Source organism: Patella vulgata, chromosome 3 (assembly GCF_932274485.2).
Source record: "Patella vulgata chromosome 3, xgPatVulg1.2, whole genome shotgun sequence".
In the NCBI taxonomy this organism is placed as follows: domain Eukaryota; kingdom Metazoa; phylum Mollusca; class Gastropoda; family Patellidae; genus Patella; species Patella vulgata.
This window is the reverse complement of record NC_065881.2, coordinates 68,404,749-68,548,927: the sequence shown is the minus strand read 5'-3', so window position 1 is coordinate 68,548,927 and position 144,179 is coordinate 68,404,749. Positions and strand designations below refer to the sequence as shown.

The following is a 144,179-nucleotide window of genomic DNA, read 5'->3' as shown; positions in this document are numbered from 1 at the left end:
ATAACAAATAATATAATATACAGATTTAGAATCAATATGCGAAAAATTTGTACAAAATGTTTCACCCTCAGTTTATTCACATTAAAATCAATCATAACAACATTGAGAGATGTCTAAAAATTCTGGTATGTATCAATTTTCAAATTTTAAAAATTTGCTCATGATTTTTATGAAACAACCACACACACAAAAAAATAATTTAAATTTGAAGTTTGAATGTAAACCCTTGGTAATATTGATTGAAATACACATGAATATTACTCTACTTGTACTAGCAATTTCCTTAATGATGCAGTTTCCCCATAATACATAAGACCATTAAGTAGAGATTACAAAATTACTAGATATTAGTGAATCGTCATGTATATGTTCTATTTAATATATAATAGATACCACTTCTACTATTAATTAAGACTATCTTTATCAAAGTGGTATTAAAACCAAATAAATAAAAATAGCAGATCATTTTTTTGTCATAAATCCAATATTGTACCTTGAATTTGAAATATGTTACAAAACTATATTATACATTATATTTTGTTTTTCATGTTCACCTATATACATTAAATCTTTGACAATACCATATATATATATATTCAAACATTCATAATATGTTCACATAAATTCCTTTTACACAATTTTATACCTCGCTATAAGAACAAGAGAAATATTAATAGAAAATTTATTTGAGTATCATTATATAACTGACCTGCATGCATCACATATTGCAGGAGTCTAATTACTATCCCATTAAGACGGACACAGTTAAGATATCTTAAAAACACCAGTTATGTTAATTTAAGCTAGTTTAAATTCTCCTCCTCCCAAAGTAGCTCACATTTGTCAGCTCATCTACCTTATCACATGCTTTTTATTAGCTCCTGGCGTAAATGGCAGCTTGCTGTAGGATATGCATTTGCGTAATTAACTATAACAGCAGACAGATGGTCAGAATAGCTACCATAAGCTGTTCAAATGAAAGCTACATTTATCTCCAGGAATTTTAAGATAGAACATCTTTTGCGGTTGAAATGGCACATCATTCAGAAAATCTGTGATATAAATCACAAATTACATGTATATTTTACACCGTATAAACAATGCTATATAATAAGTGCTTATAGTAATAATACAGCAGATAGTTATACAATAGTTTATATCTGTTTTACAAACAATAACCTGTCTGAGTTTTATACAATAGTTGATATCTATAAACTAATATATCAGTTTTAAACAGTAATATTAAAAGTTTGATGCAGTGTTTGCTTTTTCGTTAAAATATCAAATTTCTTACTGATTATCAATACACGCTAAATATGCACTTTGATCGATTATTTAACATCCAATTAAGAAATCAAAATCAAATACCACAATATTGTAATTAGTAAGGTATTCATCTGAAACAAATGTATTAATTACCTGATACCAGATAAAAACAGATAAACCCTGGGGTTAATATCAATACTGATATTAATAATACAGTCTTATATGTCATTTATAAAACATCTATATACTTTCAAACATAAAATTCACATTTACTATAAGTATAAATGCACCATAATAATATTTGACTATTCTGATACTACTAGGTACAACAGCTACAGACAGAAACAATGAATTTGATATGTTGACCTTTAAGTATACATATTAAAATACTGTTGAAATAAATTCATCTAAATAGACTAGTTAAAGTAACAGTTAATATAATGGTAATATTTAGAAAATATTTTCTGGTACGTCATTATACATTATATATATAGGAGATCTTCTGGTTATATTTAATATATTATGTATAATAAACATATTGTTCATTATCAATATCACATCCATATAAAGATAGGTTGCCAGGCAACAAAACATACGCCCACAGCAGCTAAATCGTCCGAGCGGTTGTCAAGGGTTGTCGCATATTTATTCCTTTGTGGTAATTGGGAGCCTTTACAAGACAGTTCCATACAGATCAGATTATAAATTTTGTCGTTTGAGGGTTTACAAGGTTCTACAAACTGAAACAAGGGTCTCAACTCTGGAAGTAATCTACAGAAATTGTTGAAATTTGACAGGCTTTTTCGTTTTACTAATTTAAATAATGCATACAAATTTCATACAGATCACATTTGTCATTCAAACGTTCACAATCGCCATAACTCTAGAAATTATTGACGGAAATTGCTGAAATTCAATAGACCTGTTTCACAAATTTAAATGATGCATATAAATTTCATACATATCGGATTATCAATCGAGCATTAACAAGGTTTAACAAAGTGAAATAAGAGCAATAACTCTAGAAGTAATTATTGTAAATTGCTGAAATTCAATAGGCATTTTCATTTCACTAATTTAAATCATGCATATAAATTTCACAAAGATCAGCTGATAACTTTTTGCGTTAGAGCGTTCACAAGGATCAATAAAGTGAAACAAGGGCCATAACTCTAGACGTAATAAACGGGAATTGCTGAAATTCAATAGGCTTCTTCGTTTCAGCAATCTAAATAATGCATATAAATTTCAGAAAGATCGGATGATAACTTTTGACGTGAGAGCTTTCACAAGGATCAATAAAGTGAAACAAGGGCCATAACTCTTAGACGTAATAAACGGAAATTGCCAAAATTCAATAGCCTTCTTCGTTTCAGTAACCTAAGTAATGCAAATAAATTTCAGAAAGATCGGATGATAACTTTTGACGTGAGAGCTTTCACAAGGATCAATAAAGTGAAACAAGGGCCATAACTCTTAGACGTAATAAACGGAAATTGCCGAAATTCAATAGCCTTCTTCGTTTCAGTAACCTAAGTAATGCAAATAAATTTCAGAAAGATCGGATGATAACTTTTGACGTGAGAGCTTTCACAAGGATCAATAAAGTGAAACAAGGGCCATAACTCTTAGATGTAATAAACAGAAATTGCCGAAATTCAATAGCCTTCTTTGTTTCAGTAACCTAAATAATGCACATAAATTTCAGAAAGATCGGATGATAACTTTTGGTGTTAGAGCGTTCACAAGGATCAATAAAATGAAACAAGGGCCATAACTCTAGACGTAATAAACGGGAATTGCTGAAATTCAATAGGCTTCTTCGTTTCAGCAATCTAAAAAATGCATATAATTTTCAGAAAGATCGGATGATAACTTTTGACGTGAGAGCGTTCACAAGGATCAATAAAGTGAAGCAAGGGCCATAACTCTAGACGTAATAAACGGAAATTGTCGAAAATCAATAGGCTTCTTCGTTTCACTAATTTAAATAATGCATGTAAATTTCAGAAAGATCGGATGATAACTTTTGGCATTAGAGCGTTCACAAGAAATTGTGGACGACGGACAGACGGACGGACGGGGGTGACGGCAATATACGTCCACAAATGTATTTTGCGGATAAATCTTGCACATCAATAACAAATCTCTATGGAAAGTAAATGTATAAGACTTTGTAGATCGAAATGAATGAGGAAATTGCTGAATAGAATACATATGGAATGATGTCAATATTTTGTTCTTACACTCTTGGAATCTGTTTTTACATATATTAAATACAATAGTTATCTTCTGTTCATTTATTCCAGGCATCTGGATCCACTTCCATGATACTCCATTTTCTGAGATGAAAGTTACTCTTTGGGAAAATATAAGTATTTTAGAAACAATGTACCATGAAAGTGGTTCCTAAGCTATACATCTACAAAAACATTAGAGTCAGCCAATTTGCTATTAGACATACATGTTTACATCAGAGACATACACAAATCATGAAACATAATAAATAGAGGAATTGATGCATTCTATGGATTTTAATCACATTCAACTTTTGCCATTATTTAATTCACAAATTCACAAAATGAAACACTAGGGTTGTGTTCTTGAATGATAGTAACAGACATAGACTAACCATTGGTCTCTCATCAGTCTAGTTAATATTCATGAATGCCCATAGAGAACAACAGGTTATTTTCACTATCACGAACTTTCCACACAAATATATGTTGACTACATGGCAGCCCCCACAAGATATATAGATCACAGAATGTTATAAATACAGGAATCTATGTATGGTAGGCATATAGATAATACAGTGTGGATATTCACTATATATATATATACCCATTAGAATGAGGAATTAAAGCTTGGCTTTTATATAGAATGAACTGGATATTTTAGAATGTTTATTTTATTATCTCCTAACAGTAAGTTTTATTTTCCGATAGATCCGAACGCAGCAAATGCTGCATCAGTTCGTTGTTGAAATGATGAAGACCCAGTTGTACTAGTTGACATTCTACCCACAGTGCCTTGAGGTATATTACCCATACCTCCCATCATACCTTGTTGTTGAATACCTGCCATACCTGTAAAAAAAGAAACATGTATTTACTTGTTGCACATTTGAAAACTCATTAGCATAAAATAAAACACTTTGATAATGAAGGTCCACTAAAAGTATTATCAAATTATATTGATTCGTAAGTTGATAGAATAAGTATTAGTAAGGACAGGTTATGATATTACTGTCCATATATCAGATTGTAGTAGGCAAATATACACAAGGATATCATGTACATGCCCACAAGACAAACTGATAATAAAGGTTTATTTCAAATATTATATTTCAAAAACTGCAGTAGATTAATTAAATATGGATTGATGACTTATGTGGAGGAAATATTCCATGGTTCTAAATCTATTCAAACGAAATAAAGTCAGTGAGTTTAAAAATTAAGACTTCAAAAATCATTTGTATTTACCCATGGTTGGTGACATCATGCGCATCTGATTTGGTTGACTGCTCATAGCTAAATTAGACATGCCTTGATTTAACTGACCCATGTTCTGATTGGTTGGAACTTGTGAATAAACACCACCTCCCATTCCTAAAATATACAAATAAATCAATAGCAGGTTGTTGAAAACATTGACCACAAGCAGTAGCAACTGGAATCACATCTACCCATGTTTGAAATACTAAATGTTATTATTCAAGTAGCTTCAGGATGCATTGAATTAATTTCCTAAAATTCTGTTATCTTCAGTCAACTTGTAACCGTTAATCTTGTAATTGATTGATCAGCTTGTTAATGGGAATGTAAGTATCAGTTATAATTAAGTGAATCATCCTTTCATCAAAATCCTACAGGATATGTTTCCTTTCAAGTTCCAATAAATCAGTATATTTGTAACATTGCATGCAACTTGACAAAACATTCACTGATGACATGCAGATGCCTCTCTGTTCATAGCTGATTTGATGAAAAGTGTTACAAAAGTGTAAATGATAAAACCCCAAGCCTGACAGTGTGCATCTACAATACCATCATGCAATTCAGATCTCAATAACAAGAAAGACGTGTATATCCAATATCAGGCAATTCAAGGTTGATTTAACAATCTATTTGTGGAAATAATTTCTGTGTAACAAAATATATTTTGATTGAACAATCTGAAATAGATATTGTGTGCAACAAAATGGAAAAGTATACAACTTAGAAGATTGGAAAATCTTTAAGACAACTTAAAGGGTGTATGGCTCTATTTTTTTTTTTTTAACTTTAAAGTAGACAAAAATGGGTCCAAAGTCCAAATAGACCAATATTGAATTTTAATTTGTGTTTTTAATTTCGAGAGTTATGGGAAATACTGAGTTCTAAAGAGGTTTAGCTCTAAAGACAGTGAAATTCCTGAAACAGATTCTAACAGTAATCAATCAGGGTTTAAACAGACAACTAATCGAAACAAGAATTTGATGCAGTTGATCAATTAATTATAGATTAACATGCCTTTTTCATCAATATAATGTATATTATACATTCACAAAAACACAACTTTACACAGGAAATATTTTTGATTTCTTTAAATACAGTTCTTAGAATAGATTAGTAATGTAAAAAAAATTGGTAGACAAGATAGTTATTATTAGATTTGTAAAATAAGATATCTAATAATGGAAACTAATTTCTATACTGGACAAAATCACTAGATGCTAAACAAACAAACAGTGAGGCTGATGTCCCCTGCCGCAATCACAAAATAAATAGATGACACATACTAATTAATTGCACATTTATCAAGCAATCAAACTGATTACCTGGTAGTGAAACTATACACCAAGTTTCATTACTCTCCATCAGTTAGAATCAAAGTTATCTTGTCCCAAAGCAACGACCAATGAAATTGCTTAGCTCTGCTTAGCTTTAGCGGGAAATGTTAATCATTGAACTCATTCAAAACAGTCACCTAATGAACATCTAAACCAAGTTTAAACATTCTACTGCAATTAAATGCAGAGTTGTTATGTTCCAAAGTCTTGACCAATCAAATTGCTTATCATTACTTTGCCTTAGTGAAAAATGTGCATGATCGAACATAAACACCTACACATAAACATTCTACCTCGATTAGAAGGAGAGTTATTGTGCTCCAAAGTCTCGACTAATCAGATTTAAGTTATCTATTTAGCCCAAGTAAAAAAAGCTCACATTCAAACTTAGTCAAGGTATTAATGTAATGAAACTATACACAAGGAGTTTCACCCCTCTCACTCAATAAGAATCAAATTTCTCAAGCTCCAAAGTCTCGACCAATCAAATTGTTATCGCTCTGCTTACCCTGAGCAGAAAATGATCATTAATAAACTTAGTCAAGGTATTGATGTAATGACACTATACACCAAGTTTCATCACTCTCGCCTAATTAAAACCAAAGCTATCCTTTCCCAAAGCATCAACCAATCAAATTGCTTATCTCGGCTTACCCTAAGCAAAAAATGTGCATCTTTAAACTTCATCAAGGCATTCAGCTAGTAAACACTTACACCAAGTTGGAAGATTCTAGCTCAATTAGGAGAGTTATTGTGTTCCAAAAAATGTGACGGACAGACAGAAAGAAAGGCTGATTTTAATAGTCCCCTGCTTCTTCGAAAGGCGGGGGACAAAAAAAGCCCCAACCCAATCTAATCCTTAGACAGACAGAAAGTTTAAGTATATAATGTTCCTTTAACCAACAAACATCATGCTACGTATAATTAATGGGCCATCTTAATCTTCTCCACAGTTCATTTTAACAAGTGTCATATCCTCTAATGCAAATCTTGCTATACAGAATTCACTTTTGACAGCAGCTATCACACTGTTTTGCCTTGACCGGATCCACTTTATGTAACATGTTAAATGGACCATGAAGAAGTTCAAGATGTGAATACATAGTTAGTAATACCTGGTGTATAGCCCATTTCAGGGTACCACACAACATAGCCTAGTTAGTAGGAGAAAAATACCGACAGCTTGTTAATTGTATGTGTTGGTTTTTTTTTAAAATGACAGGACTTTCACACCCAGGTTCACAAAACACACATAGAACTTCAAACATTAAGTCCTTAGATTTTAAACGATTTTAATTCAGAGTGTATAGAAATGTTACCCATTCATTTTGACAAGAAAAAAAAACAATCTGGGAAACCAAGCATTACTTGCTAACTGACTTTAAATGCTAAACAGTGAAAAATATTACATTATATTCTAGAGTCAACCAATTTAACTGTATACTGAATAATCTTTATAAGTTGTAATACAACTTTCCATAGGTAAAGTCTCACCTGGATTCATCATATTTTGTTGTTGTTGTAACTGGTTCATGCTAGGTGAAGAAGGTTTTTGCTGTCTATTAGCAGGGTTAAGCGTATCTAAATTTATATTTACACCGGAATCAGACCACGTATTCTAAAATAAAACATTCAGATCATTAACACTAACTTGATTTGAATGAAACTTCATAGCTTATAATGAAAACTCATTCTCATTATTTTCCCCTGGAGGATAAACCCCTTGATATAAGTATGCATGAAGGATAAACCCCTTCAGATAAGTACACATGATTTTCAGTGTTATGTTCAGGGGAGGTTTTCCACAGCAAATTAAACAAAAAAACAGAAAAGATTCACAAAGTGCCACAAAGCACTATATATGTATATGTACTTGATCATCTTTTGGTATAAAATGAAACTAGACATGTGTAATGTAGTTGGAAACAGTGGCACACTCTTTTGTTTTCATTTCTTAAACTGTCATATCTTTAACATACTTCCTATGATATACATTAAGGTATATCCTTAACCACTGGATAAGGTTCCAGAGGAACTTTCTCAGCCAACATTGGATAAAACCCGAAGTGGCTCCCTTTTGATATAAAATAATTCAGGGTAAACTAATCCATTCCCTATAAATATTTCTACAACTACAACCTATAGACTATAAATGACATAGTAAAGTAGAAAATGTATGAAAAGAGTCAAGAGATAAGAATGTAAAAGAAACAAACCTTGGAGGAACTAGTAAATTCTGTGGTTTTCTGTATAAAGAGAGATTAGAATTAGGATAAAGAGATGAAAAAGAAATATGCAGATATATAATTAGAAAATATGTGAATATAATTTGAAATATGCAGCTATATAAACATACTGAGACGCAATGAAAACAACACAAATTTGACTGGAAATGCTGGCAAGGCTCTGGCAAGGCTTGATGCAGCTGAAATGTGAAAATGAACTACAACTCACAGGGGAGATAACATTACTTTACAATGAAATGTAGGTACAGAGGGATGATACATGCTTGAGATTATTCAAACGGACTGTTGGAGAGACAAAGTCCAATACTGTTCTACAAATGATGAACTAATGCTGAATACATTTAGCGACTCAACTCCTCATTCTACATCTACATATGTGCAGTTCTGTCATAGTAGCTAATGCCATCCCAACCATTACTCCATCACATTTGCACAATGCAGTCGTCAAAGCAACTTCACACACTCCCCTCAGTATTTCTCAGGTGGAATCTGGATCCTTCAAAGAAGCAGACACCGCCCTATTGCTTTAACCTGTCTGCCTCGCATTCATTCCAGCAGAGCATAGTTGGCACAGAAGAAATAATGTTGATCATTTACAATAGATGTAGTATGGTAAGCTGGCGGCATGCTATTCTACAGATGGATAATGTGCCAGTCTGGTCAGGGCCTTGACATACAGGATTGTAGGGTGATGGCATCCAAACATTACTGCAATGGCACTGGTACTCCTGCCCTCTTGAATTGATGTCATGGCACAGTCCCTTGAGTTAATCTTGCCACATCTTTGAGTCTTCTACAATCATCTTCATATAAAAATGCCGCGTTTTCATTGCATCTCAGTATAATTCAATTCATTCGTAAATTTCTGTTTTCATTGCATTAAATTCAAACTGTATTTTTCCAGCTTAACATATATATCTACATAATATTTCAATCACCAAAAACAAGACTTATTCATCTAGCTAAAAGCACATTGTACACTAGGAACTAGCAATCTACAGGAGAATTCTACAATGATGATAGTCCAGAATAATGTTCCAACACTAGCATCAGTTATCAAACACAATTTATAATGCAATGTGTAATAAATAATTGTTAAGTTCGATTACTTCACTATATTTTACAAATAAAAACTATGGTACTGTCTAGATTGTAGATATGTACATTTTGTTAGCATTAGATATCACAGCTTACCATTTTTGGTGTTCCCCCCGTTGATGGAATCATAGTGTTTGAAGACATTCCTGTCTGAACGCCACCCATAGGCATCTGCATTGAGGGCATCATACCGGGGTTCATCATCATTGGCTGGGATGGAAAACAAAATAGGAAACTAAATAATAGGTATGGCTAAATACTGTCTTTACCAAGAGAATGACCCACGTCTATAATATAAATGATAGGAATAAGGGGACTTGTATTCATTACTTCCAACTTAGATATACCAAATTGTCAAGCTATGATAATATCTGACACTTACCTGTTGCATATTACCCATCATTCCCATAGGCACCTGTCCACCCATAGGCATCTGTCCTCCCATAGGCATCTGTCCACCCATAGGCATCGGTCCCCCCATAGGCATCTGTCCCCCCATAGGCATACCAGGTTGTCCCATCTGGAAAATAAAAATATCATTATATTTCAATTATATGGTTAAAGAGATTTGAAGAAGAGAAGAGGAAAGATTCTGTCTCAAATTTTAATTCCTGTCTAATCAAGGTATTATGCTGCCATACGTCATATGCCCACAACACACTAAAGTGATCAGCTAAATAAAAGCAACAGAAATAACATCTTGATAACATTTTAATGAGACTGAAGTAATTTCTATCTTATTTGTTTTTACAGGGTAATCCACTGGGAATTATAGACCTTAATGTATGTTTCTTGCAGCAGCTATTTTATCTCGTAATTAAAAGAAAATAACTTACCATTGGCATTCCCATACCCATGCTTGTTTTGGCTGCCATGGGATTAATAACTGGACTGTTCATGCCAGCATTAGGCATCTGGGATTGCATCATTGGTTGTGTTCCCATTGGATTCATCATGTTATTACCAGTCATCGTTGGCATCATGCCAGGAACCATGGACGGTGAGGACATAGGTGGTGTACTTAGACCCACTGGAGCTACAGGTTGAAGAGGAGCACCCGTTGGCGAACTCATCATACCCATTAAATCACCAGACCCACTCGACGGAGGCGGACTAGTTGGAGATGGGGCACCAGCTTCAAATTTGGAAAAATCAGCAAAATCTTCTTGATTACTGAAATAAATATATTAAGTTAGTGTTTGGTTTCATTTCAACAATTTAAGATGATATTTCTATTTACAGGTGTTCAAAGGCTGCTATCCACTGTTAGGCAAAATTAACATCAATTTTATAAACATATATTCAAATTGGACATTAGCTGTTTGGAGCTCTTGGCTGCATGGTAATAAGATAAATTTCAATTTGACTAGTGTCACGTACAATGAGCAGGTTCAAAGTAGACTAAATGTAAAATTTGATACAAATCTTCTTTTCACTGCTGAGATATTTAACTTTGAATTTATGAGTCATACAAAGTTTTAATGTTGTTCAAGGAATTTAACAAATGCTATTGGAATATACTTCACTTTGGTAATTAGAATGTAAGGTTAATTGCATTTATTTCATTCCATAGTTTTCATTTGTATAAAATATTTTACCCATTTGTATAAAATATCTTACCCATTTGTATAAAATATCTTACCCATTTGCAACAGGACTTGTAGCATTAAACTGAGTAAAATCACCAAAGTCATTGGAGTTCGGAGCTGAAATATTAAATTCAAACTTTTCAGATATCATTGCAATTTCAAGTTAAAGTATAAAATGTATGCATTTCAATCAATCTGATTAAAATACAGATCTATGTTTAAAAGGGTAATAATAATCTAATCATTTTTTATCTTATTTATCTAAAGATTGTCAGAATACTTACATTGCACTGCAACTGCCCTAGGATTAAAATCATCTGTGCTATTACTATTACCATTAGCTGTTTGAAAATCAGCAAAAAAATCACTAGATGAGGTTTTGTTCGGTGCAATATCTAATAAATTAGGTACAGAATCTGTTGCTGAACTTTGACTCTACAAGAAAAAGAAAATAAATTTGATTTCATAGTCTATTGGCGGTTCCAGAAACAAAGAATGTACAATATTATCAATTACAGCAGCATACTGGTAGATAACTGCTAGATGCTAGTGTTTGGTCAACACAGATGGGATACTGCTGACCAAGTGCAGTTTAATATATAAATTAATTTTCAAATACAGAGGTGGTCTACCGAGGTTGAATTATCACTGTATTACCCCAGTGCTAACCACCTGTACCCTGGAATTGAATTGACCAGGTGCGTTAATTTAGGTAAGGCGATTTTGTACTTTTTGTTGTACACTATGGCAACCTTGTAAGTTGAAAATGTAAATAATCTGCAATGGCAACAGTTCTCCTTCAATACTTTAATACACAATGAAGGGTGTGTACTGTGTACTACTGTGTGCTACACCATAATATTCTATAAATACATCAAGTTATAAGGGAACTAATAAACCTATAGAAAGCTACTGATTATATCAGTCTCCACCGTCTTCCTCATGCTTTTATCACCATCACTAACTTTAACTCACAATATCTTAAATCTATATAAATTAAATCAATGATGTCTGTGTGTGTCCCTGCGATACACCTCCACATATGTGGTATCAAATTAAACAGCATGACCCTGTAAATGTTTTGGGCCATCGAATTTGTGCCCCAGGCAAATCAAGCTGATCAAATTAACCAGCATGACCCTGTAAATGTTTAGGCCATTGAATTTGGGCCCCGGGCAATGCCTGGTATACTGCTAGTAATTAACAAGCCAACAGTGAGGCTGATGTCCCCCGCCGAAATTGCAAAATAAATAGATGACACATATTAATTAATCGCACATTTATTTTTTTCACTAAGTTTCATCACTCTCTATCAGATAGAATCAAGATTATCTTGTCCCAAACCATCGACAAATGAAATCGATTAGCTCTGCTTAGCTTCAGCTCGAAATGTTAATTATTGAACTCAGTCAAGACATTCACCTAATGAACATCTACATATACATCAAGTTTAAACATTCACCTAATAGACACCTATGCCAAGTTTGAACATTCTACCTCAATTAGAAGGAGAGTTATTGTGTTCCAAAGTTTCTACCAATCAAATTGCTTATCACTCTGCTTACCCTCAGCAAAAAATGTTCATTATCGAACTTAGTTAAGGTATTCATATAATAAATCTATACACCAAGTTTCATCAATCTCACTTAATTAGAACTAAAGTTATCGTGTCCCAAAGCATCAACCAATCAAATTGCTTATCTCTGCTTACCCTAAGCGGAAAATGCTCATCTTCGAACTCCATCAAGGCATTGACCTAATCAACACATACACCAAGTTTGAACATTCTAGCTCAATTAGGAAGAGAGTTATCGTGCCCCAAAGTATCAACCAATCAAATTGCTTATCTCTGCTTACCCTAAGCGGAAAATGCTCATCTTCGAACTCCATCAAGGCATTGACCTAATAAACACATACACCAAGTTTGAACATTCTAGCTCAATTAAAAGTTATCGTGTCCCAAAGCATCAACCAATCAAATTGCTTATCTCTGCTTACCCTAAGCGGAAAATGCTCATCTTCGAACTCCATCAAGGCATTGACCTAATCAACACATACACCAAGTTTGAACATTCTAGCCCAATTAGGAAGAGAGTTATCGTGTCCCAAAGCATCAACCAATCAAATTGCTTATCTCTGCTTACCCTAAGCGGAAAATGCTCATCTTCGAACTCCATCAAGGCATTGACCTAATAAACACATACACCAAGTTTGAACATTCTAGCTCAATTAGGAAGAGAGTTATTGTGTCCCAAAAAGTGTGACGGACAGACAGACGGACGGACAGACAGACGGACAGACAGACGGAAGGACAGACAGACAGACAGACGGACGAACCCATTTTAATAGTCCCCTGCTTTCTTCGAAAGGCGGGGGACAATAAATGAACTGGGGTTTAACGTCCTACTTTTCAATAGCATTGATATTATGTGGTTATATTCTATTATTATTCTCACTATATCTTCTTGTACTCTTAGACAAATTTATTTGTAGTGAAAAACAGCAAATACAGTAAAAACAAACTGAAATAATAAAAAAACTCTTACTTGAGAATCTGACTTAGAATCAGCATAACCTGATGCCGCACCTAAATCTAGAGATCTTTTAGAATCACGAGTTGATCTTCTATTTTTGGTAATTTTTTCTGTTGTGGTTGTTTGTGTTCTTTCAACTGATGTATATTCTTCATCATCATCCTTAAATTCATTTTTAGCTGGTCTTCTATCTCTATCCCAATCATCTTCGTCTTTAGTATCATATCTATCTATAGGGTCATCACTGTAATACAATATAAACATTACTACTATCATATCTATCTACAGGATCATCACTGTAATACAATATAATTATCACTGTAATACAATATAAACATTACTAGTATATCTATCAACAGGATCATCACTGTAATACAATATAAACATTACTAGTATCATATATATCTATAGGATCATCACTGTAATACAATATAAACATTACTAGTATCATATATATCTATAGGATCATCACTGTAATACAATATAAACATTACTAGTATCATATCTATCTACAGGATCATCACTGTAATACAATATAAACATTACTCTAGAATATATATCTACATGACCATCACTGTAATACAATATAAACATTACTAGTATCATATATATCTATAGGATCATCACTGTAATACAATATAAACATTACTAGTATCATATATCTATAGGATCATCACTGTAATACAATATAATTATCACTGTAATACAATATAAACATTACTAGTATATCTATCGACAGGATCATCACTGTAATACAATATAACCATTACTAGTATATCTATCGACAGGATCATCACTGTAATATAAACATTACTAGTATCATATATATATCTATAGGATCATCACTGTAATACAATATAAACATTACTAGTATCATATATATCTAGTTATAATATAAACATCATTAGTATTGTATGTATATCAATCAAATCCTTCACTGTAATTAACAATGTTTAAGCAAAATCAAGAGGATAATTTCATCAAACAATTCAGGTAAATATATAATACTCTACACTTTGATGTGAATTAGTTATATCAAATTCCTAAGAAGTGCATGATATAATTCTAATATCCAGCAGAACAAATACAATGTAGCATTGTATTCTGACATAATTTCACTATAATACCGTAATGCACAAACATTCAAATGGATGACTTATTCAAAATATGACATTTAAATGCTTGAAGTCATAAAAGGATAAAAGAAAGTAATTTATTACAAACATCAAGCTCAACAATCAATCAATCAATATGTTATAAGTGATTAACTCATCACTGTACATAATAATTTTATAATAAATGTGAATATATTCCGCTTGAAAATATTACAATTTTCATTTTACATTCAGTTTGAATTTAGTTGTTCGCCAAGTTATCCATTCAGTTTAAAACAGTGACTATTTTCATGCGCACACAGCATACAAGAATGAGCTTTTTTCCCAGATCACCTGAAAACACATTTATTTGCTGGGGAAGTTTGCATAGCTAATACAGAAATCATTACTTTATATTGCAATTTTGTATGCAACATACAAAACAAAACCAAAATGTATATTTAGATACTAGTTACATGTATGTAAATATGCTTTGTACATTCCACAAACAATACAGACAACATAAGAAGGTTTCTAAATTTAATCAGTCTAATCAGATTTGAAAACATCCATAAAATTTTCCTCACCTAAAATCACTCATATCCATGCCTTTTCTCCCTCGGGCATTATTCCATAAACCTTTAACTTTATCTAATGCTTCACTAGCTACCGATTTTTTATCATGATCCCAGTCATCAATATCATCTAGTTTACTTCTTCCACGAGGTGCACTGTCATATCTATCACCTGATGATAACAATTATAAACAAAAACTTGCTCAGCTACGTACACAAAACAACAAATAAACAAAAGGATGGGACAAACTAATTCAATCCAGTCAGTAAACAAAGGGGATATAAAAATATTTGAAATAAAATCAATCAATTCATTATAACATGCATTCACATATTTCATTAAGCAATACATTTATAGTTAATTAAAAGGTCAAATTTATTATGAAATCATAAATAATAATTTGACGAAACAATATTTATTCTAAATTAAGCAATTCACATGCATCAAGCATTCCATACTTACTCTTGGTCAATAGGCTACAAGTACCTGTACAAAAACCCGTTAAATACCATCAGTAAATTACTTACAAAAGATTTAATGCCATTTCTAAGAATAGGATAACTCATTTACCAGTGTTAATTTTTTTATAGAATAACTTCTCCCATTTATATATATTTAAATGTGATTGATATCAGCATCTTGAATCTATTAACAAATCCCTTTTATTTAGTGACTGGATGCAATGGTTTCCCTGTGTTCCAACTTACCATTATCAGAGCGTAATCCAGGAAGTTTTTGGGTTTCATCCCTGCTCCTAGTACCTTTACTGTACCCGGAGTCTGGATCATACTCTGAATAGTAAGCAGATAGAAGCATGTGGTTATGGAAAGGACAACGGTGAATGATTAGAAAGGTTAATGATGAGTTATGGACTTGATGTGTTATTTGCATTTTCACCAAAATATCACATTTCTCATGGCCTAATCTATGCTAAATATGCACTCAGGTTGATTATTTGTCATTTAAGAAAACTAAGCAGAAGAGATCGATCAATTTATCATCAATTTGTAAATATTGAACAGAATTTAACCATTTTTGGTCTGATATTTAGAGATTAAACTTTCACAATATTGTAATTTTCAAGGGATTGTTATAGCACTAAATGACACATCAAGCCTTTCAGCAATGAACTGTGAATCTATAAACTATTTGTGAAATAGGCTAGTGGTACTGATACTGATGATTCTAGTTTATATATATAATATATATGGTACTGGCAATACTTATTGTATAATAATTGTGGAATAAATAAGAGGCTTTAATTAGGATTAGTAGAGTATATTGTATCTTCATTCTACAATTGATAAATATCTTTTACCAATATGTTTCTATTTTTCTGCTGTATATATATATAACTGGTGATTTCATTAATTACTGTGGCACTAAATAGTAAGCTTACAAGATAAGATATCTTATATCTTAGTGCAATGATGAGAAGGCAGCAGCTGATATAGAAAGCATTTAACTGGTTTCTTGAAAAATCTAAATCAGCTTGCAAAATGCTGGAATTCATTTCTAAAATCCTTTCAAAACTAACATACATTTATATTGTATTTTCGAATGAAAATAAAATGTATCCAATAACAAAAGTTTCATAAACTTGTTCAAAAGTGACACAATTTTGGAAGAATTACTATATGGTACGGGTACATATATGGTTTGAAAATCTATGTCAATTTTGAGATACATAGGAATACGATTTTTCTAGCAACCAGCTGTGAATAAGACAAACAATTATCATAGAAACTAAAACCTGTAACCATTAGTTGATAGAGTATATCGCCAGAGACACATTTAATATCTGCATAAACTTACTGTATGATTTATAACCCATACTTTCACCAGACATTCCTATATATTTATCTTTATTTTTCTTTGCTTTTTTACGCTCTTCTCGTAATCTCTCATCATCACCAATAAATTCTAATAATTCTTTACATTTATGACGAACTGAAATAAAACAACTTCAATGATAAACAAAGTTCTTACACATATCAATGTACAGGCTATAGTTGGGCTACTCTTGAATTTGTTTTTTAATGCACGTATGCACAGTGTGTGCACAACTCAGAAATACAGAAGATGGGTCCATTTACGGCGACGAATTCGTGAACTTTTGAAGAAACAATCGATGACTACATTCAGTTTTATATCTTATAAGGGGTATGGAATCGCTTGTAACAATTTTAAAACTGAAATCCGCGAATATTAGCCAGCTAAAACTTATAAAAATCGTAATAATTTGAACGATAATATATAAAATATTTATAGTCTATGGCTGTAATCGCGTGAATGGAAATCCCTGGAAACATGATTTCAGAGTGGTATTTTCCCGCTAGTGTTTCCTGTACATAAACGATAATTGCGCTTATATTTCAAAAACTTTTGAGTCAGATTATCTGCATGTATTGAGATCGATATCAAAGTATTATAATACTATTGCTAGTATTAGTAATATAATAAGATGAAAAAGTAATCCAAAATCGCAGACTGAAAGTCGGCTGAATGTCAGTCAACGGCTTACGATTTCACGCTAAAGTCACGTGGCGTGAAATGTTTTCTCTTCGTGGGAGAATTGTCAAAATCACATAGACGTTTAGGACTACTAGCTATGGGGAAAAATGATTGTAATGGAAAGAACCTTGTACAGGTCTCTATTTTATCAGGTACACTCATGCACCATGCTACCATTACAATATAATTTATTTATTCCAAACAATAATAACCACTAAGACACCTTGGGCTGTCAAGCATATTACCGGAATTAAAAGTTTCCGGTCAATTTCAACCAATCATGAGGTTGATTTTTGAAAACGGAAGTAAGGGAGTTTCTCCCTTTGGGAAAGTAAAAGTAGCATTGGCATATGACCATTTTTCATGAGAAATTTTCATCCCGTGCGGGAGAAGAGCCGCGAATTCGTGAGTCTCACGGAAAAAAACAGGTCAGCTAACACACGAAACTACAAATGTTAATTTTCCAGGAGTTTCAAGGAGTAATTTTGTTTTTCCAGGATTTTCCAAGTGTCACTGGTACACTCCTCATCACATCAATCACATTCACATTGTCGCCAACTCGCCGTCAGTAACTTTCTAGAAGAACTAGAAGTTGAATCTGCCGTTTCGTTAATAATGTGCTTCGCGGATGATGGTAGTAAAAATGAATCTATCCTTTTTTCAGTTTGGTAAATAAATATTAGTACATAATCATTATTCATTATTATAATTTGAAAAAAAATTGGAAAAATGACAGCTACCCGGTAAGCGAAAGTAAAACACAGCAGCGCTATACAAAAGGGACGTAACTGCGTTTGAAAGTTAAGTTTCAAGACTCGATCTTTTGGTCGTTTTTAAAATGCGCAACCATTGACTTATTTGCCACTGGCATGATTGAGACTAGAGTCAATTAATGTACTAAAAACAGACACTACATTGAGTAAGTGAAAGTAAAACACAGCAGCGCTATACAAAAGGGATGTAACTGTGTTTGAAAGTTAAGTTTCGAGACTCGATCTTTTGGTTGTTTTAAAATGCGCAACAATTGACTAATTTGCCACTGGCAAGATTGAGACTAGAGTCAATTAATGTACTAAAAACAGACACTACATTGAGTCAATCGAAAGAAGTGTTAAACTAGACAATTTCAAGACTAAAATTAGAAGATTTTCGAAATTACACTCTAAAATTCATTTGCCAAAACTTTTGCCCGTATTATCAATATGATTGCCAATAAAAAGAATTATCGCCATTGGCGAATGTCTAGGGCAGTCACTGCATATGTATCTGTTCCTGAACCTCTCCCTTGCAGGTCCTCCATGATCACTTGAATAATAACCTGTTATTTTCAGACTATTTGTGAATGTTTTAACACTTAACTGCCACTCCAAACATAGCAAATCTCTACTGATACATCAGCCAGGCTGGTGCTCATACAAATATTCAAATTTAATTTAGGGCTATTTGTTTTCTAACGTATTTGGTATTTGATCAGGGGTCCCCACCCCCCTCCCCCATACGAAATATTTAGTGCTGGTAATATTTAGTAGCAAACATTCATTTAAATTATTTGTTGCTCACCATTTAAGCCTTGATCTTTACCATTTTCATCTGTGAATGTGTAATTTTCTAAAGCTCTTAAATCATATATATGTTCTCTTGCACTAGTTACAGCTCTTTCTGATCCATTTCTTATTAAATACGATAGGAGAATAAGTGACTGCAAAAGTGAAAAGAATATAAGGTTTACTGTCTACTGATCAACATACAAACATTTTGGATAATAGAGAGAGAAATGAGGTTTAACGTCCACTCAACACAAACTAGGTCTAACATATGGTTCAATTCTATTTCACCGGAGAAAACCCACGAGGTTAAACAGGCGACCCTACTCCTTGTCACGTACAACAAGGGAATTGAAACCACGCCAGTTGACTCAATGACAGAAATTATGATACAGTGCGCACACGCTAACCATTCAGCCATCCAACCCCCCTTCTAGATAATAAATAGCCTTGTAATCACTGAAAGGCCACTAACACCTCATACATGTATTAGGGTTCAAAAATATGGAAGTTAAACTCTTGTCTCTTAGTCTGAGAACAATATCTAACTTTTCTGAACAGAACCTCAAAGTATGTCTGATTGATACTATTTTTCAATAAACAAGTCTTTAAATAAAACCAGATAACTAAAAGGTTTCAAAAATAAATACATTTAAAACACTGAAATATTCAAGACTTTTTAAATACACACATACTTTACTTAAATTGTGTTTTCTTCCATTTCACAAAATGTCAGATTTCAGACTAATGATTTCTGGTGCAGACTAATGAAAATATCTTCCAGAAAGAATATCAATAAAAACCATTATCTCTAACAATTAACCCACCTTATAAACTCGTCTCCAATTTTTCTTATTCTCGTGTAACATTCTTTTCCACAACATACCCATAACTTCTGGAAAGTTTTCATATTGATATGTATATTGAGCTATTTCTTGCATCAAAGTACCATGTGGTCCCCAAGCATCATCATTTGTAGCTTCTCTTACTTTTGTCTCCACCTCAGAATAATTCATAACCACATTGGTTCTGTAATAATAAAACAAGATCTAAATGTATTTATATCCAATTTTAGACAAAGTGTTCAGCTTTTTCTTAACACTTACTTTTGTATGAGAATTTTGCATCTGATTTATAATCAAAATCTAATTGTTGACCTATGACAAAAATGACTGGTCAACATAAACCAAAAAAAAAGGTGTAATAAAGATGAAGTGGAAATATTAAGGGACCAAGTGGTGAGATCTTTGATTTGATATCACAGATATTAAAAGATGGCTGTGCATTGCAACATCCTAGTCTTCACAACTGGAAATTCTGGAATTTTGATTTGGGTACGAGCGACTTTTGACTCTATGACATCAAACATTTGATTAAACAATCAGCGTTGATGTTTCTAGTAGGATAGGCGTACCCACAGTTCCGTGCATCGCACGCCAAGACCTCACTGCAACAGTCTGTTTCATTGGCTAATCCCTCACATCAATGTCCTGTTAGATCTCTTGTTTACCATACTACACAACAGCCCATAAATCTGACAGCCTGTTCTTCCAATATTTCCTCTTTACAACAATTTGATAACGGAATGGAACAACAGGCACGCAGAGTAAAACGCCAACCAGACAAAAGATATCATCATCATTAACTGGCGTGTTGGCGAAAAAGATCAGTGTGTAGGAAGTTATCTTAAGCGTCTTGATATTCAAGTCCTTATAGTAAATAAACAAAATGTCTGCCATGACCACGTTACAGTGTATTATTATCTATCAGAAAACTAAAAGGTCTTCAAAAATAAAAAGTTATCGGTGGAATCAGCTTAAATTTGGCATTCGATCATCTATTGTCGCCCATAACATCCTCTGGTAGAACTGGTAGAGGTGCAAAAGAGCCCTTACTACTCACTACTGTTAGGGCAATCAAGTCCATTTTTTTCCTAAACTTTGAAGATTCGGTTGTCTGACAATATTGTGCATTACTATAACACTGACCCTACAAATTCAGTCATCCAGTCAAAATACTCACTAATTTGATTATCTTACTTATATCAATATAAACGCAATATTCTTTAAGCATACATACATAATTACTAAATTAGATAATAGGCTACTTAGAAGTGAATGTCATTTTTTTTTAAAAAGTGATTTTCACTGTACCGGTACTAGTGTGGCTGTGTAATTTGAGATGGAAATACTAGCTTTTTTTATCAAAACATCATGTCACACAACCGAAATATGTGAATATACAGAACTATAATTTGTAGATCTATTTTCATCAGCTTTTATATATAAAACTGTCAGGATAAAGTGTCACACAACAAGGGGTGCCCCTCCCATTTTTTTTTATCCAGCCGGGCACCAATTATTCTTGAGCTAAGACTAAGAGTAGATCTAAATAATAATACGAATGTGTGTAAGCGCCATTGATAATTACTATCAGCAGTTAAATTTATATTCTGAACTACCATTTATTTTTGACAGATGTTGCAACGTGTACACAAAAATATAGGTCAAGAACCGTTGACATCAAAGAAAATCAGCATAAGCCGACATCTTACATTATAATTGGAATATTTATACTTACACTTTATCCGTCAGCTCCCGCAACTTCCACATCGTATTATTAATCATCTTTGCTGTATATTAAGTCACTGTTAGTCCAAAACAATGCACAGTCTTACAGATGTTCTCGGATTTTTCCACCATAAGATTTTCCGGAAATAATCGTCTACACAGTAAGATGGCGTTATCACGTGACACAAGGTACCTTGACCTTAGTCAGTGTTATGTCAACAATGCGAAACATGTCCAGTTATTGAGTTTTATTAAAAGCCAGTTTGACAAATTCGGTCAAAAGTGGGGGACGGGATTGACGAGCGCATTCTTATTGAGTGGACAATTATTTGTTTCATTATTTAAACATAATATCAAGTTTCAAATTATAGAAAATCATAGGCCTAACAGCACAGATAATTAAGTTATTTGGCTTTTTAAATTTTAGCCAATTTAAAAGAGAAATTTTTGACATATTGGTAGTAAATAAAAACTAATTTTACCTACTTTCAACATGGACCTTATTTATAATAATAATAATATTTGTTCTTAGCAAATTAGGCTTAAGCTTATAAGTTATTTGGCCTTTTAAACACTAGCCGATGTTAGATGAACAATTTTGGTAGCATGATTTTATAGTCACATTATAATTAGGTAGGTAGGTAAAAGAATTCAAAGAAAATATTTTGCAAGGGCAGCAATATTTCTGCCTAGCCTATATCTTAGAATTAAACATGTTTCTCGCTTGTAGGCCTACTTATCAAAGCCCTGAAATGAAAGAATGCTCAGAGGGGGGATGTGGGAGCTCATTTCTATTGCAGCATAATCTCAACAAGAATGTTGCGGGTACAAATTCTGAAGTGGGCCAATCCAATAAGAACCTTCAAGATTTTTAAACCCACCCTTCACTTGTCAGGAATGGCACTAGCAAGGCTGACTAGAAAAGTGTGCCCAGTTATTCAGATCAAGATCCTTCATGTACACATTGACGAGCATGTAAATGAACCCTTGAGAGTTGGCAATCGATGAAGAGTAGGCGGAAAAGCCACTGTCTGGGCAAAATGCTTCTACTGTCAAAATTTTAAAAATTAACATATTTGTCCCAAACTGGCCAAAGTATTGTGTTGATGAGACATTAAATCCCATTCCATTCTGTGTGCAGTAGACCATCAGTATCTTTTGGTAAACTTATTAATATATGATGTAATATACTAGCCTACTATTTCATTAAAAAGAATTCTAAATGATTGGCCAACCCAGATAAAACTTTTACTAACTTCTTTCCCTCTAATGTTATAGTGGATATAGTCCTATAACCTGCCCATAGGACAGATTTCTCATGCCTCAATCCCCAAATAAATATAGGACACTCATTAATTGTAAACTCATTTATCTTTCTACACATCATCAAGCTACCAAATTACTAATCATCCCAAAACAAAATGATACCAATAAGAATCAGAAGTGAGATATAATCTTTTTATGTTGAGTTATGACATGGGGGGACCAGGGAGGTTGATTACTGGCAACCATACAGACGGATTCTGAATGACCATACAGGCATTTGGTCAATGCCTGGTGTCGGCTGCGACTGCCAGGTAAAATGAGGGCCGTTAGACAGCATACAAATACTGGCGAAAAACAATTAATGAATAATGAGCTGAACTCTGAACTATTAATTAGGCGAAAGATGCCCAGGTTGGTTTTAAGAGCTGTTCCACTATTGAACACAGACATGAGAATTTGATAAAGCAGAGCTTTTGTGTCCCAAAACGGACAGATTCGTTCGTTCCTACAGTTTTATGTCCACTTCCACCAAGTGTGATATCACAGACAAGTGTTTCCTAGGAAACTTGTCAGAAGAAGTCACAAAAATAGGCTTGGTCAAGCTTTTTGGGGTAAGACACAATGTTTTTGTAGGGAGGTGTACAATGTGATTCATCCAAAGGAGAAAAACAGACACGGAAAAACAGACACGACAGATACATTTTTATAGTCCCCTGCTGGTTTTTTAAAAACAACAAAAAAACACTAAGCTATTATTATCAATATTTTATTAAATTTAAAGATATAGTTTATAGCACATAATAAACAGATTATGAATAATACTCCAGAGGTATTTAACCTATTATTTCCTTAACAAATCCCTAAAAGCAATTTTACAGCTTTTAGGTTATATATTGTAGTAATTAAAAGTACTCATTACTAGTGTACAAAAAAACACTAATGATTGAAAAAAAAGCACAGGAAATCCACTTCCTTAAAAAAAAAAAAAAATGAAATTACATAAAATCACATCATAGGAAAAAGAATTTAAGAAAATTTAGTTCATTCTTTGCTTTTATTTAGCTGCCATTCGGCTAATCACATAAATAATTCAATCAAGTATAACTTTTCTGAATAAGAGTATTTTTTTAGACCTATCATATTATCCTAGGAAGTTCCCCTCTGTGACACTAAAGGATATACAAATTACAGATTTTATGAAAGATACCAATATAAGAAGTTGAAACAAGGTTTGACAATTAAATCTAAAATTTATGTAATGTACAACTTTGTTGCTAGACCAGTAGTGATTTTTGTTGCAATGGATGCAAAAATGAAATAAAAGTGATACAAATAACTACAATAGGAGGGGTTACCATTGGATTTCTTTAATAAACTTTACAGAGAACACAATATTACTTTGATTTTGAACATAACAATGACCAAGACTCTAATACATATATCAAGTCTTGCTCAAAAAGCAAATAAAAAAATATATCTACAGCAAATTGTTTGAATTTCTGTTAGTTTCACAGGAACATATTACCGGTACTATATATTTTCCATAAGTCATGGAATGCCTGTAAGAATAATTTCTGTGTTATTACCAAATCACATTAATGACCCCTCCTTACAACTACATAACAAAATGTTACTAAATGAAGATTACCAAATCTACTCAACACCAAAAACACTTGATAAAAAAAGGTTAATATTAACAAGAAACAAGGCACATTATGAATCATACCATAATGAAAGTATAATTTAAGAAAGCTTTCTTATCATTAAAAACTTTCAATTTCAAGAATTTGAATTCTTTCTGGACGTGAAATTAAACAAATACATGTCTATGATTCCCGATTTGTTGCTGAAAAGAATAATACAAATCATATTTAAGTACATGATCTACAATAGTGTTTATTATATTATTATTTTACAGACAAGATCAACAAATATTTAACAGGCTAATTTGATTAAAATAATGACTACATTTATTCCAGTTGTATTATTATGAAGTATCTGAGGTGAAAAGCTTTAGCTACATAAAAATATTGCCATAATACACTATATCATTATCACTGTAATATGGGATATCAATATACCAATTGCCATGGTTCCAAATGCTTACAGCTTACATTGGGAGTTCTTCGCTACTGCATCTCAAAATTTACATCATAATCTGGTCAGGGTTCTATGTACAATTCACTTCCTAGATTATTCTAAAATATTTTCTGTTTCTAAAATATTATCACATTGTGCTTACATACAATGTGATATATTTACACTTGAAATTATATATCTGAATTGATTTGATCATGATTTACAAATATATATATACTATTGGTTAACATGTAAAATTGTCTATTATTTATAAACAGTTTAAAGATGCATTATGTAAGAGCTAAATCTGTCTATTGCAGGTCTTTCTTTTGGCTTCAAATGTTATATAAGTTATTATTTAGACACTTATTAACATAATAAGCCTTTAATCAACTATCTAGACCATTGGATAATAGAAATTTAAATGGATTTAACCATCAGCGAGATTTAAAAATTTAATGATAAAATGGAAAATCAAGACTAAGTCTCGGTTATCAAGTACCATTGCTACGATAATGAACGATCCACACTAAATCTTCAAACAGTCATAACTTCGCTCAGAATAAAGTAATTAGAATGAATTTTCCAATATATTCTTTGCTCATTATCTATTTTTTAACTATTTATTATAGCAAGAACAGACAGCTCTTTATCTAAATCTTACATAATGCATTATTAAGTCTATATTTATAAATTTTACATCATTATAGCTACAAAAATTACAAAAGGTACAAGTAACATTAACTTTTTCACTGGTAGGTACTACTGTTTATTATAGGCATCATATATAATTTTGGTGTCCTACTGTTTATTATATATAGGCATTATGATTTGCAGATATAAGTTAATATATTTCTATCAACAGCTGTCTTTTCTATAACTAGAGTCAAGTAGTGTGGTTAAAAAAGAAATGTGTTCATCTCATTCAAATGAGAGTATACATACATTCATAATAAAATTAACAAAAACACGTTCAGGTACATAACTCAGATGGGTTTTTGTATAAAACAGGTACAGACCAAACCTGTGCATACATGTTATACAATGTTCTAAAAAAAAAGCTTATTATTTATGTCTAAAATAATTACTGTTGCTAGATGTGTTTTTCTTATTTGTTGAAAATTCATGAAAAAAAGCGAAAATTTGTTTTGAGTGCTCTTACAAAGTTGCTCATAGTTTATATTTTTTAATACCATGTTGAGTGTTTGTTACAAAGTTGCTCATTATTACAAGTTATATAATTAATAGTTTATAATTATTAATACCATGTTTGTTTATTTATCAATATTCTCAATATGATATTTTCCATTGTTTAATCATACAATCTTGTGCAACTGATACTAATGTATTATTATCCACCCATGCAACTCGGTTTAACTGACTCATCGGATGACCTGAAAAATAAAATAATTTAAATGTATACAAAATTTGGAGTGTATTTAGCTAGATTACTATCAAACATGTACCACTAGTACCAGTACACCAAATACAGGAAATGACTACAAAATAGAGATAAACAATTCAACAGTAAACGATGTCCACCACCTTAGTCCCAAAATAAATAGATGGTACAGACTAATTAATTGAACATTTATCTTTTTGTAAAACATCGAGCAAACAAACGGCTTACTTATACCTAGTTGTTAAAGCAGAAAATTCTCATGATCGAACTTGGTCATGGTTTTTATATAGGTAAACTACATTTCAAATAACTCTTGGAAACATACCTTTGAAAAGTTTATTTTTTGGAGGACTGCAACCCACAGCGACCCAAATACCAATTTGTGAATCTATACTACCACTTGCAAAATGTTTGGAATCGGGTGCCCATGCAACAGTATTAACCCGTGCATTATGGGCATTACTATCAATCATAATCTTAAAAACAAAATGCATGAAATAACAAAACTGTATATAAAATCATATCAGCATCTTTTTAATAATAACTTGATATTTTTACTTTTTATAAAGAAATACATTAACAGATTATATTAAGAAATATTTCATACAAAATTATCGTAAACTACAATTTTTAAATTAAAAAGAAATCTACTTACAAGATAATTAGGAAGTTGGAATAATCTAACTTTACGATCAGTACCAGCTGTAGCCAACATGGAACCATCAGGAGAATATTTTAAATCTGCTATACCTCCAGTCATATCTATCTTTATTTTCTCAGTTAAAGTTCCATTTGCTAATTCATAGATATGTAATTTATTATCCTGAAATATACATGTATAGATATATATATTTAAGAAACAAGTTATTGTAAGATCCCCAAATTACCTCCCCTTACACTGTGTTTCTGGACTCTGCACAGTGAGAGATTTCATATCTAAGTGTGCCAATCAATTACAAGGACACATTTCATGCCAGCAAACAGGAATTACTTAATCTCATGTAGGTAATGTATTAAGCACTGATTCCATTTCGTTAGTGTATGCCCAATATGTCAGCCGCTTTTCAAGATATGGTGAATCAAACTCAAAAATATTGACAACTGAGGGTGTAACTATTACTAATCTCTATTATTGTTGATATAGTGGGATTAATTAAATAATCAAACCAATAACATCTACCTTGTTTGACCATATTTAAATATGGAAATATGTGTTTTAACAGTAGGGCATTTAGCAGAATGTAATGTAATAGATATTTGACTGCTGATTCAATATCTAATAGTATACAGAATTTCTTTATACGTAGAATAATAATGTTGTATTTAAACAATAACAGATGAAAAAATAATAAACAGTTTTGTTTCCAATCTATAAATAAATCCTATTGGACTTACCACGGCACCTCCTACAGCTACTTCAGTTAAACCTGGATGCAATGCTACACTTAAAGCTTCATAATTTATCGGTAATGATGATATTTTCCTTTCGTTTTCAAAGACAACAAGCTAAAACAAGACATTTCTACATATCTATACACAGATTTAGAATTCAAATACAAATTTCAAACACTATTTTTTTTCTAAATGATTCATAATTAAATCTTATCTAATAATAGAAATACTATTTGTAATGTAGTTTTTTTATAAAAAAAACTTTAATTGCTTGAACAATGTGACCTCCCCCCCCCCCCCCCCTGTTCACACTTTAATATGGAAAACTAATTTTAGTATATGCATGTAGTCAAGAATTATACTCTGTTTACTTTTAGACACCTGATTGTTTTAAAGGTTAACTGCAGCCATTGTAATATTCCATTCATATTCAAGTATTAAAAAGGTAAATGGCAAGAAATGTAAATAACCAAATCCAGCACATATATAAAAAGTTCTCCTTTAATCCCCACAGGTTTTTTGGGCCATCAAAAGGTGAAATTGTCTGGGAACCATCAATTCTATACATTCCATGAGTTAACTTACATGGTTTATACAAGCCACTACAGATATCGAACCACTGGCGTCAACTGACTTCGGCTGAGATTCAAGTTTTATTGATGAACTGAAAAAAAAATTTTTTTTTACTATAGGCTGATTGAATGTATTTCCATTGTAGACTATAACAAACTGACTTATTTTGATTAAATAATCATGTTGCATTTTTCAGACAAAATCTAATTGTAGATAATCTGATCTAAAGGTCAATCAAGAGATTTTAGGAAGATTATAGGTGACCTATAATCGCACCTAAAATCTTCACGGTGGTGCTGCCATGTTTTGACCATATTACGTTTATATTGTCTGCACGAGGATGCCAAATATAAGTTCAATTTGGACTTATAATGCTGTCAGAAATTCAACTGTTACAATCATTCAAATAATGATCAGACTTCTATTTGGTTTATAATTATCATATAGGATAATACTAGATCTTTCTTACCCATATGATTTTGAACTAACTGATGAAAACCTAATGGTATCATCAATACTTATGGATGTCAGGGTATCCTCGTTAATAACCATATCTGTAACCTGATTAGCATGACCGTTACCTATAAGTTCATCATCTATACATGATGCTGCATCCATATAATCTTCATAAAGTTAAAGAATTTAAAAGTTAATCTTACATATACTACATACAATATATAGATATTGTAACATACATTTTTAAATTTTCAAATATCTAGAAAGCAGATTGTTTAAAAAGCTCCAATATGATTCAAACAGGAAATTATGGAGTTTTAAAATAAATATTCACATTCTCTATGTTGTCAACACATCATTCAGTAGAATACCGTTTTTTCTTTCCATGAACGGAATACAGCCTTTTCTTTCCACAGCTACAGTTTTTGTTGTATAAAAGGATACTGATATGCGAATCAAAACTACCAGTAAATATTGTTGATTTATCTGATGATAAAGCCAGAGACGTTATAGATTTATTGTGACCCTAAAATATAAAATAATTATAGCCATATACAATACTATCAAAACTTCATTTTTCAGAAGAAAATATAAATATTCAGTTAAAATGAAAAATATACGAGAGAAATAACAAAATACTTATAAAAACATTCCTATCATTTGAATCGTTAAAAATATAAGATTGTGAATGAACTGAGATTCTTACTTTGATTATTCTACGTGGTGTAGATGGATTGTTGACATCTAAATAGTTAATATAACCAGATAAAGATACAGTTAATATATTATCATTCTGCCATAAACATCCAACCTGCATATCTTGTACTTGGTCACCCATTACAAATTCACTTTAAAAATATGACAAGAGGTTAACAATAATGTCTCAATATTCTCAATAAAACAAAGAGTAAGGCATCTCAAAGTATTCAATATTTCATACACCATCAAGATAGGGTCACATGTTTTGAATCACTACCTGTTAACACACAGTGCAAAGTTGTTTGGGTTTTTTAGTTAACCTGAAGAAATGCTTATGCCCGAAATTACATTCACTCAATATTATCTCATATTTAATAAGGACTTCCAAAAACAGGCTTTGATAGCGTAAATTGTGTGCTTAGATCACTAATGGATGCCTTTCCATAAACATTGGATTATTCAATTTATTGTTGACAAGAAATTGGGCTATTGGCAATAATTAATCTCTGGTGTGCACAGTCCTTAAGATCAAATAACAAAATAAATGAGATTATTTATACTTTTATCTTTATTTAGTTTTGTCTATATTGAAAATAACTGCAGTTAGGAAGGATGACTTCAGCTCTGTTATACATCAATGAATTACAATTAAATGGAGTTTAACGTCCTACTTTTTATTGCCATCTAAGCTAATGCAGTGTGCTATGGGGGAAAAGTTGCCCAGACAACACTGGACCTCGGTTTTTGTCTCATTCAAATGACTAGATACTGTTCCTGGTCAAATTGTCCATCATGCACCACTTATATGGCCAACACCAAGACCGAATGTTATTCATTGCAATAACTGAAGCATAAATTTAAAGTTGATCAGATAATAACTTTTGCAGTTAGAGTATTCATAAGTTTCTTCAAATATATAAAGTGTTCACAAGTAATTGTGGATGACGGATGGGGGTGACAAAAACCACATTCCATGTTTATTTGCAAGTAAATAAACTTACGTAACAACTGAAGTGGTTTCTACATCCCATATCTTGGCGGTTTTATCAGCAGATACAGTTAGTAATTTTTTACTACTTGAATCAAAGCATAACTAAAATAAGAAAATTTTGTATTTGTTAAACATCTATTCTAATACATGGACAAAATGCATAAATGAGCTTCTTTGCAAATATCATGCTATATGGACAACACAATAAAACTAGCTTCGTCTTCTAAAATACATGCCTAAATTATCACTCCATTTAGCCAAAAGAACTGACAGAAGTTCTCAATATGTCTTGCTATGACATCAATTTCTCATTCTCAATTGAGAAGTTCACGTAGCTAAAGATTTTCGTTGTACTGCTGTATGTAATACAACCAAATTAAAATATTATATAAATGTCTCCATAACAGAATGAGAATATTTCAAAAATACTTACAGCATATACACCACCTTTATGAGCTTTATCTCCTAGTTGTCCTACCTTATCTCCAGTAGAACCATTATAAATATATACCTGAAATCAAATCAACAACGAAAATAATATTTTTCAAAAATCTAACTATTAATCAAATTCCAAATCACATTCTAATTAAATATAACAAATAATCTGACTTGTACATTCTATTCTTTAGTTCCCATTTTAATTAAATAATAGGACATTAAAAACTAACCATAGCATCAGCACCACCTGAAGCAAATACTTCTCCATCTGGCGAAAATCGTACTGTGTTGACAAAATTTGTGTGTTCCTGAAAAACAGAAATAAAAAAGTTTAATCAATATGCTTTTTCATCACAATAATATTAGCATTTCTAACGTTCACAAGAAACTGTTTAACTAATCTAATTTCTTTCATATTTACACAAGTTTTTGTAGTGAGAAACAAACATATAAAATAAACATTGCATAAAATCATTCTATTTACAATGTGCATTGATTTAACTACGAAAAAGTTGAAGAAAAATAAACAATTAACCAACTGAATCATAACATGAATTTTGTTCCATTTAAACCAATCTACAGTCATTGTTTTCTACATTTGGCTGGTGGGCTGAAAAAGGCTTATTCTTAATTTGCAAAAGTCAAAAATCGTTCTACTAAATAAGCTATCGCTGTTTGGACAAGGTGAGGTATTTGGTAAATTTGGCAAGTTATATGATCAAGAGGTGAGTGATTCCTTTCATTCCTAAGAAAGGATTTCATTAGGCGTAAGATGTACAGGCAAAATTACCATAGTGTGAGGAGCATCAGTCACTATAAGTCAATACTTTTTCCCCCCGGAAAAGTCTTACATGTATCGTCCAACTTATGCATGTCAATATCATTCACATGGCAAAGTCAAACAACATCTAGCCTTTTCCCATTGTCTAAAATTACCTACACTATTCCAAATACTCACTGGCATATGCAAATACACATAGCTTGTTCATTTTGTATTCAAAAACATAACACTCATTCAAAACATATTCATAAAGTCTAAAATACACCATGAATAGAACCTTCCTTCTGACATTGACATTGTTCAATTAATCAATCAAAAAAAGTCTACCGTGGAAAGGACCAGGATATAGTAATTCTTTTCCTAATTGTCTAATCAATAAATGAAATTTAACTTCATACTTTTGTGCACCAACTGGTCTAACAGAGACAAGTCAATTCAATAGAAGCCTTATATTTTACTGTGTTGAATACTTACTTTAATATAACTCTTCAATTTAAAGGGAGGACCTTCAAAATATCCCACATTATAATCTTCACTTCCTGTTACAATACGGAATGGTCGGGTAGCTCGATAATCAATACTATTTATAGATTTAACATTACCGGTAAGGTTACCTACAGAAGTTCCACTATCCCAGTGGAAAACTTTAGCAAATCTGATAAAAAGAAAAAATCATACGAATGAGTTGTTAGTTACGGTAATCTAACACACAACAGCAAAAATGGTCTGATAATTTTTTTAATAATTGCAGATTAAGAATAGTTTCTTATTCTAGATTTAAACTCTTAGCCATATATTTTATATAATATGGGCCTGTATGTGCATCATTGCTCTAATTTGTAAATTTTGCCAGAGCTGTCATATAAGAGTGGAAAGAGAGCAGCGTTCCAGCAGTGCTGCAAAAAAATATATTTTTTGAAAATACGACAACTATTCCGAAAGCGGACTTGTGTCTTTCTTCATCTTAAATGAGAAGCAATATTAAAGCCACTGATCTTCATTTTTTGGACAATATCTAATTATTTTCTGACTAAATGCACAAAAATATTTCAAAACCAATCTCCAATTTTTTTGAGGATGCCAAAGGTTAGCAAATTCATCATATCTTTATAAACCTGAATTGAATTGTACCATATTCCTTTTAGATATCCAACTTTTCAACTTTCACAATACTGTTGTTACAAGGGATAAAATTATAACCCTCAAATAATTATCATGAGACATAGACGAACTTCAACACTTTTGCAAAGTAATTCTTCTTATTCATGAAAGAGAGAGAGAGAGAGAAATGGGGTTTAACGTCCACTCGACACAAACTAGGTCATTTCGGGACTAACATATGGTTTAATTTTATTTCAATATTTCGGTTGCGCTTAGGGGTCTTTAGCAGTGGGAGGAAACCGGAGGACCCAGAGAAAACCCACGAGGTTGGACAGGCGACCCTACTCCTTGCCACGTACAACCGGGGATTCGAAACCACGCCATCGACTCAATGACAGACTTTATGATACAGCGCGCGCACGCTAACCATTCAGCCATCCAACCCCCCTTATTCATGAAAAAGTAAAAGAAAGACAAGTATCTTACTCGCTCTTAGCTTCTCCTGCAACACATATTCTTAGACTGTCAGGTGACCAACTTAAATCTTTAATAGCACCAGATATTGAATGGAATTCATTCTTTAATGGATGTTCTTTCTGAGTGGTATCCCAGATTCTAACCTTACCACTAATATCTGCAACAGTATATATTCATTTAATAATATTTTGCGAGATAACACGATTTTGTTGAATTTGTGACCCACAGGACTGCTTGTACTTGATTTTTATTTCTATCCTTATTATATATCATATAACAGCAGTCAGCAAAGTATAGCCAATGATAAACAGTGTACATGCCATGACAGGGAATTTACAGATGTACAAATCTATGTCCCTGCCCCATCTAATGCTTTAAAAAAATTCTAGAGAATAACCAGTGAACAATTCAAAAGATTAATTATATCAATGTACATCCTGTACTGTACACAAGTCACCAAGTGACTATCAATATTTTACAAAAATCTTTAATTTATTGTGGTGTATACTACTGTATACTGCTAGTTCAAATTTGACATGATTGATAGTCAAAATTTACACATAGTCCTTTTTATAATTTTCACTGATTTCAACACATTAAACATCATGGCAATATGAGCATGCCACAAAATTCAGGTATATTCTGTGATTCATAGTTGCTGACTCGGCAAAACCGTGCAAACAAGCAAAACATCAGTATTTATTGAATAATGTTTGAATAAAATAGAAAAACATAGGGAAAAAGTCTTCTAATGATCTTACCAACCTGCAGATGCTATATAAAAACCACTAGGAGCATATTTAGCGACTGTTGTTTCTTTAGCATGTTCAGCATAAATATCAGCAATTTCTGGATTCTGAAAATATTTTGGGAGAATGGTATCAATATTAAGTGTACATTTCTCACTTGTTAATGAAGCTTATAGTGTAAAAATCAATTTGTTCTCACTTAGCCCCTTTTCTTCACAAAACTATTCATTACGGGTTTAAGCAACTATAAACAAATCAATTAAATAAATAAGGCTGATATTCAATGACGACAATCTTGGCAAACATATACATCACCCAAGAGGTCATGATGGTTAAAATTTACTTCCTTTACTTGTTCATTTTATTTTACTAAAATATATGGTTAGGGATGACATAAGGAGTTAATTAATCAAGTAGTTAGAGTATTAGTACTAATATTGGCCTACAGTATGCTTTTAATTGAAATTAAATCGCTACGGTACTATATATACTGCCACTACACACTCACCTCAATATCTCTGATAATCACATAATTACCATTGGTATAAATAAAGTTCTTTCCTTTAGGATCTCCATTAATCACAATTGGTCGACCTCTTACTGTCCTAGGAAGGGTGGCAAATGTGCCCTCTGTAATGAAACATATGGAAACAAATTTAAATCTCTTCGTACTCTTTAAATTCATATAGAGAAATGTACTGTCGGCCTACCCCAGAATTTCAATACAATAACCATAAAATGGTCCAAAAGTCATGATATTGTTACAAATAATGAAAAGATTTACAGGTATTATCCATGACTATTTTCATGATATTGATAATAAAATCAATCACCCCACTGCCCTGTCCAACTCATGAATAAAGAATCAAAATTGCCGGAGAGGGCTATTTTTATCTGATTTAATCATTAATAATGAGTTCAACCTTGTGTACGCTATGCTGTTCTTTTTATGACAAGAAAAAGAGGAGACATTTTTGAAAATGTTCTTTGCACACTTTAATCGATTAAGCAAAGTATCACATCTTATTCCAATAAAATTATTTGAATGTTGACGCACAGTGCCTGTGTAAGTTAGTTTGAGGAAACACCCATAAATAGCTGTACACTTCCTTCACTGGCTTCACTCATCTCGTAAAGTCAATACGGGCAAAAATCGATTTAAAAAGTTGAGCAATACTTACTAAGGGTTGCGTCTATTCCCGCTTGGCTCATTTTGGCCCGTCACGACTGCGAAACGATGATATTTTGGAAGGGAACCGGATAAACTTATAGAGGATTTATTGTTTATTTTACCGGCAAACTAGTGAAATAATGTTTCCGGAAGTGAGTAAAGTACTCTAACTTCTGACGCGTGCGCAGTTAGGAAATATCCATATAAGGATCGAGAATCAGGTGTACGGTTCACTTCAGAGAACGTTTTCAACTTGGGTTATTTCATTTTCTTTTGTGCCAGTACATATTTGGCAATAAATGTTGACCCAAATAAAACTTCAATAATAACAATTCAGACAGAAATAGTTGCCTATTAGAAATAACCTATTTTTAGATTCGTGACAAAAATGTCCCCACGTAAATTTTCCATCTCTGCTATAGTATTAGTATTAGTATAGAGAGGCAATCTATTGATTTTTAATTTTAAAAAAGATAATGTAGGCTATTTAGATCCTTTTTTAAAATCTAAATCCATAGTTCTCAATCATTTTATCATTTTATAGTGCACACATTTCCTTCCAAGACTGCAATTTAGAATAAAATACAGAAACAATATAAATGATACGAAAAACATGAATCTGTCGCCAATTAATTGTCACTCGTGTAAATTTCTTCACTGGTCTTTGAACTTACAGTCAGTCTCAATTTAACACACCCAATTTTTCAGCCCCAATGAAGTTATTTCCATATAATTAAAGTCCTGTGGCTGAAGGGGTGGGGTGGGGGGAGGGGGTCGTCACGTCCCCTAGCTACGGTAACGTAACTAAAAACGCTGAGATATACTCATACTGATGTGCTTGTTTTTAGCTACGATTGGATGTCTTGTTATAGTTCCAAGTGGCAAACTCAATTTCTTTATTAATGCATGTACCATCTTAAAAATAAGTTAATTTTATACTATTAGTACTTATTACACATACTTAGTCCAAACTGAAACAACATTTATTTATCAGCAAATATTGATAATAAAGTAAATCAAGCGTTGTTTTTTTCAATTATTACAGCGTATACTACTGCGCAATTTTGATCAGATTAGTACTTTGCTTGGCTATTGCACACGAGGCCCCGCCTTTATGTGTTACAGATGTAAATTTAAAATGTCAGAAAAAGCAATCTACTGACGCTTTGATTTAAAAAGAGGGGATTTGTACCCGTGGCAGATAGGATTATATGCTTAATTGTAGTTGGGTGTGGCAGAAATATTATAAATAACAATAACCAATCGTTGTTTTGATTAAAAATATTGTCAATTTTGTTTACAAATGCCGGGTGCGAATCGCTCCCGCATGTGCTACGTTGAAGTAATAATAGCACCATTTCTTATTCCGAAACACGGAGGGTTGAGAGATAAGGTTTGTTATCTACACGTCCCCGAGCTGTGAATTTATGAGACCAAGTTTTTCTAGACCAGTTTTTTTGCGTAGATTCCGCACCTGGGTGGTGATCAGGCGTTTGAGGGGGCGTTGTCGAGATATGGGACGTCCAATGTCTACAATGGGAGGGGGGGGATGTCATTATGTTGACATATAAATGATTATCATGTTGTATATATATTAATAAAACATAAATTTCTAGGACTGTCCATCTCTAAAGAAGTGTATATGATTCCCCTGGACAACTGTTTTGATTTGTGGGAGTTGGGGTGGGGGTAGCAGGTAAGCGTGTATGGGGGGAGGGAATTGGCGGGAAATGATGATTTTCTTAGAGCTTGGTAAAAACATTACCAATCTGCACACCTCTAAATATGGGTGTAAGATTCCCATTGTATGGGACGAGGGAATGTAGTTTTGGGGACAGAAACCACTTGGTTCAAAATTGACCTGAAAAGTGTTTTCTCGTTAGCTTTTTCGTTCAATCTGATTAAAACACAGATGCTTTTTCGTTTCGTTTTTTAGTTCAAAATTTCGTTTTTCTTGTCTTCACAAAACTAGGATCTGGAAGAGATGTCATACAACAGGCGGTCTAGTTGATGTGAGGAATTAGTCAATGAAGCGTTCTGTTACGGCGAGTTCTTGGCGTGCTCTGCACGGAACTGTTATTATTTTAATCTTAGTCTTCGATCATTGGTTTTGCAGTCTGTCTTCATATTGTTGCAACATAATTGTTGCGTTTAATGTGCAGCAAAAGACTACTCAGGCAAGATGGTAATACAGAAAGAAAGGTTTGTTATTTTTCATCACAATTAAAATTCCTCCAGAAAATCTTTCTTCTAGTGTCATCTACTGATGTACATGGTACAAACATTTTTTTCTAAACCAGCAATTACGTCAACAGCAACATCATTTGTCTGTCCCAGCTCTTTAAAAATTGTTAGAAAGTTGGAAAAAAGAAAGACACATAGTAATTACCACTGAAAGCATGTAGGCCAAGATATTCTTGGCACTTCAATACTAATCTTGATTGGATAAAAAAAATATATCAAGATTAGTATTGAAAGTGTCGAGAGTATCCTAGAACTGACCGCAAACCACGAGGACGCCAAAATAGCTTACCTACTCCTCTTCGCATTGCAAATTAATGGAGGCGCTGAAACAAATTGTATTTAGCGTTCTTGCTCGGGCAAAATAGACATCCCAATCATTCTCCTCGCAAACAATGATCCAAATATACACATTCTGATCGATAATGAAACGGGCAAAGGTAGAAAATACATCAGTAGATGACGCTAGAAGAAAGATTATTTTTCTGGGTGAAAAAATAACAGACTTTTCTTTATTACCACCTTGCCGTAGTGGTCTTTTGCTGCATGGCTGGAATGAAGATTTATAATGTGAATTGGTATCTGAAGCATATGCAAAGATATGCGAGCTGTTGGTCAGAAACCAAGAAGATATTTATCCCGCTCATATTATGACCCCTGATTTTGAATCTTCTGATGAAGACTAACAATAAACTAATATCTAAACATGTCTCTGATTTACTGTGTTTTTTATGTACATTTCCAGATCTCTTGAAAAGTACCATTATAATTTAATATATTGAATGACGAAATAGGTACTGAACGAAAAGGCTAACAAGAAACCACTTTTAAACTTGTAAGGTCAGTTTTGAACAAATGATTTCTTCCACAAAAAAACATGTTGCCCCAGCCCCCTTCGGGCATCCACCTCGGCGCCCATCCCCACACAATGGGAAGCTTATAAACATATTTAGAGATGTTTCATCAAGCTCTAAGAAAATCATTATTTAAATCGACATGAGCTCATTACCCTCCATTTTTTACTCTTACCCTCCACACCCGCAAACCTCAACCACCCACCCCACCTCACCACAAATCAAAACAGTTGTCCGGGGCATCATAAACACTTACTTAGAGATGGGCAGTCCTAGAAATTTATGTTTTGTTAATACATAACATGGTCATCATTTATGTCAACATAATCACATTTTTCCCCAAGTGTAGACATTGGAAACCCCTCCCCCGTATCTCGACAACGCCCCCTCAAACGCATGATCACCACCCGATTCGGAAATTGTGCCCAGAGAGCGACCACTTTGGCTTACTCTTATTTCGAATTCAGTCCTGCACCCCTGAATAAAAGGGGGAAACCACACCAGAAAATTCCGAGAAACTTTCTCGGCTAACATATCTCAACACGGTTCAGCCTTTCTGAGTCCAATGCTTATATTTTTTTTTTTTTTTTTTTAAAAAAGGGAGGTGGTAACTCTGGAACAGCTGATGGCAGAATATCGATAGGGTTCGTCATCTTATGGTCTCAATGTTTCACATCACATTTGAAAACAATATTTATGTTGTAGATACTATAGCTTCTATCGTGTTCACAAGGTTTTTGGAAAGGGGGAAAGTGTCACTCTGGAACGGAAAGTCGAGTTACGCTGAAAATCGATAGTGTTCGTCCTCTCGTTCGTGCCTGGATCCCTGCATTGGCTGAGAAAGTTCATCTTGATTTTCCGGCGTGGTCACCCTCCTTTTCAGGGGGCAGGACTGAGGGCCTGACAAGGACAGCTATCTAGTCGTTCGGAGGGGACTAAAAATCGAGGTCCCGTCACTTTGGCGTGCACGTAAAAGATCCCTTGACAGTTGGAAATCGATATAAGAGTAGGCCGAAGAGCTGCTAGCAAAATGTCACTCATAGCACACTGTATGGCTTAAATGCCCGTCTTCATTAGCCTAGTTCGGGGAAAAACAGTAGGACATTAAACCCCATTTCATTTTGTCTCGATTGTTACTCCAGTGCTGCACATCCGGATTTGAAAACAACCCGTTAAATGCAGTGAGGTACCCTCTGTCATTTTCACAAGGTTAGCGCGCGGGGGGGGGGGGGGCTGTTTGCAGATTGCTCTTTTTTTATAGAAGGTTTATTGATTGATATCTTTGTCGGATCCGTCCTTGAATGCATGGCAAAAAATTCCATAATAGATTGAAAGCGCAAAGCCTGTGCGACATGGGATTTTGCGTATAAGATATTTTAATCTTAAACATCTATTTGATGATTTCTAAGACACGCGAACGAAATGTACAGTCGGGGGGGGGGGGTGTTGTAGCCACTGGCTCTTCGAAACAAAATTTATATATGGGGGGGGGAGGGGGGTAGCCTTTCAAAGCGATCCGAAATTCAGTTCCGAGGGATTGTCCGGAATATTTTAGATTATGAAGGTATATTTACAAGTTATTGTTGGGTGGGCCCTCCTGGACCAATTATTTGTTAGTTTTGTTGAATAAAATGTGTGATCAGCAATACTGTTTATGTATATTACTTGATAAGTTGGTTTTTACGGCTGTCTTATTCATACTAATAAAAAAACCTCAAATATTTCAGAATATTTTGCGTCTAGCTTCTGTATTATGATATTGTTTTTCCTAATTAACGGGTACTACACGTATCAACTTTGGGACCATGTTACCTTATTACCTTATGTAAACAAAAATTGATCTATAAAAATGCGATACGCAAATTAATAGTGGCAAAATAATTTTATGCACTTTAGATTTAAAAGTCAAAAAGAAAAAAAAAGCGTGCACGGCAGCTAGTCATTGAAAATAACACAGTTCAAATTAACCGACTATTTTCTTTTATATATTCATTTGTGTCATTCTATCGATATAATAATATTCAATATACATTATTTAAATACGCCGGTATTTGTCGAGGACAACGTCCATTAAAAAAAAAAGAGGTCCTTGTAAACCGTCCACTACTTCTTTTCTCTTCTGTCTGGATGTCCGAGATTAGTAAATCATTTACGACATCTTCCTTAGCAGCACGTTTTACGGCAGTTTCAGCACGTGTGTATTTGTTGTTGAAATATTTATGTTTACATCTTACTCTTAGTTATTTGTTATAGTAAATCAAAAATGCAGAGTGACGATGTGAGTATATCCCCTTTAGACGACGGGGTAAATTGTAATTATATCAATAGGGTGTGAAAGTGCGATTTCTGAAGACATTTTGAGTTTGTCAAAGCCTGAGCCGTAACACATGTTAATTCTAACTTCTAATTCTAATTCTTCTATATTGAAATTGTCATTTGTGTACTTCAAGTGGTACCACTTCAAGTAGCTTGATCTCGGCACTGAATAACTAGTCTGATGAATAAAGTCGTAATGCTGCTAGAACAGGTCGCAGTGAAAACAATAAATAGGTTGTCATAACTATGAAAGGAGTACAACAAGTTCAACGACTGGAATTCATTACGATGTTGAAAGTGAAACCCACAACCAATTCATATTATGTTTCAACCAATTCTGGAAAAATATAGAAGTAAAGTTTTACCCAAGCTGTTATTAAAGATACATTATGGGAGATATTTAGAGAGTTGGCCATTCTTGCTATAACAGTTCAAAAGTAGATGATGAAAGAAGAATATAATAATATTGAAAAATTCAGTCAAATTACTTTATTCTGAACATAGTTATCATCGTTGTAATATTTGCCTAGAAATGGTAGTGAAATGTGTCTTCACCTTCGCTGAACGTTTGATTGACAGGCGTTAACTCCACCTACATATCTCGATTATCAAGTAAAGTTTTCAATGGCATACGGAAACGCTTTACAGCGGCCTCGCTAAGTACACTCTATCATTTAGCCTCGATCTAACTGACGTATTTTCATCAGGTTACCCCTGATCTGATTTAATCAATTAGTGAAATCCTATTTAAATTCGAGCTGTAGCGGAGCCATCCGTGGGTCTACAGAGTTGATTTTGGTCTTGTTGTTTAAATAAAGATCTAATTTATAATTTCTATAACATCTGAATCCTAAATTAAGACTTGCAATAATCAGATTTAGCTCTTGCATAATGCATGTTTAATAATATTTTTCATAATTTAGACCAAACACTTCGAGAATTTTTTTATAATAAGACATAATCAAGAAGGTGGTCAACTATAGTAACGATATCTGATAGAGGCTAGTGGTCAACAAGCCATCGTGACTTCAGGATTCTCTGGTCTTTCAGTAATTGTACTCCATAGAATTCAGTCTGTATCTCTTTCAATTACAATTACCAAATCTCATTACCAAGTCTATATAGTGTACTCTATAAAAGTTGGTTAGTCTTTTACTTAGAACTTGTCTATGTGAGTATGTCAGATTAGCTCCTTTCACAGTGAACTGAACATCCAGGTTACCTTAGTCCAAGTAAGTTCTTATTATGATATCAAAAACTTTTGAGATTCTATAATTGGTCCGAAATACATAATTATACATTTTATGTATTTTTTTTTTTTTCAGGTTATATGGAGTATAATAAATAATTCTTTCTGTTCACATAAAGTAAAGTAAGTAGATCTACATGTAATTGTTTGTTAATATCACAATGCAACAGATCACAACTTATATGTGTAAAGGTATCAAATAGTGTGACTAGTATGACTAGTTCCAGTGTGCAAAAATATTACCATTTAGTAGCAAAAGTTTAGTTACTAATACATGTACATATAATAGTTTTATTTTTTATTTAAAATATAAATGTGTATGAGATCTTCATGTTTTATGTTATAATCATTTATTTTATTTGAACCTTTAAATTTCATTTTTATATACTTTTTATTACAGAACAAAAACACAGACTTTTTGTCGAAATGAATACAATTTAACAGGGTTATGTAGTCGTAGAGCTTGTCCATTAGCTAACAGTCAGTATGCAACAGTTAGAGAAGAGAAAGGTACATTCTTGGTTTAGAGTATTCATTAATAAGCATTGCTCTATAGATCTTAATCACTGATGCCATCATGAGTTAGTTGCTATCAATGTAATGTTAATTTTCTCTCTTACAGTTTAGAAGTTTCTAAATAATTTTTCAACAAGTGGTCATCATTTTTCTTTACAATAAATTAAGATAAAAAAAATTAGGAGACTTTTACCTTCAGTTTCTATGTGTTTTATTATAATGATTGATGTCTGAGAAAAAAATCTTTGAAAAATATTAATTAATTTAAGCCTGTATAAGCAGGGTTTGTACATATATATTTAAACCAAGGTAGTGAATTTCAGATTATGTTATATGTTTCAGGTATTTGTTATTTATATGTCAAAACAGTAGAACGAGCAGCTTTTCCTAGCAGAATGTGGGAAAAAATTAAATTATCAAGAAATTATGAAAAAGCTCTTAAACAGATCAGTGATGAATTAATATATTGGCAAAGGTAATTACTTATATTATGGTACAAATAAAATATAGTACCGTTGATCCTAAAGGGCAATCCAACCAATAGTCTGTAAATACATTAAGACATAACGGTGTGTGTAGACTTACTTCACCACTGCAGTATACTTACATAATAGGTGTTACTGTATGACAGATTAATAGACCTAATGTAAAACATGAAATTTCAAATGGTATCAATTGAATGATCAGGCTATTTTAATAAATATTTACACACATAATTAATAGAGAACAATTTTGTCAGTGCAATGGCAACCATAAATTTTGTTGTATTCTATAGACGACTGGAATTGTGTACAAATTGGGATGATTTAATATTATACCAGTGCTTGAAAATTTGCTTTGTGTGCTAAATACGTGACCGGTGTGGGTGGGTGGGGGGTTGTACTGATAAAAATGCATCAGGAAATTTGCTAACATGTTTTAGTATAGTGTTGATATCAAATAAAAAATTTCAAATCAGTGGTCGAAGGCAGGAATTGATACTCGCATGGGTTAGTTTACCTGACACTGAAACACACAATTTTAACATATATTTCTTTCGGTAAATCTCAGATGTAAATTCAATAAACGTGTCAGCTGGTAAGTATATTTACACTGCTAGTCTAATTGTGCACATAGGAAAGAAAAAACACTTGTCAATAAATGTGATTTTGTTGCACTGGGCAATTGGGCAACCACTTATGTCGAGTCCTGTATATTATTAACATTTCACAGGAATCATATTGATGCCATTGTTTTATTATTTCAGATATATCATCCACAAATGTAAACAAAGATTCACTAAAATAATTCAATATTTGAATAGAATACGAAGATTGACATTAAAACGACAGTAAGTGCAATTCATTTAGTCTTTGTAATAAATATAATGTAAAAGTATGCTGTAGTCACTGCTGATTGTTGTCAGCCCACAATTCCTTTAGAAAGTGCCACAATGTGTACATAACCCTTGATATATATGTTCAAATTTACTGAGATTTGGTTAGTATTAATTGGTTGATACGTTTAACTTTACTGCTGGTTGGCATATAATTTGGGTAAACCCCAATAATTGTGTTTTAAATATTAGGAGATGACAATACATGTAATGGGAATAAATTTTACTACAGACATTACTTTATACAAGTTATCTAATGATCAACAATAACAGTAATGTCTCCAGCAATGCCAATGGATTGGATGTTATTAATATAAAAATTAACTAATTTAAATAAATTAATATGTTATTTCTTTTTATCAGGAAAAAGATTGTACCATTAAATCGTAAAATTGAGCGTAGAGAAACCCGACGAGAAGTAAGAAATAATTATTATACTATAGTTGCATGTCCAAGAATATGTTCGTGTGAAATTACCATGCCTGCTACTTTCAGTTTATAATACATTTGTTTCCTGAGGAGACAGTTACTCTAAAAACCACATATCAAATTCAACAATTTTATAATTTCTCGGTTGTACGTGGCAAGGAGTAGGGTCGCCTGTCCAACCTCGTGGGTTTTCTCCGGGTCCTCCGGTTTCCTCCCACTGCTAAAGACCCCTACGCGCAAGCGAATTATTGAAATAAACTTAAAACCATATGTTAGTCCCGAAAAGACCTAGTTTGTGTCGAGTGGACGTTAAACCCCATTTCTCTCTCTCTCTCTTATAATTTCTTTACAATTGGATATCGGTAAAAAAATGACCGATTATCAACAAATACTGATATGAGCTGATAGTTCAATTATCGTCCAGTTCTGATGTTGTGATCATTTATGGGGGATTGGATGTCCAAATGGTTAGCGCATGCACGTTGTGTCATAAGGTCTGTCATTGAGTCAACTGGCTTAGTTTTGATTCCCTGGTTGTACATGACAAAGAGTAGGGTCATCTGTCCAACCTCATGGGTTTTCTCTGGGTCCTCCAGTTTCCTCCTACTGCTAAAGACCCCTATGCGCAAGCGAATTAATGACATAAAATTGAACCATTACGTTGGTCCCGAAATGATCTAGTTTGTGTGTAGTGGACCTTAAACCCCATTTCTGTCTCTCTGTAGCTGTTCATAGACTCATCTCTAATTAACATTACCTGCATTTGTATCTTGTGATTGATGGAGATCTAAATGCGCCATGAGATTTAACTTTTATGACATGTGCCAAATGAACAACTTAGTCTTCTTATTACTATTATTGCAAAGTCCATGTACTAGTGCATGTTTGTTTGATAGTACATGTGTTGTTGCCCTCTGACTAATTTTATTATGTGATGTACATTTAAAAAAATGTCTATTTTTTTCTTTTTCAGCAAAAAGCTTTAGTAGCGGCTGATTTATCTAATAATATAGAGAAAGAATTGTTAGAAAGATTAAAGAAAGGAACGGTAGGTGATTCAAATGTTTAATTTTATCCTGTCAGGGCAAATTGCTCCCCCACAGCACACTGCAGTTGATTCAGAAATGTAGAATGATACACTTCATTTCATTTCGGTTACTTCACATCAAGATATTGACTGGGTTTCCTTTAAAGATAGATTTTATAATTATACAGTTTATGTTTATATTTTAGTATGGTGATATTTATAATTTCCCTACTCATGCTTTTGATAATGTGATGAAAGAAGAAGAAATGGAAGAGAGTGAGAATGAAGAAACAGAAGATGGAGATAGAGAGATAGAAGAAGAGGAAGATGAGGAGGTATGTATTGAATAAAATATATAAATACATCACAAGTACTAGTGTAGGTGTGAACATTTTGTCAGAATATCCATCCGTGTATGTATACTACCCATTAGTTCATTTTTCTTCCATTGTAATGTAAGGCCACACTTTGTCAGCCCTGCCATTATTATGACTGAAAGATGTGAACTGGGGTTAACTTTAAAGTACTATTAAGTATCTGAAGATTCTAACCATCCTTGTTTGCCATGTCCTGACTGTGCTGCTAATTTATCATCTGATTGTCTATGATATTAATGTATGATATTAATGTATGATTTTAGTCTGAGAGAGAAGTAGAGTATGTAGCAGAAGAAGATTTTGAAGAGAGTGATGTATCAGATGTAGAAGTAAGTATGGTATATTACAGTATATAAAATAACCATAATTATCAATATATGCCAATACAATATATTGTACAAAATCAGTAAAATAAAGGCACTATAAAATCATATTTCTGTTCACTAAATTTATGCTAGGGGTTAGAGTCTGTCAAATAGGTGAATAAAATAGAGGAAGAGAGTACATTGTATTTGAGTTATTGTTGTACATTTATTCCCCTGAAAACAGCACACGTGGAGCATTGGTATTTAGAGTGGGACATTGGTGTGTTGCAGGTAAAATGACTTTAGCACAAAAGTAACCACTAACCTATCAAATTAAAGGGACATGATCACCTTCACTAAGAAAATATATAATAACCCTGACTCACCTAATTATCAAGAAACACACCATTGACCTACTTGTAGTACCGTATTTGTTGAAAGTCAATACATCTCAGTGATAGTTTGGCAGATTTGTCGCAAAGTTTGAACACTACAATGTATATGTATCTAATTTGAAAATCTGTGATGTAACTGTATAGTTCGATTATATCAAAATAAAAAGTCCTCAAAGGCACTAATGGCAGTGATCTGTCGACCATCTGTAAACTTCAACTGGTCTAATTCAATTGGACAAAATCAGTTACAATTTAGTGGACTTTTTGTTTCATGGCTGGATATCTTTAATACACAGTATATCTTATGTTATCTGGGGAAAATATTTCTGTCATAGTAATGTTATCATATTATGTTGTGGTGTATCTATGTCTGGGGAAAGTATTTCTGTCATAGTAATGTTATCATATTATGTTGTTGTGTATCTATGTCTGGGAAAGTATTACTGTCATAGTAATGTTATCATATTATGTTGTGGTGTATCTATGTCTGGGGAAAGTATTTCTGTCATAGTAATGTTATCATATTATGTTGTGGTGTATCTATTTCTGGGGAAAGTATTACTGTCATAGTAATGTTATCATATTATGTTGTGGTGTATCTATGTCTGGGGAAAGTATTCCTTTTATAGTAATATTTTGTTGTGGTGTATCTATGTTTGGGGAAAGTATTTCTATCATAGTAAATATGTTAATATAATATTATTCTTGTTTATATTATTATATTATGTAGGGAAAAAACATCCAGGCCTCTTTCTGATCTCTCTGAGATTGTAAAGTATCCTGGCAGCCCTCTTATACATAGTTTTCTGTGTATTAAAATTGAATTTACTAGTTGACTAATTTCTTGATTCTTTATAATTTTCCAGGATATGGGAGATGACAGTTCAGAAGAGAGTTCATCATCTGAAGATGAACAACCCAAGAAGAAAACACCAGCTAAAAGACGTAGACCACAGATAGAAATTGAATATGAACAGGAATTAGATCAGCCTTCTACGTCTAAAGTGAAAGCAACATGAAAAGATAATAACAAATATTAAAAAGTATTTCAATCAACTCAACAGCAAAAGATCCACATCAAAGCACAAAATAAGACTGTTTGCGAGATTTTGTGACGAAGAAATATTATATTTTTGTTTGTAAGGTGAACATTTGGCTGTATTGTTATTTAATGTTGGGTTTGAGGAAATAATATTTCATCATGTGATTTAAATTATTGATAAATACATCAATAACCTATCATTGCATTAATTACTTACGTAACAGTACATTAGAATGACTTCCTATGATGTAGGAATTAATTCAGATCTTATTATAAAGATCAGTAGCTGAATCAACATTCAAGAATTTGCACTTCATAGTTAGTATTTTGAAGTCCCATGCAGATCAGGGTTGTTGATGAATTCGGTGAAAATTTAGTTTGACAGAATTTATTTCATCTATATGTATTCGGATAATATTTGCTGAAATGTATTTGCAGTGTTGACCACTTGTAGGGAATTGTTTCAGCAGTACTCTCAGAATGCATGTCATTTGGACTTCAAGATTGAAGGTATTCATATATTAAATTTCATGACAAAGTTTGATAAGAAATATAATTACCATAGGCTGAATTTAAAACAAATTTGAATTCACTTCAATCAGATTCACACTGTGGGTTTAGAGGCAATTACTCATTACATAACTAACTAATCTATTTGATTCTTGTCTTGCTTGTTCTTGTCATCATAAATATATATATATATATATTGTGGATAACTATGAAAATACACTTTTAAGAATAGAATCGACTGTGTAAACTCTTGTCTATTGTTAAATCTTAATGGACAACTAGACCCCTTATTGTTTAAGATAAAAATTAATATTTAAAAAAAAGCAGCATTTTCCCAACTGAATGTTGAGATACTATATAAATACATGTATTATTATATTAAATTAAAAATGATGAAAATACATGTAAATATTATTATAATTGAAAAAACTGCAGTTTGCTTTCCATGGTTCTGTTATTGTGTAAATACTGTACATGTACATCTAAAAAACAACATGTAAATATTATTATAGAAATGTTAATATTAAAATATGAAATACAAAATTGAAATAATTGTTGCCTTATATAGATATATTAAGTAGGAAAGTTCAAACAACATTCTAAAGTCAGACTATTTAATTGTGGTGTTGACAGAAAAGTGGAAAAAATCTTTTCTTGTGTATTTTTGTCTTCTGTTCTATTTAATTATTATGTGTGGTGTGGTCACCAATGTGTGTGTGTGTGGGGGGGGGGGGCAGAGCAATTGGCTAGTGGCAAGGACTCATAGAGTAGTTAATCAATAATACTAAAAAAAAATTGTTTTACCAAATGTGTCACAGAAAATCGGTAACCAAATATTATAAATTGATTTTAAAAATACTTGTTAGGGTGGTGTCAATTGGTGATAGCCCTTGGTGTGATCCTCTTGTAGAAATGTAGATATAAGGTGACATGAAATAATTCGAAAGTGAATCTTAGTACATACACAAAGTATACCGTAAAGAATAAAGGCAATGTCATTTTAATATTAAGTGACATATTTGGTATATGTACCTAACCTAATAATAATGTATTATTGGTTAATTCTGCTACAAAATATTCAGATTAACATTATGAAAGTACATGGACTGTTCTAATCCATTGTAATTCCTCTTCAAAATTAAATTTATCATAACAGTTATTATAAATAATTAGGGTACTAAAATTATAGTGAAGTATGTCTGTGTTTATTCCTCTTAATACATGTTTAGTCTGTACATTGTATTAATGAGAAAATATGGCCGTTATTTAAAGGTAATTAGCCGGATTCTGTATGGGATTTAGCTGGGGGCTTTAGATCAGGACCGAACGAAACAGCTAGTAAGGTTTTAATCATTGCTAACGGCTCGGAGAAATATAATGATTCTTCTGATAAGAGCATCCAGTCGGCCATATGTCACACTAGAATTTACATGCTCTAGAACACCACACAAACACTTCCGGGGTTGAGAGGTCAACGAATAACCCACTTCAGGGTTATAATTTGTCACCAAGTATTTGCTATAAATATATTATTTTCCGCCCATAATGTCTCGACTTTCCCCTAGGCATGACATAAGGCCTGGGGCGTGACACTTTCTTCACAACATCGCGTGTCGTGATGGCAATTTAATAGCTCTTAACCAATCATCGCACGTGGCTTTTGTGACGTATCATCTGCTGCATGGTTTTGGCTAGTACATGCCTGTTGGAATGGAACTAGAATTTTTAACCCGCCACCACTGACATTTGTCTGGCTTCATATTGCCATAAGTCATAATGGTAAAAATTAAATGGATGAGCATTAGTTATGTCGGTGACAAAGAAGTGATATAGTATCAATGACGTCTTCATCTACTAGAACTTCCTTGAAAAAGAAACCGAACAAATTTAGAAACCCAGGAAAAATCAAGTAACCATTATTTGTACAGACGACTATTTCAATTTATAGACTTTAACGTTTACCTATATAATTAAGATGTTGATATCGGGCCTCATCTGAAGCAACCTTAGAAGTTGTCAAGTGGCTAACAATTCTCTATCTGGCGAATACATGCTTTCGAATTGTAAAACATCCGAATTAGTTAATTAATTGTTGCGTTAAACTCTCGTATCGCTTTGTTGTCCACAATTCTCTATCTATCCATCTTCAAGTTCGAGGCAAATAAGTGCTTTCGAATTATTATCTAGCATCCAAATTGGTTAATTAATTGTTGATTTAAACTCTTGTATCGCTTTGTCGTCTACCCCATAAAAACTAAATTCAGCAAACATTAAGGAAATAATAGTAGAGTATACAATAGTATATTCTATGTAAAATAACTAATGAAATGAAATGAAATGAAATGGGGTTTAACGTCCTACTGTTCTGCTCCGATGCTGGGCTAATGAAGACGGGCATACGCCATCATACAGTGTGCTATAGGGAAATTTTACCCGGGCAGCGGCACTATCGCCTACTCTTATATCGAATTCCAACTGCCAAGGGATCTTTTACGTGCATTCCAATGTATACACGGGACCTCGGTTTTTCGTCTCATCCGAAGGATTAGACAGCTGTCCTTGTCAGGCCCTCCGTCCTGCATCACTGACAAGGGGGAACCACGCCGGAAAATCTGGATGAACTTTCTCGGCCAATGCAGGGATCGAACACCCCAAAAATAACTAATAGTATTACTATAGTTTGTTTCAATTTATGCACAATATAAATTTTAGTTTAATCCTATTTACATGCAACTGAATTACATATAGAGATGTGTTTCCGAGAAGCCTAATCTGTACAAATGGTGGGGGGGGGGGTGGATGGCTGAGTGGTTAGCGTGTCATTGAGTTGACTGGCGTGGTTTCGAATCCCCGGTTGTACGTGACAAGGAGTAGGGTCGCCTGTCCAACCTCGTGGGTTTTCTCCGGGTCCTTCGGTTTCCTCCCACTGCTAAAGACCCCTACGCGGAAGCGAATTATAGAAATAAAATTAAACCATATGTTAGTCCCGAAATGACCTAGTTTGTGTCGAGTGGACGTTAAACCCCATTTCTCTCTCTCTCTCTCTGTACAAATAAAGAAGTTAAACCCCAATTCATTTCGCTTAATGTTTTCCTATCCGCAAAAAGAATTCGTTTGAATGCTTCTAAAATATCTTTTTGTCGCTCTGTTTCTGACTCGAATAACTGCATAAATTTAATAAAATTAGAATACAATAATTAAGATCAGTTTGCTTTGAAATACACATAGGTTAACTGATATCAGATGGGGCGTGGCATGATGTCATGTAAAATAAATATTGATATTGTTTATCAGATACTGACTGTATGTACGGTACGTTGATTCTATCAATACCATTTCTATCATTACAGTACTACTATAACATGACATATTTATTGACTTTCATGGTCAGTTGACTTCTCGCGATGACACCGGACACTTGCTGACCACTTTAATGACCTTTGGCACTATCCACGTGGACATTATTACACAGGCTTGACTGACCACTGTCCACTTATTTCTCACTTTCTTCAGCTCTTGTAATCTGATCCAAAATTAACATTGGGGAAGTCGGTATTTTGTTGTTGAACAGAGCTAAATACCGTTTCATTTACTTTTAATCACCTGTCTACTCGTATATATGCATAAATTTATGAGACGGGAGTTTTCTTAATACAGTTTTTCAACAAAAAAATTATCTTAAGAGAACAAAATTATATGTCCTTCAATGTCTGGGATAAGAATTGTTTACGCACAGATAAAGAGAATTAAAAATTTAATGTAAAATAAAAGTTAATATAACAATTTACCTGTTTCAAAAATGTCTGTGATTGAAAAAATCATTGGTCTTCTAAATATTGTATTTTAAAAAATATCTCTGGAAGATTGCGAACACACTCTGACGAATCCTGTTTTATATTATATATATAAGATCGTAAAACATCTTGTTTTAAACTCAAATGTTTTTTTTAAAGATCCTAAAATATGATACTTTGAACATTATAATCAAAAGTAAAATACATTTAACTGATTTTAGACATAGATGTTAGGCAGCTTCATACTATAATTGGATATTAATATAGTTTGAATGAAATTAATTTCAAACCCTTATTCCAAATTATCCTCCTTTTGATATATACATAAATTATTATTCAAATAAGAAATATGAATGAACAAATTTATTTATTCTTAATACATTTTATACAAACTTATTAGTATAATATAATACCTATATTAACAAAAATAAAATAAGATACACTTAAACAGCTCGGAAAAGTAGGACGTTAAACCCCATTTCATTCATTTAAAGAACCACACCCCGTACGTGCCGATACCGAACATTTATGCTTCGTACGACGAGTCTGTTTATACAATATTATGATGATTTTTTTAATACAAATCAGATGATCGACTGTTACTATTTCACAATTTAGTTTAACAGGCATTATGCAAGAGCTAAATCTGCCTACTGCAGGTATTTCTTTGTGCCTAAAATGTTGTATAAATTATTAACTGGATAATCGAAACTTTGTTTATTATAGTAACAACGGTAGCAATGACAATCGAGACCGCACTGTAACTGTATCGGTGATAACTCGTATCAGAGTGAAGTGATTTGAGTGAAATTTTCAACATAGCCCCTTTTCATTATCTAATTTTTAACTGTATATCGAAAACTGGCAGCTCTTTATAATCTTGCATAATGGCCCTTTGAGCAAATGCGAGAAAAAAGAATCAATTATAATAACGACCTGGCTTGTATAGAAAATGCTTCTCGATTATTATTTAGGACAAAGATGACTGTGTAAAATCAATAGAAGCTCATGTAACATAAGAAGAAATTACTCGTTAGATATTTTTATTACTAATATGTTTAAGTATTGTCTGTCGCATATTATACATGTCCTTTAATACATGTTTATATTCACTGACATACAGCAGAAACGTTATATTAAAGGAGCTAAATCGCTAATATTTAGCGCCCAGAAATTGACACAAATGGGTCGCAACGAATATAATAATGTAAAAACTGATTTACATTCAATCGTTTCCGTTTTTACTTTAATTTCAAATCTATAAACTGATTTACATTCAATCGTTTCCGTTTTTACTCTAATTTCAAATCAGTTATGTTCGGTGAAATACGCCAGAAGTCTGAATCGAATGACAATTCTCTAGCGTCTGGTTATTTCAGTCTACACCGATAGAATTTATTGCGCATTCTTTCCAAATAAGAATATGGCGTCACCGTTTGATATGACTTGTGGAATATGTTCTTCGAGTCCCTTGTTACAAATGGCGCTGAAACGCATACACGATTGGTCAAATTTAATTCAAATGTTCAAACAAAACCAAATTAATATACACACTATTAGTCCATTACTTCACCATGTCTGGCAGTTCTTGAGTTAGTTATTATTAGCGTGTACTCTCATATGTCTGTTAAGATTCCCAGATTGCGAAAACCGAAGAAGACATAGCTTACACTGATATGGTTTTTCACCACTATGAATTCTAAGGTGTTTGGTTAAAGTAGAACTATCAGAGAAAGCTTTCTTACACAAACGACATCTATAAGGTCGCTCACCCGAGTGGGTCCTCATGTGAGTGGTAACTGATGAACTCTGTGAAAATCTTCTCTCGCACACTGGACACCGGAATGGTTTCTCTCCGCTGTAAAAAAAATAGATTAGAATTTAAGAAAAAAAAACATCCTATAGGGTTAATACTTACGTAGTTATTAAATTCTTATACATTCGCGTAACTACGTTTTTAGGGGTTGTTTTTAATTTTTCGTCTGATATACAAACATTTCAAGATATTAGCTGCAGTATGTCAACGATTTGCATAATTTAATAATTATGTCAACGAATGCTAACCATGTATTTAATTTAATATTAGGATTCTACCATGTATTTTATCATTCTTCCTTGTATGATCAAATATATTCCACATAATTTGAAACATTATTTGGGAATACGATAGTGCATAATTGGAATCCAGGGAAATGTAGAATACTTTTTGATGACAAATGAGGAGAAATATAAAATACATTGATCAGACATGTAGTAATACAAAATACACCCTTAACACGTGAAGAAATATAAAATATGTTTTGTTGACATGTGTAGAAATATAAAATACATTCTTGCCATGTGGAGAAATAAAATACATAGTTTTCGTGTGGAGAAATATAAACTACAAAGTTGCCATGTAGAGAAATATAAATTAGGTTTGTTAACATGTAGAGAAATATAAAATACATAGTTGTCAGGGAACTATAAAATGTATAGAAATATAAGATATATAGAAATATAAAAATAATTGCCGTGTGTAGAAATATAAAATATGTTTGTTGACATGTGTGGAAATAAAAAAATACATTGTCATGTAGAAATATAAAAAAACACAGTTGTCATGTGAAGAAATATTATCTACATAGTTGTCGTGTTTAGAAATATAAAGTACATAGTTGTGTTTAGAGATATAAAATACATAGTTGTCGTGTTGAGAAATATAAAATACATAGTCGTAGTGTTTAGAAATATAAAGCACAAAGTTGTCGTGTTTAGAAATATATTGTACATAGTTGTCGTGTTTAGAAATATAAAATACATAGTTGTCGTGTTGAGAAATATAAAATATATAGTGTACATGTGGTAACATTGAAATAGCTTTAAATATATAGAGCGTCCACAGGAAACCGTAAATGGAGGACTAACATGAGGACAAGACCATACTATTTGTAAAAAAATATACATATTGATCTTTAAGAAACATTAATAACTTATGAGATTTTCTTTTTTAATCCCACAAAATCTGCCATTCCTTAGTAACATTTAAGAATTTTTACGGTAACACGGAAGATCAATTTGGGGTTAGGTTGTTTTTCCCACAATTACTGCCAGTTAATCATTTTCTAAATAATATAATAATTAAATATTTTTTGTGATTTCCTTTATAATATTGGTAAAATTAAGCAAAAGAACATCAAAGCTAAATTTTTTTTAAAAATCAAGGGGAAAAAGAAACAAGTTTTATTACCGCAGACGTAACATGTAGACATAATTATAAATCTGGTCAATATACTATGCAACTAACTACTGAAAATAATTCAGATTATATTATAATAAAAATTTCAAATTTAATTTTCTATATCTTTTGTTATTTTTCTTTCTGATGCGTTAATCGTAGGTATAAAAGGAAATCTCAGAATATTTGCACACATGTCTTCAAAAATGTAGATCTAAGTCTTTTTAGAATAAAAACGCTGTATAATTTTGTGAAAATTTGACAGGTAATAATTTGAATTTAATTGGCGAAACTGTAAGATGTTAATTTCAATACATTTTTGACAAAAAAATAGCTCAAGAATTCCCGTTTATTTATAAAAGATTTATATCAAGAATAACATGTAATATAAGACACGATATTTTGTATTTTTATATTCCCGAAACGTTGTATTTTATTATATCCATTCCGATATTACCTTATATTTTCAAGAACGTTTACTTATTTTTTAATCCTTGTATATTAGACTTTATCAACTTTCTAAAAACTCACATCCAAGGTTAAAATACTATATTCCATGATATTAAGATCAGAATAATTTACGTATTATACTTACTACGGCAATGAAAAACTTACGTTTGTAGATAGTTAAATATCTTGTTTGTTTTAAACATGTGTAAAATTGACATAACCGTGAAAGAAGGCATATTAACCAGAACAAAACAATATGTGACTACCATCTAAATTCTCTTAAATTATTTTCTGAAGTTCCTCGACTAATATAATTTTGTTACTTTTTGTAGCCGTAAAAATTATTCTGAAGACATTAACCGACGACATATTTTGGTCTAATCCGTTTCTTGGCGCTGTGTATTAAACGAAATACAAGTCCCTCCTTCCTATTCCTGTATAACAACATTGCACTAAAACTAAGAAGAGAAATGACAGAACGTACCTGTGTGTCCGAGTATGAGCTGTAAGATTAGCAGCCTGAGAAAACGACTTATTACAAATATGACATTTGTATGGTTTCTCGCCCGAATGTGTTCTGAGATGGGTCTTCAATGTACTTGGTCGAGCATAAGTCTTACCGCAGATTCGACAGAAATTTGTTTTCATTGAGCAAGCTAAATACAAAGAGAAAAAAATAAACAGTAATAATTATTGAGCTCAACTCGGATTATGTTTTATTTCTAAATTTGGATTATTTTAGATAATTTACTCATTGTGTTTCTTCATATATAATCAACTAATATTGACTTATTGGGTCATATTAAAAACATGGGTATAATTTTATACTATATATGGGTATGATTTTATATAGAAAAATATATACTGAATTTGTGATCAAAACATTAACACAACTAAATAATCCCTTACACTGTTAGAAAAAATCTGGTAAATTTACATGAAAATTACTGGCAGCAAAAGTTGCCAGTAAATTTACTGTAAATAAACATTCAGCTGTAATATTACAGAGTTTCTGTAATTTGACTTTGTGACTAAATTTACCTTAAAACAGTAAATGGAAAATAACATGAGTTTGTTTTTTAACTTTGGACTGTAAATTCACCGCAACACAGTAAATGAACGGTTACAGTAAGTTTGTTTTTAGACTTCCCAATGTAAATTTACCTAAAAGCAGTAAATGAAAAATTACAGACAAATGTTAAAAAAACCACAATGATTTTAACTTCCGTTCCAGGATTTTAGATGTAAGCTTGTGGTACTGTCTACTGCAGGCATGGTAACTCTGCTCTAGAGACAGTCAAGCTAACACTGACCAATCGGTTTAATTAACCGTCTTCAATTGACCTTGGTTACGAGATAATACAATCTATGACAAGAAAGCAAAACATTTTTTTTATACGTTAATGAACATACTTACAATCTGATCAACGCACGATAAATAATAATACACGTTTTAGATCGTATAAATAAAGAAAATTAAATATATATAACATGCAATATACCAAATTTCACAAAATGTGATTGTCCATATTATGGTTAATAAATTAGAATGAATACTATAAGAAAATAATTATTAGGAATGGTTCGTTGCTATGGAATACTAAAATAAAATAAGAGACAGTAAATTAACATAAGAGACAGTAAATTTACCAATAAGTAAATTTACAAAATAATGTGAATAAACGTAAATCTGTAAAATTACCTACTGGCTTTGCTATTTTCATTTCAATATTGAAATATTACGCATGTATTTTTACCGGGGTTTAATGTGCCTTTGGTTTCATCAAAGTTTATTGTAAAAAAGAATGAAACTTGGTAAATATACATCATTTTGGTAAACATTTAGAACATTTTTGGTAAAAATTTAATTGCTGTAAATTTACTTATATTTCTAACCTGAAAGTTTACAAAATAATGTGAGTAAACGTAAAATCTGTAAAATTGCATGCTAAGAGACAATAAATCTACCGAATACGATAACTACCAATAAGTTAAACATACATTATGCAAGAGCTAAATCTGCCTATTGCAGGTCTTTCTTTAGGCCTGATATGTTCTATAAACTATGAATTAGACATTTATTAACATGAAAAGATCATAATCAACTCATGGATGCCATCTTATGTGTTGGATTTTCACTGGATTTGAGTCCGATCTGGGGCTCAACGCTCATTAATGATTAAATTCAAAAATAGATAATCAAGACTATGTTTTTTTTTTATCGTACTGACTTAATAAGTAATGTTGATCGAGGCTAGGCCTAACATTTAGTCTCTAATATCTCGGTTCCGAGGGGATCAATTTAACAGAAATTTTCAGCATATTCCCATTACATTATCTAGTTTTTAACTATTATAGTGAGAACTGCTGTAATTTCATTTATATTTCTAACCTAAAAGTAAATTTACAAAATAATGTGAATAAACGTAAGATCTGTAAAATTACATGCAAGCTTGTTTATTTTGAGTTCAGTTTGGAAATATTACATATGTAAGAATGTATTTTTACTGATTTTGAATGTGTCTTTGATTTCATCACCGTCTATTGTAAAAAAAGACACGAAACTCTATAAACGTACACGAAACTCCGTTAAAATACGCCAGACTTGGTAAAACTACTACATTGTGGTGAACATACCGATAATTAAGGTACAAAAACTACTTGTACTACTGTAATTTTACAAAAATTTCTAACAGTGTACAGTGCATTTATACACTGTAAAATTGAGCTAAAATTCCCCTAACATAAAGCATGAATTTGGAAATAAAATGAAGATATATTATTGTCTTCAGATATATAAAATGAAATTTAAATAATATTATTGTCAATAGTTTGATTATATTTCCATTATTATAACCATTTTCTATAATATAAACGATATATTTTTAATAAATGTTATAATGTTTACAATGTTTCCAAATGCTACAACTTATATTTATACCGTTTAGATGATAATTTCAATATTTTTAACAAGCGTCCCTTTTAAGATATTAAGCCATTTATTGATTATATATTTTCTTACCTTCATTGAAAGAAGCAGAAGGAGGCGGTCGCTCTGATAGAAATTTAGATTTCTTGAAATGGCCGGTAGCACAGAATCTCGCCACATCTTTTAATCCCTCAGACTTGTAATAAAATCCACGACTTTCAGGAACATGGCTCCTCAATTCAGGTGTGAAGCTGTATGAACTCTGGAATGGGTGGTGCTGTGGACCACATCCTGGGTACTGAGGCTGTAAGCCCGGTGTATGTCCATTATGATACTGTGTTAGGGTAGGTGACTGGGGCTGGTTTCCCCACTGCTGGGGTAAATTGTTATATTGTCCATTACCAAGACCATGAGGTACCCCCACATTCATACTCATTGATACATTTACACTCATAGAGGGGAAGTGAACATTAGGTGTTGGTGGTTGAGTTGGTGACAACTGACCTGAAATATTATATTGTTCGATTAGAATAATATTTTGCTAACATTACCATAAAGCAGATACTCGATAAATTCATCATCCGACAGTAAAAATTGATATGATTTAGGGTCAATTTCAATTAAAAAAGGATAAAAGTGAACAAAATAGATTCTATGATTATACATTGTACAAGAAAAGTAACAAGCATACTATGTCTGTATAAGTTATTGATTTTTTTTTTTTTAAAAAGTAGTATTGGGCTTATACCAATAAGTAATTTATATAAATAAGTAATACTGGTATTTTATTTTTCTTTGTGGTGTCTGTAAAACTAATACAATACTCAGAGGTACCACTGGTAAATTTGATTTAGCGAAAGATATTTTTATGAGAAAAACTGCTTAGACGCGTCTTTTACTTGGAAATAACGAAACTAATAGATCCCATGGACTACTTGTAAAAGAAATCCCATTTGTGTCATTTGTCTGGCAATTATTTCGCAAAAAAATTTACCAATTTTTATGAAGAACTCGTATGTTTTTAATGAATATCAACTTATAGGATATGAGTGGTAAATAAAATGTCCTACCTGTTTCATATTGTTGAGAATATTGTGGTGGTACTGTACTGTATGTATTATGTAATACAGATGGGTTGTGGGATACAGGGTAAGGTAGACCCTGGGTACACGATGGTGCCATACCAGAATTAAAACCTTGATGCGGGGATGCAAAGTACGGCATACCGGATGATGGAGATATGGGTGATAGCGGCCCACCGAACTGTGGATGTACAATAGGATGTTTTAACGATAGGAGAGCGTCGGCTATATCATGTGGTCCCTTTTCTTTAAAAACTGGTAAATCTCTGCAACAGAATAAAGGAAATCACTCTGTTTTATTAAAAGTTCATATATACAGATTACTGGTATAAAAAATTACATAAAGAAGCAAAGGAAAGCAAATAACATCGTGAAGAAAATCTATTTTTAAAAATTAAACTATGAGTAGCTCATATTATTTACAAATGCGCATGCACATAATATATACATGGGTATAAAATATATATATAAAAAATACATACAGAAACAAAGGAAACCCAATAACATCGTGAAGAAAACTTCTTTTTAAAAATAAATTATATTTCACATAATAATTTTAAGGCGTTTTACTTGCATCTATGTAGTTTATTTGGACGAATGAAGAAACAATCAAGTCAATATTGTTCTGTGGTATTTATGAATTCAATTTTAATTTGATAATGTGTGTGCAGCCTATCTAGATTGTCACATTTACTGAATGTTTTTTCGTCTTCATTAACAAAGTTTGTGCTTAAAAGAAGGGCGTTAAACTCCATTTTATTTCACTAAATATTTTCGAACAATCCATGTTTCACTTCCGTTAGAAGAGAAAGATACAAGTTCGTTAAAATACAAGAGCGCGAAAAATGTCTCTTTCTACGATTAGTTTTCAGGACATAGCAATTATAAGAATATAATGTTTATGGTAAACTTTATCGAATAAATAACATAATTGTATACGTTTACCTGTAATTAGTAGGACAAGTATTAAAAGAAAATACACTGGGAACAGTTTCAAATTCTAAAGATGATGGAAAGTTGGCTAATTGTGGCAGTGATGAAGATGGTTGTAAATCAACCGATGATGGCCTACTTGAAGTTTCACTTTTCCACAAATCATAACCTCCATTGACGGACGTGTCCATTAGATACCTACAGTATTACAAAATAATATAGAATTTTTAGTCTTTGAACGACATTTAGCAATTGCAAACACCGTCAATTAAAACGATTACTATAGTTTATAGCAAAGTTTCAACAAATTTCACAAGTCAATTATCAAACATATAAAACACAAATAAATATGTGTGATATCACTATCCATAAACAGTGTTTCAATATAATATATAATTTTACATCCTAATTTGAATTTAAACGAATTAAAAATCCAGACTCTTTTTATTTTTGAAATGAAAAAATTATCAAGTTATTGAAAAATATTTTTTTTAAAAATTGACAAGGACTATATTATATTGTTTACAAATAGAGTTTTATTCGTAAAATAAAGATACTATTTGTTTAAATAAATAAGCAAGCCTTAAACTAAATTAGTCTGTAATAAGTTTAGATTAAAATAAAATTGTAAACAACTTTCAAATAAATAAAATAAATCTAAAATTTAAAAAATAATAAAAATTTAAAAAAACAAGATCGGTCAAGGTATTATTACATGTAGCTGTGTATATGTCCAATATGTTTTCTCATACATATATAATGTCTTATACATTAACATTTCTACTTAAATAAAATCAAAGATTAATCAAATACAATTACCGCTTAAGAGAATATCTTCACAATTAAAGTTGCATCTTACCTGCTGAAGTGAGGAGGTAGTGACTGTTGCGTGTTTTCTTCGATTTTCCATGGTTACGACAATTTCACTCTTAAATAATAGGTGTATGATATTGTTACACGACTGATTGTAAATTGAGAAGCGACTCTTTTCAAATATATTTCTCTATTAGCCCACAAGGCAAACGGGCAGCATCTTTCATACGGCTTCTGATTCCTAATGTTTTTCCACTTCCAATCTCCTGCCAGGAATTTTGTTGGTATCGTTCAAGATTTCATTAACATCTTATTGGTTAATGAGATTGAAAAACACCGAATGTCGCTCAGTGATTGGTCAACTAGGAGAATCTCGAGAAGAAGCCCGGAAATCATTGTGAAATACAACTCGAGTCGATTTGACGCGAAATGATAGGAAGCCGTAAAATTATTAACTAACGGGGGAAATTTACGACAGTATCTTCGATGAAAGATACCTAACAACGGCAGAATCCTGTCACATTTCACTTGTGCTACTCGATGACAACTTTATTTTCTAAACACCCACCCAATTACACGTCTTGACAAGACCAACACGTCACATGCACGTGCGTGGACAAGGTGCGCGTGCATGTTTCTTTGGTGGCACGTGCTTAACAGTAAACAATGTGATCCTGTTGAGATCCTGTAGGAATAAGAAAGATTTGTCAGTGATTTCCCGTCTGCTATTTTCAAGGAGCTGGTGTCATATTATTTTATCGGATGTTTTAATCCGGATGAGGTTAGTAGCCGGTAATCATGATGGGGATGACTCCACACGAATTGATGACTTAAATCCTCTTTAAAAGCATATTAAATGACCACGGCCCTTTTAACGTGATATTTATAGTATTAACACAAATAATTTGGTTTTAGAATTAGACAGTGCAATAGTATTAAGAAGAAAATGACACTTTTTCTTAGTAATGAGCCAATAGAGGAAATGGAGGTTTGCTCTGGTGGTAATTTATAGTTAAATGGCACCTTTTCTTTGATTTTAAAAAAAAATAAAATATTCTGCTCTTTAGTAATATACCAACAGAGAAAAGGAAGGTTTACTCTGGTGGTAATCTAGTTAAAGGGCGTATACACGGCATTATTCAAGAGCTAAATCTGCCTGTAGGTCTTTCTTTGGGCCTTAAATATTATCTAAATTATTAACTAGACACCATAACTTATCAGGACCATAATCATTTGAATACGTTTTGTGATGGTTGATTTAACGTAATAATGGATAATCGTACCAATGGAAGTAATGACGATCGAGGCTAGCCTAAAATTGAATAGCTCATATCTCGGTTCAGAGTGAAGCAATTTGACTGAAATTTTTAGCATATTCTGTTTTCATTATCTATTTTTAACTACTTTAGCGATAACTGTCAGTTCTTTATCTAATCTTACCTAATCCCCCTTTAATGTAATATGAATTCTACACGTTTTTATTATTATTATTATTATTTATCCATAACAATTTACCATTGAGTAAACTACTCGTGTACTGATTTTGAAATGTTCACTAATTCTTAAATATTGGATATTAGGACCCCATACTTTCACGGCAAGATAACAACATCAATATTGATTGAAATGGGCCAATATTGAATTCTAAACCGTGTTTTTAATTCTAAATATTATTGAAAATATAGAGGTAAAGGTTTAGCTCCTTTAATGAATGTAATCTTCTTTTGGGTGTATAGAAATATTGGAAGGAACGTCACCGACTGTTTAGTATTTATCATTGTTATTCCGTCCTGCCGTAAAACAATTAGCAATCTTGTCGGCCAAAATTGGGATCGAACCCGGACAACCAGGTCAGCGAGCAGTGATCCTAGACGGGACGTCACATCATGCATTTACTTTTACTCAGTTTAAGCCTTCGCGTACTATTTTACATACCCTACCGAAATATTTTCTATCCAGATAACACATTCAATTTTTGTCTTAATTTGAAAAATTGTTTTAGAATTGAAAGCTAATTATTAACCCGCCCTGGTGTCATGCCTTTAGTACTGATTATTTTGCATTTCATAAACCATACACACTTTTGATGTTTTGGCCACAGGGACAAGGGGCACAGTGGATATTTGGGTGTTTAAGGACATTATCGAATTTCAATACAACATCAATAAAATTTTGTTGTAATCGTAAACCCAGTAGATTCAGTCGTAATCTAGAACTCAATGCATAAAATTGATTATTTTAATTACGTGCATTTTAATAAAAAATCTAAATAGACTTGTAGGTTTCCTCTATTTTAAATTAGCAAAAATAGACTACACAGACCCAGTGTCATAATGGGATACGCTCTTTGGTCCAATGTTTATTGGTTTAACTGAGAAGGTGAGTGGGGTGTTTTATTATATCGTAAGAATATGTAACTAAGAGTATTTAACTTCAGATTTAAAGAAGCCATAATATTCGAAATTAAAAACAGGAATTCGAATTGGGTCCTAATGATCTCAGGACATGTTTATTGCGCAATAAATATCTCCTAAATGAACATTTTAAAATTAATACACAGTCGTGCAATTTAGGGATATAATAGTTTAGAGCGCCATTTGGAATAAACAAAAGAAAACATAACCCAAAATACAATGCAGTGGTTATTAAAATAATTTTAAAAGAAACTTATATAGAATGGACTAAGCAGACGCAAACGACCGATGTTCAGTTTGGATTGTATCTCACCGAAAATTGATTAGAAATTACAATATAAACTTGGAAAGATATATTGTCGGGCAACGAAACATACGCCCACAGCAGCTAAGTCGCCCGGCAGGTCAACAATGGTTGTCACATATTTTTTCTTTTGTCGGTAATGAAATGTTTACAATACACTAAAATTTGATTAAGAATAATAACTCATTAAGTACATGTAATTATCAGAAATCATTAGAATTTGTTTGGCTTCTAGTTGTTCCCCATGCTAAAGTTTAGTATACAAAACACTTAATATAATGGGTTTAGCTGTTCAAGTTAATAGACCTTAAAATCTGTGTATAAATTTAGAGTGAACCGAATAAAAACTTTGGCCTGTAGAACACCCACAAGATTTTTCGAAGTAATCAAGGGCCATAACTCTGGGAGTAATTATCGGAAATCGTTGAAATCAATAGGATTCTTCTTATGACCTTAAACACTGTGTATAAATTTAAAGTTTAATTATGTTCTCCTGATTTTGATTGTTTCTGTGTGTTTGAAGTATATGTTTGTGATATGCGCTTAGAAACACTTCACGTGTAATGAAGCGCTATATAAATCGAACAATAATAATAATAATAAAATTCAATCGGACATTAACTTTAGCATAGAGCCATAACCATAACCCTGATAGGGCCATAGTAACGTAAATTAAGCTTAAAGTGGGCGCTGGGTTAGAATTTGTTTAATAAGCCTAGATTTTAGAAAGCAAATGGTATGCTTTAATTTTGTATAGGCCCAGGCAACTTGGATGGCTATATGTGAAGTCATACAATCGTACTTTATTAGACTGTTAAGCCTGCAAAGTTTATGACAAAATTGATTAATATTACATATTTATCAAAATAATTTGAAAGGTTGTTATTCTAAAATGTTAATATTCAAATAAAAAAATAGGAAATTGGAAATGTAATCTAAAACTATTAATTAATTGTTAGCAAAAAATAGTCACGAAAAGGTCAGAAAATGACTGGAATTCGGATTAATTCTCAATGTATATTATAAAGATTTTTGCTATCAGTTGACTTCTCAAATGGAAAGTGATATCAGGTCTTCTAGAAAAGTTAATGCAGAATGCTTTCCCATTTTGTTTTAAAAACAAAGATATAATTATAAGAGTCGTTACCTTAATACAAGAAAATAATTACTTGTTTATCTATTTCTATATAGCTTTCAAAAACATGTTTGATAGAAACTAGTATAAAACGGTTTCTAAGGCTGGGAATAATTCCTTGTCTAATGTTTGAATCTCATATTATTCGCATGTGTCTGATGGGTTTTTTTTTCCTGCAAGTTAGGGCCTATCTAATTTTGTCCATTAGAAAACTTCCACCATATCAGTTTCATCTTATTTTCCCAATTACAAATATCTTTCTATGGAGAAAATGGCAAACTTTTTTTGGTTTTCTTTAATTAAAACAATTTTAACTTGTCTTAAATACATGCTGGTGACTCACAACAAAAATCAGATCTTTCTTGAAACCGAAATAAGGGTGGTGCGTTCTCGCGAGGCACAAGATGGGTGTAGGACACGTGACTGACTGGTGGCGCCAAAGGGTACCAGTGAACAAACTTGGGCTTCTCTCGTTTTGGTTAGTTTTTTGCTGCAGGCCTTTTTGGGGATTAATCACCGGTAAAGCGAAATAATATGAGGACAATTATAGTAATTAATGATAAACACTTGATATTTTACATTCGATATAACCACAGTTTCCCTGTAGAGTACGATCGTTGTATAAGATGGATAGAAAAGACAGAATAACTTATTTTATTAATATATTTTAAAACAGCTTAGAACGAAACGTGTGTAGATTATATTATAATTTCTTGATTTTGGATGTTGGTGAAAACTTAGCATCGGCAGAAATTTTTTTCATGCATAATCCAATATAAATTTCAAATGTCGATAACTTACTTTAGGGGTGATGGATTTGGATCCTTTTTGGACAAATTATGTATGATTGATTTTGCAATAGAATTAAAAAATAGATCACAGTTTCGTTCTGTTTAATTTTTGTGATTTTCATAATTTTCATCAAAATGAAGCCTTGTATTCCGATGCACGCAGCTTGTTTAGTCAAAAAGATCAGTACTTCATGGGTACTCAGCATTTGACATTTATTTTAACATTTTGCCTCTTTACTTTTAGTGGATATGTTATATTATTATCTTTTAGTTTTCTGTTGTATTCGTTTGATAAAAATTTATTATCAGTGATTATTAAGGAGCGAGGAAAAGGGGCGAGAAAGAGCAAGAAAAGCCAAGAACGTTTACACAGAAGAAAACTGTAAATACAATTCAAACACCGACCCTTTTTTAATTAAAAATAATAAAACCTAAAATTGACTAGTTTAAATATTGAGTTTTTCATTATTTATTGTCCCACCCTCGCAACACAAATTCAGCATTAGTGCTGAAGATATTGCATCCACACTTCTAATAGAAAAATGGTCGAATTGTTCCTATTTTCTTGAACGTTTTATTGATAAATAAAATAAAAATATATATTTTACAAAAATCCACTGAATTTTAAAATGTATTCTTACTTTTTAAAAGAATACTTTTATAATGGTTTCATTTCATTATCACAGAAGAAATGATTCGGGCTCAACATGAAAATTGTTTAGAAGTGGTTATAAGTCTGAATGAAAACTTGTTATATTGTTCGGGCAGTATGAGGGTATAAAGAGTCTAGGGGTAACTAACAGATATTCTCCTTGAGGCTGTAAATACAAACAGGTCTTATAAACTACAAATCATTTCTCACGTCAAGTTTTATTCAGCACACAAGACGTGTTTTATGTCCATCAACCAGACACGCGTGTCAAGTAATTGAGAAAAGCTTGAAATGTAATTCCTCTACCCGTATTCAGCGTTCCCCGAAATTTCAATTAATTTTTGTTGCAACTTTTGAACGAATGAGAGTAGGTTGTGAGTTCTATACACGTGCTTTAATTAATGTAGAAATACTTAATATTTATTATCAGATAAGAATAAATATACACTATATATTATACAGCCTATATAATGGTACCACATTCTCAGATTTTGTCGGAAAAAGTTTTGTAATGTAATTTAATTATTAAAAAGATGCCAATCGTTTTTGAAACTCTCAAATACAATTTTTTTTAAATGTTAAATAAGAAACACATTTTTTCAAATTGTTAAATGCCATGTCTTGTTTGTAAATTAAAAGTTTGGTTTTATTTATTGCACACACTAAAATAGTCATAACAGTTCTATATGAACAGTTATTGTATGAAAAGTACCATTTTATTTAAGCGTAATTTAGTAATTCAAATAATCACAGTTCTATGGAAGAAAATTATTGAATTTTAACAGAGCTACATTTATACGATGGTTCTCTTTTTGTTTTCAAGTTAATGTTGTGATTATTTTTCATGTGTTTAATTATAAACGCCGCATAAAGTGAAATTTATTCAGTAAATTCTTGGAACGTTATGATTGGGGTACTCCTTATTGTTTATCACAAAATATATAATATGTTCAGTCTTTACATACTATATCTTCTAAACTGAGATTACAGATTTAAATAATTAAACCACGCCAACTAATTATAATAAAAAAATATAGTTATTTTACTTTTTTATCCGCAATATCGAAGTTGCAATTTCCATCAAACTTCTGTGTTAATTTTTTTGAGAATTGAGCTTAAAGATAGCTTTTTCAATATATATATTAAAAATGAAATTAATGTGTCTCATCTAATTTTGGTAAATAAATTATTATTAAAATAGAACTTCCCATATTGACCTTATTTTAGAGTTTCTTTGTTGAGTACTTTAGAAATGCGGTAATACACCAACCAAGACAGCGGTCAATTTTTGATAATATATATTTGACTGATTCACAAATCACCGATTGCTCGTGGTTAATTTTATGTGACAGGCAAATTATATGAAATGTAGAAGAAGAAAACAATAGTTTAGCGATTTCGTTATAATAAGCGTCATTTAAATTTTGTTCCACCTGTAGTTGTACTGTGGTAAATTAGAACAATACCGCTGTCAGCAGACAGTTAGCTATAATTAGAACCGTTCATATCGTAATATAAACATAGCTAATAGATTCCAGCCCTGTGGCATGCCACGTGGAACACGGAAACACAAATTTTACACTCCAATTCTTGTTGAGAAATAAACGATGTTAATTGGCACCGTAAACCCATCGGGGGTTTTGAGAGGAGGAGCTCAAATTAGTGTCCATCACTTATTTTTATTTGTTTAATTCTCTAAATATTCTAGTTTGATAATTCCATATATATATTTTTTTGTTACAGCCCTAACAATATATGTAAGGAAAGAGACTGAAAACTAACATATGATTAATGGTTTATGGATTTATGGGTTACGGAAGCGTATATGGGTCATATATTACTCTAGAAAGTTTTAAAATTATTACAGCCCTAACGATATATTTAATAACAGAGACTGAAAACTAACATATTTATGATTAATGGTTTATCGATTTATGGGTTACGGAAGCGTATATGGGTCATGCAAAATTTTGTGAAGACTTCGAGATCCTGTGATACTTTCTCTAGATCCCAATTAATGTTCTCGAGAACCCCTAAAAATATTCTCGAGATTCTCCCATCCTGTGTACGATCTTGAGAATTCAAGTTAATATTCTCGGGATCTTGACATACTGTGTAAATTTCCCCGAGATTTTGAGTATTTTTGTACTCGACACACACACTTTTTCCGAAAACCCTGTTAACGCAATAGAGGTTATACAGGTTTTTTTTTTAACTGATTTTGTTTTTCAAATGTGTTGTGAAGCACTGGAGTCTTTCGATTTTCAGTATTCCGCAAACTTCTGTTCCAGAGTTACCCTCTTTGTCCGTCTTTTTTTCAAATTTGGGACGATGAGAGGGCGGACCCTATGGATATTCAGCATTCTGTGACCTTCTGTTCCTTAATATAACCCACCCCTCTCACAGAAAGCCCTGTTAACGTTAAATTTTGTGTGAACTCTATTGATATTCAGCGCTTAGCGATCTTCTGTCCCAGAGTTACACCCCATTCTTTGAAAACCTTGTTTTTAACGGATTTTTGATATTCAGTGTTCCGCGACAAGGATGACCCTATTGAATTTTAAAATATAAAGTTTGCTGTCACAGAGATATAAAAAACGTGAACAGATAAAGATTAGATTTCTTGAAGGATGCTAGATGCTTATTCAATTTATTAACATTCAAGTTTTCCTTTCCGATAATCTGCTGTTAAAACATAGATGCTGCGTGAGCTCTTTCCACACATTGCGTGGCTATCTTTCCGATTTCCTATGAAGCATTGGTATCATGAGTAGAGAGTGACCCTATTTATTTTCGGTGTTCCGTGGGATTTATCCTTGTGAACGGATAGAAGCTAGATTTTCGGAGGGATTGTTGCAACTAGAGAATGAACCTTATTGATTTGCAGCCCTCCCCGACTTTTCGTTATGGCGTAATTCATATTTTTCCGTCTGGGGAACGCGAGAGTTTTTCAAGATTTTGGTTTTAAAATCTACCGCGAAGCATTTGGGCCACAAGAAAATAAACCCGTGTCTAGTTTTATTCTAAAAGAACTATGGCCTGAAAACCATGGAAATTATGACATTTTCAATAAAACGTCGCCCACACATTAAATTGAAATAATTTAACAAGCATTGAGGTCCTAAGACGATGAACCCTTTCGATTTTAATCATTTTTCAAAATTAATGTAAAGCATTAGGACCAAAAGACAATGGATGGACCCTATCATTTGTCCGTTTATTCGTTAGCAGTTTTCCTTTTAAACAAATGCCAGAGTATTTCTTTGGGGTAGGCCTAATTTTTTTTTATCAACTTGTTGTGAAGTATTTGGCCAATGGTTGCTTCAGAACGTGCAGACACTATCATAAGGTTTCGGGAAAACTGTAGATCTGGGGATATTATTATATGTCGTCATGACCTTGACGCTATTAAGTCGAGATCTCGAGAAAATTTACACAGGATGTCAATATCTCGAGAACATTAACTTGAATTCTTGAGATCGTTAACTCGGGGTGGAACTATCACAGGAAAATTATTAGGGGATCTGGAGAACATTAAATTGAGATCTCAAGAAAATTACTAGGTGATCACGGGATTTCGATAAACTATCACAGGTTCAAAGGATCTCGAGACTTTCTACAAAATTTTGAATGACCCCTATACCCTTCCGTAATGGGTGAAAGTAAGTAGGGGGGGGGGGCAAGAAGACTTTCCGTTAATATTGACGGAGAAGGTTTACCCGGAATTTTCAGTTGTGCTGAACCGAGGACCGGCAAGGAATTGCATCAAGTCTTTCAGATAGAACGAAAATACGAGGCCCCGTGTACACGTTGGCGTGCCCGTAAATTTTCCCCATAGCACACTGTGACCGACACGGAAAGATATGTTAAGAGTATGCTTCTTTGCACTTGTTATAAGGAATGGGGCCTATGGGATTGAAAATAAGTGTCTAGTTCCTCGGTTCAGACCAAAACCTGTCGTACGCGTAAAGATTCTTAGCATTTGTGGAATTCAAAGTAGAATTTTCTCTCTAATTTACACGTATCTAAGCAGTATCCAAGCTGTCCTTGTCAGGTCCTCTGTCCTGAATCACTGACAAGGGAGAACCACGCAGGAAAATCTGGATGAACTTTCTTACCCACTTAGCCACTATGATCCCCTTGCAGAAAGGTGGTGCTAAATTATTATGCTTTGGATAAATATATAAATATATATAGCCTATTTATATATTTCAAGGTGTTTCTGGAAAAGAATCAATGACGATATTCTCAGAAAATTTGATGGTTCCCAAAAACACATGGGGCTTATTCATATAGACTCTCTCCTACCTGCCATAAAACGAATGAGAAAAGTCTTTTGGTGTCTGAATTTCGACCAGACTAGTTGAACTGTCTGAGTAAATTGAGTTTTCAAAAACTCTGTACTGTAGAGTTTATAAAGTTTAGGTGAGCCAAACAATCCTGACCTCTAATTCTGAGGAAAAAGAACATCAACCAAAACATGTAGCACATTTACAAGAAATGTGAAGCAGAAAAATTCGGGAGTATGGAAATAGATAAAAAAAAAGAATTATAATTGTCGATATATATGTATTGATATATTAATACAAATAATACTTTTAGTTCAACAAAAGAACACTATTTATAATTATATTAATCATTTGGTAATCATAACAATTTAACAAAAATAGCACTATTATCTATTCAACAACTTTAGTAGTATGATATGGTTTTCTTTCAACATGTTCCCCAATTTATTTCATTCATATAACTAATTAACTAAAAGAAATAATGAAACAAAAAAAATAATAAAAACATTGTTCAGCAAGTTAAATTTCTGAGTAAAATAAGGTCTTCTAGAAAAGGTCAAATACACTGTCTAACAATGCAAGAAATAGGTTTACATAAATAGGTTTTTGGAGGTAAAAAAAACCACTTCAAGTGGAAGCTTCCCTTCCTAAGAGATCAACCAACAGTTTGGGATTACATGTATCACAATAATAATAAAATCCTAGCAGTTATCCAGGACACACACACACACACACACATCTCTATAACAATTAAGATAAGGATTTTGAGTATTTTGCTTGCTTAACACTCGAAAAATGGTTGAGTTACAAAGAAAAGTAAAGAAAAGCCACACATTCTCATTAAAGCTGAAAAGTTTGCAAAAGAGAGAGGTTTAAGGTCCATGGTACACTCAACACAAACTAGGTCATTTCGGGACTAACATATGGTTCAATTTTATTTCAATAAAACCCACGAGGTTGGACAGGCGACCCTACTCCTTGTCACGTACAACCAGGGAATGAAAACCACGCCGGTTGACTCAATGACAGACCTTATGACACAGCACACACACACCATTCGGCCATCCCCCACCTTCACCCATTTAGATTTTGAAAAGAATATATAGAAACAATCAGAGATATTTTAATAATAATAAACTATGCAGTATTGTGAATAATACTTGTACATCTCAAATATTTTGATCAATCACGGAAATCTAATTAAGAGAGAAAAAGATAATGTAAATTTATGTATAAAACATTTAATTACACAAATGTGTAATATTATTTGTAAAATATCAGTATTAATAAGTTTATTAAATTGTATATTAAAGCTTACATGTGTATATATAAAGCATCAACCAAATTTGTATATAAGGGATATATTATTTATATATAGAAAATAGATTTCAGTATATATCTATCAAAATAAAGAAAATATACACTATCTGTGAGAGTATTAGACAATACAGCCATTTTAACACAAAATCACCAAAGCATAATCAAAAAGGACAGAGTTAAATGACATTCACATATCCTACACCAAGGATCAATTCATTAACATTCAGTTCATTGTTTCAATTTGTATTTGTATCTAATTTGTATCACACTTTCTATATTTATTAGTTTTGAGTTCAAATATGCAAATTTTTAGAATTCCCAGATTTCAAATTTATATAGTACTGATATTATTGTACATTACTCAGATATAAAAAGTGTTATTACTGATTTTATTGTAGTTTTTCAATTAACAAAACACTATCAGTTTTCACCTACAAAATATCAGAATTAAATATAATAATGAATTTGTTGCCAGACATAAGTACATAATTCTTATTTTTAAGTACAGATCTGAACACAATATAATTAGTTACACACTGACGTCTTAAAGGGTAATAGTTGTATATTTAAAATGAGAGAATAGTTTGTTTGATGATTTTAATACATTCTTCTAGTTGAGATTTGTTGATGTTGAGTGGCGGAGCAAATCGTATAATATCCCCATGAGTTGGTTTAGCCAGTAAACCATTATCACGTAGTTTAACACAAACTTCCCACGCATCAAACTCTGTAAAAATAATAGTAAATACAAATTATCATCAATAATGTAGAACATAAAACAAAAAAACATTGATGGCTTCAGTAATAGAGGAATAGCGGCTTTGTTCTAGAAAATTCTTGACAGGTAGTCAGTACGTGGGTGCTCAAATAGCGAATGATTAACAATGGACCGCTTTTTGTCATTGTTAAATTTATTAATTAATGTACAAGCATCACCACTCGCATTCAAATTTGTTAATTAACTAGAAACAATTTCAGATTGCGCATGGCTGTTTAATAAAATATTTAAAGCTGCTGATTGTGGTTTGAGGGAATTTTGATGCCCTTGCAAACTAATAAATACCATTTCAAAAATGAAAATTTCACAATATCTGGCATACTCAGATGACTGTATATCTTTTGATACACCAATTGAATCCAAGTTGTGAGAATAATCACTGTTGATATTTGGGTTTTGCTTTCTTTATTAAATGTTAAATAATTAATTTAAATACAGTTTAGTGTGGATTAGGCCATGAAAATTTATACATTGTCCAAATAATGCATGAATGGGATCTGTGACTTTAAACACATTGTAATGGCTGAACATCTCTTTAAACTTGCAGTGCTAATATCATTGACCTAGAGAAAAATAGATGCAGCAGGTAAAACACTGATTTAGATCACATGGTTTAACTAATACTGATATACTGGAAGCATGAATAACAATAAAATAATACTTACTAGGATTGATAACAATAGCATTTAACAATCCTTTTCCTCGAACAACACTAACAACATCTTTAGGTAGAGTAGCTAACTCAGATCTTAAAAACTGCCCTAAATTTTCAGCATTTTCTGCTAGTTTTTCTTCTTCCAAAACCTACATCAGAATTTCAATCATTAAGGTCTTCTTATCACATGTAAATTCCTGCAATTTTGTATGTGTGCGTTATTTTGTTTGTATGGAATGTATATTATTTTGTATGTATGTTGTGTTGTATTATGTATGCAAGTTATTTTGTATGTATCTTGCATGAATGTTATTTTGTATGCATGTTATTTTGTATATAAGTTATGGTGTATGCATGTTATTTGTATGTTAGTTATTTTGTATGTATGTTATTTGATTTTTTATGTATGTTATTTTTTATGTATGTTATTTTGAATGTATTTTATTTTGAATATGTTATTTCTGACAATTTGATAATAAAAATAGAAACAATTAACAGCAAACCATTTGAGGTGATGTTTTAACTAACCCTGGAAATACGACACCTACCTGTCACCAACATTCTTAGACACAAATTCGGGATTTGTCAGGAACAGCCCTGATTTGTTTTTATTTGTGTTCTTAATGATATTTATAATACATGTCTGGCAAAAGTTTAAAATGTCAAGTAGTACATGTAGTTTATTAATGCCTGGTATTTTGTCAGGTACAACTAAAATCATTATATCTACACCCAATTTCAATGTGAGCTGTATATATTATATTAAAGGAGAAGTTTAACTGTTCAAAGTTTAAAATGTCAAGTAGTACATGTAGTTTATTAATGCCTGGTATTTTGTCAGGTACAACTAAAATCATTATATCTACACCCAATTTCAATGTGAGCTGTATATATTATATTAAAGGAGAAGTTTAACTGTTCCAGATTCTTTCTATTATATTCATTATGTTTCTCTCGTAATTTACTATTGAAATAGTTTCTAGAATGCTGAAACTAAATCATATAATCTTATCCCTTTAGCACTTGGTACGTGTAAATATTGACTACCCCAATTCCTTGAAGAAAATTATTTGACGTGTTTTTTATCGTGTATGTGTGATAAAGTATTTATGTCCATATATTGACGGAGCTGTTCTAGATAGGCTAGCGCATGAGCCAAAGCAGTTGGTCTGTCTATTGTGATAGATGGGCTCAAACTAAATATTGCAATATATATTTAGCATGTAGGGCAAACGTCAATACTATTGATCAAAAGTTTGTGCGTGTAGGGGTGGGTGGGGGGGGGGGGTCTGAGGAGCCCTAGTTAGTGTGGTCTAAGTGCTGGAGGTTTAACTTAACAACTAAAATATAAAGAATCTATAACAGTTGACCATCTCTTTTACTATTACAAATTACTGAAGATCTATAACTACCATAAAATATATCAAAACAATGAAATAATATGATAGTCAGATACATACCTGTAGGGCAGCCATAGCAACACTACAAGCCAAGGGATTTCCACCAAATGTTGAGCCATGTTCACCTGGTTTTATAGTTAACATGACCTCATCATCAGCTAATATAGCAGACACCTAAATATAAGTACCAACTATATATACATTCTTTGTTCTTTTACACGATGGCAGCATGTGTAGAACATTATATTACGTCCTGGACAACTGCCACTCACTGTGGATATGGCGTAATATAACGCCTTGGAGGTATTTTCCCCAACCTATTCTTAGAACATAGTACATAGTTCTTCTTCACTTCGTCAAATTAATTACACAATAGGGGGTAGTTAACGTTTTAAAAAAGTCAAGCTTAACAGGTTAATTACATCATAATAACAATCTTTACATTAAAATTGAACAATATATATGTATATAACTTACTGGAAGAACACCACCAGACAGAGCTTTACCCAGGATAACTATATCAGGACGTACATTTTCATGGTCACAGCAAAGACGTCTTTATAAAAAAATATAGTTTTGTAATGTATTATATGAAATTGTTTACAATAAATGAAATTGTGTAGATAAAGTAAAAAGAATTTTGAAAGCGTGTAGAAAGTACTAAGGGGAGATAATTCCATTTAATAGCCCAGCAGCAGGATGCAAATCACCAAATATTTGTTGAGATGAACTAGGGCTGGCAATCGATACCGATTTTAAATATCTATATCGGCAAACATTTCGGCAATATCGATACATCGGAAAATTTGAAGTTGAAAGGAATAACTGTTTGTATCCTAATAATGCATTTAAATGTGTTATTGATCAAATAATAAAAAAACTATGATCCTCAAACTATGCTTTTTTAATGTTTGTTTCGCCTACAATTTTTCTGAAGGTGTAATTAACAAACTAGTATTCGCAGCTTTGCACTCGCCATTCAATCGCTGTTGACAATTGTCCTTGGCCGCTTATAACAATAAAGAAATTTCTATTAAAATCGAGTTATTTCCCCTGAATAATAAATTAATTATTCATTGTCATTGTTGTAAACAACCGCAAAAATTACCAGTGCAGTGGTTGTACCTTAGTCATTAGTGTGTGTGTTTTTAGTTTTAGCGTGTTTCGAATGATATGACGTGTTTTGAATGATATGACGGTGATTATTTGACACAAAACATTCCGTTAATTTCATTTTATTGAAGTTCCTTTATTTTTCATACGAGTATCGATATCAAGAACTGAATATCAATATCAATATTTTCCCGTAGTCGTTGACGATTATCGGTTATATCGATATTTTTCGCCAGCCCTAAGATGAATGCTCTCCAACACAGATCGAGAAACAAAAATAGCCATGTGGACAAGAAAAGGGAGAGAAAGACTTTAAACAGGAGTAACTATAATTGTGGGTACCGAGACAGGTGAAGTAATTTAGTAGTCTGCGGCCAACATTGCAGACTTAGGCAAGTCTTTAAATAAATTTCCTTTTTATCTTTAGTAACAGCCCATACATACCCAAGATTATGAATTTTATTGCAGATATGGTTCAGGATATCTTACCTTCCTGTTCTAGCCAGACCAGTCTGAACTTCGTCTGCTATAAACAGAACGTTGTATTTAGAACAGAGTTCTCTTACTTTAGTCAGATAACCTGCATCTGGTACAACAACACCTGCTTCACCTTGTATAGGTTCAACCATAAATGCACATACATTTTTATCCTTTAATTCTTTCTGAAAACAATAAAAAAGATTCAAAAAGGCTTTTTCAAAATAGCTTTGAAGTTCCATCATGCATTTAGTTTTTTAACCAGTTCGACGCGGATGATGAGATATCTCGCAGAAAATTACGTTGCCGACACGCAGATGACGAGATAACTCGCGAAATTAACATATGAAAACACGCCCCTGAAAGCATTTCATTCTGATTGGCCCGAAAAACTTGATTGACTTTAGCGTGTTCCCACTTTGTCTATTGTTGTTATTACGGGGTTACGGAGTGCATAGATGGTGATAATTGTCGTTTATTGTGGGTTATTTTTAGCAGTCAGCTGACCGCTCGGAATAAACAATGGCGGCGCCAGAAGAAAACAAGCCCTTACGGAAAACGAAATACAATACATGTTTGCAACGTCAGGTTCCTCTTCTTCTGATTCCGACGACAGCATTGATGACATTGATGACAATGTGGATGATAATTCGAGTGGAAGTGAGTTTAAATTGGGTGAAATTGGCGACAGTTCAAGTACCGATAGTGATTTTGACATTCACAACACTGACGTGCCTGACAATAACAATTCGTTGAATTTGAATGCTGTGAATGGAAGGCCTAAAGCAAAACAGAATCGAAATTATGTCAATTATGCTTTCTACAATTAGTGGTGCTTTTTATTTGAATACAATACCATAAATAGCCAAATTTTGACAATTAATGTAAAAGGGTCAATTTTTCCAAAAATAATCCTACGTGGGGGGTCTGGGCATGACAAAAAAATCCTGCGTCAAACTGGTTAAATGGGTAGCAGTGAACTGATAAAGATTTCATTTAAAACTAATAATATAAAATAAGTCTATATTCTGATTCTATTCAGACAATGCTAATAATAACATAAAATAAGCCTATATTCTGATTATATTCAGACAATTCTTCAATAACATCTCATCTATTTAAAGTATAAACCAATTTCTTTCTCATTACAAAATTAATGTAGTTCACAGGACAATTATCATTATCAATAGCATCTATAGTATCAGGGTTATGGACACTCAAGATGTTCAACCAGAAATGTTTAATAGAGTTATCTCCCTTTAATTTAGGTAATAGAGAGATGTTTATTGCAATATGAGCTCAAGGTAATCAATGTGAATGTTTTTTGTTTTGTATTCTTTGTAATAAAAACAGGTCAATGTAACTTTTTTAAGTGACACAGCAACATTTGAGAATATTGCCTAATTTAAAAGTTTAATTCCAGTCTTTCTATGTTTCATTTTTTTTTTTCCGAATTGAAAATTCAATAGTTTTTTTCTTTTTGAAAGGCTCAATGTTTTTTTACAAAACCTTTCCTCCATAGGATAGAAAAGTCTCTAAATCATTGCTACAGAATCTTACCTCAAGAGCAGATAAATCATTATATGGTACTACAACATATCCTGGCATAAACGGTCCGAAACCTGAATAACTTGACGGATCGGTAGAACTAGAAATGGCAGCTAATGTTCGACCCCAGAAGTTACCATCAGCAAATATAATCTTAGCTTTATTGTCAGGTATTTTCTTTACACTATATCCCCACTTCCTGGCTAATTTACATGCTGTTTCACCTCCTTCTACACCTATAATAAAAACAAGATAAACAGCTGTAAACACCCTACTGAAAACAGCTAGGTGACCCTAAAAAACAGAAATCTGATGGCAATTAGAAAACTGTTGATTGATAGTGCGTTGAATGTCCTGTGTTCTTCAGGATTTTATCAAGGATTTCCACCCAGTCTTCCATAATTTTCAACTTCTCATATCTATCCTAAATAAGATTATATATATATATACATTTGCATCCTCAATACAACACTGGATAATTTTGTACACCATTAGAGAGAGAGAGAGAGAGAGAGAGAGGAGTTTAACATCCACCCGACACAAACTAGGTCATTTCGGGACCAACATATGGTTCAATTTTATTTCAATAATTCGCTATAGCGCAGGGGTCTTTAGCAATGTGAGAAAACTGGATGACAGGGAGAAAACCCACGGGGTTGGACAGGCGACCCAACTCCCTGTCATGTACAACCGGGAAATCAAAACCATGCCAGTTGACTCAATGACAGACCTTATGATGCAACAACTAACAACAGCCAAATCTTAGATATTATGAAACTTGTATGATATAATATTATTAGAATAGGCATGCTTATAAGTTGTTTTTTAGTATTATAATAGCAACTGTCAGTTCCAATTTCTTTTCGTGCCCAGAACGGTCAATTGTGCATAGAACCATGTTGCAAGGAAAAGCATCATACTTAGGAATATCTCTGACCATGGCTTAATTTTTTTTTTTTTAAATGGTAAGATCCTTCATGAAAATTAAATATAAAGAAACTGTTGTACCTGTATTCATGGGTAGAACTTTATCATACTTAAATAAACCAGTGATATATTCAGCATATTCTCCTAGTAAATTATTATAGAATGCTCTTGATGACAAGGTAAATACATCTGCTTGATCTTTTAAAGCTTTAATTATTTTTGGATGGCAATGACCTTGATTAACTGCACTATAAGCACTGAGAAAATCATAATACTTATTTCCATCAACATCCCAAACATGTACTCCTAAAAAATATATAACGAAAGATAAGTTATGGATTGAGACTCTGTTCTTTTAGCAGGGTCTCTTACAGACTGGCCTTTTCTAACCATATAATGATATTCTCAAGAAACAGAAAATTTCCAAGGAAAAGTTTCACTTGAACCCTTTGTATAGGGTATAAAGCAGTCTAGAAAGGGTAAGCTTACTAAGCATACCTGTCTTACAGACTCTTACACAAGACATCGACAAAAATCACCACTTATAGTTAAATGAAGTGTTGATTTTAAATCTCGCCATGAGAATCTGAATGCAACAAATTGTGTGAAGGGTTGGACAGTTACATCTTATAAAATCATGTGGGCAATTTGAATCAATTCATACATAAATATAATGTCTACTGACCGATTATATTCAAATATTTACATATAATATATACCTTCACCACGACAAAGAGCTACAGGTAGTGGACCATAGTTATGGGCTCCATATTTGTCTTCTCTTGCAAACACTGCATCAGATTTGGCACCTATTTTGACTGCTGCTGAACTTTGGGAATAAGAAGCTCTAGCAATCTGTTTGGAAGCTAAGGATAAAGGTTGAATAAACCGGCTCAACATTTTCTTGGACTGTTTGATATCTTAATTCAAATGTATTAATTTGTTAACATAAAATCTGTTTCTTCAATCTGAAATATAGCCAAACATATAATTATAATAATGTCAGTTAACATATGATAAATGATATAGGCCTTATCTAATGCCTAAGTAATGAGTAAATGACAATTTAATGTTAAAAGGCATTTTTCTGTGTTTTCATTTTATTTAGGCCTATTGGAATGTCTTTTGTACATCTGTGATCTTTATATGCACTGTATTTTTTAACTGTTAAAAAATAACACTTGGTAATCCTATTTAATGTTAAAAGGCATTTTTCTGTGTTTTCATTTTATTTAGGCCTATTGGAATGTCTTTTGTACATCTGTGATCTTTATATGCACTGTATTTTTTAACTGTTAAAAAATAACACTTGGTAATCCTATCAAAATAATGAATTAAATTAATAACAATAATAAAACAAAAATACAGCAATGCCAACGGTTCAGTTGTTGACTCTTCTACCGACTTTATTCCCGATTTTAAAACCTGATAATTTATACCCTAGTTCTGGTCACACTTTTCATTCGAAGAACTAGAGCATGTAAAATAAAACGCATGGCCTATGGGTAGTACTAGGTAGATCCTGTTGAGAGTGTTTGTGTCTCAGAGCGTGAAACAAAATCGACTTCAGTTCACCGACCGAGACAGTCAACAAATAATCTGATCTATGGACACGTGTTCATGTTATATCAATGCTATGACCGGGCGTATGAGGAGTATAGTAGAGTCCATGTTTAAATTTTTACATCCGGGACCGGCTTTCTATTTCATATATCTAATAATAACATTATTTATCAATAAGATAACGACTAACTGCGTGATACTACCTTAGCTAAATCACGCCAAACACCGATCGACCTTGACAATCGAGGAGCAATTTGTTCGATAACCAGCAATCAGCGGATTCTACAGAGTGGAGGGGTGTTCTTCTTGGCCAATCAAACAACTGACATTGAGGTTAAAGGTCGTGATTGAAATAAACAACACATGGAACGATTCATTCACCAATTCACCAACTTTCATCATAATAAAATAAAATAATGAATTTCAATAGATAATAATACCGAGATTCAATTGCTAAAAATAATGAAACTCATATATTATAATCTTTATGTACACGTTTATATTGTATGCTGTTCTAAATGGATGTTTCGATGCAATAAAATCTTATCTTATCTTATCTATAGATAATGCACTTAAAAGCCCTACTCGCGTCCGTTTTATAAAAATGATATGATTCATTTCAAATTGGCTTCATCGACTCGAGTCCTGACTCAAGTCAGTGACTGAGTGAAACAGTACAATTATGTCAGTAATCATAGATGTCCATGCTAATATGGATGCAGATTCTGGGGGTACAATTACAAACTGCTGTTGTTCTATAAAAGAGACAGGGCAGGTTGACATAAAACAGGTCACCCAGATATTATTAACCGGTGCGGCGTGCTTACGGTAATCGCCAAAATTATAATTAGAGTGAGTTAATCGCGTCAAAAGTTGTACGAAAGTTCGGCTACTGAATACACATTTTTCCGAGTACGAAACTAAACACTGAATCAAAAAAATTGTAAAACGCACGCTTTAACGGTTGTTGTGAAGAAACTCTGTTATTGTTTAAGTTTTATGATATTTTGAACTGTATTATGAATACATATATATTTGTTTAGCACAGAAGAAATATATTGTGAAACCAAATGTTCAGTCAAACATCTGTGATTCAGCAGACAATGTAATGGAAGCTGTCAAATTGCAGTAATGACGAAAATGTCAGTTTCAACTTCAACTTCAAACGAAGCCGAAGACCTTGTTTCCGAGTTTACCTCTTTATTAGAGAAATGGGGTACAAATCAAGCTTCGTGGAATGGCGAAACAACAGTAAAAAATTTGAAAAGATTAGCAGAAATTATAGAGATAGAAACAGAAGCCTTTTATAAACTAGATCTTGACCCATTTGATGACAGACATCCAGACCGAGCAGACCCCACTTGTGGTCTCGGGAAAGTTTTAGTGAATCTCTCCAAGAATGAACGTTTCATGAATGAGTTGGTTGGCAACTATATTATGAGAAGTCGTGAAGATATTCCATTACAAACAGCTGCATGCCGTCTATTATTAGATGTTATGCCAGGTGTAGAAGCCTCAATATTATTTCAAGAAACAGAGGGTCTCACTGAAAAAATATTCCAGTGGGCAGAACTTGGGTCGGAACCACTTCGATCTTATGCCACAGGGCTTTTTGCAGTTGCTATCAAATTACCAGAAATATCAATTGACTTTAGAGAAAAAAATGCACATCTTGTTCCAATAATGTTACGTAGATTGCACAAATTATGTGAATCACAGTCAAATCCTAGTGAGGTTTCAAAGACCAATAAGCGTCATTTCTCAGAAGTGTCTAAGAACTCTAACTCTAAAGATAAATGCCTAAAAAAAACAGAATCTGAGAATTTACCAGGGACATCAAATGATTCAAATAAAAAGAATTCCAGTACTGGTGGTAAAGATGAAGTACGCTTATCAAGTTTTGAAACAAGTGAAAATCTTCACAAAATGTCTATGAAAGAAAATTCTTCTGCTACAGTCTCTCCAAATACGCAATCTTCATCGTCCTTAAAGAGAGGCTTATCCCTATCTCCCAGATATAATAGTGACGATTTTCAACAAAATAAAAAGAGTCGCAACGATAGTCAAACATATTTCAATTCAGAACTTACATGTAGTAACAGCAGTTGGTTAGAAATGGAGCATTTTATCATTGGATCGTATTCAATGGAACCACTTAGTGTGACAATGAAACAAAGAATAATATTGCAATATTTAACCCCCATGGGTGAATATCAAGATCTATTGGGTTTTGCATTTGAATATAACGCAATGGACTTGATCATTTTTTACATAGACTTAAAAAAAAATACTGATGTTAGATTAGCATTTGAGGCTCTAAAATATCTTGCAACTTTATTGTGCCATAAGAAATTTGCCATTGAGTTTCTCCAACGAGGAGGTATCGAGAAACTAATCACAATAAATAGACCATCTATCGCTGCTACAGGTGTGTCACTTTGTCTGTATTTTATGTCATATTTTGAAGATGCTTTGGAACGTGTTTGTCTTCTGCCAGAACACATACTTGTTAATCTTGTGGAATATGCTTTATGGCTATTAGAATGCTCGCATGATTCAAGTCGTATTCATGCTGCTATGTTCTTCAGCCAAACATTCCCATTTAAGGTCATGTTGGATTTATTTGACCAACAAAATGGGTTAAGACACTTGTTTAATGCCATAAGTACTTTAGCACTGTTAAACGTTGAAGATAATTCTGAAAATTTATCTGAGGATTATGTTTTTACTATGAGACAAACTGCAAGACATGTTTGTGGTGCAATGAGGATGTATTTTGATGCTCACATGATTATGAAAGCTGAGGAAATAAAAAGATCACATGATCGAAGTGATGAACATCCTCCTGTCCATGAAACCGCATCATTCAGACCGGTGAAAATATCAGAAGAACTAATTGAAGAGAATATTGAACTACTGAGTATGTTTTTCCCAATAAGATCACATTGGACCCCAGTCATTACATTTCAGAAACTGGGAGGAATTCATTTATTATTACAGCTTATCTCTATGGCACCAGACTGGAATTCATACCCTGGCAGACCTGAAACAGTAAAGGCTGCCCTGGACGTATTGGCTGTGTGTACTGTTACTCCTCGAGCCCAATCAGTGCTATTAGAAACTATATGTCTACCTAATGATGTTAAGTCTCCTGCAATCAGTATTATAATCGGTCTTGCTGAGGGAGAAACTTTATTGATAGATGCCGATGTACAAAGATCGGCACTGACTATTATTGTGAACTGTGTTTGTAGTCCTATAGATAGGTTTGGGGGAGGTGTGGGACGCTTTATGGGTTCAGGTTCAAAGAAGAGACTTAATACTAAGGGTGGAGAGGATATTTTGACAAAAATGTGGAATGCAGTGCGCACAAATAATGGTGTTATGGCCCTTCTTAAATTGCTATCAGTAAAAACACCAATAACGGATGCCGATGCCATCCGAGCTCTGTCTTGTAAAGCTCTAGTCGGGTTGTCCAGATCTGAGACTCTAAGACAAATTATCAGTAAATTGCCACTTTTTAATAATGGACAACTTCAGTTATTAATGAAAGAACCTGTTCTTCAAGACAAGAGACAGGAACATATCAGATTTTGTAAATATGCTTGTGACCTCTTGGAGAAAGTATCTGGAAAACAATCAAAATGTGTCAATGCTTCTTTGGAAGAGATTAGACGGTCTGACATAGTCTCAAAAACAAAAATCATTTTCCAAGAAAAAGAACTACTACAACTAATCTGTGGCCATTTACTGTCTAAAGGTTATCCAGATTCTGCGAACTTGTTAAGAAAGGAAGCCAAACTCCCTGCCTTTACATCCCCATCTGTTGTTCACATAGCAGCACCAAATATATTCTCTCCATCTACCAGTAGTTCAAAATTTACTCGTCAGCTTAGTGCTTCAGCCAGTATATCTGCCCCTACATTAGCTGCTCTAAGCCCAACAGCATCCTCTACAACTGTACCAACTCCAATCAAATTTACCATGGGGCGAAATCTTCAAACAAGCCAATTAAATACCCCCAAACCAGGAGGTGTTCATGGGACATCTAAAAGTAAATACATTAGAGACTGTAGAGAAAAAGATACTCTTGCAGTAACACCCGCCCCTAGTGTTCGTACTCTCTCAGGAAAATCTCTTAGTGATTATGACATTTCTTTGGATAAAATAGTGACAGAGTATTTACGAAAACAACATGCACTCTGTCCAAATCCAGTAGTTACTTGTCCTCCCATGTCTCTGTTTTCACCTCATCAGTGTCCGGAGCCTCGGGGTCAAAAGACTGCTCCCATCAACTTCACTACCAGGTATCTTAACCGATCCATTTATCCGAGAAATGGAGGCCTTGATCGTGCTAAATATGATAGAAAGTTAATCTATAGTCGATTTAGACCTGTAAAAACTTTTAAAGATACCGAAGATGATGGTTTCGCTTGTTGTGCTTTAACATCAGTCGGGTATCTACTGCTTGGGACATTTTCTGGAGAAATCAAAATGTGTAATATCTATACTGAAGAGTTAGGAATATACAGCTGCCATTCGTCGCCAGTTATTCATTTAGATCCTTCTACAGATGGTAATCTTCTGCTTACATCAACATGGGGAACAATGCAGGATTCTTCTCTATGGGCATGGGTAGATGACACCTTAGAGAATAGGTTCACCTTTGATGATACTTACGCTGAATTCAGTAAAATTACTCAGGACAAGATTATTGGTACTAAGGATGAAACTGCCCATATTTATGACACAGCTACAGGTCAACTGATTATGACTTTATATGACACTAGTAAAGCTAACAACTACAAATCTAATATTGCCACCTTTAGTCCTTGTGGGGATCTTGTGTTGAATGATGGTGTTTTGTGGGATGTCAGGTCCACCAAACCAATACACAAGTTTGATAAATTTAACCCCAGTATCAGTGGTGTGTTCCATCCAATGGGACTGGAAGTAATTATTAATTCTGAAGTGTGGGATGTGCGAACTTTCCATTTACTTCATACGGTACCAGCCTTAGACCAATGTCAGATACAGTTTAACTATTCTGGTGATGTAATTTATGCCACTCATTTCGATGAAGATCCTAGTCCAGAAGATAGGTATCGAAGTCCCTACAGTTCTACACTTCGCACATTTGACTCAACAGATTATACACATATCGGAACAAAGGATTTAAAGACAAAAAGTATCTTTGATCTTTCTACCGACAAATCAGATTGTTACCTTGCTGTGGTGGAAAATCAAAAATTTTCTGAGCGAAGTGGAGAGGAGAGTTTATGTCGACTTTATGAAGTTGGTAAAAGAAGGGATGATGAGGAAGATCAGCCAGAAGAAGAAGAGGAGAAAGGCAATGATGATGATGATGATGAAGACGACGATGATGATGATGATGACGATGATGATGAGGAAGATGTAGGTGATGATAATATTGGTTCAGATGATGATCTGGAGCTTGATGACTTGAATGGTGGGGATGATTTAGAAGGTATTGAATATGAGCTAGATGATGAAGATGATGATGATGATGTTGATGATGATGCAGATGATGTTATATTGAATTTAAATGACTTGAGCAGTGAAAATAGTGAAGATGATAATTCATTGTTTCAACTTATTTAGTCATATTTCATATCTTAAAGTAGGTCTTATTTGTGTAAAAAATTAAATAAAAATGTTGATTTAATAAAACCGGATATGTCAATTTAATGGGAAAGATATAACTCCACCTTATAGATATATGTGTCCATTTAGAGAGTAAAATGGAATGCTAACAGCCACCAAGAAAAGTAAAAAAAAAAAAATAGTAATAAATGATGAATTCAACAGAATGACTTCCACTAAATTTGCAGACAAGGAAAATATAAGCTTGATTACCATTTGAATAAGCATATTTAGTTTTTTTAAATCAAAAAGTTTGTTTTTACAAAAAGAGGCCTTGGTAGATTGAGTTATAATGTATTAAACAAAAATTTGGAATAGAAGTTCATGCTTAACAGTGCTTTGGTGTAAAACTTTATTGTGATTGAGCCACTTTTTAATTATCAACATTTATGAAATTTTATACATCAACCACACAAGTGCATTTTGATTGTGTGTGGTTTTTTTTTAAAACTACCAATACTGCTGTAAATATCAGACCTCTGTATATAAGTAAGATATAAATTTTATGGTAAGATGTATATTATATTAATGTACTTTGTAAACACCAAAAAAATTATTCATTCAAGTTATTTTATGAATTAAATTTGTTTGGTTATTTTCATTTGGGCCCCATTTTAGATCTTCATATCTTCTTTAGTTCATACATAAAAAAAGATGTCAATGTCTTGAATTATATAAGTTAAGGCACATATTAAAATTTTGAAGAAATATTTGAAACCTAATCATAGTCGGTGTATTAGGACTATTTAAAATGCATTACCCTTTAAACCGTTTGGTATCCCAATGTCTTTTGGTTAAATATAGATCTTGAATAAATGGCATCGGCAGTGTTTTAAATTTCTTCAGTTATTAATTCCAGTGGCGCCTGTATGTGATTTTTGGGTAATATTATCTCATTTAATCAGTTAATTTCAAGTTTTTACAGGGTTAAATTCAAAAGAATTATTATATTTGTTTGTTGTTAAAAATGAACACCAAGGCTTGTAAATATTCAATAAATTAAATATATTTTTTTCAAACCTTAACATAGTAATTTATTTTCTTCAAAAACTACATAAAGCGTGTGTTCAGTTTTGTGGCATGCTTCGGTCACAATCATGACTTCTCGGGTATAGGACCCGGGAGGTCATAATCGGAGAAATACACTAAGTAATAACCCGTCGTTAACGCATGAGTTTCCTCGTCACCCCAAAGAATTTGTCAGGATTTTTTGAACTAATAAAGAAAGGCGGGAGAGAAATTCTTCTGATCAGCGAATCTTGATAATCACTGTACTATGATCAATGCATTAGTGCTTCTACAATCAGCTACTCTATGATGTCTTTCCAGTTTACGGCAATTCACATAACAAGTTTAACCCAGTATCGTTTTCAAGTTATGCTCTCATCTTTTGAAACCGCTGGTGAGACGATACTTTCAAACAGCATTAGATTTGATGGGGCTTATTTCTGCGCCAGAGGTTAAAGCAGAGAGATGTCTAGTTATATTTAATGTTATATAAAAAAAATCTATATAGCAACCCTATCTTACTTGTCAATAAGCATGTCAGATCTAAATGCATGGAGAATGTTATTAGAATTGAATACACTATAACTAGGCCAAAATAATACTGATACTCTGAACATGAACTTTCTGTCAACTTGAATGAAACTGCTTTCCGGCGAGATAACGGTCGGTCGGCGAACACCTATATAGGCAATACAAGCTGTGTTCTATGGGGGAAGCCCATTGGGTTTTTTTAGTATGCATTGTGTTGAAATAAGTTGTAGGTGGCATCCAAGAATTGCCCCCCACCCCCTTACACTTCACAGCTTCTAGATCTGCTACTGAACAATACTAAAATTATGATTCATTTTTTAGTTTGTTACAACAATTCAGCCTCTATGCCGTTGTCCCGCCAATATTAAACAGGTCCAATTAACCTAACCTAACTAAGTGAAATATAAAAATAGAACACAATAGCTCATATACGAAGATAATTTGTTTCACATCTGAATTACAGCAGTTGGTATATATTAATGCTTCAAAGGTGAAGATGCAAATTCAAATTAATAACCTTTCGCATTTTCTGTCAATTAATTGCACACAATTAAATGGTATTTATTAATCGAATTGGCTAGAAGAATCAGCCCCCTACCTTAATAACCTTACTACCAAGTTCTTCTGCCAGATCTGTTTTGTGGTTTGTTGACTTACTAACAATATTGCTTCCAAAGTAGGTCACATGTATTTCATCATACATTTTTGTTATTATGTGTTTATATAGCATAAAATTACAAAACTACCTGAATAACGTTTCCTGTAAAATCTGGCAGAATTCGTTTTCCGTATGGCCTCCAGGGTAAAAGAAAAAATGCCGACAACTATGCAAATTTTCCGCTCCGGCACTACGCGACAACACTGTCTACTTGGTAATATTGTAATGTTATGTTATGTTAAACTGCACAAACCATAACAAAAAAACAAAAAACCCACCAAAGTATGATGAAATACATGCGACCTATTTAAAACCGCCTTATATACAGAATAAGATCCGCGAAAGTTCTTTGACCTCACTTCGATCGGCAACAGCGTTTTTATTCACAAAAAATTTAGGCCTTCGGACCCTCTGGTGTAAAATCCTGGCTATCGCTGATTGAAGTAGATTTATAACATTTTTGACAGTACAATCGGCCTAAACGAAGTGGGATTTGACGTCCTACCTTTTTGCACGCCTTACAGTGTGCTATATGAGGCAATTTTTGTAAGGACAGACAAAATCTTATATCGAATTCCGTCAAACGTTCTTTTACAGCAAACCAACACGTACACACGACCTTTACTTCTAATTCCATCCAAAGAATAAGACACTGTCCTTGCGCCCCCCCCCCCTCCCAATGACAAGGGGAAGATACAATAATCATCTTTTTATTAAGCTGTATGATAGGGTGGACTACATTCTAGAAAAAAATATGTCTAAAGATAAAACAATTGTCAGATATGATAATTCCACAAAGCAGTTTTGTATTTTCACAATGTTTGGCTATAACAGTATCCACTTTTTCATTTTGTGTCAAAAATAAAATTGTTCATTTGATTGCATTTTATTTGTTACTTAAACGTGCATTATGCAAGAGCTAAATCTTTAGGTCTTTCTTTAGGCATGAAATGTTATCTAAATTATTAATTAAGACATTAATTAACTTACTAAGACCATACCTCTCGATGCTATCAGATGTCTGTAATATTTAGTGGATTCAAAATCCAAATACATTTTCTGCTGTATGCAGTTACCGTGTAAAATGGATAATCGAGACTGTTTATTATCGTAACAACTGTATTAAAGGCAATCAAGCCTAGCCTATATAATTATATCGCAGATTCCTTGGCCCAGAGTAAAATTTTAGGTCTGTATATAAACACTATGCTGAAGCATAAGGGTTGTGTCCATGTTAAGAGAGAGAAAGAGAAATGGGGTTTAACGTCCACTCGACACAAACTAGGTCATTTCGGGACTAACATAGGATTTAATTTGTTTATTTCAATAATTCGCTTGCATGTAGGGGTCTTTAGCAGTCGGAGGAAACCGGAGGACCCGGAGAAAACCCACGAGGTTGGACAGGTGACCCTACTCCTTGTCACGTACAAGCGGGGAATCGAAACCCCGCCAGTTGAATCAATGACAGACCCTATGATACAGCACGTGCATGCTAACCATTTGGCCATCCACCCCCCCACCCACCCCCGTGTCCATGTTAAATATTAAAGGTATTTCAAGATCTAGTTTGTTACTGTTAAAAGTAAAATTAACACCAATAAATTTGCTTTGGCATACAGAACTTTAGGCTCTAGAAGCTCCATATATTAATATATGATCATATATCAATGGAATAAATGACAGTATTGAAATATATTAGAATAGTAAAATATTTTCATTATCAAAATGAAACATTTCTAGTCATGAGTGTTGTTATGTAATTACATACATTATGATATGTTACTAGGAAGGCTAAGCAGAGTTAGTGATGCATATTCATAGTTATATTACATTCATTGCACATAAAAATCTTCTATTGAAAATAGTTTTTATTTATTTAATGAGAAAATAACACATTCATTAAAAGCCGTATAAATACATAAAGATAATAAAATAAACCTGAGAACTGTCTACAAAATATAAGAGTAATTGACATGTACCTGTCAATTTCTGTCATTCAAATCACAAACTACAACATCTGTTAGTTAATCAGATCTACTGTAATATAAATATAAGATATAAAGCTTGTTATTATGATCGATATGTGATAACCATGAGAATGAAATCATATATATATATATAGATTATATAAAATATTTACATAGACTGTGTGAAAACACCATGTGATTAAATATATTTATAATGTATAAATCTTTACAATCTTACAAAATAAATCATTCTAATTATTCAACTTTTTAATTCCTCTGATGTAGCCGAGTCTATAAATAAGTGCAGGTGCTAAAATATTCCCCTTATGGACATGATTTGATACTGGAATTATAATTATTTTAATAATAAATCTTTAATAAAAATCAATAAAATTATCATGGCCTAAAGTGTAATTTTAATTTACTATTTTGCAAATTACCCCCCTTTAAAATCTTCGGCTGCCTTTCTTAAAAAGTTGACTAATATTTCTCGCTGTGCTTGGGATGCTATAAAGCGTGTCAATGCCTCTATTCCAGTACTTCCTACTAATTCTTGAATTTTTTTCACCAGTTTTGCCTTATCTTTATCATTCAGTTTTCTCAATGTTTCTACCATGGATTGATAAGGATCAACTCTACAGTAACCAATCACAGAGCCTGTAACATACAAATATTCCATTCTGTAAACAGCATTTATTCATACATAATTTCAAGAGGCATGTTTTGAACAATGCCTTCCTGTCCATCTGTCCTATACATCATTAATTAAGTGTGAGACTGATTCCTAAGTAAGAATCCCAATCTAGATTTCCTTTCCACATTCCAGTCTAGAAAAAGAATCAAGATTTGAGGTCACTGAAGTCCAATAATGGTCTCTTGTTGACTTGTGATTGACTACCATTTTGAATCTAAAGAAACCAAATCACAAAGCAAATTCATAGATTCATTTACGATAAATGTATTAAGATTCAGATTTGAATTCTTTATTGGAACAAAATATGGAAAGTACCAAGATTTGGATTCACAGAATTCAAACCTGCCTTTCAATACTAGATGATTTATTCCTAACCCTGGGAAATAAAATGAAATGTGGTTTTACGCCCTACGGTTCTGCTCCAACTGGGCTAATGAAGACAGGGCTTAACCCTGGAATTTCATTAGTTCAAACCTTTAAATAAGATGGTTGTGGAAGGATATTTATGGCACATAACCATTTACAACAAATTTCTTTATAATTTCTTGCTGCATTTGTCTACACTACATTACAGCATACTCGAGTTTGTAATATCAATTCATACAAACACTATTAATTTTACGAAACTATGGAGTTCACCCATTCATAAAATTAATTTTTAGTATTTTACGTAAGTGAAACTTTCAAGAAATGGTGTCTATTTTTATTTCATATACAGTACTGGTACTTTTGAAATTACTGTCAATCTTCAACATTATTATAGTATCATTTATCCTCTTCATCTAAAGGCTCAAAACATAACACAACTGGCATAATGTAATACCTGCAATGCCCCCTATCATGGCACCAGGAGGACCACCTACAGCTCCACCAACTAAAGCTCCACCAGCACTCCAACACATCTGAGAAAACATGCCTAAAAATAGAAAATCAAATTGAATTAAAGTTTAAAATACCATCCATGATGCTGTAAAAACAAAGCAATCAATCAATCTATTTGTTATGGTTCAAATGTTGATGACAGGCTTGCAACCATAAAAGGATATTGATGAATGAATCATGCATGACAGTTCGGTGTTCGCTTATTTTTCATTGAATTCCAAAAGCCAAAGGTCAACAAACTAGGTCATTTTGGGACTAACACATGGTTCAATATTATTTCAATAATTCACTTGCGTGTAGGGGTCTTTAGCAGTGGGAGGAAACAGGAGGACCTGGGGAAAGCCCACGTGGTTGGACAGGCCACCCTACTACGTGTCATGTACATCCGGGGAATCGAAACTTCGCCAGTTGACTCAATGACAGACCTTATGATGCAGCGCGCACGTGCTAACCATTCGGCCATCCACCCCCCTGTGAGTCTAGCATCCTAACCACACATCTACTGCTGTCCCTGAAAATCATGAAGATGATGAGTAGGTATACAGTGACAACCTTTTGCAGATTTCTTCAATTCTTCATTCGTATCTAGGAGTTCCATTAGATGATTGTAATATGGTATAAAAGCCATTCCAAATAAGTTACTCGCCATCTTCTTTGATTTTTGAAATTTGATTTCCTATGGCTGTGTTTCCTGAAGAAAGTATATATAAAGTACACACAAAATTAATATTACAGTTGGTAATTCAGGTAAATATTCATAAACTACTGATAGGCATCGGCCCTACTACACTTAATTCACTGTCTGCCTCAATAGTGGCTTATCAAGGTTATCAAAAAGGGCAGACCCACACAAACTGATTTCAAGTAGGCCCTACAGGTAGTTTCTGATTCAATTCATGACAGTAGACGCCTAGGCTACTCTTTGTCTTTGATGTTGGAATCAAAAGGTCCATGTTATAACATTATGGGCTATATGTATTGCGGTAAAAATTTCTGACGACCAACAATGGGTTGTTCAAATTCACATGGGTGTATTCAATACCCAGGTCCTTAATTTATAACCATGGACCTAGTAATACAACCCCTTATATGGTACCATACAACAGAAAGTGATCTCAATCTTTTCTATCCAAATTTCTTAGACAATATGTAAACAGAATTCAACCCAAAACATTTAACCCTCAACAGCCAATATGAGGAGCAAATGGGCCTTTCCTAATTATTTTGATAATAACAAATCCCAATCCAATCAATTCCAAATACCATAGCCTACATACCCTGTCTAACCCAGTCCAGCCTGTCCAACTAAGTCCAAGACAGTCGAAAAGTTATAACATTATAAATAAAAGTTTTCTCAGATCATTACAAGTATAATTACTGATTTCACGTACCTTGGGTTGACAAACAATACCAACAAAATCGACAAATAATGCTCATTAAATACTACAAATCAACCTGACGAAATATTCCACTAGCTACTTGCATTCTGTCGACTTTCGATTTCCCTTTTAAGGGTAGACAACTATGACGAAAAAATTGGAATCAGACCACAACTTGTATTCCCTTCATTGGAATTTTTAAATTTCCAACAAGTTCTTCCATTGATATGGAAAGTACTATAATATTCCAAGAAAAACTCAAGTCCGCCAGCAGTAACAGAACAAGTGAGGATGGTCGAGCTCGGGGGATGGGGGCAATCGAGCCAAAATGATTTTAAAATAATATTCAAAATACTAGTAGTCAACATTATGTACAGCATGGGCTGTACAGAATTTTTTTTTATTAAATAAAATGGTGTTAAGCTTATAAAGAAGCATTAGTGCTGAGATCTTAATCCATTGGTAAACTAGTCTGACATCGGCCCTAGACCAGTTTGAAGAGAGTCTAATATTATATCAATTATGATATTATTAAAAATGTAATACATTTATTTTCTTGGTCACATAAAACTAAACGGTACTAATTTCATGTAAACTATTTGCAAATGAAACAAGAATTTATGTGTTACATGTATTTATTAACGGGGTGTTGTAAAACAAATATCATGGACTTACTAATTTGCCAAGATTTCCGGTCATCAATATGCCAAGGGCCAATAAATTCACCATGAGTGGAAACAACACCAAGTCCTAGTTTGACTACAGGTCTGGAGGATTACCCGAGAATTTGATAAACTTAGCTCTGAGGCAGTATCTCTGTTCATACAGGTATAGGATCAGAGTGGAGTGTGGCTAAAATGCCCCACCCCCACACTCTCCCTCTTCTGGAATGCGCCTACAAGTGTTTATTATCGTAAAAAAATCAAGATATAAGTCAAACTACGTCGAATCGAAATTTATTTCAGTGTTGGCGTATTTTGTCGTCACCCTGTCAGTCCATCCGTCCGCCCGTCCATCTGCCCGTTCGTCAGTTCGTCCGTCAACAATTGGCTTGTGAACGCAATAGGGGCTAAACGGATTTTTTCACATTTGGTGTGAAGTATTGGTGTCATGTGAGTATACGAACGTGTCTGAAAAGCTTGTAAACAGGATAGAAACCAGATTTCTTGAAGGCATGAAGTATCCTTATCATCTTTTGTCACGTCCAAGTATTTCTTTTCGGATAAGATGCTGTCTTTTTCGAGTTCTAGCTCCTGTGTGGATGGTTATCTTTTTTCCAAAACATAAGGGCCTACCAACCGTTAATGCCTCTTTAATAGTTTAGTCCAATCAAGTCGGATGTAAAAAAAACCATGCATACGGCACAACGGCAAATACCTATGTAAGATTGTCCCTTTAAAGTAAAATTGTACTCTCTGAATGATATCAACCGAAAATCAGTTTGATCTATATTATATAGTGTGTTAACATAGAAATCATTAAGTGTTCTCAAAGGAGCTCCGTATAGTAGTGAATGAGAATAATGAGAACTTGTGTTAGTAATTAGACCGTAACATGGTGATATGGGTATTGTGGTCATACATGCGAATGTATAGCAATAACTATAATCATACTGCATGATGTCGAGTCATACCTTTTATTGTATACCCTAAACCCTTAGTCGACTAACGGACAATACAATAAATATAGAGGAGCTATGTTTACTAGTAAGTAAATTATAGGCTATATAATACACACCTTGCTCTACTGAAGATATTCAAGGGCGACCGTTTTACCTAGGTGATCATAAGTAGTGTGGGAAAGATATATGTACCATAAGAAAATGATGTGTCGTATATCGATGTTTAAATCAGGTTAAATACATATTGCACATCATAGCTTTAATTTGTTTGTAATTGATCAGTTTAACAGTTCAAGCGTAAAATTTGACAGCTGAGCGTGGATTTCATCAACGACTGTCAAATTAACTGATGTGTAATATATTGAGAGTCTGTCAGTAGATAGTTCTCCATTTTATTTTGTTTGAAAAAAGCATAAGTATTATTTTACTGATCATAATGATCGATGACGGATATTCTATTCTGGGTGTGGGGCGTGAGATCTCATTTGTATGGAGTGACCATGCCCAAACACTTGCGGAGACCCTGAAAGACAACAGACTCCCCGTGGTGGTTAAAATTGTAGAAGACGATGTGGTGAAGTCTGAACCAGACACGGCAATAGATTTTCAACGGCCATTATTATTATACCGAGAGGTGAAAAGACGTAAACTCTATACAAGACATATGGTGATGGACTCGATGAATAGACCTAAAGAAGCAGGTCCCTATGTCGTTATACCCGAGGAATATACAGGTACGTGCAATTACATGTATTATATTACTCCTGTGTTAGCTTTAAGAAATGCACACATACCCAAAGGAAAGGATATATTTTAGCTAACGTTAACTGATAGCTGGGCCATACTTTGGCTCATAAACATATAATATCGGGGAAAACTAAATCTATGGTGATGCGATTTTGCAATCTTCTTCCGCCAGTTGGTAAATCCGAAGCTGGTAACGGAAACAAGAGTTTCAGAGAACATAAAGGGCACCCAGACTATCTGAGTCGATTGGCTAAAAATATTAGTTTATTTTGCACAAAACGTATGTAAGACCTTTGACAAAGGGTTTTGTATACTGTGGGGATTTGGCGAACAAGAATGTAGGGGACCGAAAATTTTTGAAAGATACATGATCTCTTTGCGTATATCTGGGATAACTGGATGTCACTTTGCTAAAATACAGAAACTGAGATATAGCACTACATATGACATACCAAATACAACATGTACTACGTTTTACTGATGGAATAATAATCAGATGTACACGATTTTGACAAGAAATTTTACACAAGCAAACAAATGGATGGAAAGACAAAAACCGTGACAAGTAGAAGCAAAAATGTCAAAAGTTCAAAAGACAGTTTTTTCATCACATAATCTATTTGTTAATTTTTTCAATACCCAAAATCATGTTGAATTGGCTTCAAGCGGAAGTTTTTCTGCACACTTGGAGGCGAACTAGATTTTGTAGCCTTCTACAGGCCTGGACTACCTGCCGGGCCCGGATACCCTGACGAGAGCCTCAAACAGAACGAGTGGTTTCTAGTTTTTAATTCACCAATTTTAACAAGTGGACTGACAGAATCTGATTCTAATCATACCCACGCCACTAGGTACCCACATTTACAAAAGTCACCAGTTTTCTTCTACTTTACGATCGAGTATCAGTATATATATATTTTTTTAATTTTTTTTTTTATTAATTTATTCCTACAAATTAGTCTCCGGGTCCCTCTATAGGCTCCGGGCCCCTGGACAAGTGTCCCAGCTGTCTCCCCCCCCCCCCAATTCCTGCTCAGTACTACGCACGGGTTAACCAGTTAGGAGGTTATAAATGCGTGTTAAAAGTCAACTAGGTGTTAATCCGGTTTATTCCTAATCACTTAATTGTCGTAGTGACGTCAGTGAACTCACGATCTGGGGTCACATTTTTGGCAATCGATTATCTGATGGTAGGATACTAAAACCAAGAGATGATCCAAAGGGTGTCGTATATAAAATAAATTGTGAGTGCGATTTGGCGTACATTGGAGAAACTTCCCGATCGATTTCAGTGAGAATAAAAGAGCATCGCACGGCAGTTACAAAACAAGAATATAATAAATCAGCAATAGCAGAACACATCTACCAAAATCCTAAGCATAATATCAAATGGGAGAATACAGAAATACTAGCTAAAAATTTACCAACTTGGAAAAATAGAATTCTACGAGAAGCGCTAGAAATTCAAAAACATAAGCCTAAATTAAATAGGGACTCAGGACATTTTCTCCCAAATCTTTGGGTCGATTTATTTAATTCCTATTAATGTGAAGTTTTCAATTTCTTGCCTGTACGGTTAACCATTTTCATCTCGTAATTATGGTTTCACCTGCTATATTAGTGTTTATTTGTTGCATTTATCTATATATTGCCATCTGTTATCCCATTAATCTCGTATAATTATTAGTTTTATCTGCTAATTTCTAATTGTTATCAATACATTATGGTTTCCTTCCCCTAGTTTTCGATTTCTTGCCTGTGTGGTTAACCCCCTCATCTTGTAGTTATGGTTTCACCTGCTAATTAGTGTATTAATTGTTATCTATATATTCCTATCTCTCATATAGTTAATCTCTTATAATTATTAGTTTGATCTGCTAATATTTCTAATTGTTATCAATACATTACAGTCTTTCATCTTGTTAATCCCTTTGTAATTGTTTATCCATATTATTACTTCTCTCATCTTATTTATTCTTAATTAATGATTAATCTGTTACATGGTTTCCAATTGTTAACTATATATTGCACCACATTTTTGTTATATATCATTATTTGCTTGATAACGATATCTGTATGTGTATCGAAACGTAGCATGTTAATAAATTCAGAAGTAGTATATCCATATAAGTGTTTTTAATAAATCGATTATCTGTCAAACTTTCACCATGCACGGTCTGGGGTGCATTCAAGCAAATCCGGTTAGTGTTAAATGATAAGGCCAGCTCAATACGTCACGAGATGTAAACAGGGCTCGCCATGACAAAAATTGAGCTGGCCTTAACAAATAGATTTAGCCAGCAAATCCTATACCTCTAGTATAATTTATTAATAATAGTAATATGCCATACAGTGTGCTGAGTAAAATTTTTCTCCGGACAGCAATTGAATTCCAACTGTCAGGGGTTTATTTACCTGCACACCTTATAGGTGTATACCCTACCACAATTTTTCGTCCCAAACCACTGATAAGGGGAAATCACGTAGGAAAATCACGGATCGAACCTTTGACCTGATGGTTTGTGTGCCTTATGCACTGCGCCACCGTGGCTTCATAATAATAAGAATAATACTCTTTATTTTCCAGGATTATTCTTGAAGATGGAAAGCTTAAAAGAGAGAGAAAGTGACATTATATCCATAGCTACCATTGCCAGAGTGATGCCAGCAACATTTCTCTCACTATCTGTCGGTAGAGGTTTTGTTCCCTCTAAAATCCGCGGTGATTCCATTATCTATAACAAAAGGAAGGACATACCCACAGGACTATTTTACGCCATGAATGTTCACGAAGATTACGTCACATATATCAACAGTCGTAAGTCAGAAAAACGCCGTTTAATGAGGTGCTTGCGGTGTATAACGGAAGATAGAAAATTAGAAGTTTTATTCCCATTTGACTGGTCTGGAGATTTATATATTGTAGATCTCCGAAGGAACCACTCCAAATATTCCGAATCTGATCCGGTAACCCGATTGCACAGAATTCCAGAACTTTTGAAGATACTGGAACCTAATCAACAAGTAAAATTAATTTACGGAGACCCACCGTTTTTGGAATCAAAGTTTAGTGGAATATTAAAGTTATGTCATCTGACAGAAGAGCACACGGTAATTGGTTGTACATTGACTTCCAAGGAGCCCAGACTCCTTGAGATATCCGTTCCATCTGGCCCACTGTACACGACTGCTCTGAATACGAACGACAAACACAGTGACGTTACATTGCAAAAGTGTCGCGATTTCATGAGCATTTCTATAACAAAGTTTATTACCGAAATGAAAATAAGAAAAGATTTTGGTGTAGAGAAAAGGGACCTAAGAGAATAAAATGTTCAGTTTCAATCTACACAATCAGATGAATCTACTTTATGTTTCTGTGTCTTTTTAAAACAATGTGTTTGATGTGGTTCTTTTGACGCGAAAAGAGAGTTCATTGTTCTACTTAATAATGCTGTTTGTTTGGGTTTTTTTTTAAATAAATGTTCTATTAACTCTTATAAATATACATGTATTGGCTAAATATTAATTCTCTTTGTTTATTAAAATGTTTTCCTAGAATAAGGCACTGTCTATGCTTAATGGTCGATACAGCAACATTTTGATCGGGAACTACCCATTAAGACATTTTATTAATTAAAAGGGTATGTTTATATTCCTCTACAACAATAAATGTCTTCCCTTGTGAATTTACCAATGTGGCATATTCTTCGTACGGTATATGCGAACACAATTTTAATTAAATTTATATTCTTTTTTATTTCTTCGACATTAATAACTGTATTTTCACAAATACCCCACATGGAATTTACTACATAGATAATATAAAAGTACAACTATAACTTATTACCTGTGACAAACTCGTCAAATGCGAAGTGACATCGGATATTCACTAAAAACACAAAGGATAATGTTTTAAAATACGCACAAGATTACTAAGGACAAAAAACCTGATTTACCATTACTTCTATAATCACCATATACAAACTACATATCGTTTTATTTACTTTGATCTCTGGAATTCGGAGAGTAAGCGGAAACGTCTGTGTGGCAATAGTCCTCCCTAGAATAATACATGCACTCTAGAGTCAATAGAATTAACTGTATCTTAATCTCAATATATTTTAACTGGGTATAATAATTAGTTTCTGTCATTCAATAATGATCTTTATCACAATGAGACATTCTTGATGATATCCTTCTTATGTCAGCAGACACAGGCGCGTGTATAATACCAATGGCATGGCGATATTAATTAAGCTAGGTTGACTTCATTACAGTATGTATGTTACTTTTAAAGTGACCGTAGTATAGAGTTAACAACCTGTTCAACCTTTCGATGCCAGGCATGCTTCATGTTGAATCAATCTTATGTCAACTTTCACAGATCTTATAGTAAGACAATTGTAAGACAAGCCTGTTTGATCTATAGAAATGTTTGTTTTCTATGAATATAAATTGATTTATCTAATTAGATTAATGTTTATTATCACAATTAAATTTAATTCACGGTGGCATCGAATGGATTAACTCCATTCCGTTCCTTTACTTCTTGGTGTAGGGTTGACTCTTTGTTCACTGTTAATCTTCCCCAAAAGTTTATATCTTCTGTATTTTGATGAGCGGTCTTCCTTCAATGTTGATTACATTACTTCCCTAATACCATATCTTCACAGACTTGAGATCATTGTAATATTAGAACCATTTGAATCAGACTGTCGTGCGCTCGTTTTATTGGTAGGCGATTTCCTTGCTACGTAACATGGGCAAAATATTCTGTAAAAGGTTGTGCGGAACTGGGTACTAAGTGTCATGTAGAAAATAAACCCAACACAATTACTAAGGAGTTCGCACAAATTTCCAAACCGCATGACTGTATTAAACAAATAATGTTCTTTTGTAAAAGATCCGTAATCTGAAGTCGTGTTGGTTATTATTGAACTTACATTGGTCGGAAGAGCCAACAGTGCAAAAACAAACGTTGATACTAAAACTGTGATGGTTGTTCGCCGATCATTATGTTTAACTAATAGCTCATTTCTACTAATCAGTGATCTACGGGCCCTGGCGTGTCTTCTTAACGTAATCCCGATGGTGAAGTTTAAAACCAGAGAACAAATTAATGCTAAGTAGACAAAAATCACCTTACTGGCCACACTCCAAGCATCAAACTCATGTATACTAGCCACATACGTGTCTGTAAACTGAAACTTCCACAATGTTTCGTTATTTGGAGACTGGTATGGAACAACTTTGAACTTATACAAAGTAAACACGTGAAAAAGAATGGATATCGTCGTAACACAGATAACGGCCGAGAAAGGATAGCGTACAAGCTTGAAATGTTTGGATTTTAACGGGGCCACCACGGCAATGCATCTTTCGGCGGATACCAGACAAGACAGACAAAACGTTGCACGTCTAAATGCCGTACCTAAACAAATATTAAAATAAAGTCGTATAATTAAATAGACGTGCGAGGTTGTTGAATTTCGCCCATAGATAACACCAGCAGTTTCCAATGTCATTGTTATAAGGACATTGGCGAGTTCCGTCAGATTTAACGCTACAAGATAAATGCTGGTTGGGCTTCTCATGCGTTTTGTTGAATAAACCACGGCACCAAATACACAGAAAACAAACCCAACAAATGTCAGTGGATACATTAAGTATGTGATTATTGTAAATATAGTATTATACGTTTCCTTAGATACCGAACCTTGATCTATCAACGAAACCTGCTGATCGCCTAATAACGTTTCGTTGTTCATTTCTGTAAACGCTGAACCTTTGGTAATTGTGGAATTCGGATCCAAAATGAACTCCCTGGAAATACCAATAGATGATGACGTAGTAATTTACATAGTGGTCAGCTTTAGATGACTTATTCGTTAAAAAGACGCCCTAGGAATAAACCCAGTATTCTCTCAGGACCGAACCATTGTCATATAACGTATAAACTGTCTTTATTGGCGGACTCTCCCATAGCTAATCAACTAAAATTGATTTACTGATTGATATTAGATGAGATATCAATAGATAATGTAGAATAATTATAGAAAACCATCAAACTATAACCATAACAATCTTATCGGTAATCTTTAATAGTATGAAAAAAACAGCACTTACGCCATAAAACTCCTGTAAACTGAGTCGCCAATAATTTAAGTAAATACGTATAATTAATACATTAAGCGCATTGTCCAGAAAGGAAAACACATACGCATTTGGTAAATTGCAATCTATGAAAGTGAAGGATTCAATTAAGATAAATATTTAGATGATTTTGTTTCACGTTGAAATAAAGATTCTATCTTACTTATAGCCAATCGTTATAGAGTAAGTGATTATAATCTAACGGAAGTATCTATCTAAATACAATAAAATTATAGGCCTACAGTTACATTTGCTTTTTTAAAAACTTTGTATTCCCAAGAGCATTAACCACCATCGGTTTCAATACAGACAAACAAAAAAAGCTACAAAACCCTACTTGTGGTTTTTATTTGATTTACTTGAGATATTACCTCATTAACTGAAAATCTTGATGGCTTTACAAGAAGTTGAAGAACATCTGCGATCCTCTTATATATGTTCACATCTCATTTTGACGTAATATAGCGTCCATAGCCCGTGAATCCATCGACATTTTCATGGCACTCTTCACGGCAACTTTTTTGTCGAATTTTGTTCAAATATACACAGCAAAAAAAGTTAAGCACCCCCCTGATTTTTCACAGAGGGATGAACTTCATGGAAGTATGGTATGGAACTGGGAAAAAGAAGATAAGCAAAACAAATTTTAATTAAAAGAACAATCATTTGGTCATTTGGAAGTGAAGTTTTTGTAACGGTATGAGCACTAAAAGTGCATGAAAACACAGGGTGAAATTGAAATGGAATTTCATCCAAAAAACATGGGTATTTAAGTTTCGTCAGTTCAAGGCCTTGGTGTGTGCCACCCGGTAAAAGCAGCTTAATAAAGTGGATTAGTGTCCCAGGAATCACAAAACATCCGTAACGTGTGCTGTCACCACGTGCCTCAATAACTGCAGCCACTCTTCTTGGCATACCCCTAACCAGGTTCCTTAATTGTTCCATCGGTATCCGCTGCCACTCCTCGTGAAGAGCTGCCTCCAGTTCCTTCAGCTTTTGTGGAGGAGGATTCCTTCTTTGTACCCGACGGCCCATGATGTCCCAAACATGTTCGATTGCTGGCCATTCTCGGATTTATATTGCATTGTTTAAAGGAGCTAAATCGCTAATATTTTGGACCTAGAAATAGGCACAAATGGGTGGCAACACATATAATAATGTACATGTAATGGGAATTTATATAAACTGTTTTACATTCATTCGTTTTCGTTTTACTGTGAATTATCATCAGTTATGTTCGTCTAAATACGCCAGAAGTCTCAACCGAAAGTTAGTTTCTAGCGTCTGGTTATTTCAGTCAACACCGATAGTATTTATTGCGCATGCTCTCCAAATAAGAATATGGCATCACCGTTTGACATGACTTGTGGAATGTGTCTAGCCTCATTCTTTGAGCACCTTGTTACAAATGGCGCTGAAACGTATTATGGTACAGGATTCGTGTACCAATGGTTAAATGTTTATTTTGTCTAAAATATTGGATATCAGAAGCCCATCTTTTCCAGGTAAGATCACAAGACCAATGCTGATTTTAATTGCGAAATAATTCGCGTTTTCAATGTCGAAGATTTTGGATGATATTGAGTTACGGACTTAGCTACTTTAAAGGATTGTCAACAAATAAAGACACTAAAAATCATCATAATTTATTTTTTATTTAACACAAAACAAATCATCATAATTTATTTTTTATTTAACACAAAACAAGAGTAATTGGACACCACATCTTCTCTATTATAAAATTTCTGGAAACACTCCTGGTTTGACCAATTAGCTGTCTTGAGAATATCTGAAATAGGACACCCAGAGTTAAAGGCAGCAGAAGAAGACGCCGACCTTACGGAATGGGCTTTAAATTTATCCGTGTCTACACCAGATAATTTCAAAGTTTCTTTAATCTACCTGGCTATAGTGCCAGGAGCGACAGCTCTAAAAGTTAAGAAAGAAACAAATAATTGCCGAGATTTTCTTTTACGCTCTGTACGTCTGATATACTCTTTGAGGGTATAACAAGGTCACATTTTCTTATTCTTGTAACATGGCAATTTAATGGAATAAAGTTGTTTTCACTGGCGAGAAGTTTTAATTACCTTGGAAATTCAAAGCGTTAGAACTCTTCCAGAATCATCTAAATCATTTAGGTCGAAAGAGCATAGAATCTGACACAAACAAACTTACCGTTTTGAGGGTTAAAAGATTTCGTGAAAGACTCTCTAATGGAAATAAGGTTGCTAGATATTTGATAAGCACAGAGACGTCCCAAGTGGATAAATACCTGGGCTTTGGAGGTTTCCTATTAAATAAGCCTTTCATGAAACGACCAACCAACGGCTGATCTTTGAGTTTATCAAAACCCAACAATATTGAAGTTTGGATGATCGCGGATCTGTTAACTACACTGTAAGAAGAGACTCTGGACAAAAACTCTAGATAATAAATAAATTGGGCTAAAGATGGATGCAAGGGATCAACTTGTTGTTTATTTGTTCAAAGAATCCACTTCTTCCATGCGAGATTGTATTGCCTACACGTTCCTGGTTTCCAGGATACCAGGATACTTGCGATAGATTCGCTTGATAATCCTTTATTAGAGAGAAATTGCCGGATATAAGGCAAGCGGTTAAAAATAATCTCTACCCCCCCCCCCCCCTAGAGGGTGTAAAGTGTTGCTTACTGGTAACCTCGAAAGATCTTTTCGTGCGGGAAGACGTAATGGGTGAGATATTAAAGGAGCTAAATCGCTAATATTATTTGGGACCTAGAATTTGACACAAATGGGTCGCAACGCATATAATAATGTAATATGAATGTGTATAAACTGATTTACATTCAATCGTTTAAGTTTTACTAGAATTTCTAATCAGTTATGTTTTTCGAAATACGCCAGAAGTCTCAATCGAATGGCAATCTCTAGCGTCTTGTTATTCCAGTCTACACCGATAATATTTATTGCACATGCTCTCCAGATAAGATTATGGCGTCGCCGTTTTACATTTCTTGTGGAATATGTCTAGCCTTGTTCTTCGGGCCCCTTGTTACCAATGGCACTGAAACGATTCGTGTTGAATGGTAAAGTGTTTATTTTGTCTTAAACTGGTAATTGAGCATTATATTTAGATGCAAATAAATCAATATCTGGCGTGAAAAGCCTGTTACAAATTTTCTGGAAGACAAATTCGTTTAATTTCCATTCTGTTGAATCTGAAAAATCACGTGAAAATTGGTTAGCCATGATATTACTTTTGCCAGGAATGTATTTTGTGGACAGAAAAATACCTCGATCCCTACACCATGACCATATGACCTTGGTCAAATCAAATAAAGCGTCCACGGAACCCCCCAGACTATTAATGTATGATATGGCTGTATTGTCACACTAGATGCACATGCGACACGCAATAATAGCACCATACACGTGGGAGGGGTTCATTGTCAAATTTGACACTTCAAGGACGAGTTGATGAAAACTGCCGCGTGCTGGTTTATCTATCCATGTTTGTATTTTCTATCGGTTCTTGCATAAGATTTACTGTTTAGCGTATCTTTGCTTTAGTGTGTTACGTTTCATTTGATCGTCAACGTCAACCGACAACACTGCAAGAATTGGCCGTGGCCCTGCAAGAGAGAGTAATCCTGTGCCTGTGCATTCCTGGGTAAAATATGCGAAATATCAGTATCAGTCATGGGTGCATTTAACCTTTGACAGTTCTCTGGAATGGGGTATTTTGACACCAGTTTATCGATCTCAACTTTTTCAGAGTAGAAACATTGACTAATCAGAAACTGGATTACCAGCGATATCATCCCCGTGGAAAATTTTTGGGAATGTCAAAATCATATTCTGAGGAATTATCGTTTCCATCCCTGAATTCATGATACATTTCTTGGGGGTTCATGATATCCAAGACTGGCTCGTTATCAAAATTGTCTTCATCATTAAACGGGGTTACCGTTTCATCATGTTAACTGATTCTTTGCTACATGTATACTGTTCTACTTGGGGATTATTGACATTAACAGGCTTATGATTTTATTGATCCGACTTTATAAAATTACTATTTGACCAGACTAAATTGTCAACAGATTGTTGCCGCAATAAAACTAAAATCAGCGCGATCAACCGGTACACTGTTATTCTCATTTATATTTCCAGCATTAAAACTACGATTCGGAATAAAAAGTAGAAGACGGAACAGAAGGTCGTTTAAATGATGTGCCTTCAACATTTTGATTACATGCCGGTATAATATCAAAGAAGGAAGCTACCTTAGAATTTGTTTTCCTTGCAGTTGGGGGCTTATTGCTATTAGTTCTATACTATTCAAAAAAAGTAGGGGATATTTGATTTTTAAGTGTTATTAAAGTCACCTAATGAAACTGACGAAGAAACAAATGACAAAATGAAATGAAGTTCACATTCATCGATTTATTCCAAATGATCGTTAGACTAAGTAAGGCACAGACTGACCATTATAAGGGTAAAATGATACCCGGGGTCAAACAGCAAAGTTACCACAGCATCACAACCAAGTCAGTAACGGGTAAATCCTCCTCTGTTTGCCAAACAAGCATTGATCCGACGTGGCATACTCCTAATGAGACGTCTAAGGTCATTTTGGTCCAGATTGTCCCATTCCTGTTGCAACGCAGCAGCAAGTTCTTGGACATTGGCAGGACGTTGTTGACGTTGACGTAACCTCTGTCCAAGCATGTCCCAGACATGCTCGATGGGGGAGAGGTCGGGACTCAGTGCTGGCCAAGGTAATGTGGTGATGTTCTGTTGTTGGAGGTAACCTGTAACGATCCTGGCCCTGTGACATCTTGCGTTGTCATCCTGGAAGATGAAACGGCGGCCATGACGTCGTGTGAACGGCACAACATGGACTACCAAGATGTTGTCCCGGTAGTACTGGCCTGTAACACGCCCTGCAACAACATGTAAAGCCGTTCTTCCAGCAACAGTGATGCCTCCCCACACCATAACAGAACCACCCCCAAATCGATCATGTCTGATGACGTTAACGTCTTGGAAGCGCTCGTTTCGACGACGCCACACCCTCCTACGTCTGTCCAAAAAATCAACAGTGAACCTTGACTCATCTGAAAACATCACATTGCTCCAGCGTCGATTATCCCAGTGTTGACGATCCCTACACCAACGACGTCTTGCCTGAATGTGATGATCTCTCAAACAAGGGATTACGCGAGGACGTCGGGCGCGAAGGTGACCCCTATGCAGTCGATTCCGAATCCTCTGGCCACTCACTCTCACACCAGTGTCTGTTTGAAGACGAGCGCTGATCTGATTTGCTGTGATGGCACGATTTCTCAAGGCCAAGGTACGGATAAATCGATCCTGGGCTTGAGTTGTCGCCCTTGGTCGACCTGAGCGTGGTCTGTCCTGTACAGATTGTGTATCACGGTATCTGGACCATAGCCTGCTTATGACAGACTGAGAAACATTCATCGTCCGCGCCACAACCGCCTGTGTTGTGCCGATCTGTAGCATGCCAAGGGCACGTAACCTTTCATTTTGGGTAAGCCGACGCATATCAAAATTTGTTTTCTGGTCACTAAAACAATTAAACTGATGTTTCCACCCTGGAATTCAATGCCACAATGACTGTAACATTCAAAGTCAGAGTCGTGCAAATCTTGGGTTGGACCCCCATGATGATCCCAAGCATCACCTGCATTCCATGCGGTAGCTATTGGTGCGTTTGGGCGTCACATGTAACTGGAAATGTTTCTTCTGTTAGGTTCTATAGTGACTTTTTTCGTAGTCATTTGCATATTTTAGTATTATGCCCCCAAAATCAAATATCCCCTACTTTTTTTGAATAGTATATTATTATTTGAAGACAGCTCATTTATTAGTGTCACTTTTTAAACTGGCCTTATTTACATGAGTAGATTTTTTCCCCAGAACATTTTAACAGACCTATAGGTTATAAATCAGGCATATCGGGGTCTACACCCTTGGGAAAAGTTACCTTTCGGCATTTACTAGGTTTCTTGGATTACAAAGATTCGATTTACGTTTTCTACCCAAATTCCCCTCAGTGATAGGTCGGTCATCATTATTAACATTATCGGAAGTATTATTATTATTAATAGTATTTGAACAAACATTTGAAAAGGGATTTCCGTCAATTAAATTAGAATCTATATTCATAATCGCATCATCTTCAAACGGCATCTCAGCCGTTTGGTAATCTAGATCGCTCCCTTCAAAGAGATCAATGTGATCCATTGTGCGAGCCAGCGGCTTGACACTAGATACAAAATTCGCGTTTAAATTAATGAAGCGTTGTTTTTATCCGATAAGCTCTATGCACCGTTATACATCTCCTGTTTAAAAATGGCATTCCTAGTAACAGCTTAACGCCTCGATTTTAAATATGATGATTTATATACACGTTTCAGGTAGAATTATATACTAAATTGTATGTGGATGTGGCAGAAAGATTATAAATAACAATAAATAACAATAATCAATTGTTGTTTTGATGAAAAATATAGTCAATTTTGCTTATTGAGGCTCGATGTGATTTTCGTTGGGCTTTGCTATGTGGAACTATAAAGCACCATCTGTTATCTCTAGGGGTGCCGGAACGGCGCGAGGGCCAGAGTACCAAAAGATGTGAGGGGGGGGGGGTCTCTTCCCCCGACCTCTAGAAAATTTTAAAATTTGTCAATTCCGAGAACGCTGTTTAGAAGGCCTCTAGCATTACAAATTCCAACATAAAACCCTTTAAAATACATGATAATGTAAGAAACAAAAGCCTGATTATTCACAATTTACGTATCATGAGCAATTCATCTCATAAAAAATTCTTTTTAATTTCAATACACCAATCTTCATCAAGAAAATAGAATAAGCTTTTACATATCTATCGTTTAAAAATAAATAGACTAGCAAAAAGGTTGAAAACTTTCATCATTAGGGCATTGGTATATGTATACCCCAGAAAGGGCAGGGTACCATTTGTATACCCTGGTACCCGGCGCCCCTGCTTATCTCGAAACACTGAGGGTTGACAGGGAAACGTCATTCTTGTTTAACTTACTGACATGGAAACGTCATTCTTCAATTATTGTATAGCCTGGTACTGTCAGGGAAACGCCATTCTTGTTTAGTCTAGTACTGACAGGGAAACGTCATTCTTCAATTATTATACATGTAGTGAGAGAGTGAACCCATTCCTGTTAAACTATAAACATATTTTGACAGCACAGCCATAGTCTAATAAATGTATGCAAATGTTCTAGATCCTACATTATTCACTTTCATGGAACATGATTTAATATCTACTAAAAATAACAAATATTTAAGGCAAGAGTTTATTTACATATATTGTAGTAATAACAAGTATTATAAATAAACAATAAGTAACAGATAAAACAAATGATAGTAAAAATACTAGATTTTATATACACAATATACGATAAGAAATGATCAGCATATATACAGTATATAATATAGGTAACAGGACCATATAAATAGTTATTAAAATAATTATATCCATGATAGAAAAAATGTACAAGGCTTTATAGAGCTGTGTCTATAACATTAATGCAAAAAGTCAATAGAAATGAAGAGGATGAATTATTAATGTTTAACAATAATGAAACCGAACCATCTATGACTAGCACACAGTTTTCAAATAAGACAATTTTACATAGTTTTATACCTGACTAAATGCATAATATGTTGCATTTACATAATATATAGCTGAATAAGAAGCTTTTGATTAAAAGACAACTTATCAATGTATTTATAATATTTTTCATAAGGAAGTTTAGAGGAATATTAATATTAACACAAGTGCAATAATGTAGTTTAAAAGAAGTTTTATCAAGTTATGAAAAACAAAATACATGTACTTTTAAAAATGAGAAAATATCACACCTAATTTTGATAAAATAATATTATATAAGGATTATATAGTAATCAATCATAATAATAATTTGGAAGGATAAGATAGATGAGAACTTTTACCCATAAATTAAAATGTTGTTGGGATTGATTCTGAATTCCGTTATCTCACATTTGTTATTTGTTTAAAATTTGGTTTGACTTTTGGAGTTGCAGGTTTACTACCACCAAAAGATGCTCGCTTGTCTTCAATTTCTACCTTTTCTAGAAAAGCCTGAGGTGCCCACCCTTCTTCATTCCCTATTCTGATCAACCACCAATCAGCATCTGTTTTATCAATTACTTCATCGACAATTTCTCCTTCATCAAAACCCAATTCCCCAGTATTTTCTGCTGTAAACAAAGCACAAGTTTTATATACAGTTTTCTTTGGGTACGAGACCCTTTGGTCTTGTCCACTTGAACTTATTCTACCGTGAGGAGGAACAGGTGGGATTGAAACCTTTTTCCGTTTTTCAACAAGATAAGCTGATGGAACCCACCCTTGTCGGCCATTTAAAGATACAAGCCACCAACCACTGTCCGTCTGTTCAATGACTTTCACCTCATCACCTTGATAAATGCTGATTTCTTCTTTTGTTTCACCCTGAAAGGGCTGTTCAACCACAAATATATCATTATTTTTAGAAATGTTATTATGACTATCACTTAAATTGGTGTTACTTTGACTTTTAATCATTGTATTATTCGAGTTGCCGTTACTATGACTACTTAACAGATTATTGCAGGATCTACTTTTAGGAATGGTACTATCCTCATCGGAAACATTACTTGATAAGCGGTTACCACCGAAGTTCAATTTTCCACTTAATGCATTCACTAGATTGCCAACATTTGCCTTCGGTAAATCTGGTTCCGTTGTTCCTCTGGAAGTCCGATTTGGTTCGTTGGACTTTTTAACTGGGATATTCGGTTTACTAGGTAATTTAGGGGGACTACTACTTTTATTTTCAAATTTTGATTGGAGGGCTGCAGCTAAGCCTTGTACAGATGCCCCAACCTCAGAATCACGTTTTTTATCATGGTTATTATTATCATCAGAAGCTTTTGAAGAAAGCAGTTTTGATGGCAATTTAGGAGGTCCAGTTTTATTTTCTCTGAAATTGTTTGCTCCTGAGTTGGACACTACTGGTTGCTTGGCTGGTAACGCTGGTTTCTGAGAAATATTGGGTTTTGCAAGGCTGGGTTTAGCTGGTATGGATGGTTTTGCTGATATAGTTGGTTTGTTTGAAGGTAAGGCTGGTTTACTGCTGGGAGGTGTTGGCTTCAGGCCAGGTTTCGTAGGAGGACTGGGTTTGGATAAAGTCGGCGGTTTGGGCTTATCACCATTTAATGAAATAACTTTCAACCCATCTGAATGTGAGGAACGTACGTCTGGTTTCAGAAATCTGCTGGGTAAAACTGGTTTGATATCTGATGATGAATTTTTAGGAGGAAAGATTGGTTTGATTGGTGGTGTAGTTTTAGTATCACTGTTTCTGGAATTTAAATCTTCGGGTTCATTTTGTGATGTACCCCGACTTTCAAATTTACTTTTTAAAATATTAGCCAGTCCTTGACCAGATTCTAGCAATGCATTAAACCCATTTGGTTTCACACCCATGTTTTCTCTGCCAGGTTTCGGAGGTGCTGTGGGAGGGACTTGTGAACTGATGTTTGATTGATTGTTTTCGCTGTTAGATACAGACTTAACATCTGTATCTGTGCTACTCTTACGTTTCCGTAATTGATTCATTAAACTTTCAGCTAAATTATTTCGTTTCTTTTTTGATGACTTTCTCATTTCCACTCCATCATCTGACTGGTCAAATTCCTCATCATCTGACCAATCATCATTAAACACAGCTTCATCCTCTATTGTTGAATAGACTTCTTCATGAATACCACTATCTGTATTTGATTGTGATTGTATATAGGAAGATGGAACCCAACCTTCTTTATTATCTATTGTAACAAACCACCAACCACTTTCATTCTTCTCTTTTACCTAAAATATATTTGATTTTTATGTGTAATAATTTCATTAATGTCAGACTTGTAACTGTCTACATTAGCCCAGTCGATGCAAAACAGTAGGATGTTAAACCCCATTTCATTTCATTTCTGTGACTGTGTATATAACATATTTTCTAATCAATGGGTTTCATTGTGGGAGAAAAAAATCACATCACTGATACAAATGTAGAGTAGAATGACACATTTATGCCTTTTAAAGTTATCTCCCTTTGATGTACAGAAATGAAATTGGGTGTAACTTTCTACTTTTCTGCAGCAACTGGACTAATTAAGACGGACCTTATTTCTATTTCCAACTGTCAAGGGTTCTTTTACATGCATGCCAATGTGTACAAAAGAACTTGGTGTTAAGTCCCATCCAAACTACTAGATGCTGTACTGTTTTTTGCCAGACCCTTTGTTTTACTCAAACCTGGGACGACCTCACTGAGCCATTGTGGCTCCTTTAATGTTCAGAACATAAAGCTTGAATACATTTTATAACACAAAAATATAGTAATTTTTAATTTAAAAGCCTCAATGTGCCACTCTTCATTTTCCTTATTTAAACTAATATAAAGTGTCATCAAGAAGATTAAAACAATAAACCTTTGTTAGATACCATTGTAAACTTGATGTTCATCAACAGAAATTAGATACCTTTCAGCCATTCATTAATAGTAAGGAATACGACATGAAATCAATAGAAAGGACTTAAGCAGTGTGAGGATTGATCTATATTAATATATATTTTTGAAATATTATGTTTTTAAAGAACTTACTTCAACTACTTGTCCTTCTTTAAAACTGATACCATCACCAACTGTATCTTCAAATTCTGCTATTGTTACATAATGACTACTTTTAGATACTAAACTTGTTGCCCCTTTTATACTCTGAAATAAGTTTATAAAAATTAACATATTATGCACATGACAAAAAGCAGAAAAACTGAGTACATGTCTTAATCGGCTCTAATAATGACAAAGTGTAATTTCAATATTCATCCACCTGTACCTCTCACTTCTAAAGACTAATGTGTGCAGGAAAAATATTGGGTGGGGGAAGAAATCAATGTCAACAAATACCATAGAGCAAGTTTTAACAAAGTGTCAATGGAAAGATAACTCTGTAAGACATGTTTAAAATTTATAACTAGAAAATTCTTGAAATGTTACTCGACTGAATAGAACACTGAAGTGTATGATGTTTACAAGATTTCAGAAATCAGAACATAAACAGCGGAATGACTCTTTGATGCACAATAAAAGAATTCTGAATATCTATAGAGGTCCCCATTAGACACAATTAATTATCCAACCAATTTGATTGGAAAGATAACTCAACAAAACGTGTTAGGATTCTTCCTGATACACTAGATAATGAACAATATCCCCTCAAATCATAAGTAATAAAAATATTCACAAAAATTCATGAATTTGAACATGAAAATGGGGTGTGTATTTTGAAAAATGTATTTCTTATAGAGTCCATGATAAATTCAGACGACGAAGCTGACGACAAAATACATCCACATTAAAAGTGGGTGTGGGTTTGTTATACTTACAATTCTACTATTCTGTCTTGGTGGTGGTTTAATATTGCCACCACGTTCTAAAGAACGACTTCTATGTTGTATCTTGGTATAAGTATCTCCTGCAGGACCAGTAGATTTCTCAGTAACATCATCAGTATCATCATCAGATGCATCTTTATTCTTCATTATATTACTAATGTCTGCAAGATTTTGTATTATTTGTACATCTGTTGATTTTCGATGTGCCAAACTTTTCACAAATTCATCTTCAGTTTTCATTAGATAAGTTGCCGGTGCAAAACCTTCATTACCGTTATGCCTTCAATAAATAATAATAATAATTATTGACTTTATAAAGAACAAGAAGAGCTCTTTTCCTAAGCACAATCCAATTCTTCTTTTGTTCAAAATAATCTTTTATTCTTTATGTGTATCACCTTTGACACAGCCTGAATGTCCAAGTTTCGAATCCTGGCATAGGTCTGGAAGAACCATCAGGATTTTTCAATCAGGAGTGGTTCCTGTATGTTTTGTTCTTCAGATGGGAGGGAGAACAGATGTCCTGTGTACACATTAGTAATTCACATAAATGAATCCTTGGCAGTTGGAATTATCCCCCTTGCATTGCCCACACACCCACATAAAACCTTGTGTATGTTTGTTCCAGTAGTGTAAATCAACTTAACAGTTTAGTCTGGCATGGTTTCATGAATGATAATATGTGAAATAGGGGCAATATTTGTTAGAAAACGGTTGGATCATGGATCATGCATTGGATTATCTATTAACATAATGCCAAACGAATGACTTGTAGAAAAACGCAAAATTGTGCATCTTAATTCAGGGACTAAACTGCCTAGCCAGGCTTACCTAAGTCCTGACCACACCTTAAAGATGCTGATGAGGGTCTTGCTAATCACATGTGAATGACCAACAATTCACAAAATTTCAATATTCCATAATTACAGTAAGATTTTATGAAATATGTGTAGAATATGCATATCAATAACAAGTCTTTCCTTGTCTGTCATTTTTTTTTAATCCTTTGGGCACTAAAGACGAAATACTATTTTCAGTCATTATACCATTCACATAATATACAATCAATCAATAAATAACAACATCTTTCTTTTATTTCATCTTTTTTTAATATGTCAATGATAAAATACAAACCTTATAAACCACCAGCCTTCGAGATTTTTCTCTAAAACTTCAACAACTGATCCCTTCTCTAAACTTATCTCATCATCTCCACCAGACTCAAACTTCTCTATACAAATATATTTCTCTTCTGAAATTCATAATAAAACATATAGTGGGCTCATCTGTCATAATGATGTTGTTCTGTGACTTTGGATCATTTTATAATATTTGGATGTAATATTAGCATGTTGTAATAAAGTGATATACCATAGCATTTAATACTTAATTTACTCTTCAGGACATATAATTATTTTACCTTTTAGACTAACCAATTAATAAATAACTGACAAACCATGATAAATCTTAACCAGGAAACCACATAAAAATCTGACAGTATGTGAAAACGTGAAAGTCAGCCACCCAAAAAATTACCCAGTAAAATTTACAGGGAAAAAATACTCTTGAGGTGTTCCTGAACGTACAGGTCCAGTGTAAGGTAAATTCAGTAAAATAAACTTATTTGATGCACCAAAACAATATGTTTTAGTGATATAATAAAACTAACCTTGTCCAGGAGTAACTTTAATAGAAATAGTTTCTGTAGTACCATCAGCTGGTTGTAGATATGTACTAGGTACCCAACCCTGAGCATCTTCACTGTTAACAAACCACCAACCTATACAATGATATATTATATTAAATACAGTACTAAAAACTTCTTCATTTGATCAAGGTACCCAATTTTAAAGATTTACATGTACATGCACACCTTTGAGAATTCAATCTGATTAAAACACAGATCCAATTTCGTTTCGTTTTTATAGTTCAAAATTTTGATTTTACTTGTCTTTACTACACTTGGATCTGGAAGCGTTGTTATTTAACTCGTGTTCTGCTTGAAATGAGGGGTCAGCCAATCAAATGGTCTGTTGAATCGAGCGTTTGACCTTTTTTGCGCGGAACTGTGGGTAGACATTAGCGACAATAGAAATTAAAACAAAGCAAAAGTAGATAAAAAAAATACATAGCGGTCGCTAATTGGTTAATCGAATGACTGACGTAATCGGGTCAGATGTGGCTTGCTTGGTACCTGACGTCATAGAACGTGAACTCCCACTATGCCTTGTTAGATCTACATGTAGTGTAGGCCATCGAAAGTATAAAAAACAAAACTAAATATGGATCTTTATTTTAATTAGATTGTTGAGAATTCTGATTGTAATTACATGTATATTACTATATCTAAGTATACATCCAAATTATATGAGAAGAAATTATCAGTCATAAAATGGATACTTAAAGGAATAATAATATGATTTAATGACAGCATTGCTTCCTTAACACCACAGTGTTCAAAATGAAGTATGTTGAAATTTTAAACTTTTAAGGAGGAACAAAAAACTAAATAGAATTAAATTAAATCAATTATTTTGTTCTTTGTTATGTCATAATGTTTATATGTGATATTATTAATAAAGCAGGTTTATCCTCATAACTTAATAGTAAAAGATGCAATGTAGTATCTCTTTTACTGCTAAAAAATTGGATACATTTTAAAATTCATAATATCGTAAATCAAAAAAATGCTTAGGAAATTTAAACATTTCAATATTCAAAAATATTGTATCTAATCAATTTGATCAAAAAAGGGGTTGCTATTTAATAATTAAATCAGAATAATACTTATGATGTACATCTTATGATGTACTAAAATCCACATCACACTAGGGAAATGCTCTAAGCGCTGACCCAACACCAAGCATGCTACAGGGGGTTGGATGGCCGAATGGTTAGTACATGCGCGCTGTATCATAAGGCCTGTCATTGAGTCAGCTGGTGTGGTTTTTAATCCCCGGTTGTACGTGACAAGGAGTAGGGTCGCCTATCCAACCTCATGGGTTTTCTCCTGGTCATCCCACTGCTAAAGACCTCTACGCACAAGCAAATTATTGAAATAAAAAATTAAACCATATATTAGTCCCGAAATGACCTAGTTTGTGTCAAGTGGATGTTAAACTTCATTTCTCTCTCTTTCTCTCTCCAAGCAGGCTACAACATACAAGTTAAAACACACGTGACAATGTCCTATTTAAAAATAATGTTTGAAAAGATGGGTCTTTAGGTTTGATTTAAATGAAGTTAATGTTTCAGCAGAGCTTTGTTTTAGGGGTAAAGAATTCTAAAGCATTGCAGAGATATATGGAAATGACATGGCACCAATTGTTTTCAATTTGTATTTGGGTGTCTCCAGTAAACATTGATCAGTAATAGAATGCAGGAACCTGGTTGGAACATATGGGTGAACAATATCCTTTAGATGGGGTGGAGCCATTTTTCGACACAGTTTGAAATGTTACAGAGAGCATGTTAAATTCGATCGTGCAAACCTATATAATTCCTTAAATCAGTTTTATAATTGGACTAGGTTTATGAGTTTTAGAGGGAATATTTATAAGGTGGTCTAGATTTCAAATAGTGAATTAGACAAAGCTCAGATACAAGGTTATCGAAATGCATCAACGATTTTTCTTTGAACCAAGTGACCTGAAATCAAATAGCTAGCTGGTTGGTTGAGTTTGAAATAACAATACTAAATGCCCTTTTTATTGTGATCATATATTTAGATAAATTTTAAAATTTAGGTGCTGGCTGTAATGTTATAAGGGGAAACTATCAGTCACTATTAACATCTGTCTTATTATGTATTCAAACAGTCTTAGTGTTTACAACCAAATGGTTTGTAGATAAATAGTGACAATGATACATCTAGTCTCTTAATTTGTTAATTAAAGTCAAAATGGTCTGAATTTTGGACTGGATTTTTGAACTATTTTAATATAGGACAATGAATAAAATATAAACGAACATCAATGGCTGTGGCTCTCGTTCAAATTTCCTTGTTGTTATGGTAATTTCCCCCTTCTATTAAATTCAACGCTGACACAGATAATTCTATTCACATTTGAATTAAAACTGAATTGTGAGTTTAAACCAACAATAATGCCTACATGTATGTACATGAAGTAAATAAAATTTGACAAAGGACAGTTAGCACTAACAGCTAAAACTATGATTCAATTAACTGAGTTTCAATTAACTGAGTTACAAATGACTGAGTTTAATTTGTTGTTACCTGTTTCACTTTTTTCCACCACCTCAACCAACATCCCCGACGTTAAATCAATTTCGCCGCGATCCTGTTTCTCATAATCAGACGTCACAGTATACTGTTTCAAACTCTTTGGTTGAGAAATTTTCTCAGCTTCCTTTCCCACATTTTTACTTTTTCTGAAATAACGTCGACACTTGTTAAAACTTTTACTACTCCTTATATACTGAGAAACTTTATGTACACGATAAGACATTTATAAGCCACACAAATAAACAGAGAACTAGATTTTAAATGTGTTCATTACAATTTCAAATCCTGAATGATTCACACTATACAAATATCTAGCTACGAAACGATGAACAATATATCATAATAACTGTATTCCTTAAAGAGACGGAAACATCTTGTAAATACAAGTAACCTTATACTCCTGATACGCATGATTTCATTTCATAAAAACATTGAATTCTCATAAATAGTAATGTCTGAGGGGGTCATGTTACACCCATTGTAGCTCTAACCCCAGATCTACAACAAATATTTTCCTTATTTCCCTATGCATTATACCATTACAGAAATATTGAAACAACATTATAGATATATTTTTTTTTAAATTGCCTAAAATTGCTAAACTATTCCTGAAACAGTATATGCATAATGCACAGATAAATAAAGTACAAGTATATAAAAAGAGTTGGGTTGTTTGGGTTTGGTTTTTTTTCAGATATAAAGCTTTTAACCAATTAAAACAAATTATGTATAATTATTATAGATATTTTGCTAAATTGAATAAAATTGCTGAACTATAAAGCCTGATATCAAATTAAAAGCGATTAAAAATCTACTTATACGTTTCTAATTCACAGGGAATAATTCATAAATGTTTCATATTTTGAACTGCATTTATATTATGTAATAACTGAAGGACAATGATGACACAATAACAAGCACAGACCTTTATACTTATAAAGGAAGTAAATTATATATATAATGGCTCCATGAAGATAAAGTCTGTAGTCTATATACCAAATATATATCCTGCTATTTACTACTTAAAATTCTACTCCCATTTGCATAGTCACATTAATGTCAAGTGCTGTTAATCATTTCAAAACTAAAACCTTTTAAACACAGTTCTGATTTTATGATACAATTCTTTAAATAAGTGGTTAGCATTACTCCATTGTATTTAACTTACTCTTCAAGTCTGGGTGGATCTAAATCATCTCGGTCTACTTCAAAAAATTCTAATACTTCATCACATTGTGATATTTTAGCTGGTAGTTTTATAATACCCTGAAATATCGATAAAAACTATTCTAAACTCAATTTAATGGATGTATGTTCTTTACGTCCATTTGGAAAACAACTTATACAGATTATTGTATAAATTACAACCTATAGTTCTTCTTCATTCAAAATCAAAGATAAAAAATTTTCAGGGGCATTATGGAAATTTCTGAAAAATTTGTGGAAGCCTTCCCCAAGAATTTGTTTCTGGAGTTTCATGTTCTACCTTTGTTTTAATACCAGACATCCATGCCTCTCCTTATAATATCTTCGAAATCAATTTTAAATAGTGTTCACCTAAAATAGTTAGAAATAAAATGTTGATGATACCCATAACTTACTTTACAATATTCATCAATTGGTCCTAATCTTTTCACAGCTACATCACGAATATGACTTCGTCCAAATATAATTTTACCTTTAAAAAGACCCAGAACATTCAAAATTAAATTTTATGCTCCATTTTCTGGATGTAATTTTTATGGAGCCTCCACAACCCAACACAGAATCCAGTACATCTCTAAGGAACTTCCAAGTGGGTTTTTACTGTGATGTATTCCTTATCAAACATATGATTTCAACCCCACATTCAATGAGTTCACATATGTATAAGAAAAGAAATTGTTGTAATTTTGTATTTAATTGTTTTATTTAAATATACTATTACTTTCAAAACAATTTGACACCACAAAGATTTCTCAAATTGAAATAAATCTTTAATGACACCACTGTTTCAAATTTGAAATATTCCCATCGAATTGCAACATCAAGATTTTATACCTCAAATGGAAAGTGGCATCTATAATGATTCTACATACAGCAAGTATATGTATAAACATATCCTGCCTTGTGTATGACCCTTGCTGGCCACTTAAAACTCTTACCTGGTATGAAAGGTATAATTCTAGCTTCTGGATCTACTGAACCAGCTTCTATAGGAAATTTATCTAATAAAGCACTCTGAAATTACAAGATGACAGATGCTCCAATAATTATGTATTTGATAGTTAGGCTAGTATGATGTACTATCTGGTAATCTACTTGAGAATATTTGTAAACAAAGGAAGGGTACAAGGTACTTCTACATAACCAATATCTGGGTCACACTTTGAGCCAGTTTCAATAAGAACTCGCTGAGAAAAACTTAAGGAAAGTGTCGAAGAGACATTCAAACTCATTCAAATCGATTCCATTTAATAAGTATGGCTCTCATAGTGTTGAAACCCTTATTGTCACCGATTTGATGGTCTGAATCACTTCATGTAGAAATAGCTACACTGAGCAATATTCCTATCTCTTTTATGATTGGTCTGATATGAACGCTTCAGTGTGGCGGTTTCGATCCCAGACATGTATGTGACACATAGAAACCAATCTGATTAAAATACAGATCTATATTTCGTTATACTTTCGATGGCCTCCACTGCATGAAGATCTGATCAGTTGTAATGGGAGGTCACATCAGGGGTCATACAAGCGGCTTTTGACTTATGACGTCAGACATTTGATTAACCAATCAACGTTGATGTTTCTAGTAGAACACCCACAGTTCTGCGCATAGCACGCCAAGAACTTGCCGTAACAGATCGTTTCATTGGCTAATCCATAACATCATCAAGAATGTGGATTATATAAGAACTATTCCAGATCCTAGTGTAGTAAAGACAAGTGTTTTAATCAGATTTAGCAATAAACTAGTTTGTATCGAGTGGAAGTTAAACCCTGTTCCTCTCGATCTCTCTCAGGCAAAAAACAAATTTAATTTATTATTCAAATGTTCTTGATAGAGATTAGAAAATCTTAGTTAAAACATCTCTCAGTTGAAATAAACAATTTTCATCTGATAATTCAATTTATCAAAAAATTGCTTAATAATGACTGGAGAATCCTAGCTGAAAATTTTGGACAATAAAAGGTGAATTGCCACATGAATACATGGACACAATTATTAAAATTTATAATATTTTAATCTACATTTATTTTATTGTTGTTCTAAAGATACAAAATAGGTCATTTTGTGATAACAAACATCTTCTTGAAGTAGTTTAAAGGAGGCAAGTCGTCAACTCAATATCATCCACAGTCTTTGACATTGCAAACACGACTTATCGGTTAATTTAAATCAACATTGATGTTATCTTAACATGAAAAGATGAGTGGGGATATGGACTTATAAAATTGTTCAGTTTAATAAGGGGGCCCTTATTACAAACCCTTGTTGTTTTACTGTAATGAAAGTTGTATGGCTTATTTGATAGGTGAGTCATATTACTTATTACAATTTAAAGAAAAAAACAGTTAGCAGGCATTTACAGGAGTCAGGTGGTTATTATGTCAAATATGGTACCGGTATATCGTTTATAGATAACCATAAAGGAATTCAACAGCCTTCAAAATAAAATTATGAAACAGCTTTATGCCTTTTATTCTACATGTACCTCCCCACTTTTGTACCCACAAACAAGTTTGAGGATTAAAGCGAAATAGAAAACATTCTCAAGGGAACTTAACTTCAAGGACAAAACTGATTTTATCTGATCCCAAAAGATTCTGTTTGTGTTTGGCGTCTCTATTTATTTTTTCCCATTGTAAACAGAATTATATTATAAACTGTACTCTGTTACAACAGGTATTATATATATAGACATTTATTGTTTATACTGTAACATAATTTCATCATACATAATATATTTATATGACATTTTTAAATATTTGCAAAGTGAACATATGTTTAAAGGGTATTATCACACTCAACAAGAAAATAAATGTAATTCATTTTGATAAATATCTATGTTCAAATAACCCTAGATTCACCAATTTACATGTGTTAAATGTACAAGCAGGGTATTATTTAACAAGCATCATTAAACTTTCTTAAAACCACTAAAAACAATATATTCACCCCCTAAATTGAAATTTAAAAACTCTGTAAAATCTCAGCTATCATTTGGCACCAATTTTGCATACAATCTACAGGTACATGTACATGTACAAATGTAAATCATGTTTTTTATCAACTGAAGAACTAGTGCTATTGCCTCTTTAAATATTCTAACCTAAATAAACTTATATATTGCTCAATGTGTATAATCATTTATATCTATAGCGATTATCAGATTAATATTACATACCTGTAAGTCAAATAATCTACTATAACGTCTATATATAATATATGTTCCACCATCAGACCAACTAACTCTCATTACATAAACCTGAAATACAATATTGAAAATTTTATAAAATTGAAAGAGAGCCCTAAAGCAGATGAGGTGAGGAAATATATTATGAATCTGCTTAGTATCAGAAAAACTGAACTACTTCCCCTGTCATATGATTGTTTTCATTTAATATGAGCTCTGTCCGTAGTTGCTTTCCTGTTTTGTTTACCCAAATTAGCCACTTTTATTCATTGAAATATTTATTTGGGAGGGACTCTTTAAAGCGGCTTTAGGTAAGATGAGATAAAGAGCTGACAGTTCTCGCTATAATAGATAATGAAAAGAGAATCTGATGAAAATTTCAGTCCAGTTACTTCACTCTGAGTCTGGATATCAACGATACAATTATAGGCTAGCCTTGATTGTCATTACTACCGTTGATACGATAATAAATAAAGTCTTGATTATCCATTTTTACGGTAACAGCACCAAGCGCAAAATGTATTTAAATCTACTTATATATCGCAGCCATCCGATGGCATCAAGGATTGATTATGGTCTTGGTAAGTTAATTTAAAATGTCTAACTAATAATTTATATAACATTTATGGCTTAAAGAAAGACCTGAAAGAAAGTACTTGTACAATTGGAAAATTCAATTTTTAGTCTTAATTTTTACTATGTATACAAAGTTGAGATAATGATCATTAATACTATTAATAGCTGAATATGCACAGAAATTTTTTAATTATATACTGCAGGGCATATACATTGGCAAATGATTTCCAAATTATTCTTGAAATATTCTGAAACGAATTCCAGCAGGATACTGAACTCTCATTATGCAAGGCCATTAAATGTATTTGCTCAATACTTGACGAATGACATGTAACACCTTACTTAAATCTTAAGCAGACACTGGATTCAGGATAACGCATTTAGTCAACATAATCCAAAATTATTATCTTCACATAAAAAATGTGAATTAAATGAAAAAGTACAAAATATTTACAAAATCTGGTAAAATAGAAGGGCAAATAGATCTTTTCCGAAAAGTTTTTGATGGTCTAATGGGAGAACTCCCAAGAAAAAAATTTTAACCCGAAAAGGTTCCCTTTTTGAGTTGGTTCATAACAAAGGGTATACCAGAAAAACTCTAACAAAGGGTATACCAGAAAAACTGTCTCAAGTACTAATTTATCAAAACAAGACTAAAGACTTTACTTAAAGACATTCCGCTCTATTCCACATTTATTACATAGTTTAACCTTTTTTATTTCTTAATGCTGAAGTGATACATTTTACAAAAAAGATGATTCATAACAAGTGACAACTGATAATTAATAATCAAACTAGTTAAACTAATTACAGGTAATTAATCAACATTAATCAATGATAATTACATTAAACATCCACAATTACCTATGTACATATAATATCTATCGTGTTCATTTCACCAACTTATATAACTTTATTAGATATGCAGTTTATATATTGGATATCTTTAATTTTCATTCCAACATGTTTATATTTTAATTTGAATACACAAAACTCTGGCCATTTTGAGGCTAACATAATGTAATTCATATTTCTACGGTTACATGTGCAGCATGAGTTGGAGAACATTGTCCGGGCGACAGTGTTTCTCTCAATGTTTACACAGGTGGACATCATTTTGTTGTCCAATCCAAATAACTAGGCATGCATTCCCATGTCAGCCCCAGAGGCAGCACCTCTGACAGTTCATCTCTGGTTACGCGGATTCCTCTCTTGATAAATATATGGGAAAGGTTTGCAAATATTTTGAATCAAATGTGCCACTGACTGGGCATAACATAGGTCTGAAATTGAATTAAAGAGCACAGTATGTCTTTTTGGCACATCATACTAATTAGTCATGTGTGTATATCGTTAATTTAAATGATGAAGTGAATCCATCAAGTGATGTCAAATACTTCAAACACTACATTCAAATAAATGAATGTAAAGGCCTAATCAGATCTAATCAAATTTGTGCTTGTTAAAGATGTCCTTCAAGTCTAAAAAAAAAACTACAATAAAATGGCTACAACAGGTGATGTTTATTTTAGCCATGGGTCAAACTTGTGACACCTTCGTTTCTTGACAGACAGTCAACTAATTAACGTATGGCTGTGTCTATACTCAAATGTTGATCTACAATATTGTATTTTGACCATCACCCTATCTCTACCTCTAGTCTATATAATCTAGAGAATAGAAGAAAAAACACAACAAGAACTTGTTATAAGTACACCCTCTATACAATAAAACGCTTCAAAAAGAAGAGAAAACTTTTGAACTTGTCCATCAAGAGCTGGTGTGTAAACCTACAAAAACATACATGTACTCTTAAAGAAAGCTGTTTTGTTTCTACAATGGTCAGTCTTATATCAATAAGACTACAAAGTATACAAACGGCAACCCCATTGCATATGAACAAATCTTAATCCCCATCACATACGGTTTACTAAAAGTACCTCAGCAATGTACTAAAAGTACATGTACCGATACCTACTTTGTGAAAATAAAAAACTTGTGCACCACAATATCAAAATGAATGGATATGAGATAATGTGTTTCCCGCTTTCTTTTAAGAATGAATATGCAACTAAACAACTTATTCATTGTGATATACATAGAAAGACAATAAAACACATCTTATTTAAATATAACAACTACATATGAATACATGTACTTGTGTGTGTTTTAACTTTTACTTATTATAATTAATTGAATTCACTTTTAACAAGTCAAGTTTAATGATTTAGTTATCTATTTCCTTATGAACTAATGGACAGAAGATAACAGCTTTAATATCACAAGGATCATATAATTTAAATGAACATTTAAATTTAGTAGGAAGGGTTTCACAAGAAGATTATATCAAATTATTTTCTCACACAATTGCACTTACATGTAGATAATAAGAAAGAATAAGCTGCATTATGAGACGAGCGTATTTTTCCACCCAAGCATGCCAATTATCAAAATCAATCTCAAAAATCGCCTGTGTGCCCTTTCACAGTGACAACAATTCCGCTCGGTGAAACATTTACCAGATGATCGCCTGTATCTAGCATATTATTATATATTTTGGGGTCAAATATTATACACCGCAAATCGATTCGCCGGAAAATCCGCTCTTCTGTCCATGTCCAGCGTATATTGTCAAGCGAACCATACTTATAAGTTAATCGAAAACTTCACTGATATCACATGATCTCAAAATGGTGTCCACATGAGTGACATGATCAACATAATTTACCCACAGAATGGTGTACACTCTTGAGACAATCGCTAAGTGCGCCCATTTGTGATCGGCCATAAAAAATCGCTGGCGAATTTCAATCTGCATGATCAGGCGAAAAAATATGCTTTATCCTAGGCTTTATTTTAATTAAAGTTAAACATACATTATGTAAGAGCTAAATCTGCCTACTATTGCAGGTCTTTCTTTAGGCCTGAAATGTTATCTAAATTATTAATTAGACATTAATTAACTTATCCAGACCATAATCAACTCTAGATGGCATCACTAGCCTGTGATCTTAAGTGGATTGTGAGCCGATTTACTGCATAACTTTCCGTCTCGATTTAACGATTAAATGGATAATCGAGACTATGCTGTTTAGTGTACTGACTTTAGTAATGGTGACCGAGGCTAGGCAGATATTTTATTCGCTTAGTTCTCGATTCATAGTGGATCAATTTGAATGAAATTTTCGGCAAATTGCCTTTACGTTATTTAGTTTTTATCTATTATAGTGAGAACTGTCAACTCGTTATTGAATCTCCCACAATGTATCTTTAAAGTTTCTGTGCATTATTTGCATTTTTCAGAAAATATCAAATTTCCCTTCCACTTGGTCCTCTAAAAACTATTTATACAATTTGTGTGGTTATTTTAAATCTATCTTTAATAAAACATATGTGTATATTTATCTATATAGCAGATATCCCCAGGAAATAAACCCATCCTATAACTTATTACATCATACTCATTCACTATTATTGACCCAATCCCAATTTTATGTGATTTACATACCACGTATTTCATGGAAAGTGTGTAGGTCTTATTTTCAGACAATCAATGAGAACCACAAATCAAATAAAATTTCTTCCTGTTGAAGTATAAACTTATAATACTTTATAAATCCACCAACAAATCCAAGATAGTGACGAATTAACTCCTTATTGAAAGTACATGTACTGTCGATGGGTGGAAGAATCGGATCTTCAAACAAATGTTAAGCCCAAATATTATGCATATGTATGTAAATGTACAATAACTGACCTCAGAACAATCCCTACATGTAATTACACATTTCACAATATGAGAGGAGGGATTGCAGCACTCCCTTAAAAGAGTAGCAGAGGCTGGACTGGTGTGGCCGGTAGGATCTGCCTATCTGCTGGATCAAATGATAATACATGTACATAAATAGGAGCTTCGAGATAATAAATGTACAGGATAGAAAACAAAGCTTGATTTCCACACTCCTACCCCATCTCCACTAACCATTTGTATGTACATGTAGGTATATACAACTAACATATGAAGACGCTCGAGAAAGAGTAGACAGTTTATGATTTGAGGTATATCAGAATGAAGTAAAAGTAGTTGATTTTTTTACTGGACATATTTTGTTATTTATTCATGTATTTCTCTACCGTAAACATTTAAGTATTTGTACTCTATATCTACTTTAATATACAAGTAGGTATATATATATACAGTCATTGTTTACGATAATAATATATCAACAAAAAATGTCAAAATAGCTAAAAATATAAAAAAAAAAATATTTTGCTTTATTTGTCAAATCTAAATTTTTACCATTCATGTTAAATCATTAAAAAAATATTTTGGCCTATTTGAACCATTTGTTGATATCATGAGAGGGTTTAACGTTCAATTTTATTTCATTAATTCTCTTGCGCATACCTGTCGTTAGCAGTGAGAGAAACAGGAGAACCTGGAGAAAATACATGAGGTTGGACAGGTGACACTTCTCCTTGTCAAACCCGTCCCACTTGACTCAATGGCAGACCTTATGATGTACTACGCTCGCGTTAACCATTCGGGCACCCAACCCCTCTTGTTGATATTGTGATGCACTGAAGGGAAAGCACTGACTAAGATTTAATGTAATTGCAATAAGTAATATATATGTGACCTGTGATAGCAAAGTGAGTCCATAGTCGCAATCCTTTTTTTCCTTTTTTAATATCATAAAAGACTTGCGACTTTCGACTTACTTTGCTATCACAGGTCACATATATCTTACTTTTATTGCAATTACATTAAACATTAATCAGTGCTTACCCTCAAATCTGTTATTATAATACCAAAGTCAACCATTCCAGTAGGCTACATGTACATGCTACATGTTAATTTTTGTTTTAAAAAAGACAAAGGGAATTCTTAAATGTGAGTCATAACTGACAGAATAGCAACATGATTGACAGGGAGTCAAATTCTGCCACAGTTATGTCAGTCCTAATAACAAATTAAGTGTGGATAAACTCCTCGTACTGATTCCAACTTTACTTCTATCATGATAAAAAACCTTAAGATTTATGATTTATTAAAATGAATGAAGTACTACTCTTACTGACATAAAGTGTGTAAAATGATGATATTCTGAGGATACATAAGACTAAAAATCAACAGTCTATATTTACAACTAGACAGATTAACTGTACTTCACATCTGCTAACAAGAAGAAGTCACACACTCAGTTTGCCTACATATTGTAATGTCAATATTATCACAATTCATCTTAAACTGATTCATATAATCATGGGTTATTCTGACACAGTAGCAAATTGTCAACATTACAGTAATATTGAATAAGTTCAATTTGAACTCTTCAACCTGTTAAACTGTTGGGATCAGATAACTTTGTATCTAGGGTAAACATACATACACATAATATATAGGCTGCCAGCTAGGCAATTAAACATAGGCCCCTACATCCACACCAGCTAAGTGGTCTAGGTAGTCCATAAAGCAAAGTTTGTGGTCAAGAACCCATAAAGTAATTACTGAATTTGTTCAAATTTTATAGGCTTCTTCCTAGCGCTAAAACAATTAAGAATTTATGAAAACGCGTAACTTCAAGTCAATATTCACATAATCTCATAACCAGTGTCGACTGAAACTGACATCTTAGTCCATTAATAAATCGTTGACTGCTGCAAATCGCAATATACAACCAATTTCATATTTTTGATCCTACACATTAAAATATGGATGCATAAAAATTATAGACCTACTGGTACATATAGGCATCAGAATGCATGTAAATTATTTGTATTTTTGCCAGGGCATTGAAATTCTACCAAACTGCATGTACATTTATTTTTTTTAAAGGGTTTGTTATTGAGTTCCGTAACACTTCCATCAGTCCTGAAGGCAATAACTTTACAGCGAGAATCAGTTCCTTATGTATCAATTTCTTTCCTTGTTTTCATATGGAACACATTTTATAATAGCCAAGAATTGATTGCTGTGTCCGCTACCTTTCATGGTCTTTGTGAAGCATTCTGCTGTATAAATTAGTATAAATATTTGATTTGGTGTTGTGTTTCTTATTTATGTATTTAATATTATTTTTTCCTTAGCATTATTAGGTTTATTGAGTACGATACTGCATTGTACTTTCAAATATGTTGTGTCTAAATAAGGTATCAAGCCAACTCAGGTCAAATGCAAACAACAGAAAAAAAAACAAGTTATCAAGTTTTAATTGTTCATTCCTTTGATTGTCATACTTAATGTTCAACCAAATAGGCCCCTCGATTCAAGCTGAATCTGGGAGGTAGTATATGTAGGCCTGACATTTTTATTGTCGGAAAAAAGGCATCAGTCACTGTCTGTCAATTTGTTCAGCACTGCTTAGTTTCTATTATAATGTATTTAATACCTGTTCAACACAATGTTAAAATACCAGCAGGTAGATATACAATAAAGATAGGTTGCCAGGCATACGTCTACAGCAGCTAAATCGTCCGAGCAGCCGACAAAGGTTGTCACACATTTATTCTTTTGTAGGTAATGGAAGCTTTTACAAGACACTGATATCAATCAGATCAGATGATAACTTTTGTCATCAGAGGGTTCTTACAAGGTTCAACAAAGTGAAACAAGTGCCATAACTTTAGAAGCTATATATACGGAAATTGATAAAATTCTATATCCTTCTACGTTTTACTAATCTAAATAATGCATATTAATTTAATACAGATCGGATGAAACAAGGGCCATAATTGTAAAAGTAATTAAAAGAAATTACTGAAATTCAATAGGTTTCTTTGTTTTATGTGGGCATATAAAAATCATTATTTCAAGAGTCTGCTTTTACATCTTCAGGGATTAAAGTATGAGCAAGTAAACACACCTTCTTGGTAAACTAGATTTAAATTCACATACAAATGTGTTCTGACTACTCAAAGAATTTCAAATACTACAAATATTTCTTTTAGTTATAATAAAGCAAGTCACCCCATTTCACTTTTGATGTCCTCTGGCAGAAATCTGTATTCTCATGAATTGTCTGCCTTTAAGGTTTGTTAACCTTTAATCATCTAACTGTTAACTTTGAAGACATTTGTCTACATGTAGATTGTAAACAGAAAACAGCTCATTAACAAAAGAAATATCCTTAATAAAAATTTAAATAATTCGAATAGACAGAAATAGAGTGGTAAACAACAAGTTTTTGTTCCTTCACTTTACAAATGAAGATGACGACCTTCTCCAGAGGTACACCATACTCAAACATCTATATGTGTGTACCTGATAATAACAAACAGTCTACTAGATAATACATACCAACATGTACATGTACATGTAACTTGAAGGATTATTAAACTTTTCATTATCTTATTTTGAGCTCCATTAATAAAGTATTTAAGACATTAATGCATACCTTTCAGCAACATGAATTATTATTATTATCATATATAATGCCCTGCAGTTTCATCTAAGTTAAACCAAAAAAAAATAACAACATTGTATTGTATGCAGTCATAAATCTATGTGAGATTTCTATTGACATACTGTATTTTTTATATTACCGTAAAGGCGCAAAGGCATTAATGTTTTCTGAATAAGACAATTTTCAAAGTCAAGTATATCTATAACAATTGTTTTGGCAAGATTTCTAGACTTTGGTTCTGTAGATGATTGAAAAGCAGTAGGTATTGTGATCGTGCAATATATTATAAAATATAGTAATACATTTATAGTGCATATGGTAAGTTTTAATAATAATGAAATATCAACAGAATGACACAAAACAAAGTGACAATGTTTTACCCATGACATGGGTTTTATTCAGGGTATCTTTCTGGAACAGCTGGTATCACTGAGCAATGAAGTTTTGTTGGCGATGAATGATGTCCTTTGACAAGTTTGTGTGACTAATTACTTTAGATCCATCTGGCATAGAAGTTAAACTTTGGCACTTATGTGCAAGGTAGCATACTTTTACTTTATACCGGTATGTAGCACTAGCAGTTCATCATATAATTAAATTCCTCATTCAACAACACTATTTTCGGACTGTACAGCTTTTGTTTCTTGCAAGTTATTTCTATTTTGTTCCTTTTTGCTCTCAGATACCTTCTCATCAAGACATACCCCCATTACCCACTTAATATCAAGCTGAGACTCACACAAGGCTGGGAATCAATCCAAAAAGTCTGTGATTAGACTAGAAATTAGTCAAATTAAAAACTTACAATACAAATTGTCTAGATGAAAGAGTATACATACTTGACAAGATAAGAAACTGAATGCATTCACATTTAATATTAATAAATGTCTTGAAGGTAATCACCTAGACACTATCATAATTAATGAGTAATATTTAAACTATTAATTAAAGTACATCTATTAATACAGGTACTAATAATGTTTACATGACACCTAATTACCTGTGTAATCAGTGTATATCATGGGAACTACATCTACATGTATAAATGTAATATAATAATAACTGGTTTATATATACACAGGTATTGTTGTGGAGTCAATAGCAATAATATTAATGTTACTCAGATCTGAATGTTTTTTTGTTTTGTTCTACCTTTAACATTTAGATCACATTATTACTACCTGTGTATATAAAATCAGTTTGTGTATTTATAGTTTATATAAATCAGGTTAAATCAGTTATTATTATATTACATGTACATGTAGATATAGATTGATAAGACTAATAAGAGGATATTTATAGAAACTTTGTGATTAATAAATGTATAGGCACACTTTTAAGAAACCAGTGATTATTGGTTTAGTTACAGTATGTGTAATGACATAACAATATAGATCACATACAATCTTTCTTTTTAAAAGAAGGAACTAAATGATACACTTTGAGGTATTTATGACTTTTGGTACCATTGTTAAGGCCGGGGCAATAGCAAAGTACATACATTTAGTCTCTAGAGTTTTAACTATTTTCTAAATCTGGATATAATTATTTTTGACATTTAGCCAAGAGAGTTCATTCACAAATGTATCATTATCATAATTAAATTGTCAAAAGATTAAATGAGTCAGCTACACACAAAAAATGCTCGTACATGTACATGTAATTACTAGTTCAGAAACTATGAATAAATCAAATATATTCACACAGCACAAAATTTAAAGGGGCACTAGGTAAGATTAGACAATGAGCTGACAGTTCTTGCTATAATAGTTTTAAAAAACGATAAGGAAATGAGAATATGCTGAAATTCAGTCAAATTGCTTCACTCTGAACCTAGATATTACTATTACTATTAGCTGTTCAATTTTAGGCTAGCCTCAATCGTCATTAGGCCTACTAACGTTCAGATAGTAAACAAAGTCTTGATTATCCATTTATACGGTTATTTCATCCAAAACAAAATGTAATCTAATCCACTAACTATCGCAGGCATTCGATGACATCGAGAGTTCATATTATGATCTTGGTTATAAGTTGTTAACTAATGTATTTTTAATTTAGTAAACATCTACTAAGCCTATATAAGGCCTAAAGAAACACCTGCAATAGTTAGATTTAGCTCTTGTAATGCATATTTAATCCTCTTCATCATGTAACACACGAAGAAGAAGATTCCGGATATTTGTATTTTTTTTGGCTTCGTAAATCCCCCTCCAAAAAAACAGTTATTCTGATTTATACCGTCGTAGTAAGTCTACTTACATAATGTTTACTAGGGATCCGTCGTTTTTCCACATCAGTTACATGTACTTCTGTTATGGACTTCATTTTGAGAATAGTAAACTCCAAACTTTTGAATTATATATATTCACACCACTACATTCTAATCAAAAAGAACATTTTACTCAGCTGTAACAACTTAACGTTAAAATAATGTCAATAACAGTAAAGCCTTCTCACATTGGTGAAACTCCCGGAAATAACGAATTTTTACGTTACAAAAATGTCACGTGATGTGTAGGAATTCCCTTAAAACAAAACTGGTTTCAGTTGATCATTGGTCTAAAAGTATAACGGAAACCGGTTGCATCGACTGTCTTACGCGTGACTCACGGGATATACCTTCAGAATCAGGAGCGCTGTATTAACACGATAAAGTAAGAATATCTTGAGTCAGACGGTTTTTGCATTACCATATGATTTTGACTGTACGCTAAGAAAATTATGTGTTTTGTTAGATCTTGACCTTATATTAATAACAGGAAATATTTAAATAATTACTAACAATTGTAAACCGAGGAGATAATAGACCTTATTTAATTACACAACTAATATTTATAACATGTAAACATATGTCTGTGATAAAATAATTGCAATATACACGGTCTTGACAATATAAAGTGATAGTTTGAATAACATTGACAATAAAAGTATTATAATCATTTTAAAACAAATAGGTTTCTTTTGTTGACAAAAAGTATGGAAAGTTGCCAGGCCACGTATCTTGATCAAGATAGGCCTACCATTAGATTTTATTGTACATTCGTCATTGTACATACTATAAACCATCAATAATTAACTTAATTAAGTGCAGCATACACTACATAACATACATCTACACAAACAACGATAAATTACAACATGGCAAATAATTTATACTTTAACAGGCATAAAGCTCAAATTCAATATTATATAAATTTATATAAACACAAATTATTGGTCCATTGCAAATTACAATAAATAGGCTGCTGATGTTCTTAACACAAGATACAGTTAGTTTTATGGATACACAATTACTGAGTTTAATACTACAACGTTTCGACTGATGTTGTTATTGTACCATGAAAATATGGACTCCTGATAACAAATATTTAAGACACAGTTAATAATTTTAAAAACCTAGTAGACGGGCATGTACTCTATTCTCTCAAGCGTGATTTGTGAAGAGACGCCTTGACGAACCAGTTTAAATGTCAATGCATAAGTGAAATTTCAAAATGTAGGCCTTCCGATGTAGACTGCACTAATAGGACTCGGCTGATCACTTATTTTGATGAACAAAACTGAATAGAATTTTCATTAAATGTTTAAAATAATAAATGTAAATCAGTGTATCTATTACATTAATTTGTGCATTTTGACCCATTTTTGTCCATTTTAGGTTCCAAAGAATATAGATTTAGCTCCTCTAATAACATTATTGATATAATATAGCTGATATCAGACCAGGACTCTTTTATTTTATTAATTATTATTGAATACAATTATTTTATGTAAACAGGTAATTGTAATTTTCCAGGTGTATTCAGATGTGATTAAACTGTGTACATGTACTACAAACAGACAGCTGATAATACATGTACAAGTACCGGTATATATATATAATATTATGCCCAGATATTCTTTTGGTATTTAAAATTTATTAGCAAAGCAGTTTTTGAATATTTGTTGCAATATTACATGATTATTATTCATGGTGGTTATTTTTTATATTTAAATTCATTCTTTCACTTTCATTCAGGTAAATTATTTGAAGTGAATGATATTTCATGCCAGAAACTAAACAAGGACAATCAGATTAAATCCCTGCACTGGAGACCTTTAAAATAGTAGGTCAAACCTGTATTGTTATTGTGGTTAGTTATTTACTATGGAGGTGGACATTAAAAGAAGATATAAAAAAGATATGCCTGACTAGCTTTGTTAATAATGTAACAAAATGCCACCTGCAGTGTGGATATGGGTCATTTAGTTTATATGGCATGAATGAATGTCACCAATGGCTAAATTGTCAAGAAATAGATACAGAATTGGTTGTGAATGAACAGATTGGAGAAGGGGCTGTAAAAAAAGTAAGAACATATATATATACTGGCAAAATATTGCAAAACTATTCTTTAACAGGACAGATTTCTTAAACTCAGTTATGAGGTTTTCTCCCATTTATATGTCAATATTGATACCATTTCAAAGCCAAATTATTATAATGATTAGGAAATATAATAATGTGATCTAAAAAGGCCATACCTTTATAACACATTTGTATGGTGTTGCATAATAATTTGGGTGAGACACCTTTATGGTATACAAATACATTCTTCTCAACAGCTACTGAATCGCTTTAGTTCACATCAATTTAAAATTCATGAGAAACTGAATGTTACCAAATAAGATTGAAATATTAAATCAACACTATTATTTCATAGTAAGGATATATGATGTAAAACTAAAATATAAGTATATTAATTTAAAGATACATTATGGGAGATTTTTATAAGGAGTTAGCCATTCTTGCTATAACAGATCAAAAATAGATGATGAAAATTTCAGTCAAATTACTTTATTCTGAACATAGTTATCACCACTCACCAGTGTAATTTTTGACTAGAAATGGGATTGAATTCCATCTTCACCGATTCTTAGTATGGCCGATCGTTTGATTGACAGGCGTTAACTCCACCTACATAATCTCTGCTGTCTTTTGTCTGCTGTCATCATATCCGAATTTGTGTTTTACCTTTTTGGATTTTTATAACAATTGGACAAAATGAGTGAGAGGGTCAATTTTCATTCTTACTTGTATTTTGGGCATGCATTAAATCAATTGAATATAGGACATAATATTATAATACAATTGTGATAAATCTATAGGTATACACCAGTGGCGCCGTGCCTATTGGGGAAATAAAAATATTTTTATTGATATCATTAAGACAGAAGACCTGTCTGTCTGTATTAGTCATCACACGGTCTCCAGGAATTGTATAATTTGTCATTATCTGTTTTAGTTTATTGCACTTTAAATAGTTTAGATGTCATTTGTTAAGGCATCGCTTCGTACACTCTATCATTTAGCCTTGAACCGGGAGTATGACGTAAACGTAACGGTTAATCTCCGCTCATGATGCCATTTAAAATTAAATCAGTCAACGAAATCCCGTTTAAATCCAAGCTGAATCCAGGCCATCCGTGGGTCTACAGAGTTGATTTTGTGCTTGATGTGTAAATAAAGATCTAATTTATAATTTCTATGACATCTGAAGCCTAAATAAAGACTTGCAATAATCAGATTTAGCTCTTGCATTATGTATGTTTAACTTAAATTATATTAACTAGCCTACATTAATTTAAATATGAACTGTGTCAGGCAGTGTTACTATTCAGCAGTTACATACAGTTATATTTCAGCCACATGGAAATGAGTCAATTGACATCATATGTTAGAAAAAATTGCTCATATATTCCAAACTCCACCACAAATGTTATCACTCACTTTTAATCATCATGGTTATAATTTATTAGCTACAATTACAACCAGCACATTAATTGTCAATGCCATTGCTTTCTTGTTATTTTTAATTTGTATTTATTATATTCAATAACTGATAAAATTAAATCAGTTTCTTTTGTTATAAAACAATTGAGCTAAGACTGGTATTACCACTGATATCATGGAAGACAAATTTAGATCTTGTATTTACAACAATTATACCTATTTTCTTGTGTTTACCCCTTTTTTCATTGCAAATTGTGGTGAGGTTTTTTATCTAGAATATAATAGAATCGAAGGAGAAGGCTTGAATTTATATTTTCTTTGTCAGGCTTCGGTTATAATATTTTTCATTATGAGGCATAAAAAGCAGGAGATATATAGAGATGTTCAACCTCCTTCAGTAATTTTATCAAATGACTGCGTTATAAAGTTGAGGATCATCGCAATGTTTAAAAAAATGTAATAGGCCACAAAATGGCATAGATTTTCATTGAAGTCAATGTGGAGAGAATTAAAAGTCCAGTTTTGGCAATAGCCTCAGTTATCTCCCTTAACACATTTTCATATTTATTTATAGCTAATAATTGATTTACATGTCTATTGTTTATGGTTTCCTTCCTTGTTCCATGTTAAGATGTGTAACATGTGCCAGGATAAAACTTCATTTTATAGACAGCATATGAAATATTATACATAAGTTACACAGACTACAGGACTGGGGTAAGAATAGAGTAGTTATCTCCCTTTATGTATTACCCATTTCGTAATTGACGTTCTTTAATTTGTTGAATGTTTAAAAATGTTTATCCTATGTTGCAGGTCTATCTTGGCCAATGGAAAGAAAATACTATTGTTATTAATAAGGTGAAAAATCCAAATTTTAGAGACGATTTTCAGGATGGTTTGACCAATTTGATGAACTTTCAACCAGACACCCATGTTGTCCAGCTTATTGGTTATTGTTGGGATTCAGATCTGTTTATAACTGAATATCATGAATTAAAATCTGCTGATAGAATAGAACAAATATTTTACAAAAACCAACATTTAGACCACCTTCAAAAAAGATTTGAATTATGTTTAAAGTATATAGAAATTATCAATTTTTTACACACAGGTCTTAATGAAACTAGGGTAATGTGTGACTCAAATGAACCCCACAAAGCCCTTTCACAACTTCTCGTACGGGATGATTTAAGCTTGATATTAAATGATGCTGACGCCCTTCCTCAAGTGAATAGAAGCCGAAACGAACTAATAAAATGTGGTCATAAAGAATTAACTGGTGCTTATGTCGCTCCTGAACAGTTGTGGCCCTTTGATTCAACTTTCAGTGACTCCCACATGCCAGGTTATGATGAGAAAACAGACATTTGGAAAATACCTGATGTTTGTAAAGTATTATTTAATGAGAGACCTGGATCAACTGGTCTACTTTTAAAATTATTTGATATAAACAGCCGTTGTAAAAATGAAAATCCTTTGGAGAGACCAACGGCTCAGGAAGTGTATCTGATGTACCAGAAGGTGTACAATAATATCTTTAATATTAACCACTTTGAATGAATGACTTGTTATATTTTATTAAAATCACATGAACTTGATTTCTTGACACACTTTATTGAAGGATTAGAATATTCCCTATTATACATACTATCATGGGCACTGCTATGATGGATTAGAATATTGTCTATGGTACAGACTAGGCCCTATCATGGACACTGTTTAAAATATTCTCTAATGTACATACGATTATCATCGACAGTGCTATGACCTAGTCAAATTATACACATTTCAAAACATGCCCCTACAAATATTTATAATTTTTAAAAAATTGTGTCCCAATCATAGACTCTGAGCTACAGTGGTGGCCTCAAGGGGTAACATAAATTCATGGTTAGTGCTAAATGATGAGGCCAACTCAATTTTTCGTCATTGGTAACGAGATGTAAACAGGGCTAGCGCTAATCCCGACCCTGGACCTAACCCCAGTACTTACCCCAACCCTAACCTACAATCACGTGCCCTAACGTTATTTAGCCTACATTTCGGCGACCTTGACCAAAAAATGATCTGGCCTTAAGCAATTTAGTCATCAATTCCTGGTTTAATTTTATTTCATAGAAAATGAGGAGGAGGATCGGGTCATATAATTATTTCATGTATCCAAAGAGTTTGAAGTTGATATATTCAGATACTCCCCTATTCCCTTTTATTATCAAAGTAAATTGTAGACTTCTCGGAGGTGCAACAATTGGTCCGCATTGGTCTAACTGTGCACTTTGGATCATCAGGTCTGTCAGTGACACTACACATTGAAATGAAATTGAATCATATGTAAGTTATTAATGTCGAGTGACAGCCAACATTAAATGCAAGTATTGACATGGTGTATCTAGTGGCCACGGAATGTAAAACAAATTCAATGTAATGGTATTGAAAACTATTTTATTTTGTATTACAACATTTAATACATGCGGTATTGACAAATATTGTATTGTCCACAGTACATTCCACCACAGCAGCCTCTACCTCCTCCACACATCTGACCATAACTTTTACAGTTCTATAATAAGATATTTATAACTATTATACTTTACATAATATTATCAGGTGTCTAACCTTACCTGATTATTAATAAACAATACATTTCTGTAGCCATGGTGCAGGCAGCCTTAGAAAATATCATGAAAATGAAATGAAATGAAATGGGGTTTAACGTCCTACTGTTCTGATCCTATCTGGGCTAATGAAGACGGGCATACGCCATACTGTGTGCTTTGAGGGAAATTTTGCCCGGGCAGCGGCACTATCGCCTACTCTTATATCGAATTCCAACTGCCAAGGGATCTTCACGCGCATTCCAATGTATACAAGGGACCTCGGCTTTTCGTCTCATCTGAAGGACTATATACAGCTGTCCTTGTCAGGCCCTCTGTTCTGCACCACTGACAAGGGGAAATCCCGATGAATTTTCTCGGCCAATGCAGGGATCCCGACCTCCTGGCTAGCGAGTCAGCGTCTTACCCACGCCTCCGTGGATCCAGGGACATATTAGGGCTGGATAAAAATGTGTCTGTGAGGTGGGGGGGGGGCTGCAGTTCCAAGGGACCCCCCAAATAAGTTCGAAAAAAAATGTAAATAAATTGATATGTTATTACTATGTTACCTAATGTTTCCTGAGGAGACATTCAATTTTCAAGACAACCCAGGTGCATGCTCTTGAATATGCCCTTTTTACGGTTGATGCAAGGGTCACAGGGGCTTCATGCAAGCTTAACCCAGCCCTGGTAGTACTTACAATATTGACACCTGGAACTAGTCTTTTTACATTCATGCCGTCTTCATTTCCAAATGAACGTGCAGAACATGCACCCACCAACACCAAAAGACAGATAATAATCACACAGCGCATCGTAACCTGAAAATGAAATAACCAAAACACTGATTGTAAATACATGTACCTTAAAATCAAGGAAAATATCTAAAAATTCCGAACAAGGTTAAGTATTTTTTTTGTTCATTTTGATTTTGAAATGCACAAAAACACAATTTTACTTCAAGATAAATAAGGGTCGCCTCACAGAGAACAACATGGATGGGTATCGCTGCAATATTAAATGATCTGCTACAATGTCTTTTCCATTGATTATATGTAAAAAGTACAATGTACAAAGTTGTAATACCGGTAATGAGTCTAATGACAAAAGTCAAAATACCTCTAAGGCAAGAGTTAAATGTAAAACGTCAAATGTTAAGTGTCAAATGACAAATGTTTTGTGGGAAAATGCTTTTTTCGAGGTTTCTACATTTTACATTTCTCTCATTACATTTTACATTTGCGCTCTGCCACATCCCATTTGTCCTTCACGCTTTCTACATAGCATCATTGTCGCAGAGCCTTTAATATTGGCAGCGATACCCTTCCATAGAACAGATGATCTTTTGCACAACGGACATAGCAAGTTGCTGGGTGATAACATTTTTAGACGAAGGACCTTCATTGTATTATTTCCATCCCTTGGAGCCGCAGTGGCTAAGTGACATGGTTCAAAAGTATGCTATTATTGTGCGTGAATGCGGTTTTCCAAGCGAACAAAAATTTCGATCGTTTTCGATTCGAACTTGGAATAAATGTATCATCGACTACTTTCGAATTCGTTCTGTTTGTTGTTGAATTGAAATTAATTTAAGCTGGCGGCCACTCACCAACCGGACGGCCGTGGTGTTGGCCGAGCAAGTTCCTCGGGATGCTCTACTCGTTTCATAAGCCCGGTCGGTGCTGAACAGTAGGACGTTAAACACCCATTTCATTTGCAATGGATAGAAAGATTCTTTTACGAACACGGCCATGTTTCTCGGGGACTAGGTTTTTCGTCCCAGGCAAGGTGATGTCGCATTGGAAAATTCTGAGGAATTTGGAGCGAAACCTAGACATAATGGATAGAGCCAGCACCTCAATCAATGAGCCAGCACGGCTCCTGAAATGTGAAAGAAAGACAACTTACTTCTTTTGTGGTGTTCTGTCAACTAGAGAAAAACAGCTGAGAAGTAACTAAACTATTACTTATATATGCCAGTCATCATCTGATAAAACATAATCGACTGATGATCGAGATAGTTATTTGAAATTTGATATGTAAATTAGAAATATGTCAATCATTTGGGTTGGGTCAGAAATTAAAAGATAAAATTTGACAATGTCAATCATTTAAAATTCATTACAGATACCGCTTTGATTTCATTGATTTCATTTTTATACTTAAACACCCAGATGGAGAACTAGCAGATCAACAGAATTGAAATTTGGGTATTGTTTTCACATAACAACAAAGTAAACATAAATGGAAGCTTTAAAAGGCCCTTAATATGTTAACCTCTTTAGTAAACTTTCCACAATGACTCGGAACATGGGATCTCCTGGTTTGTGAAACAGTGCCTTACTTACAGCCACCGTGACTCCTTGGACCTCCCCAAAAAAGATACCGACAGATCATGACTGCAGTACATGTCAATTACCCTGACAACAGTGAAGTTAGAGTGGAAGTTAGGCCTATGTAATATTTTCTTTTTTACATTTAAAATATCTGAAAGATTGATATTAATTGAATTTTATTTACCGTGTACAAGTATGTTTTTGTGATTGATGTAGCCCGTCTCCGATAGATCACAATTTGGCGCAATATATTATATCCCGCAGTTTGTGATGTTGCGCCATTAAACAGCTGGTACCGTACCGTAAACCAAAATGGTGACATAATTCAGAAATAATTTTTCTTTCTGCTATTCGGAATTTGTTTATGCATTCATTCATGTGTACTAATATTTTTTTTGGTTTAAGTTTTTTATCTTGGGTGACAAACGAGTGATATAATTGTTTAACTTTAAATTGTTTTCTTGTTATTTTAAACTAATGTAATATATTTCATATTTGTATCTTTAATTGTTGTTAGTTTTCTTGTTTTATTTCATTCTTTGTAGGCCTACATCGGTATTCTAGGTTTTATACCGTTTCTATAGGACAATTACTCTGCAGCTAGTCAGATTTGCTGTTCCATGTTTTCTGGTATTAGATAGTTTCAAGCATGCTTGCAGCGCTCATATTATATTACTGAAGATTAAACACATCTATAATACAATCAGCCAATCCTAACATAGGCCTATACCATATTATGGAAAGCATTTCATATTGGCCCACATGGCTAGTGTTATTTAATTTTTATTTAAACACATTCTACTTGCAACTTTGACATGAGAGGCAATACGGATGTTTTTGTATTCAGATAGAAAAGGACGTTGGAAGATTTTATTTCCCAAAACCGCCTTCGACGGTATCTACGACCAGAATATAACCCAGTCGTTCGTAAAAGTCTTCCAAGTACAAATCCCTGGTTTAATGATCATAAAATGTGTTTAATGGACTTAAGAGAACATTCAATTTATGTTGATGCCTTCCATTCACAGCAGTATTTCAAGATAATAATTTAAAAAGTAATGTTGACGGTTTTGTTATAGGAGCGATTTACTTTGTCACAAAAATTGTCATGCTCTATGAGAAAATCTGACATAATAAAGTCATAATTAAAAGACGTCATAAATAAACGACGTCATAATGAAAGCCACGACTTGATGTTATTGTTGCCATAGAAATGATTGTTCAACCATTCCTTTAGCTTATTTTACTTAACAGGACAGGGCGTCTTTCTACTAATTTCCGCGACTTTTTAGTATAATTCTACAAATCTGTTCCATGGATCCCACGTAAGTATTTGCATGGACATAATACAGTGTATTGTAATATCGCACTGTTTGGCGAGGATAGAATCATGTAAAACAACTAAAACTAAAAGAAATGTCAAATGATTGTAGTTGTATAAAGAAAATTTATTAGCCTACTTAGTACTATAGTTACACGACTTTAAAAAGCATGTCAGCAGTGCCGGACTGGTGGGCCGAAGCCCACCTGTCAGGTCATTGACCAAGGCCCACACAAGTACGCGCCAAAGGCGCGTCACGAGCTCGCCGAAGGCGCGTGAGCGTCCGAGGGGGGTCTCCCTCCAGGAAATTTTGAAAATTGACAACCGCAAACCCATTTTCCAAGCATTCAGACCAAAGCAGAAGAAGGCAAATTTTTGATTTCCTGGTACAATTAGATAACAGAATGACCTAAGAGCACTATCATTAGATGAATTTGAGAATTCTTTTCAGTGTCAAAAGAGGTTAAAAGAAGAATTACACGGTTTTCGGTATAATGTAGGTATGTGGCAGATTTTTTTCAAAGCCGTCCCACATCAAATCTAATAACAAAAATGGAAAGAGCTAATAAAAACCTCATAAATAAGCCCTCATTCAGTATTGTAGCTTCAATAATAAGAAAGTTATGGAATTTCAAACGCTGGAAATCTGGACAATTATTAGCGCTGAAATTTAAACATGCATTATGCAAGAGCAAAATCTGCTTATTACAAGTCTTTCTTTAGCCTTATGCTTGAAATGTTATCTAAATTATCAATTAGACATTAATTAACTTATCCAGGCCATAATAAACTCTCGATGTGAAGGCTAGCCCTCGATGTTGGCTGGATTAGATTCCTATATGCCGCTAACGGCTATTGATAATTAAAGTGGATAATCGAGACTATGCTGTTTATATTAATGATTTTAGTAATGATGACCGAGACTATGCAAAAATTTCAGCCGCTTCTTTCTCGGCTCATCATAGTGGATCAATTTGACTGAAATTTTCAGCATATTACCTTTACACTATCTAGTTTTTAACTATTATAGCGAGAACTGCCATCTCTTTATTTTACCTCCCATAATGTATCTTTAACATGGAAATCAATAGGACAAGTGTGACTGTTTTGGCTGGTTAACTGGATAACAAGGATAAAAATCATCATAACTTCCTTAATATTTGAGATAAAGACACCAAATTTTGAGGGATTGTGGGCATTTAAAAGTGCTATAAGATAAACCAATAAAATCTAAAAAGGAATGAATATAGGTTTATTATATACAATAAATTAATTAGTATTAATTAAATTTTCGATTAATAATTAACGATCATAATATGGTAAGAAACAGATAAAACTTATCATAACTTCCTTAATATTTGAAATAAAGACACCAAATTTGGAGGGATTGTAGATATTTACAAGTACTATAAGACGGAACAATAAACTCTAACAAGAAATGAATATAGGTTTATATATAATCAATTAGTCTTAATTAAATTGTCGATTAATGATTAACGATCATAAGATGATAAGAAACAGATAAATTAAATTTTCGATTAACAATATATAATCATAATACGATAGGAGGCAATATAGCTTAGAATAAGACCTGTAAAATGAAACTACATTGGATGTAATATAATTAAAATATTATTATTATTATTATTCATCTTCTAGAGCGCTTCATTATATCCGGTGATATTTCTAAGCGCTTAACAAATGTCACATCACAGTTTGTAATAATACTTAAACATGATCTCTAGAAGATGACATTGTACAACTTGAAGACGGTTGAGGGAGAAATCTGCGTACATTATACTACAGTAAATACAAGATCCCCAAAAATATAGTCGACAGCGAGTTCGAATCGGCTAACATCGTAATCTGTGCCATCGTCATCAAAAAGATTCACCGTCTCCCCAATAGCAAACAACAAATGCATCTTTCATCTCGCCTGTTCTCTTCTTTCGTATTTTCTCCAATTTTCCATTATAGTGAACACGTATATTGCTGCTATCATCATGCCAATAATGCCCAATGTCTCTTCCGACAGCAGCGCCCG

The 144,179-nt window shown here is 33.2% G+C and overlaps 9 protein-coding genes and 1 long non-coding RNA gene across 22 annotated transcripts in view; 4 read left to right on the top strand and 6 right to left on the bottom strand.

Moving 5' to 3' along the window:
* Positions 1-22,053, bottom strand: part of LOC126816370 (clathrin interactor 1) — a 22,127-nt gene extending 74 nt beyond the window's left edge. The window contains exons 1-17 of one of the 6 annotated variants that reach the window (XM_050542814.1): positions 21,876-22,053; positions 20,123-20,324; positions 19,312-19,450; positions 17,053-17,187; positions 15,945-16,028; positions 15,700-15,723; positions 15,249-15,408; positions 13,580-13,811; positions 11,318-11,468; positions 11,087-11,150; positions 10,281-10,617; positions 9,827-9,964; positions 9,541-9,654; positions 8,317-8,346; positions 7,595-7,718; positions 4,752-4,877; positions 1-4,355 (exon numbers count right to left, since the gene is read on the bottom strand). The exon at positions 1-4,355 is cut by the window's left edge and continues 74 nt beyond it. In XM_050542814.1, coding sequence (XP_050398771.1) covers positions 4,201-4,355; positions 4,752-4,877; positions 7,595-7,718; positions 8,317-8,346; positions 9,541-9,654; positions 9,827-9,964; positions 10,281-10,617; positions 11,087-11,150; positions 11,318-11,468; positions 13,580-13,811; positions 15,249-15,408; positions 15,700-15,723; positions 15,945-16,028; positions 17,053-17,187; positions 19,312-19,450; positions 20,123-20,324; positions 21,876-21,922 — 2,262 coding nt within the window. In that variant the 5' untranslated portion in view covers positions 21,923-22,053 and the 3' untranslated portion in view covers positions 1-4,200. The remainder of the gene's footprint in view (positions 4,356-4,751; positions 4,878-7,594; positions 7,719-8,316; positions 8,347-9,540; positions 9,655-9,826; positions 9,965-10,280; positions 10,618-11,086; positions 11,151-11,317; positions 11,469-13,579; positions 13,812-15,248; positions 15,409-15,699; positions 15,724-15,944; positions 16,029-17,052; positions 17,188-19,311; positions 19,451-20,122; positions 20,325-21,875) is intronic. The other 5 variants (XM_050542816.1, XM_050542818.2, XM_050542815.1 and 2 more) reach the window with 5 other exon arrangements.
* A 1,828-nt stretch (positions 22,054-23,881) lies between these two features.
* LOC126816371 (actin-interacting protein 1) lies at positions 23,882-35,614 on the bottom strand. The gene is made up of 16 exons (XM_050542820.1): positions 35,451-35,614; positions 34,778-34,899; positions 34,286-34,376; positions 33,530-33,677; positions 32,417-32,597; positions 31,392-31,469; positions 31,157-31,234; positions 30,734-30,825; positions 29,740-29,881; positions 29,478-29,559; positions 29,047-29,200; positions 28,590-28,668; positions 28,008-28,118; positions 27,268-27,435; positions 26,938-27,088; positions 23,882-26,604 (listed from the first exon to the last, which is right to left on the bottom strand). Exons 1-16 carry the CDS (start codon positions 35,479-35,481, stop codon positions 26,501-26,503), a joined length of 1,812 nt encoding a protein of 603 aa, XP_050398777.1. The 5' UTR covers positions 35,482-35,614; the 3' UTR covers positions 23,882-26,500.
* Positions 35,615-40,702: 5,088 nt separating this feature from the next.
* On the top strand, positions 40,703-48,683 carry LOC126816376 (protein MAK16 homolog). The gene is made up of 10 exons (XM_050542835.2): positions 40,703-40,813; positions 42,177-42,223; positions 42,501-42,610; positions 42,959-43,091; positions 43,863-43,946; positions 44,355-44,409; positions 45,394-45,468; positions 45,654-45,782; positions 46,088-46,153; positions 47,391-48,683. Exons 1-10 carry the CDS (start codon positions 40,799-40,801, stop codon positions 47,541-47,543), a joined length of 867 nt encoding a protein of 288 aa, XP_050398792.1. The 5' UTR covers positions 40,703-40,798; the 3' UTR covers positions 47,544-48,683.
* A 4,780-nt stretch (positions 48,684-53,463) lies between these two features.
* Positions 53,464-63,746, bottom strand: LOC126815135 (zinc finger protein 3-like). The gene is made up of 8 exons (XM_056099309.1): positions 63,727-63,746; positions 63,617-63,639; positions 60,494-60,548; positions 59,693-59,814; positions 58,766-58,970; positions 58,199-58,206; positions 56,022-56,193; positions 53,464-53,728 (listed from the first exon to the last, which is right to left on the bottom strand). The coding sequence occupies exons 1-8, from the start codon at positions 63,744-63,746 to the stop codon at positions 53,464-53,466; spliced, it is 870 nt and encodes a 289-aa protein (XP_055955284.1).
* A 7,406-nt stretch (positions 63,747-71,152) lies between these two features.
* On the bottom strand, positions 71,153-88,774 carry LOC126816373 (ornithine aminotransferase, mitochondrial). Of its 6 annotated transcripts, none has more exons than XM_050542828.2 (9): positions 88,610-88,774; positions 79,817-80,065; positions 79,179-79,403; positions 78,183-78,406; positions 76,635-76,807; positions 75,510-75,588; positions 75,093-75,206; positions 73,643-73,781; positions 71,153-72,926 (listed from the first exon to the last, which is right to left on the bottom strand). In XM_050542828.2, the coding sequence occupies exons 2-9, from the start codon at positions 79,995-79,997 to the stop codon at positions 72,766-72,768; spliced, it is 1,296 nt and encodes a 431-aa protein (XP_050398785.1). In that variant the 5' UTR covers positions 79,998-80,065; positions 88,610-88,774; the 3' UTR covers positions 71,153-72,765. The 6 variants fall into 6 exon arrangements, with proteins under 6 accessions (XP_050398785.1, XP_050398787.1, XP_050398789.1 ...); XM_050542830.2 differs by lacking the exon at positions 88,610-88,774 and adding an exon at positions 88,462-88,484; XM_050542832.2 differs by lacking the exon at positions 88,610-88,774 and adding an exon at positions 81,488-81,506.
* On the top strand, positions 81,611-87,343 carry LOC126816368 (DDB1- and CUL4-associated factor 1). The gene has a single exon (XM_050542812.2). The coding sequence runs from the start codon at positions 81,792-81,794 to the stop codon at positions 86,280-86,282; it is 4,491 nt and encodes a 1,496-aa protein (XP_050398769.1). The 5' UTR covers positions 81,611-81,791; the 3' UTR covers positions 86,283-87,343.
* Positions 88,775-95,153: 6,379 nt separating the features above from the next.
* Positions 95,154-99,793, top strand: LOC126816375 (uncharacterized). Its single transcript, XM_050542834.2, has 2 exons — positions 95,154-95,798; positions 98,399-99,793. The coding sequence occupies exons 1-2, from the start codon at positions 95,501-95,503 to the stop codon at positions 99,139-99,141; spliced, it is 1,041 nt and encodes a 346-aa protein (XP_050398791.1). The 5' UTR covers positions 95,154-95,500; the 3' UTR covers positions 99,142-99,793.
* A 9,504-nt stretch (positions 99,794-109,297) lies between these two features.
* Positions 109,298-132,583, bottom strand: LOC126816369 (SH3 and PX domain-containing protein 2B). The gene is made up of 11 exons (XM_050542813.2): positions 132,368-132,583; positions 122,115-122,195; positions 119,868-119,943; positions 119,325-119,401; positions 118,892-118,989; positions 117,715-117,869; positions 115,147-115,257; positions 114,612-114,729; positions 113,469-113,757; positions 112,684-112,797; positions 109,298-111,893 (listed from the first exon to the last, which is right to left on the bottom strand). Exons 1-11 carry the CDS (start codon positions 132,431-132,433, stop codon positions 110,010-110,012), a joined length of 3,069 nt encoding a protein of 1,022 aa, XP_050398770.1. The 5' UTR covers positions 132,434-132,583; the 3' UTR covers positions 109,298-110,009.
* On the top strand, positions 130,355-137,482 carry LOC126816377 (protein O-mannose kinase). 3 transcript variants are annotated; one of them, XM_050542838.2, is made up of 3 exons: positions 130,355-130,423; positions 134,127-134,457; positions 136,698-137,482. In XM_050542838.2, exons 2-3 carry the CDS (start codon positions 134,368-134,370, stop codon positions 137,442-137,444), a joined length of 837 nt encoding a protein of 278 aa, XP_050398795.1. In that variant the 5' UTR covers positions 130,355-130,423; positions 134,127-134,367; the 3' UTR covers positions 137,445-137,482. The 3 variants fall into 3 exon arrangements, with proteins under 3 accessions (XP_050398795.1, XP_050398793.1, XP_050398794.1); XM_050542836.2 differs by lacking the exon at positions 130,355-130,423 and adding an exon at positions 132,639-132,762; XM_050542837.2 differs by lacking the exon at positions 130,355-130,423 and adding an exon at positions 132,744-132,813.
* An 872-nt stretch (positions 137,483-138,354) lies between these two features.
* On the bottom strand, positions 138,355-139,522 carry LOC126816378 (uncharacterized). The gene is made up of 3 exons (XR_007678325.2): positions 139,437-139,522; positions 139,180-139,299; positions 138,355-138,444 (listed from the first exon to the last, which is right to left on the bottom strand). It is a non-coding gene; the product is annotated as an uncharacterized LOC126816378 (long non-coding RNA).
* Between the last annotated feature and the right edge of the window lie 4,657 nt (positions 139,523-144,179).

Bases quoted from the DNA above. Each gene is read 5' to 3' on its own strand.
- LOC126816371 (XM_050542820.1), bottom strand. From the start codon at position 35,481: ATGAGCCAAGCGGGAATAGACGCAACCCTTA. The intron at 34,377-34,777 runs GTGAGTGTGTAG...AAATATTTTCAG, and splicing joins TGATTATCAGAGATATTGAG to AATCCAGAAATTGCTGATAT. The intron at 28,669-29,046 runs GTAAGAAAGATC...TTTTTTTTTCAG, and splicing joins GTTAGTTCAAAATCATATGG to TTCATCAATAAAACTTGAAT.
- LOC126816376 (XM_050542835.2), top strand. The intron at 44,410-45,393 runs GTAAGAAATAAT...TTTCTTTTTCAG, and splicing joins GTAGAGAAACCCGACGAGAA to CAAAAAGCTTTAGTAGCGGC. The intron at 45,469-45,653 runs GTAGGTGATTCA...TTTATATTTTAG, and splicing joins AAAGATTAAAGAAAGGAACG to TATGGTGATATTTATAATTT.
- LOC126815135 (XM_056099309.1), bottom strand. From the start codon at position 63,746: ATGGCTTCTTTAAATCTGAA. The intron at 60,549-63,616 runs GTCTGTGTAGTC...CATCATCTTTAG, and splicing joins GTATCCCATTATGACACTGG to AATTTGAAACTGTTCCCAGT. The intron at 53,729-56,021 runs GTACGTTCTGTC...TTTTTTTTACAG, and splicing joins GCTCATACTCGGACACACAG to CGGAGAGAAACCATTCCGGT.
- LOC126816373 (XM_050542828.2), bottom strand. From the start codon at position 79,997: ATGTTGAGCCGGTTTATTCAACCTTTATCCTTAGCTTCCAAACAGATT. The intron at 75,589-76,634 runs GTAAGATATCCT...TTTTTTATAAAG, and splicing joins GGTCTGGCTAGAACAGGAAG to ACGTCTTTGCTGTGACCATG. The intron at 75,207-75,509 runs GTAAGTTATATA...ACTTATATTTAG, and splicing joins TGTCTGGTGGTGTTCTTCCA to GTGTCTGCTATATTAGCTGA.
- LOC126816368 (XM_050542812.2), top strand. From the start codon at position 81,792: ATGACGAAAATGTCAGTTTCAACTTCAACTTCAAACGAAGCCGAAGAC.
- LOC126816375 (XM_050542834.2), top strand. From the start codon at position 95,501: ATGATCGATGACGGATATTCTATTCTGGGTGTGGGGCGTGAGATCTCA. The intron at 95,799-98,398 runs GTACGTGCAATT...TTTATTTTCCAG, and splicing joins TATACCCGAGGAATATACAG to GATTATTCTTGAAGATGGAA.
- LOC126816369 (XM_050542813.2), bottom strand. From the start codon at position 132,433: ATGAAGTCCATAACAGAAGTACATGTAACTGATGTGGAAAAACGACGG. The intron at 122,196-132,367 runs GTAAGTAGACTT...ATTGTATTTCAG, and splicing joins GGATCCCTAGTAAACATTAT to GTTTATGTAATGAGAGTTAG. The intron at 118,990-119,324 runs GTAAGTTATGGG...TCGATATTTCAG, and splicing joins CAATTGATGAATATTGTAAA to GGTATTATAAAACTACCAGC.
- LOC126816377 (XM_050542838.2), top strand. From the start codon at position 134,368: ATGAATGAATGTCACCAATGGCTAAATTGTCAAGAAATAGATACAGAA. The intron at 134,458-136,697 runs GTAAGAACATAT...CCTATGTTGCAG, and splicing joins GAGAAGGGGCTGTAAAAAAA to GTCTATCTTGGCCAATGGAA.